This window comes from Myotis daubentonii, chromosome 5 (assembly GCF_963259705.1).
Source record: "Myotis daubentonii chromosome 5, mMyoDau2.1, whole genome shotgun sequence".
Classification (NCBI taxonomy): Eukaryota; Metazoa; Chordata; class Mammalia; order Chiroptera; family Vespertilionidae; genus Myotis; species Myotis daubentonii.
In genome coordinates, this window is record NC_081844.1 from 20,790,072 (window position 1) to 20,932,089 (window position 142,018).

Sequence of the window (142,018 nt, forward strand, 5' to 3'; positions counted from 1 at the left end):
CAGATGAGTGGGTGTCCATAGTGAGTGGAAGGCAAACATTTTGTTAAAACTTTTAACTTCCATAGCTATATTATTTTTTAAAATAAAGAGTTTAGACCTAGCTGTTTTGGCTCAATGATTAGAGCATTGGCCTCACACTGAAGGGTCTTGGGTTCGATTCCCAACAGGGGCATGTGCAGGCTCCATCCCCGGGTTGGTCCGCATGCGGGAGGCAACCAGTCTTGATGTGTGTCTCTCCCCATCCCTTCCACCATCTCTTAAAACAAACAAACAAACAAATAAACAAACAAACAAAGGAAAAATACCCTCTGGTGAGGATTAACAACAAACAAACAACCCCCCCCCAAAAAAAACAAAAAAGAGGGTTTCTTGGGCCATTGCTAGCAAGAAAAAAGACCAGGTCCTGGGGCATGGAGTCTAAACCACCAGCAGCAGTGACCGGTGGAAAAAAACACATGTCCACCGTCTTGGACTAGGACAGAAAGTGTGAGTAGTGGGGAGAAAATGTAAGTTGTTTTGAAAGAATTTATGTTGACTATAGATTAAGGAGGTGGGAAGAGGTGAGGCAAGCTAATCCTGGGATAGGTGCAGAGTCCCAGGGAGGAGTGGGCAAGTCCTGAAAGTTCACGTGTGAACAAGTGCAGAGGCTCCGGGTTTGAAGTTGCTGGCTATTCTTTAGATAATGGCGGAAATAGCCTCCTCGAATTACACACTCGGGTGTGAAAGCAGTCTCGTTAGCTGCTCCCCAGCTGTTAACAGCCTTACTGTTCTGTTTCTCTCACCCTCCAGCCCCCTGTAATTTAATTTAGAACACCTCATACATTTATCAGTGTTTAAATAAATGCCTCTCCAGGAATGGTCCTCCAGCAAACTCCGGGTAGGTGCTTGCTCCATGCTGAGCAGTGTGAGGCGCAGAGATGAAACAACAGCAAACGTATTATCATTACCTTTTCAGAAGGGGAGCCCACGGGCCAGGGAGGCGACTAAGTGACTTGCCAAGGTCAGACAGCTAGACAGTGGAGACCGGGAACTGACTCTGGGCATTGTGGCTGCTGCTGCAGCACAGGTTGTGTCGCAACCCAGTTGTAGCCACAGCCCTACGGGGGTAGATCGGATTAGAACACAGGCGCACAGCGCTGTCCTAGGAAAAGGGCACCATGCGGGGCAGGCGAGGGTCCCGACCCTCTGCCGGGTGGGCAACGGCCTCCCCATAATGCGTTTGCCAGGCGCACGGGGAGGCGCACGGAATCCCTAGCAGAGGGCTCGGCATCGGCAAGAACCTGCAGAAAGGGAGCATGGCAAAGTCTGGCAGCCGCGGGGGTCTGTGAGGCACCGCAAACACCCCGTTAGGGTCCGCGGACACGCCCGCTAGCCCGGCCCCGCGGTCCCAGTCCGTGCAGGGCGCGCTGGACCCCGCCCTCGACCCCGCCCCTGTCGGCTCCGCTACGCGTGCGCGCCTTTGCTCCGGCCACGCCCACTCCCGAGCTCCGCTGCGCACGCACCTCCCCTCGCACAGTGCGCACGCGCGGCCCCTCCTCCGCCGCTCGGGTCCCGGGTCCGTGGGAAGATGGCGGCGCCTCTTCTCCCGCTCGCTCAGCAGGTACGAGCCGGGCGGACTGGCGGGGGCGCGGCGCCGGGGCGCGAGGTGGGCGCCGCGGGGAGGCCGAGGCGCGGGGCTGTCGGGCTGAGCGGCGGCGGCTCCCGCTGAAGGGCCCTGGCAAAGGACGCGCGAGGGGGCGGGCTGTTCTGAAGGTGACAGGCCGGCCCGGGGCCTCCGGCACCCGAGCAACCCTGGACCGGCGGCGACCAGGCGGGGCGCGGCGCGGGGTTTGCTTGGTCCGGGGTCCGGGCCCGCCGCCCTCCGCCGCAGCTCCCAGTCCGGGCGAGGCACGGCGGCTTTGGACTCTCTCCCGGGAAGGTGGGCGAGAGGAGCGAGCATCTCTGCGGGTGCTGCGGCCCCGGGAGCCTTTGTCTCCTGCCCGCTCCCAGCGGCGGGGCGGACTGTCCCCGGCGGTGTGGACTGTGTCCCTGGCCGTGTGGAGGGCAGAGCCCCACCGGAGCCAGGACCCGCCAGCAGTGGGATCCTGGACTCATCTCTCCCGCTCCTGGGAGCTTCCTCGGCCACCCCCGAGCCGCGAGAGGGGGATCGCAGGTCTCCGGCGCCTACTGTGTCCTCAAGTCCGCTGGATGCTCTTTCTAAGGGGCAGGAACGGCGGCGCGGCACAGACGTGCAAAAAAGAGCCATGAGCGAGCAGCCCTGCTTCCTCAAGGGTGGGACGTTCATTCATTTATCTGTATACGCGTCCGATGTGCATTGGTCCAGGTTCTGGGGGCGCAGCAGTCACCCGGACAGACAAGGTCGCTGCTCTCTTGGAGGTGACACTTTCGTGGGAACTAGAAACTACCTGTGTCCTGCTGATAACAAACTGCCTTTATCCGCTGAATACCTGTGTTGTATTTGCTGTAGTACCATATCATAAGCGCTTTGCCAGAATTAACCTAGCACAGCACCGGGAGTAAGAGTGAGGACATAGGGTTACATCACCTTGTGTTCAAATCTTGGCTTCAGCATTTATTCTCTGAGTGCCCTTAGATGAAGCGCTTAGCCTGTCCACACCTCAGTCACCTCATTTGGAAAATAGGAATAAAAGAAATATTGAGATAATGTGAAGATTAAGCATTGTAAAGCCCTTAGAACAGTGCCTGGCACATCAAAGCACTCAGTGATTCTATAACTATCATTTAATTCTCTGGCAGATTTGGACATGTGGGAATAGAGACACAGCAATAAGAATGCCAAACCCTAGGAGAGCTGATAGGCAGGTTGACATGCGTGGTATGCTGATCCAAGGAGAGAGGCATGCATACCTGCTAAATCTTGCAAGAACTAGCCAATTTGTAGCTGTTACTAAATTGAAAGCATTAAAGGTGAGCGGTTACTAGTTAACAAGATCTGTAACATATGAAAATGCTCTGTAAACCAAGTGCCCTACAGAAGTTGGGTATTAATAATAACCAATTGCTACAGTTAGGGTGTTAGGGTTGAAACTCGCTCAGGCTCATTTAATGAGAAAGGGCTTCTGCTTTTAGGGGAAAGCTTTTAAAAAACTTTCTTTCAAATTTGCCACTAGCCTTAATGTGAACATTGATGACAATAGCTAATGTTTATTGAGTGCCTTAGAGTTTATTAAGGGCTTTCTAACATGGTGACTTATCAGCATGACAAAGGGGATTCTTATTTTACTGCTGAAGGATTAGCTTTAGAGCAGTGGTTCTCAACGGTCCTAATGCCGAGACCCTTTAATACAGTTCCTCATGTGGTGGTGACCCCCAATTTCATTGTTACAAATTGAACATAATTAAAGCATAGTGATCAATCATAAAAACAATATGTAATTATACATGTGTTTTCCGGTGGTCTTAGGCGACCCCTGTGAAAGGGTCGTTCGACCCCCAAAGGGTTGCGACCCACAGGTTGAGAGACGCTGCTTTAGAGGAAGGCAGTGATTTTAGGGAAGGTATGAAAACCTGAATCGGGTAAATCAGGTCATATGGTTCACCTGTTTAGAATCTTTTCGAACAAAATCCCAGTACCCCCCAGGAGGCCCTGCTGGTCGGTGTCTGCCAGTTTCTCACGCCTGCTCTGTCTGGCACCCACACTGCCATCATACTTCACACCTGCTGCTTTTCTGTTCCCTGATAGTCAGGCCCCCTTTCCTCAGGGCGTCCCCACAGGTAGTTCCTTCTCCCTGAAGCACTCTGCCCTGCTTTTCCCCTTTCCTTCCCTCAGGTGGCAGCTTAACTGTCATTCTTCCCTTTGCTGGTCACCTGTCATAAGCGCCTCTTGCTGCTGGGTGCTGGGCATGGGTTTGGGGGCATGGGATCAAGAAACCTGTGCCTGCTGTTCTATGGTGCCCAGTTTACTAGGGAAACAGCAAACAGACTCACAGACACCTGTGGACTGTGATTCACGCTGAGTGGTGGTGTGAGGAAGACACACTGCTGGGGGGTGGGGTCTACTTATGACAAGTGCCATGAAGTAGGGACCAGCTACTTGCACTGCCCAAAGCTTTTCACAGGTGGCTTTTCTTTATGTGTGGCATGGGGGCTGGTGGTGGGAGCAAAATTGAATGCGGAGGAGGGTGAGAGCGGCGGGGGGGTGGGGGGGTGGGGGAGGTCAGGGGGGGAAAAGGAGACTCATGTAATACTTTAAACAATAAAGAATTTAAATTAAAAAAAAATTGAATGAGGAGTTGTAAGAGACTGACAGCCTTGTCCTCTGACCTCTGCCAAGTTCAGGTCACTGATGGTGCTTTTTCCTGTTGCTTTCCCTTTATGTTTGTTGAATGAAGGCATGGGTCAGGTTTTCTTCCTTTGGGTAATTATGTCCACATTTTTGTACACCTGTTCTTAAGTGAAGCACTGCACCAGGTGTTCCTGCTGACCCAGGTGTGAGGCATAGCCCTTCCAGGCACTTCCAGTCTGGCTGATGACAGATAATTACAGGGGAAGGGTGAATATGATTCCAGGATAATTTCTGGTTGAGGCTGTGATCTGGTTGAAATGTGGTGCACACTTGGAACATGGGTGGCCAGTTGAAGGTGTGCAAGGTGGTTAGCTAGTGGTTTTATAGGGGGGTGGGAGGGGTGCTTTTCCCATCAGCAGTTTTCGTGGTCTGCTCCTTACTCTCCGATATCTTTATGACATCTCCTTCCCTAAACCCTGAATACAGATCTTGTCAGTTCTAAGAGTCTATAGTTCTTCCTCTAGGATCAATATCCCCCCCCCCCCCAATCAGCATCTTATTGATTTGTTTGTCTCTGCACAGCTTTCCTTTGCATAGGTTACTGGCCACCTTGCCATTCTTTTTTTTTTTTTTTTTTTTGCAACAAATTTATTACAGTTTCATTTATGAGGAAAAATTGGAATAATACAAAAATATTAAAAAAAACAATAAACATTCACCTATATGATGAAATACCATATAGCTGTTAAATTATATTTAGAAGAATATTTTGTAAAATGAAAAAAGTTATTGAGGATTTAGCTCAGAGGAAAAGCAAATTATAAGACTGTATGGTTTGATTTAATTTTTAATATGTAACTGTATTTTAAAAGATTAGATGATAAAGCAGACACTGCAACACAAGCATAATGGTTAATCTGGTTGGTGGAATTATGGGTGATTTTTATTTTTTTAAAATATATTTTTATTTATTTCAGAAAGGGGGAGAGAGAGAGAGAGAGAGAGAGAGAGAGAATCATCAATGATGAGAGAGAATCTTTGATTAGCTGCCTTCTGCACGCCTCCTACTGGGGATCAAGCCTGCAACCTGGACATGTGCTCTTGACCAGAATCGAACCCTGGACCCTTCAGTCTGCAGGCTAATGTTCTGTCCACTGAGCCAAACCAGCTAGGGCGGATTATGGGTGATTTTAAAGTTTTATTCCATTTAGAGACAACTTGCCATTCTTAACTCCAGTGGCCGTTGTTGGGGCTAGTCTTTCTCGAAACACTTGTCACTGTAGCCCACCCAAGGACCTTCACACTCTCTCTTCTACCCCCAAATGCCAGCCTTCTCTGCCTGCATCCTTTCTTTCTGTGTGCTCCGTCTTTGGCATGGTCTCTGGCATGTTCGTGCACTACACTCTAAACCTGCCTTCCACTGTCTCTTCTGGAGTCCAACCTCCTCTTTTTCCTTTGCCCCTGCCAGCCTGCTGGACTCTAGAACCAGTCACCTCCTTACCACACCCACAAGTTCATGCACTGGGACTGTTCCCCTTCCTGCTGGGCCTCTCCCTCTTAGCTCATCCCACATCACTGTGGGATTCATCTTCAAAAACGCATCCGCAGCCATTTGCCTGCCCCAGAAACCTCTATCATCTCCCGTTCCCCTCTCCTTCAGCATGTCCAGCTTGATTGCTCCTGGCCTGGCCTTCCCATGCCCCCTGCTCCTGCTCCACCTGACCTTGTGGGCTTGCTCTCCACTCTTCCATCATCTCCACGCAACCCCCTTTCTCTTCCCAGTGCTCCCTTCAGCCCTGTGCTGTGACCTCCTGCTGCATCCTGCCTGCTCAGCTGCTCTTAGAGGCCTCCTTGCTATTGTTTTCCTCCAGCCCCACCTGAGCAGAAGCTCTCCCTCTGGTCCCTCCTGTGAGTCCCTTGTGTGGCCCCTAGACCTAGGAAGTACATGGTAACTGGAGGAAAGCATTGGTCTCATTGGTGAGGAGAGTCTTCCCTTTGCTCAAGGAGTTCCACCCCCTACCCTTACCCCCTTTGTCATGTGCTTACTTTCCCATTTTGCAAATGGGAAACAGACCCACAGAGATTGCAATACTCTGTAGCTGGTGGGTGCAGAGCTGGGGTTGACCCACATTCATCCGCCTGTAGAACCCTGCTCTTTCCACTCTTCCAGGCAGCCTGCTGGGCACCCCGCCCAGACAACACCCGGCCAGTGTGTCTGGAATGAATGCTGATAGCTTGGGACACTTGTTTGTCCTTTCATTTCTGGTGTGTTTTTTTCTCTCTCTCTAACATAACTGCTAGTCTCACTATCTTACTAGAATGCTAATGGTGATGCCATATAAATTGGTAGGCAGAGAGCCAGGTTTGAGAGTAAAGTTTGGCCCCTCCCTGTAAGATGCAGAATTCCTTGGCTGTCTCTGTCTGACAGACCTGCATTGGCCTCTTTTGTTTTGTTTTTGTCAACTAAGTAGCTCCCAATCAAGCAAGAACATGTAAGTTTCTCCCCCTCTGCCCCAATTTTGAACTTTAAAGCAAGTTTCCCACGCCTGGTTCTTAACCCCAATCAGCTGATCTGGAAAGTGGAGTGACTATCTTGGATCAGATGGTACCCTAGAGCTTAGTGTCCACGTTCTGATGCCCCAGGCTCTGCCACATTACTGTGCCAACAGACAGACACACCACTGCCACCCAGGTGAGAGGCACTTCATCAGCCCCACTCCTGGGGTGCTCTCAGGTTCTCACCACCTTGACCTGACCTGAGTGGCCAGCGTCCATACAGAAAGCTACTACATATTCTCCCTCGAAGAAGACTCTAAGCCCCATTATCATTTGAGGTCCTTTCAGGGTGCCTGTATTTCAGTGTTAGGGTCCCCAGATATTCTTTCAGTGCCCTTAGTAGTGCAGTATTTTCTGCATCTCATTTTCCCCATCTGCAATTTGGGAATAACTCAGTTTTATATATCTGCCTCACAGCAATAGAGTGTCAGGATCATGATGGGTATGCTGTCAGGGTGTTTGGTATTTGTGTAGTGAGCCCTTCTTTCAGCAAGTGTTTACGGGGCACCTTCTCTTTGCTGGGTGCTTTCTGGGCAGTGGGATGTAGTGAGTGTGAAGACAATCCTGCCTCATGGAGCCAGGATTCTAAGGAGGGAGGCACAGCATAAGGAAATGAACAAGTACCTACAGAGTCTGTCCCATGGCAGCGGGATCATGCTGGGAGAACTAAAGCCAGACCCCATATATGAGGTCTGGAAGGGTCTCACTACGAAGGTGCCTAGGACTGAGCAGAAAAGGAGTTTTGGATTACTCAGTTTATCCTCCCAGTCATTCTGGTTGGTTTTATCCTCACTTTCTAAAGGGTAAACTGAGGCCAATAGGCATTATGACACTTGTGAAAGGTCACATCCAGCAAGCTCTGCTCACACTGTTCTTCTGACTCAGGTCTGGTCTCTGCATTGCACTGTAGTTTCCTGTTTTTTTAATAAAAAAAGTTATTTTTAAGCTGCTTAGTGTTATAATTAACTGTGAGATCTCATTTATTTTTATTTTGTACTTATTTATTGTTATTATTTTGATTTCAGAGAGAGGAAGGGAGAGAGAGACATCGTTGCCTCCTGCACGTACCCCGACCGGGGCTCAAACCTGCAACCTGGGTATGCATCCTGATTGCTTCCTTCTTGCCCTGCCCTCCTGTTCCCGCTTTTGTGTAGCTGAGTGCATGTTCAGGTCAGCTTCTCATGTGCACATTTGCCAAGGTCGCCTTCAGGGTGGCTTCTCAGCAAGGCATGCACTGACCCTGTCATCTTACCTTATCCACCTTTCCTGCCTGGCTGAAATGGTGCTGAGTGACCCAGACTCCCACCTGCCCCTCTGCCCTGGAACTTGGCTTACCCATCCCTGACCCTTGCCCAGACTCTGGAGCCATGGCTGTGTCTCCTGCTGTCATGCCCCTCAGCACCCTGCTCTGTAGCCACGGGCTCACTCTGTCCACCTGTCTCCTCTTCCTGAGCCCCAGAGCACCATCCCACACACTTTTGTGTCCTCCATGCCTCCAGTGTGAACTCATTGTGTTTGTTAAATGAGAGAATGAATGAATTAATAAGTCCACAAGGTTGAGAACTGGTGAATCCAAGGGCAGACTACCTGTTAGGAAGTTTTCTGTGAAGGATTGGGGCGGCGGTAGCTTGAGGTAGAACTGGGATGGGGGACATTTCTGGGACTAGCACAAAGTTTTCACATGGAGCAGGTGGAAGGAGAGAAGAGGACTCGAAACAGCCAGTTTGATCAGCACTTACCCTGGTCAGTCTCCTGTGATGGAAACGCTCATCCTCATTGTCCAAATGAAGAAACCAAGGCACCAAGAGGCTGTTCGCCCTCCCCAGGGTTGCATAAAGGTTCAGGGTTAGGGTAGGACTCGAGGTCACATTGTCTGGTGACCTCTGTGTCCTGCATCCTGCATTAGGGCAGTGTGTCAGGGTGACCTCTGTTTCTTCCTCACGTCCTATTCTGGTAGATGGGCTGAGAGCGATGGTTTCCCAGGAGCACCGCAGCTTTCACACCTTGATTCTGTGTTCCTGTTCCTTCCTGACCTTCAGCCTCTCCGAATGACTCCTGGCCCTGAACTCCTTCCAGCTTTCTTATTTATCATGACATTTCATGGCTCGTCTAAACTTTCAGCTGTGGTTCTTTTGCTCCTTGGTTCTCCTTGGGGGACTGCAGGTCTTACTCCCCCCTGCCCCCCTGTCATGTCCCCACCTCAGGCCCTGAATTCAGTGTGGGTCCGACAGAGTCCTGTGCTGAATGGCGGCACAGGTCCTCAGCTTGTCCCTTGTGATGGGGTCATTTGGGTCCCTAGGGAGAGTTGTGTATCTCCCTTTAGATCCCTCTTGTGCTTTTCTCTATCCCCTTTATTGTCCTATTTACAAAAGCAATGTGTGCTTGGAACCCTGGAGCGCTCCGAAAGCCACGAGGCCAGTCCAAATCCCTGATAGTACATGGTGTCTCTCCAGCCACATTTAGATTCACATGGATGTGATTACTTCGTGCGTACCAGCCAGGTCATAACTGTGGAGCTGGTTGGGGCCCTCCTCTCACTTATCGACTATCTGACGATCAGACCCCACTCATACATGTCCTGCCCATACTGTTTTTACTGCCATGTGGTTTTCTGTTCAGTGGAGACACAACAATTCTTTATTATCTTTACCAGTCCTTAGAGGTTTTCAGCCTTTCTCTGTCACCTGCAGTCACACCTCTAAGCTGGGCGAACTGAAGAAACTCTCTTGCCCTTCCCTCTTCTGCATAGCTGATCTCTACTTCAGGAGGAGTCCTTACAGTACTGGGAGAGCATATGTACACACGTGTGTGTGCGTGCACACATGTATATTTTAAAGAAATGCTGGTTTTTATTGTTTGACAGAAGCATGATCGGGCTAGTGATAAAGCTGCTCTTTATCATATTTGACTGAGAAGCAGCTTGTACCTGAGGATCCTTGCCAGAGCAGAAACTCATCAGATGTTGGTCTTTAATTATGTAAAAGTTTAAACATAATGAAAGTCGCAGGAAGAGTTTCATGAGCTCCCATGTACCCACTACCCATTTACCATAGAGGCCAAAATTTGCAAATCTCTTTGCACCCGGCTACCATCTCCTGATCTTCCCATATTCATTTTTATTTCCAAGTGTTTTTTTTTAAATCTTAGAAATAATAGTTCAGTATGCATCTCTAACAGTTAAGACTGTTTTTCTTTACATAACCACATTGCTGTCTCACACCTTACACAATATTTCTTAGTACTGTCTGATGCCCAGTCCAGATTCAGTTTACCTGATTGTCTAAAACTGGAACTTGGCATTTGAGTGAGGTCTCCTAAGTCCTTTTTTTTTTAATTTTTAAATTTTGAGATGATTGTAGATTCACATACAGTAGCAAAAAAATAATGCAGAGACATCTTGTGTATTCTTTTTTTTAAAAAGTACATTTTTATTGACTTTTAGAGACAGAGGAAGGGAGAGGGACAGGAAGATAGAAACATTGATGAGAAACATTATCCATCAACATGACCCCTACTAGAGATAGAGCTCACATGTGCCCTGACCAGGAATTGAACCATGGCCTCTTTGTTCCTGGGTTGGCGCTCAACCACTGAGCCACACTGTCCGGGCCATCCTGTGTATTCTTTACCCACTTTCCTCTGGTGATAATGTTTTGGAGATCTATAGTTCGCCATCGCAACCAAAACATGGGCATTACTCTTGTCGGATGCAGAACAGTTCCATTCCCACGGGGATCCTGAATAGCCCTTTTTTATTTAAAAAAAAATGTTTTTATTGATTTTAGAGAGAGAGGAAGGGAGAGGACAGAGAAAGAGTAACATCAATGAGAGAGAGAAACATTGATTGGCTGCTTCCCACATGCCCCCTACTGGGGATCCAGCCCACAACCTGGGCATGTGCCTTGACCAGTAATCGAACCAGTGATCTCTCAGTGCATGGGACATTCAACCAACTGAGCCACACTGGCCAAGGCCCCAGTTACCCATGTATAGCCACTCCCACTCCCTCCCCCCACCCTTTCCTTAACCCCTGGCAGTCACTAATCTGCTCATTTCTATGATTTCGGCATTTTTTTAAAAAATAAAGTGCCCAGGTGGGAAAACACTTATTTTTAAAATATATTTTTTATTGATTTCAGAGAGGAAGGGAGAAAGAGAGAGAAACATCAATGATGAGAGAGTCATCGATCGGCTGCCTCCTGCACACCCCATACTGGGGATCGAGCCCGCAACCCGGGCATACCCCCCAACCAGGAATCGAACCATGACCTCTTGGTTGATAGGTTGATGCTCACTCACTGAGCTATGCTGGCCAGGCTGATTCAGCATTTTAATAATGTTATATAATGGAATTATTCAGTATGTAACCTTGGGAGATTAGCCTTTTCAATCAGCATAATCCTCTGCAGATTCTTCCAGATTTTTTCATGTATCAGCAATTCGTTTCTTTTCATTGCCAAGCAGTATTCCATGGAACCATAATTCATTTAACCTATCCCAGAATATCGGAGGTGTTTCCAGTTTTGGGTGATGATGAATAAAGCTTCACTAAACATTTGAATACAGCATGTTACATGAAGCTAAGTCTTCATGTCTCTGGATGAATACCCAAACAGTTGCTGGGTTGGTTATGTGGTAGTGGTGTGTTTAATTTTTATTTGTTTGTTTTAAGAAATGGCAAAGTTGTTTTCCAGAGTAGCTGTGCATATTAACATTTCCTCTAACAATGTATGAGCAATCCAGTGTCTCTGCCTGCTCACCGGTGTTGCTATTTTAGCCATTCTCTAATAGTGTGTGCTGGTATCTCACTGTGGCTTTAATTTGTGTTGTCCTGATGGCTAACAATATGGTGGCCATCTTTTCTGTGCTTTTTTGCTGTATATTCTCTTTGGTGTCTTTTGCTCATGTTCTCATTGGACTGTTTGGTTTTTTGCTTTTAAGTTTTGAGAGTTGTTTATATATTCCAGATACTAGTCCTTTGTCAGATATGTGATTTGCAAGCATTTTCTCTCAGTCCATAGCTTGTCTTTTTTTCCTCTTATCAGGGTCTTTCGCAGAACAAGCATTTTTTAGTTTTGATGAGATTCAGTTTATCCTCTGATGCAATAGGCTTTTGGTGTCAAATATAAGAACACTCTGCAAAACACACACACACATACAAAAAAAACAAAAAACAACAAAAAAACCCTCTCTGCCCAGCTCCTGATCCTGAATATCTTCACCTAGATTTTTTCCTAAAAGTTTTATAGTTTTACATTTAAGTCTGTGATCCATTTGGAGTTAATTTTTTTAAAATATATTTTTTTATTGTTTTCAGAGAGGACGGGAGAGGGAGAGATGGAAACATCAATGATGTGAGAAACTCATTGATCAGCTGCCTCCTGCACGCCCCACACTGGGGATCAAGCCCGCAACTCAGGCATGTGCCTTTGCCCGGAATGGAACCTGGGACCCTTCAGTCGATAGGCCGACACTCTATCCACTGAGCCAAACCGGCTAGGGCCATGTGGAGTTAATTTTTATATAAAGTGTGAGACTTATGTCGAGTTCCATTTTCTTCTTCTGGCTGGATGTCCAGTTGCTCCAGCACCATTTGTTGAACAGGCCTCTTTCTTCCTGGATGGCTTTTACATCTTTGTCAGAAGTAGGCACATCTGTGTGGGTCTGTTTCTGGGCTTTCCATTCTGTTCCATGGCTCTGTGTCTGTCTCTCCATCAATGCCACACTGTCCTTAAAAATTTTTTTTTAAATTGATTTTAGAGAGGAAGAGAGGGAGAAAGAGATAGAAACATCAATGATGAGAGAGAATCATTAATTGGCTGCCTCCTGTACACCTCCCACTGGGGATTGAGACCACAACTTGGACATGTGTCCTGACCAGGAATTGACCATGACTTCCTAGTTCATAGGTTGACGCTCAACCACTGAGCCACACAGGCTGGGCTACACTGTCTTGAATATTGTAGCTTTATAGCAAGCCTTGGAATCAGTTAGAGTAATTTCTCCTACTTTATTCTTCTGTTTCAGAGTTGTTTTATTCATCTTAGTTTCTTTGTCTTTCTATTTATATTTTATCTTTTAAAAATATTTTATTGATTTCTAGAGAGAGAGAAAGGAAGAGAGAGAGAAAAATAGCTTCTAACATGTCTCCTCACCAGGGATTGAGCCCGCAACCCGGGCGTGTGCCCTGATCAGGAATAAATCAGTAACCTTTTGGTGCACGGGAAGACACCCAGCCAACTGAACCACACAGGCCAGGGCTCTGTTTACATGTTAGAGTAATCCTTTGGGCTGGGCACACCATGCAGTGTGCAGATGATGTTTTATTGAGTTGTATACTTGAAGCCTGTATGATTTTGTGAACCAGTGCCACCTCAATAAATTTATTTTTTTAAAAAGAATAATCTTATTGGTGTCTACAAAGAATCTTCCTGGAGTTTGGTAGGGATTGAAGTAAACCTGCATATTAGAGGCAACACATTTTTCACATGTTGTTGCATTGACCTTCAGAAAGGCTGGTCAGTTTATCTTCCTACCAGCATGGCACAAGACATGTTTCCATTTTGGCCAGTCCTGCAGATAACCTTTCTATGGCTTTTCCATCCTGATGGCAAATACTGACATTTTCTTCTAATTTTGCAATACATAAATTGAACATTTCCCCCTAACTTTACTGCATCTCTTCTTTCTGAATTGTCTTTTTCTTACCCTTTGCTCATTTTTAAAATTGGGATATCTGTCTTTTTCCTTGAGCTTTATAAAAGCTCTTTCTCACATTCAAGTTCTTCTCCTCTTGGTAATGCTTACCTTAGCTGTGGTTTAGGAACCTCTGATCGGGCAGTCAGAAGGAGCTGTCAGTTCCAGAAAGATTTGGGATGCCCCAGTGTTTCCTGACAAATTTTGAGTGATAGTGAATTAAGTTCTAGTTTTCTCACCTGCAGAATGTGGCTGGGCATATGGCCTAGATAATGGTTGTGCAAGCAACAAGGGTAACTATCCCTACGTGGAAGGCAAAAATGCAAGGATTATCAAGCAAGTACTTCTTCAGGCCCTGGCTTTTTTGCAACATTATTTGGTTTTCCACATAGGTACTCACACCAGCATGTCTTTTGGTGTTATGTGCCCAACTTCCTGCAAAACTTGGCAAGAGCATATTGAAACACAGCCCTGATGGGGTCTCAGTTTTCCTGGGGAAATGGCAGGTTGTGCTGGTTTTCGAGTCAGGGTATATGCTCAAGTTGTGTCCTGCACTTTGACCTTGTCTGTTGAATAAAATGTACCATCATGTCATCTCCTGTGCATTTTGCCAGGTGAGTATGTGCAGGAGGCCATGCTGTGGCCCAGCGCTTGGCTCTGTCATGTCTGGGCTGTTTTTGCAGGGAACACACTAGCTTAGGGCTACATGCCTAGGTGGTTCTCTGGTTCCGTCACTCGTTGGCTCTGTGACCCTGAGTCTCCGCACCTGTTAGTTGGGGGGCTATACCACTACCTGCCCATAGCGTTATTGGGGGAGGATTAAATGAGATGCAGGATAGAAAACCCGCGAGTGCTCAATAAATATGATCCACTATCAGAACAAAGAATTACAGATACTTTTCTAAAACTTGTATAATGAAAACTAATTTCCTTTAGAAAAAAATGTCATCTTGAACTGAGCAAGGTCAGGGATCATTGGCATGTGAGCACATACTTTCAGCAGACTGGAAATTCTCCTGGTTCCAGGCATAAAGATTTAGGAGTCCTGCCATGGATGAATGTGAGAATCAGAGCTGGGTAGACTCAATTCTGGGGGCATTGGGAGTGGCATTAGGTATCAGGAGGGTCTTTTCTTCAAAATGTTTCTGCTGTGCCCTCATCTCAAGCTAGTTTTATCCACATTAAAATTGCATGAGCTCACCTAACTGCGGTGTCTTAAAGCTCTCTCAACAGAAGGGTGTGAAATCTCTGGTGTGCCCTCTCCTGTCCCCCCAATTGTAAATTGCATCTGGGCTGGAGGAAGTTTTTATGTTCTTTCTCTTAGTATTTTATTTTTTAAAAATATTTTTATTGACTTCAGAGAGGAAGGAAGAGGGATAGAGAGATAGACCCATCAATGGTAAGAGAGAATCATTGATTGGCTGCCTACTGCACACCCCACATTAGGGATTGAGCCCGCAACCCGAGCATGTGCCCTGACCCCGGAATTTGGGAATCAAACCATGACCTCCTGGTTCATAGATTGACATTCAACCACTGAGCCAGGCTGGCTGGGCTCTCTTAGTATTTTAAAACAAAGCCCTAGCTGGTTTGGCTCAGAGGATAGAGCGTTGGCCTGTGGACTGAAGGGTCCCGGGTTCAATTCCAGTCAAGGGCACATACGTCAGTTACAGGTTCCCCGGCCCTGGTCGGGCTGTGTGCAGGAGGCAACTAGTCGATGTGTCTCTCTCACATCAGTGTTTCTTTCTGTCACTCCCTTTTCCTTCCACTCTCTCAGTGGAAAAATATCCTTGGGTGAGATTAACAATAAATAAATAAATAAGTAAATAAATAAATAAATAAAAAATAAAGCATGAAGGTAGGCTCAGTGGTTTGAGCACTGACCCTCAGACTGAAAGGTCACCGGTTTGATTCTGGTCCAGTTGCACATACCTCGGTTGCAGATTTGGTCCCCAGCCCCGTTTGGGACACATGTGAGAGGCAACCAATTGATGTATCTCTCTCACATTGATGTTTCTCTCTTTCTGTCTCTCCCCCTCCCTTCCACTCTCTCTAAAAATCAATGGAGCCCTGGCTAGCATGGCTCAGTGATTAGAGCATTGGCCTGCACACCAGAGAGTCTCAGGTTTGAATCCTGGTCAAGGGCAGGTACCTGTGATGCTAGTTCAAACCCCGCCTCCAGCCAGGGCGTGTGTAGGAGGCAACCAGTTGATGTGTCTCTCTCACATCGAGATGTTTCTCTCTTTTCTTTCTCTCTCTCTCTCCCACTCCTTCCTCCCTTCCACTCTCTATAAAAAATCAACAGAAAAAATATCCTTGGGTGAGGATTAAAAAAAACAATAACAATGGAAAAAGATATCTTGGGGTGAGGATTAACAAAAAAATAACAATAAGGTAAACAAAAAAAGTAAAACATGAAGGGAGCTTCCAGTCAAGACGGTGGCATAGGTAAACATGATCCTCGGAATCTCCCACAACCACATCATAAATACAACTAAGCTACAGAATAATTGTTATTCAGAACAGCCTGAAATTTACCTGCATAGAAGTCCTATAACTAAGGATATAAAGTAGAAGCCACATTGAAACTAGTAGGAGGGGCAGAGATGATGAACAGGCTGTCTACACCCATGTGTGGTAGTTAAAAATCAGGAGGGATATCTCAGCTGTGGAAGTTTCCCCCAGGAGTCAGGGGTCCCGGCTCCAAACCAGGCTCCCCCCCCCCCCCCAGCCCAGGTTCCAGTGCTGGGAAAAGAAATCCCCATAACTTGTGGTTGTAAAAACCAGCAGAGATTGTGGCAAGTGAGATGGAGGGCTCTTGGAGTCCCAGGTGTTTCTCTTAAAAGACTTGCACGAATTTACTCAGACTCGCTCACTCTGAGCTCCAGAGCTGGGGCAGCAGCTCAAAAGGTGCCAGGGACATATGGAGAGGAACTGAATTGTTTGGCAGCAGGTTAAGAGCTGTAGGGGCAGCTTTCTCCCAGACAGAAGTGTTGGCAGAGGCCATTGTTCCTTTGCTGAGTGCTCCCCCACAGCCAGCAGGCAGGCACCATATCTGAGACACTGTCAATCTTGCTAATACTGTTCACCCCGCCCCACCCAACTTGTGGGTTCACCTAAGTCCTTTCCAGTGGCTTTTCCATACAAATAGCCTGTCTTGGCGCATGCTGCCAACTTTCCTAAAATCTATCACCAAGCAGCATCTGGCTTCTGTGTACCCTGTACCTCTTTTTTTTTTTTTTTTTTAATATATATGTTTTGCCCTAGCTGGTTTGGCTCAGTGGATAGAGCATCAGCCTGCGGACTCAAGGATCCCAGGTTCGATTCTGGTCAAGGGCATGTACCTTGGTTGCAGGCACATCCCCAGTAGGGAGTGTGCAGGAGGCAGCTGATCGATGTTTCTCTCTCATCGATGTTTCTAGCTCTCTATCCCTCTCCCTTCCTCTCTGTAAAAAAAATCAGTAAAATATATTAAAAAAATATATATGTTTTTATTTTAGAGAGAGGGAGAGGGAGAGAGAGAAACATTAATGATGAGAGAGATTCATGGATCGTTTGTCTCCTGCACACCCCACACTGGGGATTGACCCTGCAACCTGGGAATATGCCCTGACTGGGAATTGAACCCTGATCTCCTGGTTCACAGGTCGATGCTCAACCACTGAGCCACACCAGCCGGGCTACCCTGTACCTCTTGCTAAGTGGCCTCAGTCATGGTGCCAGTGTCAACTGGCCTTGTTTTGCAGCTTGGCCTCTGCTGGGCACCTCTGAGCCCAGCGCCAGTAGAGTAGCAACCATCTGCAGATGACTTTGTAGGTCATGCCAGGTGGCCCTGGGCAGAGCACAGGCAGTGGCTGACGTTGGCCTGCATCTCCCAGAAGACCACTGATCCAGTGCATCTGGTGGACAGCTTTAGACCACACTGAAGCACCACCCAAACACCTCCATGAGCAACAAACTCAAGGGGTTGACTTGGTGGGTACCTGAGCCCTGCTGAAGTGAGTTCTGCTCCATGAGGTCAGCCCCTGCAGAGCAGACCCTCCATGGTGTCTGGGACCAGTCCTCCCAGCCAATTGCCCCCCCCCCATTGATATGCCAATAGTAATCAAGGCTCAGCTACAGCAGGATGGTGCACAGAACCCACATGGGTGTGTGTTGGGGGGCACTTCTGGAGTACCCAGCTCAGGTGACTGGGGAGGCTGTGCCACTGGGCTCTACATGACACCTACTACATAGGCCACTCTATTGAGACTGGGAGATATACCAGCTCTACATAGAAACAAACATAGGGAGGCAGCCAAAATAAGGAGACAAAGAAACATGTCCCAAATGAAAGAATAGAACAAAAACTACAGAAAAGGAACTAAACAAAATGGAGACAAGCAATCTACTAGATGCAGAGTTCAAAATACTGGTTATAATGATGCTTAATGAACTTAGGGGAAGAGTAAGGGAACTTAGAACTTCAACAGAGAGATAGGAAACATACATATGGAGATAGAAAAGCCCAACTGGTGTGGCTCAGTTGGTTGAGCAATCTTGTGTACCAAAGGATTGCTGATTTGATTCCCAGTCAGGCAGTCAGGACACATGCCTGGGTTTGATCCCCAGTCAAGGTGTGTGTGGAAGCCAACCACTTGATGTTTCTCTCTTATATCGATGTTTCTCTCTCTCCCCCCTTCCTCTCTCTAAGCATGTCCTCGGGTGAGGATTAAAAAATGGAGATAGAAAACATAAAAAAAGAACCAGTCAGAAATGAAGAATACATGAACTAAAACAAAGAATACACTATAGGGAATCAACAGTAGAGTAGATGAAGTAGAGAATCAAATCAGTGAGTTGGAAGACAAGGAAGCAAAAAATACCCAATCAGAAAATCCAAAAGAAAAAAGAGTAAAAAAAAAAAAAATGAGGATCACATAAGGAGCCTCTGGGACAACATCAGCGTCATGGGGGTGCCAGAAGGAGAAGAGAGAGCAAGAAATTGAAAACTTACTTGAAAAAATAATGATGGAAAACTTGCCTAACCAGGTGAAGGAAATAGACATACAAGTCCAGGAAGCATAGAGAGCCCCAAACAAGATGAACCCAAAAAGGCCCACACCAAGACAAATCATAATTAAAATGCCAAAGATTAAAGTCAAAGACTTTAAAAGTAGCAAGAGAAGAGCAGTTAGACCTTGGCCGGGTGGCACAGCTGGTTGCAGCATTGTCTCGTACACCAAGAGGTTGGGTTTGATTCCCTCTCAGGGCATATACCTAGGTTGCGGTTTGATCCCTGGTTGGGGCGCATATGGGAGACAATTGATATTTCTTTCTCTAAAATTCAATAGGCATATCATTGGGTGAGGATTAAAAAAAGAGTAAAGCAATTACTTACATACAAGGGAGCTCTCATAAGACTGTCAGCTGATTCCTTAACTTATCAGGCCAGAAGGGAGTGGCAAAACATATTCAAAGTAATGAAGAGCAAGGACCTTCAACCAAGATTACCCAGCGCAACTATCATTTATGATTTAGATTAAAGGACAGATAAAAAGCTTTCCAGACAAGAAAAGGCTAAAGGAGTTCATCACCACCAAACCATTTTTACAAGAAATGTTAAAGGGACTTCTTTAAGATGAAGAGGAAAACAAAAAGATGAAAAATATGAATAATAAAATGGCAATATATAAAGAACTACTTTAAATGCAAATGGATTAAATGCTCCAATCAAAAGACATACAGAGGCTGAATGGATAATAAGACCCTTACATATGCTGTCTATAAGAGACTCACTCTGGTCAAAAGACAAACAGACTGAAAATAAAGGGATGGAAAAGACATTTCATGAAGATGGAAACAAACCAACAAAAGATATGGGGTAGTAGAACAAAACAAAAAAAATCTGGGGTAGCAATACTTATACCAGACAAAATAGACTTTAAAACAAAGACTACAAAAAGTGACAGAGATGAATCCAGCAATTTCACTTCTGGGTATTTATCTGAAGAAACCCAAAACACTAACTTGAAAAGACATATACATACATATTTTTGTTTGTTCTTAAAGGGATTTATTTATTCACTCATTTATTTCTCACCTGAGGATATGTTGAGAAAGAGAGAGAGAGAGAGAGAGAGAGAGAGAGAGAGAGAGAGAGAGAGAGAGAGAGAAAGAAAGAAAGAAAGGGAAAGAGAGAGAGAGGCATTGATGGGGACCAAACCCACAACCTAGGTATGTGCTCTGACCAGGAATCCAACCCATGGCCTTAAGTGTGCAGGACAATCTCTAACCACCTGAGCCACACCAGCCATATGTTTATTGAAGCATTATTTACAATAACCAAGATATGGAAGCAACCTAAGTGTCTGTCAGTAGATGAATAGATAAAGAAGTGGTGCATATATAGAGTAGAATATGATGCAGTCCTAAAAAATGAAATCCTGCATCTGCAACAACCTGTATGGACGTAGAGGGTATTGTGCTGAGTAAACAAGTCAGACAAAGAAAGACAAACGCCAGATGACTTCACTTACCTGTGGAATCTAAAAAAAATAATGAGCAAGCAGAACAGAAACAGACTCACATAGAGAGAATATTTTGACAGTTGCCAGATGGGAAGGGGGTTAAGGGGCTGGGTGATAAAGTTGAAGTATAAATTGGTATTTACAGAATAGTCATGGGGATGTAAAAAGGGAATATAGTCAACTAGAGGCCCGGTGCATGAAGTTCATGCACTGGGATGGGGGGGAGGGGGAAGGGTTTCCCTCAGCCCAACCTGTGCCCTCTCGCAGTCTGGGACCCCTCGCTCCTTACTGCTTGCTGCTCCTTACTGCTCAACTCGCTGCTCCTGAGCGCTGCCACGGAGGCGGTGGCGGGAGAGGCTTCCTCCACTGCCGCTGCGCTCACCAGCCGTAAGTCCGACTTCTGGCTGAGTGGCGCTCCCCCTGTGGGAGTGCACTGACCACCATGGGGCAGTCCTGCGTTGAGCACCTGCCCCCTGGTGGTCAGTGCGCATCATAGTGACCAGTCATTCTGGTTGTTACGCCATAATGGTCGCTTAGGCTTTTATTATATAACTAGAGGCCCGGTGCACAAAAATTTTTGCACTCGAGGTGGTGGGGGGGTCCCTCAGCCTGGCCTGTGCCCTCTCGCAGTCTGGGACCCCTCGGGAGATAACGACCTGCTGGCTTAGGCCTGCTCCCGGGTGGCAGAGGACAGGCCCAATCCCTAGGTGCAGCCCCTGGTCGGGCTCAGAGCAGGGCCGATTGGGGAGTTGGGGCGCCGCCCCCTGTCATGCACAGAGCAGGGAGATGGGGAGGTTGCGATGCCACCCTCAGTCACGATCAGGGTAGGGCCGATTGGGGGGTTGGGGCACCGTCCCCTGTCACACCCAAGGCAGGGTCGATGGGGAGGTTGCGGCGCCACCCTCGGTCATGCACAGAGCAGGGCCAATCAGGGGGGTTGGGGCTCTGTACCCTGTCACGCACAGAGCAGGACCAATCAGGGGGTTGGGGCGCTGCCCCCGTCACACACAGAGCAGGGCCCATCAGGGGGTTGGGGCACCGCCCTCTATCACCCACAGAGCAGGGCTGATCAGGGGGTTGGGGCGCCGCCACTCTCACACTCAAGGCAGGGCCGATGGGGAGGTTATGGCTCTAACCCGTCACACACAGAGCAGGGCCCGTGGGAGGGGGGTGTTGGGGAGCTCCCCCCTATCAGGCACAGAGCAGGGCTGATCAGGGGGTTGGGGCGCCTTCCCTTGTCACGAACAGAGCAGGGTGGATAGGGAGGTTGTGGCCCCACCCCCTGTCACACACAGAGCCGCAGGGCGATCAGGGGGTTTGGGCGCTGCCCCCTGTCACGCTTATCTCGGTGCCGGGAGGCCTCATGGCTCCGCTGATCCCGGTGCTGGGAGGCATATTACCCTTTTACTATATAGAATAGAGGCCTGGTGCATGGGTGGGGCTGGCTGGTTTGCCCTGAAGGGTGTCCTGGATCAGGGTGGGGGTCCCCGCTGGGGTGCCTGGCCAGCCTGGGTGAGGGGCTGAGGGCTGTTTTCAGGCTGGGGGTGACTGAAGCTCCCAACTACTCCTTTTTTTCTTTTTTCTTTTTTTTATTCTGGGCCAGCTTTAGCTTTGAGGCTTGGCTCCAGCTCTTAGGCCTCGGCTGAAAGTAGATTTCTCTTAGGCCTTGGCTGAAAGTAGGTTTCTGGCCTTTGCTTACAATGTTGCGAATCTGCTGGCTGAAGTCCGGTGGTATTTGTTACAGAGTTTCTTAAACTGCCTGCTCAGAGGCCTGCAGCCGCAGGCGGGGAACGTTGGTTTCCTCCGTCACTGAGGCAACCAAGCCTCATGTTAGTTTCAAGCTGCCTGGCTGCCGGCCGCCATCTTGGCTGACAGTTAATTTGCATATCTCGCTGATTAGCTAATGAAAAGGGTAGCGGTCGTACGCCAATTACCATGTTTCTCTTTTATTAGTGTAGACTAGAGGCCTGGTGCACAAATTCTTGCACAGGTGGAGTCACTCAGGGTAGCCTGCGGTGTTTGGGCTTCAGCTTGTGCCCCCAGCCTTGCAGCCCTGCAGCCCTGCCGGGCACCCCGCTGTGGCCTGGAGCCGCCTGCTCACCTACTCAACTATCCCTCTGTGGTCCCGCTCTGATCGGGGCCCATTGGGCCAGCAGCGCCTCCACTGCCTCCCGCTGCCAGCGCTGCGTTGCAGATGCCCGTCATGTTCCACCCCACCCCCTGGTGGTCAGCACATGTCATAGCGAGCAGTTAACTCTTGGTGAAATGACCACCCGAGGGGACAATTTGCATATTAGGCTTTTATTATATAGGATAATATTTAATAACTGTGGTGTCAAATAGATTTATGAGGGTGATCATTTTGTAAGTTATATAAATTTCTAATCATGGGGTTGAACACCTGGAACTAGTATAATATTGTACGTCAACTGTAATTAAAAATAAAAATTTATTTAAAGAAGAAGACATGAAGAGCAACTAAAAGGTCAAACTAAAACTTACTGAAACTCATCCATAATTCAGACAATGCCTAGTTGAAGATGGCATTTTATCAGTACAGTGGGTTGATGAAGGAGAATACCATGCCCGTCTTGCTTCCGCTCTTTATTTTAATTTTCATGTATTGATTTTAGAGAGAGGAAGGGCGAGAAAGAGAGAGGGGAACATTGACTTGTTGTTCCACTTATTTATGCATTCATTGGTTGCTTCTTGTATGTGCCCTTATTGGGGATAACCTTGAACTACCCTGCCAGGGCCTTGCTTCTCTTACACTGAAAGCCTTGTCCCCTGGCCTGTTCTTTTTCTGCCTTTGCCCAGTGCTTGGCCCTGGGCTTACTTTGGGGTTAGACATAGGCAGGCAGCTTGGAGGGCTTTGTCCCAGTAGCTTTGATGCATCCTCTGGGAGCTGCTGCCCCACCAGCCAGCTGGTTGTACTGAGGTCTCTGTGCAAGCACTGGCCACACAGATTGTCCAACATTTGCGAGATTGATGGCATTAATAGCATGCATGTTCAGCCCTAGCTGGTTTGGGTCAGTGGATAGAGCGTCAGCATGCAGACTGACAGGTTCTGAGTTCGATTCCAGTCAAGGGCACATGCCCAGTTGCGGGCTCAATCCCCTGTAGGGGTGTGCAGGAGGCAGCCAATCAATGATTCTCTCTCATCATTGATGTTTCTATCTCTCTCTCCCTCCCCCTTCCTCTCTGAAATCAATTAAAATATATTAAAATAGTATGCATATTCAGCTTTGTCGCAGTGGCATTTTGGGCAGCTTGCATGTGTAACCACCATCCATGTGAGGAAGTAGTGTGTTAAGAGGAAGTGCCAGTTATATCTGGTGTTTTCCTTTCTTTCCTCCCCTTCTGCTTTTGCAGTAGCTGAATTATATGTAATGAAATCCAAACCTGTATCTCCTTCATTGCCCCAGTTTACCCAAGTTAAATCCCATAGAGAAGAGGGGCAGAGGCACAGTCTGGTCTTTCCATCAGTTGAGGTGATTTGGAATTGACACCTGGCCCTAGACTGGAATAAGTCCTCAGCACAGATGAGGGGAGCTTTGGGTCTGGTGCTTTAGACTTTTCTGGACTATTCAGGACCTTGTTTCTCTTGATCATGGATCTTGAAGCTCAAAGGCATTTGGGAAGTTTGAGACCATTGTTAACCCTGTCTTCCCCAAATACTATAACTTTTTTCACTGGACTCACAGTAGCTTGGAAACCTTTCTTGCCTGCCATGAGATTTTTTTTTTTAAAAACGAACACCCATGAGAAATGCACTTCATACCTGTGCCTTGCTGAATTTTGGTGGGAAGGGGACCTTTGTTGTCATAGTGCAGACCTCTGAGTCTGTGCACTCCACTCTAGTGTCAGTGGCGTGTGCTGTGCTATATTGGCGCGGCCCTGTCACCTTGACTAAGAGATGACAAATAGTCTGCCTGACTTTACTTCCCCTGTCAGCCTTAATCCTCTGGGAGATGGGAGTGTTTTGAAGGCATGCGGAGTTTTAAACCTAGGAGGCCACACAGAGTGTGATGGTGGACACTGTCCCCTAAGGTCATAAGGAGCTAAGGGTGACAGCCTCCCCCAGTGATGGTGTCAGGTAAGAGCTCTGGGCAGGGAGCTGATACAGCAGCATACTTCTTAATCCTCATTGGTGGTATCACCTTTTCTTTCTCAAGCCATCACTCATTACCTTCCAGCCGTTCTTAGTTTTTTTTTTTCTTCTTCTTCTTCTTAATCCTGACCCAAGGGGATGTTCATTGATTTCAGAGAGAGAGGGAGGGAGAGGTCGACATCTATCGGTTGCCTCTGTATACACCCTGACCCAGGATGGAACCTGAAACCTAGGTATGTGCCCTGCCTGGGACCCTGCATGGGTCCCAGGCGCTAAGGGAGCCGGGAGGGGGGCCCGGCACCGATCGATCGCCCCGCAGGTGGGATGGTGGAGCAGGTGAGGGGGTGGCACCAGGCCATGGAGGGGTGCCAGGCAGGACAGTTGAGCTGTGAGGCTGGGGGATCGAGCTGGGGCCTGATCTATGCAGGCCACCCCGAGGGACCCCACCCCTGCACGAATTCATGCACTGGGCCTCTAGTATATAGGTAATGGTGTTGTCTTCACGTTTCTTTGCTTACTTAATCAACAGCAGGTTTGTATACTGCTTTGCTCCCTGCGCACTGTAAGACACCAACACATTGCCCTAGCCGTTGTGGTTTGTTTGGGCATCATCCTGTGCACCAAAAGGTTGCTGGTTCAATTCCCAGTCAGGGCACATGCCCAGGTTGCGTTTGATCCCCAGTAGAGGGCATGCAAAAGGAGGAAGCCCGTCGATGTTTCTCTCACATCAGGGTTGCTCTCCCTCTCCCTCTCTCTAAAAATCAATTTAAAAATCTTAAAAACAAATGAACAAGCAAACCACCACCATGTGTCAGCCTTTATAGCCCACATCTTAGTGGCTGCTTAATTCCTTCCCATCTGCCCCTCCCCTGGTTACTCTCCCTTCCCCACGGGAAGAGAGGTCCTGGGCATGGTGGGAAGTGCAGGGGCTCAGCTGCTAACCGGGCTGGATCCTTGACTTGCCACATGACACTGGACAAGGCAGTTAACAGCAGTGTCTTGGGGATTTATACTCTGGAATATGGAGTATCTTGTGCTGAGCCAAGGACTTTGAACTTCCTGCCTATTATAGTGGGAGTGTCACTGGCCAGTTCTTTTCCAGTGGGCTGGTCAATGTGCATTTCTGCACAGTCCCTTGGTGGCAGGTGGGGACGAAATCTGGGGCTGGGAAACCGGTTTGATGCTTGCATGTCTGGTGATTCATGATGACATGCAGAGACTCCTGATTTTGGAGCCAGGGAATGATCTCACAGTAAAAGGGTGTCTTTCTTTGAGCTCCCATACACATTGAATTCCATCATTCAGCACATGGAAATCGACTCTGGGCTGTCACTCCTGCCTGAACAACCATATTGTTGGTGTAGAAATTGGGATTTGTTAAAGAGCATTAGCATTTCCTTTTTCTAATTCAAGTAAGTATAGTGTCTATAGCTGAAAATAAACTGCAGTGTGTCTGTAGAGGTTGTTTAAAGTGCAATTTCTTTCACTATTTTATATTTTGGTAATAAAATTGAGGGAGGGGTATGTCTGCTTTTAACCAATATCTGGTTTTGTTTACAGATTCCCACGGGAAATCCACTGTATGAGTCTTATTACAAGCAGGTAAGTTTCACTGGTATCTTTTTGGATGGAACTCTAGAGTGAGTGACCCAGAAAGCACAGCCCTGTACTGAAGCCTGGTGTGACCTCTGGTCCCTTCTGTTCTCTGGATCATCAGCCCCAGTTAGTGTGGTGGCTGCTGCCTTACCTGCTGCTCTGCTTCCTGAAGCTACATCTCAGTGTCGCTCTCCTATTGCAGGTAGACCCAGCATACACAGGGAGAGTTGGAGCCAGTGAAGCTGCACTTTTTCTAAAGAAGTCTGGGCTCTCAGACATTATCCTTGGGAAGGTACGTCAAGTCAGGGTGTTTCTGTGGCTGCCCTTGGGGCTTCCCCAGCAGGTGGAAGGATGTGCTCTGCAGACCCCTTTTCTTGGGGACAGGCCTCCTGGGAGTGGATAGGCCATTGCCACCCTCTGTAATAGGGCTGTAAAAGGTGGGTCCACATGCTCTGGTGGCAGCTGCCACTCGCTGCTTAGGTAGCAGACAAGAGGCTTGAGCGTTTCAGGGGTCTTGACAGCTTATGGATTTGTGTCAGCCTGGGAGCTGAATGGACCTGGGTGTTCTTGGGGCTCTGCCATGGACTGGCGGAGGGAGAGGCACAGGTCATTCACCTGCTACAGATTGGAGATTGCTCCGGCCTTCCCTTAAGACCAACATGTAATGGTGGTGGCTCGTTTTGTGAATAAATGAGCAGTGATCAGCAGTCACACTCATGAGAATTTTTCTGTTTCTACAGATATGGGACTTGGCCGACCCAGAAGGTAAAGGGTTCTTGGACAAACAGGTATATACACGTATGTTCAGACCAAGTGGAAGGGCCGGGTCAGAGCCCTCAGGCTGCCTCCTCTGCACTTCCTTCCTGTTCGTACCACTGACACGTGTCACTAGACAAAAGTGCAGTTGTGAAATTGTTAAAATGGGAAGATTTTCTTTATAAATAAAGGCCTTTTGTTGAACATTTGGAGCCATCTTTCATGGTTAGCATATCTTTTCATATTTTGTGTGCTTACAAGTGATTAAAATGTTTTCAAAAACATTTTATTTTGAAATAACTTCCGACTCCCATGGAAGTTGCAGAAATGGTTCAGAGTTCCCGTGTCTCCTTCCTCACCTCCCCCAGTGAGAGCTGCTTATGTCACTATAGCACAATGATCAGAGCCAAGGCAGTACTAAAACAGTAAGAGACCTTACTCAGAGCTGACCAGTTTTATAAGCACTTCTTTGGTTTTTTTTTTTTTTTTGGTGTGTGTTGTTCTGTATCATGTTATCACTTGCATAGATTCCCATAACCATCACCACAGTCAGGACATAGACCTGCCCCAGCACCACAGTGAATCAATCCCTCATCTGCTGCCCTTGGTAGTCACACCATACTCCCTGGCAACTGCTGGTTCCTTCTCCATTTCAATTTCATCATTTCAAGAATGTTCTATAAATGGAAATTTATAGTACTTACAAATGATATTAAATGGTCGTATTTTAATTTAACTCAGCTTTTCCCTAAACTGCATTCCAAGTGATGTTGTTCCTGGTATCTCACAGTTCAGGATCTGATCCATCGGGAAAGCTTCATCCACTATTCCCCCCTCCTTGAGGTTCACACTGTGTATATGCATGTTAAGGTCTGAATATCCTCAATGGAAAGAAGCCTGTTACCTTTTCCTAATTTAGTCCCCCTAAACTTATGCCCCCCCCCCTTTTTAAAATATATTTTTTATTGATTTCAGAGAGGAAGGGGGAGAGAGAGAGAGAGAGATAGAAACATCAATGATGAGAGAGAATCATTGATTGGCTGCCTTCTACTGGGGATTGAGCCTGAAACCCAGGCCTGTGCCCTTGACCAGAATCGAACCCAGGGCCCTTCAGTTCACAGGCCGATGTCTATCCACTGAGCCAAACCGGCTAGGGCTTATGTCCCCTTTATTTGACACTCTACATGGGCATTCTGTGGCCAGCAGCTTGAGGAAGACTGATCTATTGCTTATCTCTTTGAAGACATTAAAAAATACTGTAATTGTAGTTTTAAAACAGTCCATGTTAAAACAAACAAGAAATATTAAAAAAAAAAATAAAACAGTCTATGTTCTGGATCCAGTTGATCAATTAAAAAAAATCAGGTGATGCTTCATGAGTTCACCAAGCCTGTGGTGAGGCTGGTTCAGGGTTAGGAGGAGGGCAGGGAGGAGCCAAGGCTGCGGATTGCCTAGTTCAGGTCCTTTGTCCCTGCATGGCAGGTGAAGTCCACCTCAGGCCATGACAGGTGGAGGTGGGTGGGCAGGGGATGCCCTGTTCAGTGAGGCCAGCCAAGGGGATCACAGGAATCCTGAATGTAAATTCCCCAACAGCTGTGTCTATTTCAAACCATTTTTAAAAAGTCACACATATGAGTCATAATTCATAGTCTTCAACATGTTAAGCTTGCTAGTTAACAATCTAGCATTTCCTAAGTGTTGGGAGCTGATTATTTTTGAAAATACATTTATTTGAAATTTTACAGCATTCAGGATGCAAATGGGCTCATTCTGTTTTAGCATACTCATTTAAACAATGCTCCCAAGGTGAGATCAGTTCACCTTGACACTGTAAGTGACTTTTGCACATGCAATCTCTGTTGACATGAACTGAAATCCCTCTTTCCCTAAAGCAGCGGTTCTCAACCTGTGGGTCGAGACCCCTTTGGGGGTTGAACGACCCTTTCACAGGGGTCGCCTAAATACATCCTGCATATCAGATATTTACATTACGATTCATAACAGTAGCAAAATTACAGTTAAGAAGTAGCAACGAAAATAATTTTATGGTTGGGGGTCACCACAACATGAGGGACTGTATTAAAGGGTCTCGGCATTAGGAAGGTTGAGAACCATAAAGCCTGCTGCCACAGACAGCTCTTCCTCTGCTGCCACTGCCGGCTGGGTAGGATTTATACATCCTCCTCCTTTTGGATTTGCAGGGTTTCTATGTTGCACTGAGACTAGTGGCCTGTGCACAGAGTGGCCATGAAGTTACCTTGAGCAATCTGAATTTGAACATGCCACCGCCTAAATTCGTAAGTGTCAAAATCCTTCCAATTCACCTTGTAATACTACCCATTTGTATCTGTCTGCCTGCCTCTCTCTCCATGTTTTCTTTTTCCCTTTTTTATTGAGATGAAATTCACATAACCTAAAATTATGAACAATTTGGTGACATTTCATGTATTCACAATATTGTGCAACCATTACCTCTATCTAGTTCTAGAACATTTTCATCACCCCAAAAGGAAGCCCTCTACCCATTAAGTAATCACTCCCTATTTCCCCTTCCCCAGCCACTGGCAGCCACTAATCTGCTTCTGTCTCTGGTTTGCCCGTTCTAGACATTTGATGGAATCATACATCTGACTTTCACTCAGTATAATGTCAAGATTCATCCACTTTGTAGTGTGTGTCGATGCTTCTTTCCTTTTCATGGCTGAGAAAGATTGCATTGTATGACCCACCCGTTTGTTTAATCTGCTCATCTGCTAGTGGACATAAAAATTCATCTATAAGGATTTGCACACCTGTTTTCACTTCTTTTCAGTGCAAACCTCAGAGTAGAATTGCTGGGTCTTATGGTCATTGTGTTTAACTTTTTGAGGTCTTCCCCCTTTGTTTTAACATTTATTTTGAGAGTATGTTTATTAAAGCTGGGGACAGTGAAACAAGGAAGGGCCTTGGATATAGGAAACAACAGGAGAAAGACTATGTGGGGCTGCTTTGGCTCTAGAAACGTTAGGGGAAAGAACTGAGCCAAGGTGTGGCTGCTGTCAGCTCACTGGAAAGGCAGAGAAAAGGGGCCCTTGGAGACAGGTTCAGGGGGTAAGCCTGGGATGAGGCTTCCCTGGTTGCAAGTCTCCTGGGGTCCCTTAAAGTTTAGGAGATGCATGCCTGAGAGGGAAGAAGAGGGGGGAGGGAACAGCATGGGCATGTTCCCAGAGGGCGAGCGCGCCAGGTCTTCCCCAGTTGTGAAAGCGCTTTGAAATGTGTACCCTTAACATAAACACATGCTCCTGTAATTTCATTCTGTGTCAGTCACAGCAGATTCTTTCTCTTTTCTCCCCAGCATGACACCAGCAGCCCTTTGATGGTCACACCACCTTCTGCAGAGGCTCTTTGGGCTGTGAGGGTAAGTGACAGGGGTGACACCCCTTGGCTGTCCTTCATGTGCAGTTGTTTAGCCATTTATAATGTTGATTCAAATATTTTATAGGATCGTGTCATCTGTATTTCAGAGTGAGTATGCCATAGAATTGGGATGAAATACTTTTTCAAATGAAAGTCTTTAGAGCAGCTATGGCCTTGCATTTCTAGGTCATGTTCTGTGGTTTCTGCTGCTTGGATTGCTTAATCAGGATAGAGGGGAAATTGTGAGAACTTGCAAGCTTTTAGGACCTCCAGCATGTCTTTGCAACTCTTTCTATCATTTCTAGCTAGTTTATATGTTATCACTCTTCCTTCTCTGATGTTTTCATTGCTTTTTGAAGCTTCTCTCAGCACATAAACTTTTAAGAAAGAGATGTTATGGCTGGAAAGCTGTTTTACTGCTTCTAGAAAGAGAAAAATGAGTGGTGTCTTCCAGTAAGTGCAGAATGACTCCTAAAGGAAATGCACATGGGGATGCAGAGATGGTCCCTCAGATAATGATGAGACTTCCTCACTCCCACTCACTGTGAGAGGATTGTCACATTTCCTCACTTTTATTTGGCTTAAATACTGACATTAACAACAGTCTTGCTATAAAATATTGACCCCCTCCACCCCCCAAGTGCTTCTTTTCTGTTTTTACAGAGTTGGTCTGTTCTCTCCTTGGAAAGGTTTAGATGGAGAGAGGTCTGTGCAGAGACAGGGCAGGCGGAGGCCTCATGTGACCAAGGAGTGGTGAGGTTTCCTCTGTGAGCAATCGAGCAGTTTGCTGGTGGTGATCCCAGTAGCAAAGGCCTTTTTCTTTAACCATCGTTCAGTTGCATGATGCTTGCTTTGAAAAAGGGCTGCTTTGTCATGAAAAATGGCACCAAAGAGATCTTATTCCTTGAACACTTCTGGCCTCTTTCTGGTGGGGGCCATGTGGAGGCCACAGGAAGAGGGCTTGCAGCTGAGGAGCCTTTGAGGCCTTGAGGAGGGTAGACAGTCAGGGTAGAAGTGGGGCTGGGATGGGGTAGACTGTTTTCAAGAGAGATTCCATTCAGAGAGAACCGTGACAAACAAACCTGAAGGGCCAAGTGTTCTTTTCTGTTGTGAAAGTTTCTGGATTTCTTGAAGCACCAAGTCACTGAGCCTGACAGATCAGCGGGAGAAGCCCAACGCTCAAGGCAGACATAGAGTGTTTGGCTTCTTATCGCTCACAGAGGCTCATGTGTGCAGTGTCTGGTCATCTTCTTGTTCTTTTGTGTGTGTGTGATTAAATACACATAACAGAGTTCACCATCTTAATGATTTTTAAGTGTACAGTTCAGTTGTGTTAAATACATTCACATTGTGCAGCCATCACCACTATCCATTCTTAGAACTTGTTCATATTCTAAACACAAACTCTGTCTCCATTAAACACTAACTCCCCATTCACTTCTCTCAGCCCCCAACACCCACCATTCTGCTTTCTGTCTCTGTGAGTGTGACCACGTTAGGGACCTCATATAAGTGGAATGACACAGAATTTGTCCTTGGTGTCTGGCTTATTTCACTTCGCATAATGTCCTCCAGACTCATCCATACTGAAGCTTGTGTCAGAATTTCCTCCTTTTTAAGATTGAATGTTACTCCAGTGTCTGTGTGAACCACATTTTGCTGCTGCTTTCTTTTTTTGAGGAACACTTGTTGAGAGTGTTTTCCTAGGGCTCCCAGTGGTTTCAGCTTGTAGTCAGAGCGGGTGGTGAGAGGTCTTCGGTCTCCTGGTTGCAATTACTGCAGGCTCTATCTCTGCAGGAGGTATATTGGAATCTCCCACCCAAAACTTCCTCACCGACAGCCCCTTTATATGCTGTCCTCATGTCATATTTCAAAATAGCAGGAGCTACTGCTCTGCCCAGACCTTCACTCTGTTAATGAGGAATTTTTATTATTTATTATTTTACTGTTAGACAAGGGAACTTCCTAGTTTAATGCTGATTTGGATAGCTAGTTACTTAAATCTTTGTTTTATTTTTTTAAAATATGTTTTTATTACTTTCAGAGGGGAAGGAAGAGGGAGAGAGAAATAGAAACATCAATGATAAGAGAGAATCATTGATTGGCTGCTTCCTGCACACCCCACACTGGGGATCGAGCCCGCAACCCAGGCATGTGCCCTTGACCGGAATCGAACCTGGGACCCTTCAACCTGCAGGCTGAGGCTCTATCCACTAAGCCAAACTGACTAGGGCTAATATATTTTTATTGCTTTTAGAGAGAGGAAGGGGAAGGGATAGAGAGACAGAAACATTGATGAGGGAGAAACATTGATCGGCTGCTTCCTGCACGATTCCCCCTCCTGGGGATCGAGCCTGCAGCCTAGGCACGTGCCCTGAATGGGAATCGAACCATGATCTCCTGATTCATGGGCCGAAGCTCAACCACTGAGCTACACTGTCCGGGCAAATCTTTGGTTTACTTTTATATTTGGCTTTTTAATTCTGTTAGTTCTGTAGATTGATATCCAGATTTAGTTCCTTGTTTAAAGAACTAAAATCCATGCATGCTCTTGTCCTAGGACACAGATGGAGTGATCTTTATCTCCCTGGCAGCCCCTGGGGTCAGATCCTCTCTCTCCTATTGATCTTGACTGCCAGATCCATGGGTATCAGAGGAGGTTTCTTGCAGGGCATAAGTTCATTCTGGAACTGCTGTAAGACTGTCTTGTGCATTTAGGTGAGGCCTGGGGTGGATCCTCGCCCACGTTCATTGAGCTTCCAGCTTGCTTTAGACTCTCCCACAGGCCCACTTTTTTACTCACTTGGGCTATTTCTTTCCAACTAGGTGGAAGAAAAGGCAAAATTCGATGGAATTTTTGAAAGCTTGTTACCTATAAATGGCTTGCTCTCTGGAGACAAAGTTAAGCCAGTTCTCATGAACTCAAAGTTGCCTCTTGATGTCCTGGGCAGGGTAAGTGGTTTTCTCACCTCCCTAAAGGCTGCAGATTCTGCTGGCCCCATGTTTGCTGTCCACAGACACTCCCTAGGCTTTACACATGGCTCATTCAGGTGGCAGACTACAGGTTGAGAAGGCCAGGCTGTGACAGCATCATCAGAGGCAGCCTGGCATGCTGGGTAGTGCCATTCTACCCCCAGGGGACATGAGCGATGTCTGGAGCAGTTTGGGCTGTCCCACCTGGCTTGGGTGCTGTTGGCATCATGTGGATGGAGGCCAGAGGTGCTGCACAACACCCTGCAGTCCCTAGGATGCCCCACAAAGAATGATTTGGCCCATGTCAGTGGGGAAGCCCTGGGCACGGGGAGGACTGTGGAGGCAGGAGGGCCCATTCCTATACTGGTTCCCCCACACATACACCGTATCTTTGGGAAAGTTACTTTTCTGCTTCCTAAATGAAAAGGCATAAAGCCCTCAGCCCAATACTGAACACCTTTATTTTTTTATTTTTTACTAACATTTAGAAATTCCACCAAATCTTTTGTACTAGTTATATGAAGCTTTAAAATTAGCTCATGTCTTATGAAAATGGTTTCATTATTAAAATTTCTTATAGCCATTTTCAGGGACCTTAATGACTTCAATGGCTTTAAGGCTTGTAACATGGTTTTACTATTGCCAGCTTTTCTGAAAACCTTTTAGAGGGCATTCCTATGCTTGAGGGGACTATGAATACTCTGGTGTCCCTAGAGTTCAAGGTGGGGTCCCAGGAGGCTGGCCTGGGGTGCAGGGCCTGTTAAGGGTACTGGGGACTCCGTGTGCCAGACTGAGGAGTTGTCAGCAGGGCATGGTAGTGTCAGAGTTTGTTCTAGAGCAGTCCCTGAAGTTACCCTGGGCATAGTACTAAAGGCAGGGAGGCCAGCTGGAGGCTCTGGCCTCTGGAATGTTTGAGAGGTCATAGCCAAGGACACAGCAGGGTGGAGAGCTAACTTGGGTCATTGCCTCAATTGTGCTTTAAAAAATCTGGCACGTGGCCTTTTTCTAGGAACTCATACCTGTCTGCCTGGTCTTCAGGTCCTAGGTAAGCCTAGCACAAGCCTAGCACCTGACTCACCATCTGCTGATGGGAGAGGAGATGAGACACCACAGACCTGCTCGACCACATGCCCACGACTGTGTGGGTGGGGTGGGGGGCGGCGGGGTCGTCTTATGTTTAGAGCAACACCTGTGCCAAAAACAAACTATCACAAACTATCTTTCTAGCTAAGATTTCTTTGTGAGGTGATAAAGAAAAAAATCAGGGAGGATGTGATTACAATCATGATCATTTGTTAGAGAAAATCATGAACATAATATGACAGAATGGTTCTTGGAACTCATAATACTTCATTGGATGATGGTTTTTCAGAGAATCTGCAGATTGGTTCTTAATGCATTTTGATTGCCTTGTTTTAACTCCAGCATGCACTCAGAATCTGAGTTCTGGTGGGCTCTCTTGCCGCACACCAGCCCTTCCTCCCCCAGTAAGCCTTGCTGCTCTTTCCCTTGCAGGTCTGGGACCTCAGTGACATTGACAAGGATGGACATCTGGACAGAGATGAGTTTGCTGTGGTAGGCCCACACTGTGACTCTCTTTCCTCACTCTGTTGTGCCTCTCATGGTGTGGGGAAGGTTTCTGGACTTATTTTTTTCTTTAATTTTTAAAAATGTTTATTTAGATACTAGGAGCTCAGTGCACAAAATTTGTGCACTCAGGCGGGGGTGGGGGGGGTCTCCTCAGCCTAGCCTGCACCCTCTCATAGTCCGGGAGCCCTTGAGGGATGTCTGACTGCCAGCTTAGGCCCGTTCCCTGCAACATCCTTAGCACGGCCCCACCATGGCTGCTGCACTCGCCAGGTGTGAGTGCGGCTTTTGGCTGAGTGGCGCTCTCCCTGTGGGAGCGCACTGACCACCAGGGGGCAGCTTCTGCATTGAGCATCTGCCCCCTGGTGGTCACTGCGCATCAGAGCACCGGTTGTTCTGCTGTTCGGTCGATTTGCATGTTAGCCTTTTATTATATAGGATAATTTAGATTTAAAGAAAAGTTATAGTAAACACCCTTCACTCAGATTCTGTTTTACCACATTTATCTTTCTTTCCTCCCTTTCTCCCTCTCTCTCTATGAGTAAATGTATATATGTGTACACATCCATGAATTTTCTTTTGGACCATTTTAGAATAAGTTACAGATGCTATACCTTTTAAATAGAAAATACTTAAGTGTGTGTTTCTTAAAACCAAGGAATTTTCTTACATAACCATTTTCCATTTTAAAACCAGGAAATGAGCTTTGAAATTATTTAATTTATTATAGTAATTATTATTATAGTTATATATTACTATATATATATATTTTAATATTTTTATTGATTTTAGAGAAAGGAAGGGAGAGGGAGAGAGAAACATCAATGATGAGAGAGAATCATTCATTGCCTGCCTCCTGTAAGCCTCCTACTGGGGATTGAGCTCACAACCTGGGCATGTGCCCTGACCTGGAATTGAACCCTGACCTCCTGGTTCATGGGTTGACACTCAACCACTGAGCTATACCAGCCAGGCTATATTACTAAATTATATCATCTATATAATCTAAGGATATTATTCATATTTTTGCCAATTTTCTGCAAAATGCCCTTTGTAGTTAAAGAGACTCCAGCCTGGTATGTTCTGTTCTGTAACCCTGTTTCTTTTGTGTCCTCTAATCTGGGGCAGCTCTGTCTTCATGTCCCATGGCACACATGGGCATTTGAAGAGTGCATTTGTAGAGTGTCCCTCAGTATGGGGTTGTCTCTTGTTCTCTCTGATGATCCAGGCTGTGCACCTTTATGGGATATGTGTTCTCCTGGGGTATCCATAGGACATGTGATGTCTTATGGCAAGTCATCTCTAGAACATGTGATGTTTTATTACATAACATTGTGACAGTGTCAATTCTTGATTGAGGTCAGCGTGGAGGCTGTAGTTACTCTTTTTCTTCGTGTTCAGTGTCTTGTGAGAGACACATGGAGACTGAATACCCTGATACCCCTCTGATTCTCACCTGTTCATCTTCCCATCCTCCCAGGAGTCTTGACTCCATCAGTTAGGATTCTGGTGGTTGCAGGTGGGGATCTTGTAATTCCATCATTCCTTGCACATTTTCTAGCTAGCCTTCTACCGTTAGGAATTTGTTTCTATCAGAGTGGACTATGGATGCGTCCTCTGCTTCACGGTTTGTAATCCCTTACTGGCCTGACTTATTTTGCCCAGTGGGAGCGCTTCCCAGTTGACTCCTTTGTCCTTTGGTCACATCCCATCATTCTCTGACCAGTTGTTTCCTCATGGCACAGTAAGACCCGCCTGGCTCCCCCAGTCAGCCCTTTTTCCAGGGCGTCCCAGTCCTTGTAGTGGAGAATGTTGTTGGAAACCAGTCTGGGCACTGGGGTGCTCAGTACCCCTGGGGTGCTCCTGCGCCACGTCGGCTTCTGTCTGGGCCTAAACCCAGGCACTCTCACCCTCTTCTTTTAGTGATAGCAGTGGAACTGTGTGCAGATAAGGCTCTTCTGTCCTATGTGCTACCTTCCCATATAGCTGCCCTCCCTGCTCAGCCCTGCAGCGACCTATCCGCTTCTTCAGCTGCCCGGTGGGCTGGGCTGACCTCTCCTTGAGCCTGCCCTCTTCATCCTGTGCCCCTGTCAGTCTGTCCCTCCTCTTCTCTCTCCCTTCCACCTCATCCCCATGTTGGACCTTCCTCCCATTCAAAGGGTTTATTCACTTACCTCATTCTATTACATCTCAAACAAAGAATAAAGTAGTCCCTTGTACTTAAGGATAAGGCTTTAATAAGCAGTAATTAAGTTTAAAGGTCCCCCCCCCCGCCCCCGCCCCAAAGAACAAAATTAAAAAAAAAAATACCACAATTATGAATTATCTGGGAATACCCAACCATATCCCTCTGTTCTAGGGATTTTAAATATCTTTAAAATGTGATTTTCACAGCATATACATGAATTGAAGCGTCTTCCTATCTTTACTATAAAGCCTTTGAGCTTTTAAGCTTCTAGGTTAAATCTAAACCATTTTACAAGGAAATTACAGATTTCTCTTACCATCCCCTTTCATAATCCTAATGCCAGGAGTGGGGAACGTCCAGCCTGAAGGCCATATAAGGCCCATGAAATGATTTGGTCTGGCCCTGCCCAGGCATTAGGGGTGAGTTAATTAAATGTTTGACCAAATATAGCAGCCTAATATTTTTGTATTATGAATTTAGCTTTTATTCAAAATTAAATAAGCAAAAGCAAGTTTTTCAGAAACTCACAAATTATTTACATAAAAGAAAGTTAATAGGGATAGTCCTAAAGCAGGCTAATTTTTAAGTTGATAATTTTGTATGGCTCACAAATGATTTTATAGTTATCTAAGTGGCCCTTGGCAGAAAAACGTTTCCCCACCCCTGCCTTACACCTAACAAGTATTCAGTTGTGTTTTCTCCACTCATGTCAACTTTGTTCTGCCTTTTCACTTTGAGCATTTTCCATGTTTCTCCATCCTGTTGTTTTCACTGGTTGTCCATTATTATTACTATTTTTTGTATAGTAAAATATAACATAAAATTTACCATCTTAATACACGGCACCAGAGTTAAGTTAGGGTTTTTTAAAATGCTGACACACTGAGCTCAAAAGGTTCACTACCACTGACCTAGAGGAACCATTCTTAAAACATTGCCTTCATATTATTTCCATGGTGTTCTGTCAATTTGGATCTTATTCTTTCTGAACATGAATTTAACATGTTAATATGTACATTTTTAAAGAAGTATATTTTACAGATACAAAAATTTATTTAAATGGATCTTATAACAACAACAAAAAGAATTACCATCTTAATAATTTTTAAGTGTCCAATTCAGTGGCATTAAGTACATTCACATTGTTGTGCCATCCCCACTTCCATCCATCTCCAGAACTCTCTACATCCTGCAAAACTGAAACCCTGCCCTTATTAAACATGAAACTCCCCAGTCTCCTCCCCTTGCTCCCTCATTATTTTTTCATATTTCTTTTGACTGCACGACTTAAAGTGTTCATATCATTGAAGTGTCCTTGGAGTGGTCCTCAGGAATGAGGTGATCGGCCCGGAGTGAACCTGGAATGGGCCTCTTTCTTCTCACAGCTTCATGAGCCCCAAGTTGTTTTTTTTTCTCTCTCTCTCTCTTTTTAATATGTTTTTTATTGATTTCAGAGAGAGAAGGGAGAGGGATAGAGATACAGAAACATCAGTGATGAGGAAGAATCATCGATTGGCTGCCTCCTGCACACCCCTTACTGGGGATCAAGCCCGCAACCCGGGCATGTGCTGTGACTGGGAATCGAGCCATGACCTCCTGGTTTATGGGTCGATGCGCAACTGCTGAGCCACACCAGCTGGGCCCTTTTTGTTTTGTTTTTGTCATTTCTTATCATGTTAGCCAAGATTTATGTTCTTTTTTAAATGGGTCTTAGAATTGTGTCATTTTGTGTGTGTTTAATATTCACCAGCTGGGTGTAACATTTTGTTGCGTTTTATAGTGACCTACCTGTGTTAAGGATCTGTTCTTTATGTAAATAGCAACTTAAAGAATATTTTGAAGTGAGGAGCATTGTAAATGTGGTTTGGTCTTGTTACATTTTGAAATAATCTTTTAATCTTTGTTTTAGACAAAGTTTCCATTTCCTACCTGCCTGAAACAGGAGAGCCGCCTGTCCTGGGCACAGCACCCTTTCCTGTAGATTTCTGAGTCTCCAGAATATCTTGAAGTAAACACAGCTCTTGTGGTGTGTCTTTAGATTTTCAAATTCCAGTACTTTGTGAGTTGTCAGCCCTGGCCCTCCTGTGTAGTGAAGGGACGTGTGGAGTTTGGCATGATCGACTTCCTTTTGTATTTATTCAGTATCACAATTACAAATGCCTTGGAAAATTTTACATTGCAAGTATAGCTTATTAGAAGAGTTGTTTTTTTATTCTGTTCAGCTTAGAAGTGACCTCAAAAAGAACAATCTTTGGCCCTAGCCGGTTTGGCTCAGTGGATAGAGCATCAGCCTGTGGATTGAAGGGTCCAGGGTTCAATTCCTGTCAAGGGCACATGCCCGGGTTATGGGCTCGGTCCCCAATAGGGGCCATGCAGGAGGCAGCCAATTGATGATTCTCTCTCATCATTGATGTTTCTCTCTCTCCTCCCTCTCTGAAATCAATAAAATAAACACACACACACACACACGCATATATATACATATATACATAAAGAATGATCTTTGTCTTGTCACTGCAGCCCCTGATAGAGCTGCCTTCTGTCTGCCCTTGTCCTGACACCTGAACGTGATTCTCTTCTGCATTTACAGGCCATGCACTTGGTGTACCGAGCCCTTGAGAAGGAGCCCGTGCCCTCCGTCTTGCCCCCGTCCCTCATCCCACCCACCAAGAGAAAGAAGACAGTGTTCCCAGGGGCCGTGCCTGTCCTGCCCGCTAGCCCCCCACCTAAAGACAGCCTCCGCTCCACGCCTTCCCATGGCAGCGTCAGCAGCCTAAACAGCACAGGAAGCTTGTCTCCCAAGCACAGTATCAAGCAAACACAGGTATGGTGCCCTCCGTGTACATGGCCACTTCTCAGCACAGCCATTTTCATGTGGAAAGGCCCAGCACGATGTTTCTTGGGAGCAAGTACTTTGTGCTCCCAAATGGCAATGATATGCTTAAATTAAAAATATTTGTGACAGGTATTTTAGTCCATTTGGGCTGCTGTAACAGAATACCATAGACTAGGTAGTTATAAACAACAGACATTTATATCTCATTGTTTTTGAGGTTGGAAGCTTCCAAGGCATGGACAGATTGGGCAAATAATGAGGGCTTTCTAGTTTACAGGCAGCCATTTTTTCGCTGTGTCCTCACATGGTGGAAGGGGCTAGAGAACTCTCTTGGGTCCCTTTTATAAGTGCACTAATCCCATTCATGAGGGTTTCACCCTCATGACCTAATTACCTTTCAAAGGCCCCATGTTCTAACCCCACCATATTGGGGGATAGGATTTTAACATATGAATTTAGGGGGGCATAAACATTCAGACTATAGCAACAGGGACTGAGAATTAATTTTCTCATTCACTTGCATATAAATATTACCTTTCCTCAGACACACCAGTAACCTCCCAGCCGGCCCTCTCCTCAGTTCTCTGCCACTCCTGCTTCAGGCACCTTGCTTAGTGAGCCTCCTACTCATGGAACACCTCATCAGGGAGCCTAGCATGACCACACCATTACCCAGCAATCCCCAGGTCCTGCTCACTCAGCCATTTTCCTCCCTCTGCTTTACATTTGTCTAAATTTTTTAAATTGATTTTTAGAGAGAGGAAAGGGGGAAGAGGGGGAGACATTGATTTATTATTCCATTTATTTATTTATGCATTCTTTGGTTGATTCTTGTATGTGCCCTGACTGGGGATCGAATCTGAAACTTTGACATATCAGGACGATGTTCTAACCAACTGAGATACCTGGCCAGGGCTACCCCACATTCTTTTAGAGTCTCATACCTGGGAATGTAGTGAGTTATGTATGGTTTGTTTACACACACACCTTGTAGCTCATGAGAGCAGACTCAGGTCTACAATCTCACTGTTTAGAACAGTCTCTGGTACTCTGATGCTCAGTGAGTGTATGTTGAATGATGAGGTGAGTGAGAGCATCCATCTCATGTAAGAAAGACACATGGGGGCTCAGACTCTGCACGCACAGTAGCATCATACATATAAATGTTTTTTGTTCTGGCAAATCAAGCATCTTTATAAAAGAATGCCTTTGAGATTGTCTAAAATATGTGAAAACTCGAACTGAGTTACATCTGGAATCATGCTTCGCTTTCTGCCTCATTTATGGTTTCAAAGGCAAAGCAATGAATGTAACAAACAGGCCAGCCAGCACCACAGTGCAACTTCATAATATGATGAAAATGGGAAGTGCATAATCACACAGCGATTTCTCTTGCTCATAACATATTTATAAAGTTAAACCTCTGACTCAGGAGGCTTGTTTTCAAGGAGCTCATAGAAGACAGCTTTGCACCCTAGAGTAAAAAAGATGAGAGAGGGCCAGTGGCTTGGTGACAAGGCTAATGCAGCTCCTGTAAGTGCCCTGGCCAGGTGGAGGGTATGGCCCACAGCTGTGAACCTCTGGTTGGTCAGATCTCCATGGCTGTCTGCTAAGAAGCCCAGTGTCTAGACCAGTGATGGCGAACCTATGACACGCGAACTCATTTTTTTGGTTGATTTTTCTTTGTTAAATGGCATTTAAATATATAAAATAAATATCAAAAATATAAATCTTTGTTTTACTATGGTTGCAAATATCAAAAAATTTCTATATGTGACACGGCACCAGAGTTAAGTTAGTGTTTTTCAAAATGCTGACACGCCGAGCTCAAAAGGTTTGCCATCACTGGTCTAGACAGCCCAGCCAGATATCTTTAGTAGCTCTCCAGCCATGCCCAGCGTGTTTTGGAGGCCCTGGATGGTACACAGTGACTGTGGGATAGGCTCCTTCCCTAATGGGAAGGCAAATAACAGGTAAATCAATAAACTAAGGAAGGTCTGACAGCCATGAGAAAGCAGGACTGGGCCTGGCCTAGAAGTGTCTGGGTGAATAGGAGTGCATGCCTCTGCAGGTGGGGCCAGCTGGACAGTCACTGATAGGATGATGTCTGAGCTAAAATCTGCATGACAGGAAGCCATCAGAGGACTAGTCTGCCAGGGCTCTGAAGTGGGAACACTTGGTATGTTCTAGAAACAGGGAGCAGGCCAGGGCAGGGTGAGCAAGGGGATATAGGGTGGGGACGAAGAGGGGATGAGGCTGGTTACTTAGACCTGCACAAGCTGTTGTTTTCTAAGAAACCCAGCATCTCCTTTAGTCTGCTAAATTCATGCTAAGAGTTCTTTTTTGTTGTTGTTAATCTTCACCGAGGATATTTTTTCCATTTATTTTTAGAAAAAGTGGAAGGTGGGGGGAGGGAGGAGAGAGAGGGAGGGAGGAGAGAGAGAGAGAGAGAGAGAGAGAGAGAGAGAGAGAGAGAGAGAGAGAGAGACATGTGAGAGGGATACATTGATTGGTTACCTCCCGCACATGCCCCACTGGTTTGGGGATCAAACTTGCAACCCAGGTACATGCCCTTGACTGGGAATTGAACCCGAGACCCTTTGGTGCCTGGGCCAACACTCTAACTACTGAGCAACACCAGCCAGGGCTTGCCAAGAGTTCTTAAACTAGACTGATTTTACCAGTGGCTATTAGGTTCAAAAGTGGGAGGGTGTGTCCCCTTCAGGAATAGGGCCAACTGGAGGAATCAGATACAAGAATGAGCATTTCAGGGGACCCACAGTCACCATGCTCCCTCTCCCCCACTTCTCTCATCTGCAGGTTAGTGATGCCCTGTCTGGGACTTCCCCAAGGGCCACCTGTTCCTGTTCATGGCCAGATTTGGGGTGAGGCTCCTTCCAGCCACCAGGTTTTATTCCCATTGACTGGGGGCCTGTGGCTACAGAGCCAGCTTAAACCCAGCTCTAGGGGAAGTCTGTCCTGTATGGATTTGTCACCAAGCAGGCATCGGGATTTTGCTGTTGACATGCCCCAATACCCCAGAAATCAGGCAGCAAGGTTATTCTGTTTGTGCAGCAAACGTCAGGACTTTTGTTGTCCCAGACAGAAACCGTTCTCCCCTCAGCTCAGCCTGTCTGGCCCGCTGTGACTTTTTCCTTGGGTTTCTTGGCATCTGAGGTGTGGTTTGCTCCAGTCACTTAAGACAGCAAGCCTCTTCTTCACTAGAGCTCCTGTATGCACATCTCTTCTGAGCCCGTGCCACAGCAGATGGGAAGCAGCCTGCAAGTCACATCAGGTAGCAAATAAAACGCAGGTCTGTCTTGCTGCTGGAAGCCTCTCTGTCGGAGCCCTTGCTTCTTGGATTGGGCCCTTAGGTCCTGAAGAGTCTCCGACCAGTCCCTGGCGGCACCAAGTCATTACCCGAAGCCCCGACTGAAACAGTCTGGGCCACGTGACGCCCGGCTTCCCAGCCTCACTCTGTGGGCTCCTGGTGCTTGCACCGGGTGCTGCTGGATTGGGGCACTGAAGGGGGCTGTTAGGAAAGGCAGATGAAGAGACACTTCTCTAGAGAAAGGGGCTGCCATGCTGTGGCACTTGGTGCCATGAAAGTGCTGAAGGTCAGAGGTGACACATCCAGAGTTAGCAATCGAAGAGGCCTATTCCCAAGCATCCAAGGGGCCTTGAAGGCCCTGAATTAGGAGTCGCATGGGCCCTAGTGCGCTATTGGTGGCATCTGTCCTATTTATTTATTTATTTATTTATTTATTTATTTATTTATTTTATTGATTTCAGAGAGTAAGGGAGAGGGAGAGAGAGAGAAACATCAGTGATGAGAGAGAATCACTGATCAGCTGCCTCCTGCATGCCCCTTACTGGGGATCGAGCCCGCAACGCGGCACATGCCCTTGACTGGAATTAAACCCGTGACCCTTCAGTCTGCAGGCCGATGCTCTATTCACTGAACCAAGCCGGCTAGGGCGCACTTGTCCTTCTTGAGTAAACTTGAACAGGCTGTGTGAGAGGCCAAGCTCCACAGATGCCAAAGTCGCACTGCATTGGTCTGCCAGAATGCTCTCCCTCGAGAGGCCTGGGCATGCTCGTCAGAGGCCCCCCATCAGGGCTGTGCACATGCCGATACCTCAGAGGAGCACTCCTGTGTCACATAGAGTCAGGGCAGGGACAGAGGATGGAGTACAGAATCCTGGCACTGTGGGCATCGAGACACACCTGGCAGTTGCAGGGAAGGGTTTGCAGACAGAAGATGGCAGACAGGAAGGCTGGCGTGAGAGCTGGGCCAGTTCTTAGGAGACAGGCCTTCCATCTCCCGTCTCCTGTAGGTGGTCAGAAGGGTCTTGCCCAACACATTTGAAGCCTCTTCTGGAACATCACTGGCATGCCCTTGGCCGTGGGGGTGGAAGAGCTGTTGGTGGACAGACCTGCTGGGTCTTTACCTCCCTCTCAGCGCAAGGGGAGAGTGGTGCTGTGATGGGGTGCAGGGTACAGGCTGGCCACTGGGTGAGACGGACTGACTTGGCAGTGAGCTCTCTTGGTCTCAGTTTCCCCTTTTACAGACAGGGATCCTGCCTGCCCTCTAGGCTCATTGGGTCCTGAGGAAGGTTTTCTGCTAAAATACACGTGAAAACACTTTAATAGTGTATATTTGTAGGTGTTGAAAAGCTTGAGGATTAACCATTGTACAAAAACCACCTTTCAGCCAACAGTAACCTGGGTGGTGCCAGTGGCAGACAAGATGCGCTTTGATGAGATCTTCCTGAAGACTGACCTGGACCTGGATGGCTATGTGAGCGGCCAGGAGGTGAAGGAGATCTTCATGCACTCTGGCCTCAACCAGAACCTTCTAGCACACATATGGTAAGGACAGATAGATGGATATCAGCTCCTTAATATTTGGGCCTCGCTCTGTGGAAGATAATAATGGCTGTGGGTGGCTCAAAGGGGCCCCGTGGAAATGAGGCTGTGCCATAGGAAGGGCCGGAGGGATAAGTAGGGCTGGAGGGTGTGGCAGTCAGGGATGGTCAGGGTGCCTCCTCAGCCCTGCAATGGCCTCTGTGTCTGTCCCTTACTTTATTCTCACCAGGCTGATGGGGGCTGAGCAAGGTATAGGTATAAAGGCCTGTACCCTGTATTTCGTGCCTGTCTGTTCACTTTCCTCCAGCAGGTGGGTCTCCTGTCCTGCCCCCCTAGAGAGCTTTGGGGTGACCTGTTTGAATGGCTTAGACCAGTTCCTGCTAGTGATTATGCTGATTCTAATGGGAGGTCAGCCTTCATCACAGTCTTTTGGGATGGAAGCACTTGGCCGCCTGTCGGGGAATATGCAATAAGAACCCCCAAGGCTCCAGCAGGGCAGACCTGGGCGGTGGAGATTGTAGCTGTCTGCCGTAGAGACGGTGCCCTTTGCAGGACAGTGACTGGGCATACTGTTGGTGAGACTGGTTTGCACCTCAGGGCTGGGTTGAAGAGCAGGGCTCACTCCCGCTTCCCTTTGGGGCCAGCCAGAGCAATGTTCACATCACTGGGGTGGCTCTTTTTGTAACCGGCCAGTGTTGGAAGTCACTTCTTAGCTTTGTCCTCGGAGCTCAGGACCTTCGGGAGCTTCACTTGGGGTTATAAGGAGAGGATTTTCATGTGATTCTGGAGAAGTGAGTCCTCCAAATAGAGCAGTAATTCCCTGTTGTAAAGGGAGGCCTCTGCCCAGGAAGCGGGCCATACCATCCTCAGGAACACATGACACCCAAAGTTAGTCACAAACCAGCTGAGGGAGGCCCGGCAGCAGCCCCTTCAGATCCAGTGTCCCTTTGTAGAAACCAATAAACACATCTCCTTTATCACTTGAAATGGGCGTACACAGAAGTCAAAGGCCCCGATCATTACTTAAAGGGACAATGCAAGGGAAGAAATTTATACCATATACCCAACCTGTAAGTGGTGTAACAACATGTAAATGACACAATTAAAGCATAAATCCTTTGGGATTAAAGAAGGAATGCAGAGGATTGCATATAGGGAGTGAAGGGAAAGGGCATACTGTGTGAGTTCTAGAATCACCGCTAGGAAAGTGAGACAGTCTAGGTTAGTCTGCAGGTGACGGTGGAAGGGGATGTTACTGAAAGGCGAGAACAGGGCCAGACGAGTTGCAGAGGGAAAACAGGGACTAGGCCTTTCCCCTAACAGCACCTAGTGCCGCGTCAGTCAGCACAGTGTCAGGACCAGCATGGACCTGACAGAGCACCCACACGTGGCCTTGGAGCCCGCGATCCTTGAGAGATGGGAGGTGCTGGAGAGAAGCACAGCCTGAGCTGCTGTGGGCTCGGGGTGCAGCAGGACTGGCCCCCAGGCAGACCGAGAAGTAGCTGCAGTGTGAAATCGTGCCCTCAAACTGTGACGGAACAAAGACTTTTTAAAATGAGCCTTGATTAGGGACTTTCAGCGTCTCCATGCTCCCATGCTCCCTCTGGCCCTGTTCACGGACAATGTTTGGGCCTGAGTTTGCTCAACATTCCCAGCTCTCCTTGCTGTGCATTAGACAATGATTTCATTTCTGCAGTGACTCCGCGCAGTGGGAAAGAGGCTGCATGTTGAGTGGGCAGTGACTGAATGAAGGGAAGACCTTTCTGGAAGACGTGGAGGCCGAGTCCTTACCATGAAAGGCTTCCCTTCCCATAGCAGCCAGTTCCTGGTTCCTGAGGTGTCATGGAGCTTATGTGCTGCCTTGCCTGTCTGCCAGGACAGCAGACGGCCATGTGGGCAGTGACACCTCAGCAGGGAGGGACTGTCCTGTGCAGCATAGCCTTACTGGGCTTTTCAGGCCCCATCCCCTTATATGACGACCCAAAATGCTGCTGCCATTGTCTCCATTGAAAACCAGTGTCCCAGGCCGTTAAGTGACCCAGGGCTGCAGGAATTGGCTAAAGATCTGAGTGCTCATTTGCCCAGCTTCCATTTCCATAGGAATGACTGCTCTGTCCTGGACCGTTGTGTCCACCACCAGTATACGATAAATAGCCAGGAGGGAGTCCCCTCCTGCCCCCAGCCCCTCCTTGACCAGTGTCTGGGTGGGAGGCCAGGACTGATCCCCAGAGTCGGATGTTAGTAGAAAAGGAGTTGCACTATGGCCTGTTGTTTTTATCATCATTATCCAGTTTTTAAAACATGGGCCCCGTGACTGGTACTCATTGCTCCGGGTGAATCCTGAATCTGAAGTCTGTGATGTGTAATTAGCGTCCCACATTTCTCCCAGGGCCCTGGCCGATACGAGGCAAACGGGAAAGTTAAGCAAAGACCAATTCGCATTAGCTATGTATTTCATTCAGCAGAAGGTCAGTAAAGGCATCGACCCCCCTCAGGTCCTCTCGCCGGACATGGTCCCACCCTCAGAGAGAGGCACCCCTATCCCGGTGAGTAGCCACTGGCACACCCCTGTCGTATTTGAATCTCTTCCACAGCCCGCCACCAGGTGGCGCTGGCAGCCTGTATGAGTCTTCCCCACCGGTCTCTGGTGTGTCTGGATGCCCAGTTACTTCTCAGGCCTGGGGGTTGGGGGAGACCTAGATGATATTATCCCTCATTCTAAGACCTACTAGTCCCTGCTGTGGGGTGAGTTCAGTGTGATAATATGTAAGAGTGTCTGAATTTGGTTCCAGGACAGCTCAAGTTCTCTTGGGTCGGGGGAATTCACTGGCGTGAAGGAACTGGATGATATCAGTCAAGAGATCGCCCAGCTACAAAGGTATGTGAGAGTGGCTTCTTCCCCTCAGATTCCGAATCTCACACAAACCTACCCCAGGTCGCTATCAGAAGTATTGGAGAGAGGTTCAAAAACTCCTGGAAAGTGACCATCACTAGTGTGTTCAGCAGAAGTAAAGGGACACAAATTCTCCTGCATTTCTGAAGTGACTTAATGAGCTTGAGTATATGAGTCTTCAGTTGGAGCCAGTGGGCTGTGGGGTTTCAGGCAGGTGGTAACCAGGCAGCACCAGCACCTCCCTCCACCTTCCCCAAAGGCCTTGTTATCTCTGACACATAAAGTGACTGTGACTCAGGTGGCAAGTTAATGGCTTAGGATTGACAGCTAAACTGTTAGAGGGGCCTCACACCCAGGTCTCCAGCTCCATTCCTGGGTTTCCCCACATGTGAATGAAGGCTTTGGACAGGGTGTTGCACTCTCAGAGCCTGGCATAAAGAAATATGCCCACTTCCTGTAGGTCCCTGTGTTCCTCTTCAGAACTGCATCCTCTGTTTGTTTTGTTTTGTTAATCCTCACTGGAGGATATTTTTTCTATTTAATTTCTAGAGAGTGGGAAGGAGAGAGAGAGAGAGAGAGAGAGAGAGAGAGAGAGATATCAATGTGAGAGAGGCACATCAATTGATTGCCTCCTGCATGCACCCTGACCGGGGCTGCAGCTTGAACCTGCAACCCAGGTACATGCCCTTGACCAGGAATTGAACCTGAGACCCTTCAGTTTGTGGGCCAACGCTTTAACCACTGAACAGCTCACCAGCCAGGCTGCATCCTCTTTTTAGTTAATTCTGGGAAAGGGGGCACTTTCCTTACTTAGGGACAGTGAGCAGAAGGGCCAGAAGCACTTTGCCCTCCATGGGAAAGAAAGCACTTATAGGATGGGGCAAAAGTAGGTTTATAGTTATGAGTATGCAAAACAGAGTTTACTCTTGTATTATTACTTACTGGAGGCCTGGTGCATGAAATTCATGCATTTGTGGGGGTCCCTCAGCCTGGCCTGTGCCCTCTCACAGTCTGGGAGCCTTTGGGGGATGTCTGACTGACAGCTTAGGCCCGCTTCCCACAGGGAGCGGGCCTATGCCGTCAGTCGGACACCCTTAGCGCTGTCATGGAGGTGGGAGAGGCTCCCACCACTGCCACTGCACTCACCAGCCATGAATCCGGCTTCTGGCTGAGCGGTGCTCCCCCTGTGGGAGTGTACTGAGCACCAGGGGGCAGCTCCTGTGTTGAGCGTCTGCCCCCTGGTGGTCAGTGCGTGTCATAGCGACTCGTCGTTCCATTGTTGGGCCAAAACCAGCTCTCCGACATCCCCGAGGGGTCCCAGATTGCGAGAGGGTGCAGGCCAGGCCGAGGGACCCCACCAGTGCACTGTCAGGGCTGGGGAGGAACACGGGAGATTGGCCAGCTGTGGAGGGACAGCGGGAGGGCTCCAGGGTGTGTCTGGCTCCTCTTGCTCAGTTCCGATTGGCTGGACCCCAGCAGCAAGCTAACCTACCGGTCAGAGCGTCTGCCCCCTGGTGGTCAGTGTACGTCACAGTGAGCAGTTGAGCGGCCTTAGCGTATCATTAGCATATTACGCTTTGATTGGTTGAACGGCCAACCAGATGACCGGATACTTAGCACATTAGGCTTTTATTATATAGGATTATATTCTTTTCCATAGGAACAACTATAAGCCTACTTTTGTCACACCCTGTATTTATACAAAAATAAAATGGCAGTATTTTGCCAGAGTGGGTTGGATTCCGCTCACAGCTGGGGGCCCTCAGCTACAGAGGTATGTGTGAGTGGCTTCTAACCCTCTCAGAGCCCTGAGAAAGCAAAGGCAGGTCAGATGTCAGGTGGGACTGGTTGGGTGGGTCACAAAGCCTGAGTCTGGGCTGCCTGCAGAAGCCAGACTCACCTTCATGCTCAGTCCAGAGGATGGCCCCCATTCTTCCCCTAGTTCCAGGGGCTGTGTCCTCCAAACCAGAGATCAATCAACCTCGCAAGGTGGAGAGGGTCTGAAGTCGGAGGCCAGTGTCCTAGAGCCCCATCAGGCTGTTAATCAGGACAGCAGGTGGAGGAGCATAGAGTCCTATAATGCAAGGGTTGGGGTCTTAGGAGGGGCATCAGTGTCCATGTCAGGCCAGGGGAGCCTCTACAGCTGTGCAGCCCCTGACAGCCAGGAGTGTTCCCTCTGAAGGTGAGAGGCCAGTAAGAGCATCTATCCACAGGAGGCTGGGCCTGGAGCAGCCCCAGATGGCAGCTTTGAGAGGAACTCAGCAAGCTGTTGCTGGTGGGGGTTGTGGCGACACCTGCTGCCTCTCCCTTTACAACGTGATCAAATCATAATGTGTTGGGTCTAAAAAGGACATTGTTAGGTAGTTCTTAGGCTTGTGGAAACGAATATTCAGATGGTTACCATTGTTTCGTATCTGGCAGAATGTCCTAAAGAAGGCCTTCTTGTGCAAGTGCTGGCAGGGTGCATTGGCCAGTGATGTTCCTGCCACCGAGCAGAAGGGCCAGAAGCACTTTGCCCTCCATGGGAAAGAAAGCACTTATAGGATGGGGCAAAAGTAGGTTTATAGTTATGAGTATGGAAAACAGAGTTTACTCTTGTATTATTACTTACTAGAGGCCTGGTGCATGAAATTGTGCCCCTTTGGGCACAATAAGAGTGACTTAGTGCGTACAACAAACTGCTATAGGCTGTGGGGCTTAAAAACAGACATTTGCCTCTTGAGGTTCCCAGATCAAGGTACCAGCAGGTCTGGTGTCTGGTGAGGTTGCCTCCTGGTTCATAGATGGCTATCTTCTCTCTGTGCCCTCACATGGCAGACGGGATGAAGAAGCTCTCTGGGGTCTTTTTTATAAGGGCCCTAATCCTGTTCATGAGGGCTCCTCCATCCTCCTATTACCATCACTTTGGGGGTTAGGGTTTCAGCATATGAATTTGAGGGGCACAAACGTTCAGTCCATAAGGAGGAGAATGAGACTGGTTTCTGCCTCCGGGGGCTGATAGCTCTGTGCAGTTGAGGAGACAGGCAGGGCCCCACTGAGCACCAGTGTGCATAGTGGCCAACCACAGCCTCCTGCTAGGGGTTAGCTGGGGGCAGCCCTGGGACCCGAGAGCCTCACTACCACTTTCTAAAAAATATATTTTATTGATTTTTTACAGAGAGGAAGAGAGAGAGATAGAGAGCTAGGAACATTGATCAGCTGCCTCCTGCACACCTCCTACTGGGGATGTGCCTGCAACCAAGGTACATGCCCTTGCCCGGAATTGAACCTGGGACCCTTCCATCCGCAGGCTGACGCTCTTTCCACTGAGCCAAACCAGTTAGGGCGTCACTACCACTTTCTGCTGCCAGCCTCTAAACCCCACCCTACTTGCATCTTCAGATTTCTCACCATGGCTCCCCCAGCCAAGCTTTGCTTTCCTCTTCATGTCGTCTAGAACGTTCTTCCACCATGTCTGCCATTCACAGACCACCTCCCTGAAGAGCACTCTCCTTTCCTTATCCTGTTGGGTTTACTTTGTGGCCCTTAGATGTATTCATTTGTGCAATGATTTGTCACCTGTCTTCCCACTGGACTGTGAGCTTCATGAGGGTAGGAGCCTCTGGTCGTGTGTCCCCAGGTCCTCAGCCCTCGGTGCTTCCAAGCAGTAGATGCTCTCTGTTCAGTGAGCGAGTGAATATAGGATTTGAAGAAGATTAAACAGCTTAAAATATCACATATTTATTAATGCACAGCTCTAGGGACCAGAAGTCCCAAGGGGCTTGCCTGGGCTCCCTGGTCAGGGTCTGACAGAGCCAAGGTCAAGGGTGCTCGCTTGTTCTCCCTCGCTCCCGAAACATCAGTCTGTAAAGTCCTCCTCACCATGGGCATCACTCTGACTCCCTCTTTGAAAATCTAGTGCTTTAAAGGGCTCTCATGTCCACAGTGGGAGTGATGCCTCATCCCATCCACAGATTTTCCCCATGCTTTCAGGCTAGGGAATCACCTAGAGCAGTGGTCGGCCAACTGCGGCTCGCGAGCCACATGCGGCTCTTTGGCCCCTTGAGTGTGGCTCTTCCACAAAATACTGACTTCTGCGCATGAGCCACAAAGTTTCAATCGCACTGTACGTGCGCGCCCACACGTGGTATTTTGTGGAAGAGCCACACTCAAGGGGCCAAAGAGCCGCATGTGGCTCGCGAGCCGCAGTTGGCCGACCACTGACCTAGGGCAAATGGTCCCTGGGTCATTCCTAGACTTCCGTGGGTTTCCATAGGGATGGTTGGAATTGGGTCTTTTTTTTTTTTTAATGTATTTTATTGATTTCAGAGAAGAAAGGAGAGGGAAAGAGACAGAAACATCAATGATGAGAGAATCACTGATCGGCTGCCTCCTGCACGCCCCCCACTGGGGATTGAGTCCGCAACCCGGGCATGTGCCCGTGTCGGAATCGAACTCAGGACCTTTCAGTTCTTAGGCCGACGCTCTATCCACTGAGCCAAAGCAGCTAGGACTGGAATTGGGTCTTGAGAAGTCAGGTGGAGAATCTGCACTATGGTGACAGTTAACTTACTCTGTGCTTTCATGAAATATCTTTAAACACTCAGGGAGAAATACACACTGGAACAAGACATTAGAGAAAAGGAAGAGGCCATCAGACAGAAAACGAACGAGGTGCAGGTAAGCATGGTGCACCTTCTGGTCAGGTTGTCCTGTGTCAAATGCAGGGCAGGGAGTTTCGTCAGTGTTGGCAGGATGGGGTCATGGGGAACGTGGCCCTGCATTCACTGGGAATTGGAGCTCTGTGGGCGTTTCCAAGTGAATTTTCTTAAGTTCCCTATAATCATAGACAGGGGCTTTAAAAATTTATTGAGATAGACAATTTGCATAATGTAAAATTCACTATTTTGGAGTGTATAATTCAGTGGTTCTTAGCATATTATGTTGCCTAATCATCATCTCTAATCCTAGAATATTTTCATCACTCCAAAAAGTTACTTCATAACCATTAGTAGTCACTCCCCATTTCCCCTTCCTTGGAAGGCTCTAATCTGCTTTCTGTCTCTATGGATTTTTAAAAAGTATTTTTATTTACTTTTATAAGTATATTTTTATTGATTTCAGAGAGGAAGGGAGAGGGAGTGAGAGGTAGAAACATCATTGATGAGAGAGAATCATTGATTGGCTGCCTCCTGCATGCCCCCCACTGGGGATCGAGCCCAAAACCCGGGCATGTATTCTGACCGCGAATCGAACCATGACCTCCTGGTTCATGGGTTGGCATTCAACCACTGAGCCACACCGGCCGGGCTGTCTTTATGAATTTGTCTGTCCTGGACATTTTATATAAATAGGATCATACAGCATGTGGTCTTTTGTGTCTGGCTTCTTTCAATCAGCCTGAATTTGTGAGGTTCAGACAATGGCCTCTAACCTGTCTTAGAACATTCTTGCTCCGAGTGTTTCCTAGTGGGTGGTGGTGATGGCAGAGACTGGGATTGTCTAACTACCTGGGCTCAAACTCGGCTCTCCTTAGTAGCTTGATTTTGGACAAGTTACTTAATGTAATGTCTCTGGGCTTTGTGTGACATTGGTAATGAGTGTTGTACTCTTCTGGGTTGTGGGGCTGGAGCATGGGGTCTGGCACATGCTCAGTACTCACTTGGGGCCAACTTAGCTACTCAATGAGCAGAGGGGAGGTTGCACCAGGAGCAAAATGGTCAGCACCTGGGAACTACACCCTTGAAGAGACATAAGTTCCTGCAACGTCCCAGGTGTGAATGCATAGAGAAGGCACTGTCCCTGGGAGAGGACTTGAGTTGGCCATGGGTCCCTGAGCTGGGACTGGCTCTGCGTGGGGTTCTTGAGTGCTTTGAACTCAGAGCTGGGGGAAGGAGGAGCACAGTGGAGCAATCAGGATGCCAGCCCACCACATCCCACCTTGGTGACCATGGATGGGTGGCTTAGCTTCCCAGCCTTCATCTCTAGCTGGCAGTGAGGATCAGTGCATGGGCTGCTCTGCATAGAGCTGAGACCAGCATTTGGTCCCAGTGTGTGCTACAGGAGTGGCTGGTTTGTTCTGGCCCACCTCTTAGGGTGGGGACCTGAGTCTGGGCTAGGGGAAGCCAAGTCAGGCTCACAATCCTTCTACCTATTCCCTGCATTTACCCACAAGGGGCTGGAACTTTATGAGACATGGGGTGGATGGCACTTGATGCCTGTCCACTGGCCCTGTGAGAAATGTCCTCTGTCATAGCTGCAGTCTGCAGACAGGGTGGGGTGGGTGTGTCTACTCAGCTTTAGGACTTTCATTGGTTCACACTCTACTGTGTCCAGACCCTTCTTCACTGGTTTCTCAGTCTCTCTGCATATTAGCAGTGAGGACTGAGCCTTAGATGGTCTCCTGGAATGTTCTGGGTCGGAAGGCAGGGACTGGCCTACCTCTGATATTCAGTGCTTTTTTTTTTAATCCTCACCTGAGGATTTTTCCCCCCATTGGTTTTTAGAAAGAATGGAAGGGAGGGGGTGAGACAGAGAGAAACATAGATGTGAGAGAGACACATGGATTGGTTGTCTCCCACATGCACCCCGACCATGAACGGGGATCGAGCCTGCAACTGAGGTATGTGCCCTTGACCAGAATTGAACCTGCAACCCTCAGTCCACTGAGCCAAACCAGCCAGGGCTGATATTCAGTGCTTTTATAAGAGCACCTCATAGGTGAAGTGACTATTTTTTTACATGTTTGTACCTTCATCCAGTCATTTGATTTTCACCATGCCCTCTGATTTTCACCTTAGATACAAAGCGCTCCCCTCTTCCCCACCCCTCCCCCCCCATCCCACCCAGGTACCCACATTGCTTCACCTTCTATCCTTTCATTTCTTGGTGGGGTGTGGTGGAGCTGGCCTTCCCTTCCCTCATGTCTTTTTTTTTTTTTTTAATATTTTTATTGATTTCAGAGAGGAAGGGAGAGGGAGAGATAGAAACATCAATGATGAGAGAGAATCATTGATCGGCTGCCTTTTGTACGACCCCTACTGGGGATCAAGTCCACAACCTGGGCATGTGCCCTCAACAGGAATCAAACCCGGGACCCTTCAGTCCACAGGCCGATGCTCTATCCATTGAGCCAAACCAGCTAGGGCTCCCTCATGTCTTAACCCAGCCTGAGTGGTTCTCCCTTCCCACCACATTGCCTAAGCCAGCTATGGTTTGCATTCTGATCACTGAGGATCTGGGTGCTGTAATGTCATTTAACTACCAAGGAAACCAGTCACTGGGTCTCCGGCATCTGCTCCCAGCCAATTCTGAGAAAGCCATTGGGTCTTTGCAGATATTCAATCTAAAGTCCTGGAGCTACTGTCCCCTCTTGTCTGTGGCAGACATGGTGAGACCCCCTGGAGCTCCTACTGGTGGGCTCCAACAGCGTACTCCTGCCAGCTTTACGACACTTGGGTACATGTACACCTTGATAGACCCCTCCCCCCCGGCCCCCTGCCCCCAGCTGGGAGGAAGCCTAATTCTAGCCAGGCCAGCCCAGTTCTTTGGGGGCCTCCTTTGTAAGCTGGCTAGAATGATGGCAGCTCCTTGGTCAGTGACAGAACAGTATATTTTTCTTACAGTTCTTGAAAACAGGTTTACCTTTCATTCCTGTTGCCTTTTCCCAGATGGGTCAGGCCAGGATATCACGCATCACACCTGCTGGCATAGCTGTGGGTCAGGGCCCAGTGTGGAGTGGAAGCCCTTTGTTCCACTCAGGTCAGTTTATGTTTGGTTTTAAGCAGCAAAAGCTCAGCTCAGCCTCAGCCCCCACAGTCCTGTTCACGTCACCTCCCTCCCCCATCCTGCCCTGAGCATCTCTCAGCTCCATTTCCTTTGCTACCCACTACTGTGCTGGTGAGGGCCTGCGGCATCTTTTTGTTTTGTTTTTGTATCAACAGTTTTACTGAGATATAATTCACCCATTTGAATTGTATAATTCAGTGGTTTTCAGTATATGCACACAGTTCTACAACCACCACCACCACCACCACAATTATAGAACATTTTCATCACTCTAAAAAGAAACCTTATTCCATTAGCCATCACTTTCCATCCCGCTTCCCGAGCCCATGAGAACTAATCTGCTTTCTGTCTCTATGGATTTGCCTGTTCTAGACATTTTATATAAATGAGATTATACACCAGATGGTCTTTTGTGTCTGGCCTCTTTTTGTGTTTTTTTTGTTATTGTTGTTAATCTCACCCAAAGATATTTTTTCCATTGATTTTAGAGAGAATGGAAGAGAGGGAAGAAAGGGGCACAGAGAGGGAGAAAGAGGGAGAGAGAGACATCGATGTGAGAGAGACACATCGATTGGTTGCCTCCCACATGCGCCACAGCCCTACTGGGGCTGGGGAATCGAACCTGCAACCCAGGCATGTGCTCTTGACTGGAATTGAACCTGGGACCCTTCAGTCCGCAGGCTGATGCTCTGTCCACTGAGCCACACAGTTCAGTTTGGCTAGGGCATCTTTTCATTTTCTTGATGGTGTCCTTTGAAGTACAAAAGTTTTAAATTTTTGTGAAGCTCAGTTTTTTTATTTCTTTTTTTTTGCTTTTGGTGTTACATCTAAGAACCCACTGCCAAGCCCAAGGTCATTAAGATTTATCCCATGTTTTCTTCTGAGAATTTTATAGTTTTAGCTCTTAGATTTAGGTCTTTGACTTATTTTGAGTTAATTTTTATATATGGTGTGAGGTAAGGGTCCAGCTTCACTCTTTTGTATGTAAAGATTCAGTTGTCCCCGTGCTCTTAGTTGAAAATGCTATTCTTTCCCCCACTGAATGGTCTTGGCATGCATCAGAAATTCAATTAGCCATAGACGTGTGGGTTTATTTCTGGACTCTCAGTTCTATCCCATTGACCTCTATATATCTCTCTCCTTATGCCAGTATCACACTGTCTTGATGACTGAAGCTTTGTGGTAAGTTTTGAAATAAAAAAGTATGAGTCTGTCAACTTTGTTTTTCTTTTTCCAGATTTTGTTGGTTAGACCGGCTCCATGGTTGAGTGTTGACCTATGAACCAGAAGGTCATGGTTAATTCCTGTCAGGGCATATGCCCAGGTTGCGGGCTCAATCCCCAGTATGGGGCTGCCAGGCAGCCAATCAGTGATTCTCTCTCATCATTGATGTTTCTATCTCTCCCTCTCCCTTCCTCTCTGAAATAAATAGAAATATAATAAAACAAAGATCGTTTGGTTAGTCTGGATCCCTTGAATTTCCTTATGAATTTTGGAATCTGTTTACAGTTTCTACACAGAAGCCAGTTCGGGTTCTGGTGGGGATTTTGTTGAGTCTGTGGGTTGTCTGCATTATTTCTGTTCTCTCTTTGCTCAGACACCTCCCCCACTGTGACCCCAGTGCCCTTCCTAAACGCACCGATGAGTCTTTGTCTCTGCAATGCTCTTTAATGGCTCCTTATCCATTTCGGAACAAGGCCCAGATTCTTTGACATGCCTAGGCTGTTGGCCACCTGCTGTCCCAGGCTGCCACACTTCGTCTCCCCCTCCCCCATCACCTGTCCTTCCCTCAGATGTGGTAAACCTACACCCCGACTCTCCACCACCAACCCCCTTTCAGACATTCTGTGTTATCTCCCAAACGTGTCAGACTTGAGATGTGCTCTTTGAATTAAAGGTCAGGGGCAGGGAGACTGCGGAGTAGAGAACGCAGCTCTCCAAAATAACTCAGAGATGCATTTTGCCTGTTGAAAGAAGAGAGAGTCGAGATGTTCTTGTCCTCAAAGCAGGGAGAGGGAGACATGCACAGTCTTCTGGTTTTGTCCCGAAAAGGCACCAGCCACCTGCAGCTCTGGCCAGCCCTGGGGATCAGCCTTACCACTTGTCCTTCCTCACCCCGACTAGAGATCCTCAAATTCACCCCTTTCTTTGAGTCCACAGCTACCACCTTGCCTAGGCCACTGTCACCTCTCCCTGGACCCAGCCTGAACCCTCTGCCCACCGTCCTGGCTCCCTCTGTTGGCTCCTCAGGCTACATTCTCTTCTGCCATCCTATTTCAGATAAGACATTCCATTAGACTTGTCTGGTTGAAAATCAAAGATGAGAGCCACCTGTCCTCCCTTTGGTCTCCAGGGATGCAGTGGATTTGCTCCCAGGAGGCCTTCCCTTGTGCATGTTTAAGGAGAGACAGCTATGCATATTCTCCCCTTCCTGTTTGCACGAATGCCACGGTGCAAAACACGTGCTCTGTTGCGTACCTTGTTCATTTCACATTGTAACTGGAAACTTGAGATCCCTTGAGTGGGCTGCACCGTAAGTCATCAGCCAGCCCTGCCTGGTTGAATTTGCATTGTTGATGATTTTGCTGTTACAGATGTTTATGTTGTCACATGTTCCATATACTTCTAGGATGCTTTTCCTAGGAGTGCAGTTGTCAGGGCCAAGGATTCCTGGACTGGCCATCTCTGTAGATATGGCTGACTTGGAGGGGCTTTAGCAGTGGAGTGCAGGTCCCACGCCCGCATTTGAACAGTCTCCAGGGGCTTCCCACTGCAGAAGCGAGGCAGCCTCTGCCGCCCTCATCCTGCTTCCCTTTGCTCCACTGGAATGGACATCCCCACACCCCTTGGAGCTCCCTGGCCCCTTCCACCAGGCCTCTGTATTGGATCTTTGAATTTACTTGAGACTGGTGAACACGGGGCATGTCTGAGATAACATGGTCACATTCCTGCCTCTTTTTCTGGTTGCCACCTGCTTGTTCTTCGGGTCCATCCTAAGTGGTACTTCCACTGGGGTCTTCTCCATCCATGTAGCATCAGTCTGGTCTCCCCATACCCCCCGTGACTCCACCAACACCCATGCTGTCTCTTCGTGCCTTTCATCTCAGTTCATTTGTGTTTAGATGTCTCCTGTCTCCTTCCCACCCCCAGCCATAGGCCCCTGGAGAGCTCTTTTCGTCAGGGTCCCAGCCCCTCTCCCGGTGCCTGGCCTCTCTTAGGCCATCGGTAAATATTTGCTGAAGGGACTTAATGAGAGATTGAGCCAAGTCACCCAGCTGAGATGCACACATTCACAGTGGGTGTGTGCAGGGTGCCACCCCGAGCACAGATGTCCAGGGGCTCCAGCCCAGGCTGTGACCTGTTATATTAGCATGGCTCCTTTTCACCAGTCTCAAGTAAATTCACACAACCCTTCCCTAGGAATTACAAAATGACTTAGACCGGGAAACAAGCAGTTTACAAGAGCTGGAAGCTCAGAAACAGGATGCCCAGGACCGCCTGGATGAAATGGACCAGCAGAAGGCCAAACTGCGAGACATGCTGAGTGACGTCAGGCAGAAGTGCCAGGATGAGACTCAGATGGTGAGTCCCGTTCCGCTGGAGTCCAGCATGGGGAGGGAGCTTCCCAAGGGCTTCTCCAAGCTCACGATGACCTTGAAACACAATGTGAAGAACACTGCTGGTTTGATAGAGTAGTTGGACATATCATTTGGAAAAATGTTTACACATTTGGGATTTGACCTCAGTCTCACTTGCCAAGTTGAGGAGAGATCAGCCTTGATCCCCAAGAACCTATGTGTTGTTCCTTGATCCCCTGGCCCGCGCCTGACAGCATGGGAGTCCAGCACACCTCTCTCCTTCCTCTGCTATCTTAACTGCTTGTTACAACCAGGGAGGCCCTAGCCTCAGCAGATTATAAAACCCCTATAGGCCTCGTGTGGGGACATTCAACCACTAGGACAGATTGCCTGTGTTTGTTCGAGCTTGAGCTTGAGTTCCTCTTTATCCCAACATGACTTTCTGTTAGTCACATGGGTGAGCATGTCTGCCTTGTTGTTTCTGTCTTTGTTTTGGGTGTAGAGGGCCCGTGAGGAAGTCAGGTGTCCGGCCTCCCTGGCTTAGCTTGTTCAAAAACCGTGAACTAAGAATTCTCCCTTTGGAGCCATATTTCATCTTATTTCAGATTTCCTCATTGAAGACCCAGATCCAGTCGCAGGAATCTGACCTGAAGTCCCAGGAGGACGACCTCAACCGGGCCAAATCGGAACTGAACCGGCTGCAGCAGGAAGAGACCCAGCTGGAGCAGAGCATTCAGGCTGGAAAGGTTCAACTGGAAACCATTATCAAGTCTCTGAAGTCCACACAAGATGAAATCAACCAGGTATCTCCCTGGGAGCAGGCCCTGCCAAGGCCTAGGGTTTTCTGCCAAGCAGAGCAGCTGCCACGAGCTGTTTGACTGGCGGGGCCAAGTGTCTGCCCTGAGGCCTCTTGTTCCCTTTGCTCGCACTCACTTCACTAGCATCCTGCCACCTGGAGGCTAATTGCTGAGAACCCCTGGTGTGTGTTCTAGCATCATGCTGACTTTGGTCTCACTCTTTTCCCTTCCCTGCCTGAGTGCATCTCATTTTCAGGAGTGGGCAGGGGCAGAATGAAGGGCATTAAATTAATGGCTCACTGGGAGAGAGCCTTGGGTTCAGGAAATGATCTCATCAGCCTGGTTCTCCCATAAGCATGAGTGTGGGAGACATGTCCAGTGCCTCTCTGTTCCCATGCAATTTGAAGACAATTACATTGAGGAGGCCCCAACCTATAATGAGCATTGTTGAATGCAGCGCCCTGTTCCGGTCTTCAGGCTTCCTGGGCAGCCCCTCCCTGTCCTGCTCTGATGTGAAGGCCATGTGGCCTACAGCGCTGCTTACCAGCAGAGGGAGAGCGCTTTTCCTGCCCACTATATGTGACAGCCATAGCACTCCCTGCTGGCCCTTGGGTCTCCCTCGTACAAAATGGGGATTATGTGTGCCCTCAGCAGTATTGAAATGGCTATTTGTGCTTCCTTCCTTCCTATCTTTCTTTCTTTTTTGTAAATTCTCACCTGAGGACATTTTTTCCATTGCTTCTCAAAGAGAAAGGGAGGGAGGGAAGGAGGGAGAGAGAGAGAGAAACATCGATATGAGAGACACATGGATTGGTTGCCTCCTGCATGTGCCCTGACCAAGGGCGGGGAGTGAACCCACAACCCAGGTACATGCCCTTGACCGGGAATTGAACCCAAGACCCTTTGGTGTGCAGGCTGACACTAATCACTGAGCAACACCAGCCAGGGGCTGTGCTTCCTTTCTTAACGAAATAGAGCTTTTGTTCTCTGATAGTTTACAGACAAAAATTTATCACAAACATGTACTGGGGGGGGGGATTTAATAACTAAATTGTGTTTTGTTAACATCTGTAGTATTATATTAAATATTTTTAGAATTTGTAAAATCTTCATAGGAGCCAGGATATAAGAGTATGTTATTAATAATAATGATAATAACAGTAACTGCTGTTTATTAATGCCCACCCTGCCAGACTCTGTCTTACTTATGATTTCCAATGGTTCACTTTGGAGAAGAGGGAACAGAGAGGTTAGGTCACCAGCCTGAGGTCATGCCGTGTGTACGAGACATTTAAAGTAAATGCCTGGGTCTGTCTGACCTCATAGGCTGTATTCCTTTCCTGGGCCTCACACGTCTTCTCCAGGACAAAGGAGGAGCAAGTGGGTAATAAAAACCCTATAAAAGAGAGTGTTACTTTGAACAGATTGTGAATCTGGGTTTTGTCTAATTTCAGTTTGTTTAGAATTGACAAATGGTTTTTTGAACTCATGCCTCTCTCAGGAGCTGGGGATACAGAGAGGTCTTCTGGGGCCATGAGAAGGACCTTGTCTTGGTTTATGAGGGTTCTCACTTGTAAATATGGTGACAGGGGTCACCTACTCCTTATAGATGGGTAATTTAGTTACCCACACGAGTTGCTCAGGGTTGTATGAAAAACATGTCTCACTTGAGAATTTTTCCCTAACTGCCACTTGATGCAAGTGATGTCTTTGTTGTGCAGGCAAGAAGCAAACTTGCCCAGCTGCACGAAAGCCAGCAGGAAGCCCACAGGAACCTGGAGCAGTACGACGAGGTGCTCGATGGGGCCCATGGCGCCAGCCTGACCAACTTAGCTGACCTGAGCGAGGGTGTCTCCCTGACAGAGAGGGGCGGTTTTGGAACCATGGTAAAGGTGGAATAAATATATTCTGGTCTTGGGATCAGGTCCCACATTGGGATCCGAGAAAAAACCCTCCCAATCGGTCCAGCACTTGCCAGCTTTGTTCTATCCAAGTGCAGGGCGTTTCTCATGTGCACTGCTGCTTTGAGAGTCCCCACCAGCCCCGCAGCCCAGCGTATGTGGCCGTGCTTCATCCAGGGCAAAGCAATGGGATAGGCCTGACCCCTTTGTAAAACCACTTTTTAAAAGACTTCCATCTCCGTGGGCCAATCACCCAAAAATGGAAGGCTTCTCAAACTTAACCAAACTTAGATCAGTCTCCTAAATTGTGAAACCCACATCCTGCTAATGGAGGGACTGAGGAAATGTGTTTGTCTGTTTCCACAAGGAGCACCTTGAAAATCAAATGTATTGATAAAGAGAAAGAAAATAGCCCCCTTGGGACATGGCTGCCTCACCTACGAATTGGCCTCTGTTCTGAAATTTTGGTTACATTTGAAACCTGGCACATGAGTCCAAACCTCATGAACCTGGGGGCCGTGATCAAGGCCCGAGGGGCTGTTGAGCTCTTAGGTTGCTGTGGTCTCTCAGGGTTCTGGCATCCAGCAGGTGCTACTTTTTCCTTAGATTGTCACGCCCCCCTGTTCCCACCAGTCTGCCTTTGTAGCCCTGAGCCCTGGTGTGTGCTGTTTCCAATTTAGTCTGGCTGAGGAGAGTCTCTGTGCTCTTGAGGGTGCCAGTGGGACGTGGTTGGTCTTGATGGGTTTGTTGTGCTTTGCTCCCACAGCCTTTAGCAGATCACCTTGCACTTCATCTCTCTCCAGGGCTCCCCTTCCAAGCCCTCCTTCTGCTCCCAGCTTTGTTTGCTTCCTGGATTCCTTTCCTCCTTGTAATTGGACAGCCTTTCTCGCTCTCAAGACTCGGTTCTTTATGTTCATTCCTTGACATGTTTCTTTTCTCAGTAGCCAAGTACTCAGTCCCAAGAATTTATGAGGAAGCTGAGCTTCCTTCCCCACATTGCTTAGAATATGCTGGTGGTGTTCTCATCTGTCTCCTCTCTCTGGCCATCATTGCCTCCCTCAGCCATTCAGACTCCTCTCTCTTGTGGAATTGTAAATAGGCGACATATCCGCTCTTGGGCCCATCGTCAGCTTGAATGTAGACGATGAATGTTCGTTCTTCATGAAGTGCGTGGGACAGAATTTCCTGCTTGGGGTCTGGCTCCCTCTGTGTGTATTTCAGCTTCACAACCCTGCTCTTACTTTCCCCTCCTTGTAACCAGTCCCCTCCCGTGGCTTTCGGCTTGTCTGATTCTGTGCTAGTTCAGGGAACACCTTGCTCTTAAACTGTTTGGCAGGGTTTGATAAAATTGGTTTCCTTGGATAAAAGTTGGCAGTGAAGTGGCAGTTTGCAAGTGGCCAGTGATTCCTCCATCCCCATTGCCCACAGATTTTTTTTTTTTAACCTTTCTTTATTTTTGTTCCAAGTGGAGCAGCGTTTAGATGAGAGTCAGTTCATCTTGGAATGTTGATGTCAGTTATGTTACATAGAAACTTGCAACTGATACCTGAAAGAAAAACTATTTATCTTGTACAAATATAGTTTTTAAAGCATTTTTTTGGTTTGTTTCCATTTCTTAATAAACACTTTGAAGAGGGCATTTTATTAATCCTGAACATTTCAAGACTGCTCCAAAGGAGAGGGAGCTCTTAGTTCTCTTCAGAGGGGTGAAAGTGAGGGATTTAGTCCTAAGATTAGTATAACCACAGAGCTGCATCTAGAACTTTCTTAAAGCCTAGGCACTACTACTAAAATTACTAAGTTTAGTGTTAAGCTCACACTGTGTTACTTTGTCCAAGAGACACAGGATTCTTAAAGTCATGGTTATGTCTTTTCTCTCATTGGATGATGAGTATGTTGACCTCTTGCCCTTGATGTCAATATCCAACCAATCTGTCTAGTAGAGAGTAGGTTATAAGTCAACCCTAATTTAAACCTTGCTGAGAACTCATCCTGAAAGACTGGGTTGTCTGTCACATCCAGCCCCTGTGACACACAGGAGCCAGTGTTACTGACATTCCACAGCTGATTATTAAATAGGAATTTTGTTAGCTGGTTGTTCAACTTTGATAACTTGAAATCGGCCACAATGTCTTTACACCACAGGAATTGGCAGAATCTGCCCATCAGGACTTTTTTCCAGAAAGCTGGTTCACCAGTACACCACTGCCCAGTCCCATTTAAAGGGAAGGAATGTCACAGAAACCCCTTTGATGTCCTTTCACAGGTGTCATTTCTATTTCCTATGAAGTACAAAACTTGAGACTGGTCACTGAACTTATGTTTGAAGGTATTTTAACCTTTGCCAAGGGACGTATCATTCATACCATGCTGGTCTGCTGCACTTGTATTTCCCAAGTTGGCAGATGGCTCATTTCTCGTGGATGGAAAAGATTATGGTATCTCTGTACCAGGGGAAATCTAGTTTTCTGCTCTGAATCTGTGAAATGGAACCCAAACCCCCGGTGGTTACCCTAACCACATGAGTCTTGCTAAGGTTTTCTGAGGCTTTTCCTTTGAAGGGGAGGGAGCAATGGCTGCCTCAGGGAGATAATTGCCCCTGAGAGAGAGTGGAGACCTGACTTTCAGTTTAGGGTACTCATGGTTGGAGCTTCCAGAATCAGTCTTTTCTCTGACATTGTCCACTGGTATTTGGCAGTCTTTCAAATGATGATGGAAAACATTTTTAAAAAGCAAATCAAAACAAATCCAATCAACTTGTAAATTGGTGCCAATTGAAAATGAAAGAAACGTTATTCTTAAGTCCTGGCTTCGTCTGTGTTGTGATCCCTCCTGATCCTTCTGGAGTAGGCACCTTGCCCATGGTACAGTTCGAGAGGCTTATTTCCCCCTGGCCTCCTTAGATCAGGACTCCATCCTATTTTCTGTGTCTGAGAGCCCCACTGGGTGCTCCTTGGGTACCCATCTTGTCATTAGCACCACAATGTCCCTACGGAACTGCGCTCTGCCATGCCACCAGTCGCGCGGTGCTTGCAGACCTCTGTACTTACTTGCCTAAGAACCTGCTGTGGTTTCCCCACCTTGGGAAGGTTTTCCCGCCCTGGCTGGAGGTTCCAGATGATCTCTCCCAGGTAAGAACAATTGCTTCATATTCATCAGAGGCCATGGGTGTTGGTTCGTTTTTTTTTCCAAAACCCAAGGCTTCCTGTTAGCCCCGTGCCTCTGAGACCCATCCTCCCCAGGTGGACCGGCTCATGTGGTAGGAAGCCTTGTCAGGAATCTTCCTTTGGCACCTTTGATGTCATTTCCCAGTAACCACTGTTTGTATTTTGACCAAAGCTCCAGCTCTTTTATTTGGTTTTGGTCAATTGGAAGAATGGATTCATGTGCCAGCCCCACAGATGCTGGCACATTCACCAGAGTCAGGGAGGATGTTGTGCTTTTAAATATCACAGTGAAACTTGCATGTTTTCACTGAGGATGTGTCTTTATTAACCAAAACACTCAGTATTTTTAAGCCAAATGCATTGTTCCCTTGCATACTGCAAACTCCACCTCCCCTCTTTATAGGCTGTTCCCACTATAAAAATGTACTCTTCAAAAGCAAATCTTTTTTTTCCTTTTGATTTAAATATGCGTGTTTGTTTCTAGAAATAAGCACTTAAAAAAAATGCAAAGTGGTGTATATGCTCTAGTAGTTCTAACTGCATTAGCGCTCACTTCCTCCCAGGATGCAAATAGCCAGCATGTATGTTTCTTGGTGTGGAAACAGCATGTTTTAAGTGCTCACAAGCTCTGAAATAAAGATGACTGAGGGAGGTCACACCTTTGAAGAGTCCTGCGTTGCAGTTGGTGGCTTGTTATATTTTTTAAGATTTCAAAAAATGTGACTTTTTTCTGTCTCAGTGATTTTTAAAAAAATTCTAATTGTGGTAAAATACACATAACAAAAATTACCATCTTAACCATTTTCAAGTGGGCAGTTCAGTGCCATTAAGTACATTCACACTGTTGTGTAGCCATCACTACCATCCATCTCCAGAACTTTTTCATTTTCCCTAACTGAATCTCTTTCCCATTAAACACTAACTTCCCATTCCCCCACCCTTAGCCCCTGGCACCCACCATTCTACTTTCTGTCTCCATGAATCTGACTACTATAAGGTCCGCCTATAAGTGGAATCATATATGTCCTTTTGTGACTGGCTTATTTCACTCAGCATAATATACTCAAGGTTCATCCATGTTGTGGCATGTGTCAGAACTTCCTTCCTTTTTAAAGCTGAATAATGTCCTATTGCATGTATATATACCACATTTTGCTTATTCACTCATCCATCCATGGATGTTTGGGCTGCTTCCACTCAGTGATTTTTAAATAAACTTATTTTAGAAGAGTGTTAGGCTTACAGAACAATTGCCAAGGTGGTACAGAGAGTTCCCAAACACCCCGCACCCACGTTCCCCTATTAAAATCTTTATATGGCACATTTGTCACAACTAATGAACCACTGTTGACACTATTATTAACTGAAGTCCATCTTCAATGATTTTTTTAAAAAGTTATTCTCTTTAGGGTCATAGCACTTAAAGGAAAAATGATGAGTTAGGTATGGAATTCTATACTTTGATTTAAATCTGAAATAATAAAGTCCCTGTCCTGTCTCTTCACAAAATTTTAGGATGATCCTTTCAAAAATAAAGCCTTGTTATTTAGCAACAATGCCCAAGAATTGCATCCGGATCCTTTCCAGGCAGAAGACCCCTTCAAATCTGACCCGTTTAAAGGAGCCGATCCCTTCAAAGGTATTTCATTTGGCTCCCACTCTCTCACTGAAAGGCTGTTTAGTTTGTGCCATTGAGGGTTGTTCAGTGACCATAATAGGTGGGAGATATCACCCCCTGAAATGGAGGAGGAAAGGAATTCTCTGAGCCTCACGGGCCTTTTGAGTTTTCACCTTACCCATTTAACTGAGGAGCTGAGGCCTTGGGGTGTGGTGGGAAGAGCTCGTGGCTTTCTCGGCCACTAGACACTTCGCACTTCAGTTTCCATCCACCAGTGGGTGGCACATACTTCCTCACTGCACTGGAAGGATTGGTAAGATAATCAGATACAGTAACGATTATGAAACTACCTAGCGAATGACAGATCCCCACATAAATCAAAGGACTCAACTGGTGGGTTTACCAGAGCTACACGTGAGTCAAAAATAACTAAGAATTTCTAGAAACAAGATTTCCTATGTTTCTCCATTTTTTTTTTCATAACAAAACAGTATTTCCAGGAAATACTGTACATTTCTGAGAAAGATACTGAGGCAGGGAGTGGCAGTGGGAGCCTTTCCAGTTGCAGATTTGGAGTGAAGCACCTTGGGCAGCTCCTGAGGCTCAGATGTACTGAGCTCAGCATGGCTCCAGGGTGGGCTACGTGGTTGAGGACTGGGGCAGCCCGGGCCCCCTGTTCTAATAGCCAAGGGAGGTGAGGGGGAGATGAGATGCAGGAGTGTCATGTGGCGAAGGAGAAGAGTGAATCCTGGCTTGTACATTTCCTCGGACTCTGGCCTGGGTTGAGCAGCCAGAATACCTTCATTTCATCTTATGTCCCAGCCACGAAAAACTGCCTCAGCCAGTGGCCTTCCCTGCTCTCCACTTTGATAATGCCAGGGTCATTTCTACTGTGAAGCTAAACGTTTCTCTCTCCTCTAATCTAGGTGACCCGTTCCAGAATGACCCCTTTGCAGAACAGCAGATAGCTTCCACAGGTAAAAGCCTTTGTTAAGAGACACGTTTCATGTACTCGTCCTCGGAATAGTCTGGTTCCTAGTGCAAGCTGAAGGCAATGTAAAAACACCGTCCAGTCTCCTCCACCAGGTCCCCCACCACAGGGCCGCAGGGAGGTTCCTTTCTGAAGGAAATGGGCAGTAACGTCCCTCCCTTTCACAGTCCGGTGCCCTTGTTGCCAGTCTCCCAACAGAACTAGAAAAGGAGCTCCCGGCAGCCCGGTGATTGTTGCCCACAGCAGCTCAGTCACTTGTGCCTGCTCATGTCCCTGTGGCAGCTTCAGGGGGTCCTGTGCAGTACATGCACATGGCAGGACTTCTGTCCACCCATTCCAAGAGCGGCGGCAGTGTACATTGGGAAGGGCAACCGTTTGCATTGCACGAAAGCCTGGTGTCTTGTTCCTTCCTGGTGATGGTGGCTGTCCCCCTTCTCTAGTCACCATGCCGCACCCCACATTTGAGGTGAATGAACACACTGTGGTTGTGGTATTGGGATCACTTTGCCTATATTTTTTCTTTTATTTTTTTACTGAGGTAAAATTCACACAACACTTAATCATTTTAAAGGGAACAAGTCACTGGCATTTAGTACATTTCCAATGTTCTGCCACTACCATCTCTGTTTAGTTGCAGAATATTCCCATTACCCCAAAAGGAGATCCCATCCCCATTAGTAGTCATCTCCCCATTTTCTCTCCCCCAGGCCTTGGCAACCACTAATCTGCTTTTCCGTTTCTATGGATTTGCCCACATTGTTTATTATTTTTTTTTTTTTAAATATATTTTATTGATTTTTTACAGAGAGGAAGGGAGAGAGATAGAGAGTTAGAAACATCGATGAGAGAGAAACATCGATCAGCTGCCTCCTGCACATCTCCTACTGGGGATGTGCCCGCAACCCAGGTACATGCCCTTGACCGGAATCGAACCTGGGACCTTTCAGTCCGCAGGCCGACGCTCTATCCACTGAGCCAAACCGGTTTTGGCGTTTATTATTTTTAAAATAGACTTTTATTGAGAGGTATAATTTATACACAACAGAATTCACCAATTTTAAGTATGTAATAAGATGAGGTGTTTTTGTTTTTTTTAATTGATATTTAGAGAGAGGAAGGGAGAGAAGGAGAGGAACATTGATGTGAGAGAAACATCGGTCAGTTGCCTCCTGCACCCCGGGTATGTGCCCTGACTGGAAATCGAACTGCCACCTTTTGGTGTTCAGGACAAGGCTCCAACCAACTGAGCCACACCGGCCAGGGTGAGATGAGGTTTGACAAATGAGTACAGTTGTGTGGGATAATGAGCATTTCCATCATCCTGAAAGGTTCCCTTGTGCCACCCACCCCCAAACCCCTAGGTCTCTGGCAACCACTGACCTGTTCTCTCTCACTATGGTTTTTACCTTTTCTAGAATTTCACCTAAATGGCATCAGTCAATTATGTGTTCTTTCATATTTAGCTTCTTTCACTAAACATGTTTATTCATGATGCATTCTTTTCCAAAACACTTTGTAGATCCTTTTGGAGGAGATCCTTTCAAAGAAAGTGACCCATTCCGTGGCTCTGCCCCCGATGATTTCTTTAAGAAACATACAAAGAATGACCCGTTTTCCTCAGATCCATTCATGAAAAACCCTTCCTTACCTTCAAAGGTGAGTGCTGTGGGAAGGGGGAGTACCTGTGTGTGCATTATGCCTGTGAAGGCAGCCTGTCCTTGTCTGCCCCTAGGATTGAGCCAGGACTCTGTCCTTTGAACTGTGCTCACTAAGCCTGATGATCGTGGGCAGTGTGAGGCCAGGTGGTTCTCTGGCAGCCGGTCATGGGCCAGGGCTCATTCCTGGATGGGGGAGTGGCTGTGCCTGTGGGTCCTTGTGAGGATTGTCCTGTGAAGCAGGGCGTCACATCCCAGTGGTCCAGGGAGCCCAAGTCAGGAGGCAGCTGTGTCCTGAACAGCTGTCATTCCTCTGTCCCTTTCTGTGTCCCTTTACTTCAGCTCAGGCCCGTCTTCTGGGTTCTCTGCTCTGTCTCTGCCCCAACTGCTGCTCTATCTCCCAACAAAGACAAAACAAAAAAACCACACCACACACTTCCATACACCACCCTGGCCTCCACATGACCACCCCTGCTGTCTTCCTAGAGCAAAGCACTGATAGTGCCATTGGAGTCAGACTGCCTCCGTGGGTCCCAGTCACGGCAGGAGGAAGCCCAGACCAGCCTGGCTGCACTTAGTGTGTGAGGCAAACATGACCCCTGCCCCCCAACATCTAGCAAACCATGTGTTTTGTACAACATTAGCCTCAAAAGTGTTTTGTGAATGAATAATTTTTGTGACTATGTGAGGGTTTGTAGCCTCACTTAGTATTCTAGGTTGCATCTCGGTCCCCACTTACACATTCCTTGGTTTTCTTCTTCCCATGGACCTGTGTGTGCATCATCAAACCCAGAGTTCCTTGAGGGCGGACCTGTGTGTGCATCATCAAACCCAGAGTTCCTTGAGGGCAGGGGTGCATTGTAACATTTCTGTCTATCGGACCTGTCATGGAATATTCTTTTTTTTTTTTTTTTTTGGTTTTGATGATCTGTCCTTTTCATTAAAAATCATGTTTTTATTGATTTGAGAGAGAGAGGAAGGGAGAGGAATAGAGAGAGAGAAATATCGATGAGAAAGAAACATCATCCATTGGCTGCCTCCTGCACAGCATTTACTGGGGATCAATCCTGCAACCCAGGCATGTACCCTGACCAGGAATTGAACCAGTGACCTCTTGGGTTCATGGGTTGACACTCAACCACTGAACCACACTGGCTGGGCTGTCCTCTTTTTTTTTTTTAAATATATTTTTACTAGGGGCCCGGTGCACGAAATTCGTGCACTGGGTGTGTGTGTGTGTGGGGGGGGGGGAGTGTCCCTCAGCTCAGCCTGCCCCCTCTCACATACTGGGAGCCCTCAGGCGTTGACCCCCATCACCCTCCAATCGCAGGATCGGCCCCTTGCCCAGGCCTGACGCCTCCGCCAGAGGCGTCAGGCTTGGACAGGGGACCCCCATCTCCCCCTGATCACTGGCTCTGGCCCCCGCCCAGGCCTGAGGCCTCTGGCTCAGGAATCATGCCTGGGCAGGGGACCCCCATCTCCCTCTGATCGCTTGCTCCACCCCCCGCCCAAGCCTGACGCCTCTGACCCAGGCTTCAGGCCTGGGCAAGGGGACCCTCATATCCCCCCAATCCCCGGCTCCGCCCCCCACCCAGGCCTGATGCCTCGGCCAGAGGAGTTGACCCTCATCACCCTCCGATCACCAATCACCGGATCGGCCCCTTGACCAGGCCTGAGGCCTCTGGCAGAGGTGTCAGGCCTGGGCAGGGGACCCCCAGCTCCCTGTGGTTGCAGGCCCCGCCCCTGCCCAGGCCTAACACCTCTGGCCTAGGCGTCCGGCCCGGGCAGCAGGGTCCCACAGCTGCAGCGGCCCCGCGATCGTGGGCTCCGCTTTAGGCCCAGGCAAGGGGCCCCTAGCTCCCAGGACTGCCAGCTTCGACCGTGCCCAGCTCCCATCGCTGGCTCCACCCCTACTTCCTGCTATCACTGGCCAGGGCGGCAAAGGCACCTGATTCTCCTATCATGGCTGGGGCCGCCTTTGCCCTGCCCCCCAGCTCTTAGCTCCCCCCTGGGTTTCCGATCACTGTCAGTGGCAGGGGGCTTCTTCCTGCTTTCCCTTTCGCCTCCCTGCATTGTGCCTACATATGCAAATTAACCGCCATCTTGTTGGCAGTTAACTGCCAATCTTAGTTGGCAGTTAATTTGCATATAGCCCTGATTAGCCAATGAAAAGGGTATCGTCGTACGCCAATTACCATTTTTCTCTTTTATTAGATAGGATTGATTTCAGAGAGGAAGGAAGAGGGAGAGAGAGATAGAAACATCAGTGATGAGAATCATTGATCGGCTGCCTCCTGCACACCGCCTACGGGGGATTGAGCCTGCAACTCAGGCATGTGACCTTGACGGGAATCGAACCTGCGACTCTTCAGTCTGCAGGCTGACATTCTGTCCGTTGAGCCAAACTGGCTAGGGCATGTCCTCTTATTCTTCATCAATTTGTTATCTTTTCCACAAGTGGCTTTGTTAATTTTCTCTTCTGTTTGTTTTCTGTTTCACTGATTTTTGCTCTTTATTATTTCCTTCCTCTTATTTATTTTGGGTTAGTACGTTGCTTTTCTATTTCTAAACATCTTAATATCTAACCTTAGGCCATTGATTTTAGACCTTCTTTTCTAATGTGTTTAAAGCTACACATTTCATCTAAACACTACTTTAGCTTGCTTTCCACACATTTTGGACGGCAGCTATGCTCGCCACTATACCACCAACACCACCCACACATTTGGGTATGTGTCTTCATTGTTATTCAGTTTGAGATATTTTCTAGTTTCCCTTGTGATTTCTCTGAACCTTGTGTTATTTAAAATGCATTGTTTTGTTTCCAGATACTTGTTTTTTTCCTTTAGGTATTGTATAACATTGATTTCTAATTAATATCTATTGTTATTAGAGAACATATTTGTATGTTTTTATTGAGACTCTGAAATTTATCGCAACTTGTTTTATGGTCTGTGTTGGTGAACATATCACATACATTTAGGAAGAATGTCTGCAGTTATTAGGTGTCATGGTCTGTAAATACCAGTTAGGTCAGAGTTGGTTGTGTTCAGGTCATCTATGTCTTCACTGTGTTTGTTTTCTGATTCTTCCAACTGCTGAGAGTAGGGTGTTAAAGCTCCAGTTATTGTGGAATTGTTTATATCCCCCTTAATTCTGTCAAGTTTTGCTTCATATATTTTGAAGCTTTATCAAATAAGGCTGGAATATGCAAATTGACCGTCACACTGTCACAAAGGGTGGCGGAACCCATAGACACAAGATGGCGGCGCCCAGTCCCCTCAGCCCCGCCAGAGTCCCCCAGTCCTTTCAGCCCCAGAGGGGTGGCAGACCCTCAGGCAGGTCCAGCCACTCCTGGCTCCTGCCGCCAGAGTCCCACAGTCCTTTCAGCCCAGCCTGGGGGGAGGGGAGGACGGCAGGCGCACGGTGCGGGCGGACCCATCCTCAACCCCCCAGCTGCCCAGGGCCAATCAAGGCTCAGGTAACCAGGGCCGGCCGAGGCTTGTGCTGCCAGCAGTGGCAGTAGCAGAGGTCTGATGGGAGCGTTGCCTTCCCCTAATGGCCAGGTCGCCTCCCACCCCTGAGGGCTCCTGGACTGTGAGCAGGCCGGGCTGAGGGACGCCCCTCTCCAGTGCATGAATTTTCATGTACCGGGCCTCTAGTCCACAATAATAAAAGTGTAATATGCAAATCGACCGAACGGCTGAACAGCAGAACAACCATCCGGATGGGGCTGCGAGGGCCTATTCTTATACAAATTTCATGCATCAGGCCTCTAGTACATGTATAATTATTGTCTGATGCAGTGACCTTTTTTTTTTTTTTTAATCATTATAAAGGGTTTCTTATTTTCCTCAGGTTATATCTTTGTCTTGAAACTATTTTTTTAAAATTAAATCCTTATTGTTCAGATTATTACATTTGTTCCTCTTTTCCCCCCCCATAGCTCCCCTCCTCCCAGTTCCCGCCCCACCCTCCGCCCTCACTCCCCACCCACTGTCCTCATCCATAGGTGCACGAGTTTTGTCCAGTCTCTTCCCGCATCTCCCACACCCCTCCCCCCCCCCCAAGAATAGTCATTCCATTCCCTTTCTATGTCTCTGATTCTATTATAATCACCAGTTTATTCTGTTCATCAGATTATTTATTCACTTGTTGATGGATGCATATTTGTTGTTCATAATTTGTTTTTTGTTTTTTTTATATATATTTTATTGATTTTTTACAGAGAGGAAGGGAGAGAGATAGAGAGAGTTAGAAACATCGATGAGAGAGAAACATCGATCGGCTGCCTCCTGCACATCTCCCATTGGGGATGTGCCCGCAACCCAGGTACATGCCCTTGACCGGAATCGAACCTGGGACCCTTCAGTCCGCAGGCCGACGCTCTATCCACCGAGCCAAACCGGTTTCGGCTGTTGTTCATAATTTGTATCTTTACCTTTCTCTTCTTCTTCCTCTTCTTAAAGGATACCTTTCAGCATTTCATATAATTCTGGTTTGGTGGTGATGAACTCCTTTAGCTTTTCCTTATCTGTGAAGCTCTTTATCTGACCTTCAATTCTGAATGATAGCTTTGCTGGATAAAGTAATCTTGGTTGTAGGTTCTTGGCATTCATCACTTTGAATATTTCTTGCCACTCCCTTCTGGCCTGCAAAGTTTCTGTTGAGAAATCCGCTGACAGTCGTATGGGTACTCCCTTGTAGGTAATTGACTGTCTTTCTCTTGCTGCTTTGAAGATTCTCTCTTTGTCTTTTGCTCTTGGCATTTTAATGATGATGTGTCTTGGTGTGGTCCTCTTTGGATTCCTTTTGTTTGGGGTTCTCTGCGCTTCTTGGACCTGTAAGTCTATTTCTTTCACCAGGTGGGGGAAGTTTTCTGTCATTATTTCTTCAAATAGGTTTTCAGTGTCTTGCTCTCTCTCATCTTCTGGCACCCCTATAATTCTGATGTTGGTACACTTGAAGCTGTCCCAGAGGCTTCTTACACTATCTTCATATTTTCGGATTCTTTTTTCATTTTGCTTTTCCGGTTGGGTGTTTTTTGCTTCTTTGCATTTCAAATCTTTGACTTGATTCTTGCGCTCCTCTGGTCTGCTGTTGGGAGTCTGTATAATATTATTTATTTCAGTCAGTGTATGCTTAATTTCTAGTTGGTTCTTTATCACAACATCGAGGGTCTCATTAGATTTCTTGAGGATCTCACTACATTTATCGGCAGTTTTTAGAAAATTATTGAAAGACCTTAAAAGTGTGGTTTTGAGCTCTATAGCTTCCATTTCTGACATTTGCGTCCTGTTTCTTTCTCTCCGCATTTTTTTATGTTTTCTTGGTGCACCCCCTAGTGGTCTTTGTGCACAGTCTTGTTGTAGTTAAGCCTTGATTGTTGTAGGTAATACTAGAGGGGATTTGAGCTCCAGGCCAAGTGGCTGTGAGAATCAGCTGTGTCTGCAGTGAGAGAACTTCTGTCCTCTAGGGAGGTGCTAATCTAGCCTTTGCCTGAGGCTATCCGGCAAATGGTTCTGTGCAGGGCTTGGGCGGGGCGTGCCCCAGGGATCAACAGGGCGGGCTGAACGAGCAGTTATGGCTGCTCTCAGTCCTGTCCCTGGGGGCTCTGCCTCTCAGAGTCCCAGCAACTACTGCAAACCTCAGAGAGAAAGCTGCCTTCGAGTTCCAGCCGAAGCCAGATAGTCCCGCTTCTCCCGTTTGAGTCTGGGTCCCTAGAGACTCGCCCGGATCTGGAGCTCAGAATCTGAGACTCCCTCCCGATTGGAAAAGACAACCGTGCCCTCAGCCGCCAGCCCGCTCCTCACGCACCTCCGCACCTTAGTATTTGACTTCAGCACTGCACCTCCTCTGAGTCTGGGTATGCTGTTCTCTTTCCTCCTAGTTGTAGAACTTCCACTTAGCCATCCTTCCTGTGGTTCTGGGTGATGTCCGTTCTGTCTTTTAGTTGTATTTTGAAGTGGTTGTTTGAGGCAGCAAACTGCGGCGTTAACCTATGCCGCCCCGCCATCTTGGTTCTCTCGAAACTATTTTTTATCACACATTTAAAGTAGCCATTTTATCCTCCTTTTGCTTACTGTTTGTGTCTATTTTTTTTATTTACTTATTTTCAACCTATTTGATGTTTATATATGAAGATGTTGGCAGGGTTGGTCCTTTTTTAAAATATGTTTTTATTGATTTTTAAAGAGAGGGAAAGGGAGAGGGATAGAGAGATAGAAACATCAATGAGAGCTTCTATCGGCTGTCTGCTGCATGCCCCACACTGGGGATCAGGCCCACAACCTGGGCATGTGCTCTGACTGAGAATCGAACCGTGACCTCCTGGTTCATTGGTCGACACTCAACCACTGAGCCAACCCAGCCAGGCTGGAGGATATCTTTTGAGTTGGCTATGTAGTTTGGACTTGCTTTTCTATCCAGTCTGGAAAACTCTGCCTTCTAAATGGAGTGTCTAATCTAGTCCCTTATCCCTTAACATTTATTGTAATTATTGACATGGTTGGATTTAAATCTAGTATTTTATTGTTTGCTTTCTTTTAATCCTCTTTGTTTTGTACCTCAGTTCTCCCTTTCCTGCCCTCTTTTGGATTGAGAGTTTTCTAGAATTTTCTTATATCTATTGGCCTTTTAACTATGCCTCTTTTTTTTTACTTTTTAGAGGTTGCTTTAGGAATTAACCATATACACTTAACTTTTCATAGGCTACTTGGAGTTAATATTATATAATTTAATTTAAAATGGAGAAAACTTGCAGCCATTTAGGTCCGTTTATCCATTTCCCCTCAACTAGTAGGCATCTCATGTTATAGCTGTCCTGTGAATGTAAAACATCTAAGTGTATTACAAAGCCAGTAAAACGGTGTTACAATTTTTGCTTTATTTCATTGTATGTGTTTTAAAGAAACTTAAAGAGGAAAAAAGTGGTCTTAATGATTTCTACTCATTGATTTACCATTTCTAACACTCTTCATTCCTCTCTCAAGATCTTATTTCCCTGTTATCATTTTCCTTCAACCTGAAGAACTTTCCTTGGCACTTGTAATACTGATCTACTTTGTGGTCATTCTGGAAGGGTTTTTGTGCCCGATCTAGTAGTATTTTTTTCCTTTTAGCACTTTTAAGATGTTGTTCCACTGCCTTGTGACCTTCATTGTCCTTGATGAGAAGCCACCCATCTCTCTGATAGTTGTTCCCCCATATGTAACATGTTTTCTCTGGCTGCTTTAAAGAGCCTCTCTTTACCTTCACTTTTCATTAGTTTGTGAAGTGTCTGGATGTATGTTCTTTTTGTATGTATGCTGTCTGAGTTTTGCTGAGGTTCTTAAATCTATAAATTATGTCTTTCACCAAGTTTAGCAAGTTTTCAGCCATTATTTCTTCAAATATTTTCTTTTTCTACCCTATTGTCTCTTTTTCTTCTCTTTGTGAGTTTATGGTTATACATGTATTAGACCTTTTGCTAATGTTCCCACAAATTCCTAAAGCCCTGTTTTCTTTTCATTCTTTTTTTTTTCTTCAGATTGGGAATTTCCACTCTTCTGTCTTCAACCTTGCTCACTTTTTTCTCTATCCTTTGTTGTTCGGCTAACATAGTGAAGTTATTTCAGAAATTATACTTTGCAGTTTTAGAATTCCATTTGTTTCTTTTGTATAGTTTCTATTTGTCTGTTAAGATCTCCCTATCTTTTTATTCAAGTGTATTTTTCTTTATTTCATTGAGCAGTTATCACTGCTTTAAAGTTGTCATCCTCTGAGAATTCCAACATCTGGGTCATGTTGGGATTGACTCCATTGATTGTCTTTTCCCTTGAGAATTAGCTACATTTTTTTCTGGTTCTTGTATGTTGAATCATTTAGAAATGTATCCTGTGCATTTTGGGTGCTCTGTTATGGACACTGGATTCTGTTACATTTCTCCAAAGAGCTTGAGTGGTTTTGTTTCACCAGGCTGTTAAGTTGGTGAGATTCACACTTCAAACCCCCTGTAAGTTGCTCTCAGTCTACAGGGGTAAGCCTGAGAACTTGGGCAGAGCTGAACATGGAATTTGGGCTTCCAGTCTCTTCCTCTCTTTTCTGGATCCCTGTCCCTTCCCATGGGTATGACTGTCCCAGGCCTCCATCCGCTGGTCTTCAGGCCAGAAAGATGGCATTAAAAAAAAAAAAAATCCATACCCAAGGAGTGAGGATATTTTTTTCCATTGATTTTTAGAGAGAGAGAGAGAGAGAGAGAGAGAGAGAGAGAGAGAGAGAGAGAGAAAGAGAGAGAGATTAGTTGCCTCTTGCACATGCCCCTGGATCCCTGACCGGGGTGGGATTGAATCTGCAACCCAAGTACACGTCCTTGACCAGGAATCGAACTTGTGACCCTTCAGTGCACAGGCCAATGCTATAACCACTAAGCCATGCCTACCAGGGCGAAAGATGGCATTTTTTATTGAAGTCTTAGCCTCCCTATATTCTCAAATATAGCTGTCAAAATGGAAAACTCAACCTTGTACCATACATGGGTTTGAACTACGCGGGTTCACTTATTCAATTTGTAAGTTGTTCACGGGTCAACTATAATTTTGATCTGTGGTCAGGAATTGGCATATGTGGAGAGTGGACTGTATTTATACACTGATTTTCAACCATGTGGAGGATCAGCGTCCTTAACACATACATTGTACAGGGGTCAACCGTACTATTTTTTCTGCCACATTTCAATTTTCCTCCAACGCCTGCCTTCTTTGGTTCACTTCCTAAGCCTTCAGGTGGTTGTTATTATTATTTTTTTAAATTTAATTTTGTTAAGACTTTATAGGTGCTATCTGCAGGAAGGGTCAGTCTGTTGGGGTTTTACTCTGCTGGGGTTTAATTTTAATGGTTTTACCCTCTCCAAGGCCCAGCACCAGATATGGTGCATGTAGATGTCAAGAAAATTTTGTGGGTTGAATGAATAGATGAGGCAATAAACAAACTGCTTTTCACTCTTTCCTCTTTCCTTTCACTCAGCTCGACCCCTTTGAATCCAGTGATCCTTTTTCATCTTCCAGTGTCTCCTCAAGAGGATCAGGTGAGACTGATGGCTTATTTTCCTTTTGACTCTTCCTTAGGCAGTGGAAGGAATTCACCCAGTTAATGATTTCATTTCCAAAACTGGTGTGTCCTCAGTGTTTATGTCATTAATCAGTGGTACTCAAACCCTCGCCGGAGGCAGTTCAGCCAGAGCTCCCCCTGGCTGTTCATCTTCCCTAGTAAGTGCTGGCACCCTTCGTGGAAGGAAGCTCAGCAGTAGGAATTAACTCTGTAATCACACCAACGTTACTGGTTACTCTTTACTCATTCCTCTGTATAAATCTTGGATTTGTACCTTGGAATTTTTCCTAAAAGAATCCAAAGTTTGATCAAGGGTTCTGGTTTTTGCATAAAGGGGAAGGAGCATTTGCAGACTCCCCTTTGCTTTAGGGATTAGGCCCTGCCTGGTCCGGCGGCCTTGCTGGCTTGTTGGTTGCAGAGTTTGATATCATAGGTGGGCATGGGGATTTACTCCAAGCAAATCGCCCCACCAAAGAGAAAGCTCAACAAAAATCTCCACCCACAGGTGACTACCTCCTGTCAATCGTGTGGGTGGTGGGTGACTGTGGAATGGCTCCTCTTCTCCCTCTTCCCTCCTTTCCCGAACCAGTGGGAGAGCCCCGTCCAGAATGACCCCAGCAAACAAATGTGATCTCCCGCTTCCAGGGCTGTTGGGTACCGAGAGGCAACACTTTCCTTTGACCGCAGGGGCGTGTCCTGGGATGCCCTGTAACTCTGCCTCTGTTGGTGCTGCTTGCAGGTCACTTTGGAACTTTAGACCCCTTCGGAAGTGGGTCCTTCAATAGTGCTGAGGGCTTTGCGGACTTCAGTCAGATGTCCAAGGTAAAGCCCCTCCCGTGGAGCACCTGTGCCTCTGCCAGGTCGTTGTGCCTCTCGTGGTGGCCTTGTCATGGCTGCCAGGAGCAGTTAACGCCGCATGTGTATTTCCTCTGTGCCTGTCCCACTCTGAAATGCACCCTCCCATGAGGCCATGAGTCAGTGGACAAGGTCTAGAAAGTACCTGTGACTGTGATTAGAACCATTTTCCTTCCTCTGTGCTTCCCAATCCCTTCTGAGGCTGGAACCCTGACCCACAGGCTGGCAGGTGGGAGGTGTCTGGAGGAAGTGGGATAAGTGTCTGGGACTGCCTGTGGACAGAATCCCAGGGGGTTTGGGAAGGAAGAGTTCAGTGAATAAATCCACAGGTGAAAAGAGCAAGACAGACAACATTCATGCCATCGTCAGACTAGACATCATTTCTTTGTGGCTGTAGGTACATTAATTGACTATGGAGGTAGCCCCAGATGGTGTCAGAGTGCTGTCTCGAGAGGGATTTGGGGAGGAGCTGAGTCTTTAATGTAGCAAGAAGTCAGTAGATCATGTCCAGAATGGACAGATCCAGAACTTGTAGTAGAACCCCATGATTACTGAGGTAAATTGCAGAAGAAACTAAGAAGTAGAAAATGTTGACCTTGCCAAGTGGGAAAGGCAGTCTGCCTCTCTTCTGTTCTTTTTATAACCTTTAAGGTGCCTTGGTTTTAACTATGAGCATGCATTTCTTTGAAGAATTAAGCTAAGTGTTAGGTGTGCTGTCTTGGCCTGTGTGTTCTACTCCTTCTTGGCAGCCCCCCAGGCAGGTGAGGGGGGTTCTCTCATAGATAAAGAACCTCATGCAATACAGCCTATGGCCATGGAGCAGCAGGACTCTGCTTTCTTCATTCATTCTTCTTGCTCCTGGCCAGGTATCATTGATCCCTGGGAAGGGAGGGACACAAACAGAATACATCCCCATTCACTTATCTTATGTCCTAGTTGGGGAAGGCTCACAGCCAGATGGTGCAGCAGGGACTGGGGAGGGAGCCCCTGGAGGATGTGGGAGCCATGCACCACATCGAGGAGTACTCTGCTTGTCCCCGCCAGTGCCTTCACTGCGCCAGCTCCTCGCAGCATCCTGCTTGCTTGCTCCATGTTCATTCAGCCCTAGGAGCACACAATTGTCTGCGCAATGAGCGCTTGTGGTTAGCAGCATGTGATTGTGGTACGCAGCTTCCGAGAAGCGTTTGAGATGCTGTTTAGGTTTTCAAAGAAACGCGCTAACATAACTGTTGAGGTAGCAAATCCAGCTCAAAAATCCAGCTTGGAGAGGCAGAGTGTCTATGTGCCCATCAACTGCCGCAGGAGAGAACACAGAGATGCTGCTCTTTCGGCCTCTCTTCTTCCAGTGCCTGGAGGGAACGGGCCTCCATCCCTCATATGGAAGCACTGTGACCGGACTATTGGGGTGCTGTCTGGGATTGGTCAGAAGGCACCTGGGTGTGAGATTATCCCTCACATTTGCCTGTTGCTTAGTGGCTGTGACACGTGCCTGCGCTTCTTGAGTGGAGCTGTGCCCTCAGCTTCCATCCCTGCTTAGCAGACAGGAAACCATCTCTTGAAATCAGAAAACTTCTGCCACATGGTGGCAGCATCTCCAAGAAAGGGTTTGATTGGATTCTTAAGCTGTCACTGTGGGTCATCTCCCAGCAGGAGGGTGGCCCCAGAGGCAGAGGGAGTGACAACTAGCAGTGGTCCAACTAGGACAAGGACAAGGACAGGGCACAACGGAGGCCCTCATTTCAAGAAGTATCTCAGTAGAGGCTGTGGGCTCTGAGGGCTGATGCAGAATGGCCAACCTGGGGTCCCCAGTGGCAGGAATGGCCACCCCTCCTTCCTCCAGGCAGACTCTGCAGAGACCCCAGAACCAGGCAGTTCTGAGCCTGGGTCCTTCAGGCTTCCTGTTCTAACCTAAAGTTGCACTGTCCCTCTTGAAATTCTAGTTTTTTTCTCCTTGTTCTCGTGTCCCCATCAGGCTGCACACACACGTGCACTTAATGACTCCATAGCCAGCGCCCCTTCCTGTTGGCAGCCCTGTGTGGGATGGAGCTGGATGGGGCCATGGAAAACTGTCTCCAGTACCCCATTGTTTTGCTTCCACGATCCCATCCGCTCCTGATCTCGTGCCACTGGTCCCGCTAAATACCAAGCCCTAAGCTTGTAGGTCTGTGTTTCCCTTTTGGTTCCCTTTCTGTTTTTCAAGAACATCATGTGTATAAATAAAAGGCTGAGGGAAACGAAAGTAAAGTGGCGAGAAGGTGTGTGGGTTTGTTTTTTTTTTAAATACATCGCCTGCTTTTCCCCATCTGAGAAGGGTTATCTACCCTCTGCTTGGCTGAAGGAAAGTAACAGTCAGTGATGTGACTCCAGTCAATTCCTTTGGGAGCTTCTTGAGGCTTCTTCCTAGCTGAGGTGTCCCTAGACCCAGAGAGATTTTTCTAGACTGTATCAAGCCTATGTTACCCGGCTTTCAAAACACACTCCCCCAAATAGATTTCAGGGAGCATCAGAGTAAAAACAAGACCCCAGCTTAATTAGTTCACACCTCTCCTCTGAAAAAGGCCATCTATGAAATACTTGGCTGGTTGTTAGCCCGTGAGTGTTTTTCATGTGTTTTTTTTTTAAGCTAGGCATTTCTATTTAGGGATGTTTTTTTGAACCCAAAACACATTTCTTTTAGAGCTGCTTTTTTTCATAGTAGCTTGTCTCTCTCTCTCTCTTTCTCCCTTTTAGCACACTTCACTCTGGGCCAGCCCATAGAGCCCCTACTGACTTTACTGAAACCCTTCCAAAAATAGCGACTTTCCCTGAGGTCACAGCCTGAGGAGAAACAAGTCGGCTTCCAAAGGAGGCTTCTTGGGAAACTTGAAGTTGTGAAAATTGGGATTTGGAAATGACACAGGCTTTTGAGTGTTAGAAGTGATATAATTCGCTGATGTGGGTGCACCAGGCATTTAGGGTGAAACCCTTTTACATGGGAGCAAGCTGCTTCGCTCATTGTGTTTAAACAGAAGGGGGAGCAGAGAGTGCCCAGCCTGCCCTGAGAGTTATTGTAGCACATGGGCTGGCTGGGCAAGGGGACTCTGCACCCAGAGACTGGGGGGAGCTGTTCAGAGGGCTCTGGTATCTCTTTGCGCCCCATCCCCAGAGCTAATACATTGCCAGCACTCAGGATCAGGACTAGGGTCCCTGTGGGGGCCTCAGGGCCCCGTGCTGCTGCTCTACTAGGAAAATGGCCTTGATTCCTGCTTGCTTGTCTCAGGTTGTGGTGACATCGTGTGAGCCCCAGGCCTGGGGTGTGTTCTACAAACAGCAGAGGCAGAAGCACCAATGTTCCCTACCTCTCTGTCTCCTTTGCCCCACCCCATTCTTTCCAGACAACAGACCCTAAATCAGGGGTCCTCAAACTACGGCCCGCGGGCCACATGCAAATACAAATATTGTATTTGTTCCCGTTTTGTTTTTTTACTTCAAAATAAGATATGTGCAGTGTGCATAGGAATTTGTTCATAGTTTTTTTTTAAACTATAGTCCGGCCCTCCAACGGTCTGAGGGAGAGTGAACTGGCCCCCTGTTTAAAAAGTTTGAGGGCCGAAACCGGTTTGGCTCAGTGGATAGAGCGTCGGCCTGCGGACTGGAAGGTCCCGGGTTCGATTCCGGTCAAGGGCATGTACCTGGGTTGCGGGCACATCCCCAGTAGGAGATGTGCAGGAGGCAGCTGATCGATGTTTCTCTCTCATCGATGTTTCTAACTCTCTATCTCTCTCCCTTCCTCTCTGTAAAAAATCAATAAAATATATTTTAAAAAAAATAAAGAGTTTGAGGACCCCTGCCCTAAATCATCCATTTTATTTAATTTTATTTTTTAAATTGGTTTTTAGAGAGAGGGGAAAGGAAAGGGATAGAGAGAGAGAAACATCGATGAGAGAGAAATGTCTTCTGGGATGGAGCCCGCAACCCTGGGAATGTGCCCTGATCAGGAGTTGAACTGTGACTTCTTGGTTCCTGGATGACACTGAAGCACTGAGCCACACCTGCCGGACTAAGTCACCCATTTTAAAGCTAAGCTTCAGGTCAGAGAACTACCACAGTTCTCATGCTGCTGCCCCCGGAAAGACTCTGCAAATGACAGGCAGCAGCAGACAAAAGTGTGGGGAGCTGAGAGGTGTTTACAGATTCTTGTGACATCTAAAAGAATTCCAATCACATCCACATCTTTGTCATGGTAATAACCACACTGTCTTTGTGCTAACTTTGCCCAGAGCCATTTGGAACAATTTACACTTGACCCTGTGTTTTGGCCTTAGCTTATGAGCTGGGGCCTGTCATTATTGTCAGCTTCACAGAGGCAGTGACTGAGGCACTGAGGCTGTTAATAGGTGGCAAGGCTGGGCTTCCAGACCCCATCCCTGACCACCATGCTCTGCAGCCTGTTCTGGAAACTTGAGCCACAGATTTTGCTAAGAGACTCCGTGACTTGTATCTAAAACAGTGGTTCTCAACCTTCTTAATGCCGTGACCCTTTAATACAGTTCCTCATGTCGTGGTGACCCCCAACCATAAAATTATTTTCGTTGCTACTTCATAGCTATGATTTTGCTACTGTTATGAATTGTAATGTAAGTATCTGATAGGCAGGATGTATTTTCATTGTTACAAATTGAACATAATTAAAGCATAGTGATTAATCACAAAAACAATATGTAATTATATATGTGTTTTCCGATGGTCTTAGGCGACCCCTGTGAAAGGGTCATTCAACCCCCAAAGGGGTCACGACCCACAGGTTGAGAACCGCTGATCTAAAAGAATAGTGACCATTGAGCCTGGGAGAGGGGAGCAGCAGCTGTGGAGAAGGCACCTCTCTGCCCTGCCACAGCCCTGGCAGCCCCACTCACTTGGAGCTAGGGTGGTCTTGGCAGAGAAATGAGTCTGGGGGTGGGCTGGGGAGGGCAGCATTGCAGATCCCCATCTTCCTTGGGTACTTCTCCTACCCACTGACCCCTTGGCCTGCTCTGTTCTTGTCTAATCCACGTGTGTCTCCTTCAGAGGCCTGAGGACAGTGATGCTCTGCCCAGAATGCGGCCTGAGACCTATTATGAGGCGACAGGGTGCTAGAGCCTAGGGTAGGGCTCAGAAGACCTGGCCCAGGAGGCAGATGTCCTGGGTCCCACTCTGACTCCTCTGAGGTGCTGTGTGACTGGCAGGCTCTGTCTTCTCTCGGTGCCTCTGTTTCCCTGTGTATAACATGGAAGTGATGGGCCCTGGCTGGTTTGGGCCAGTGGATAGAGCATTGGCCTGTGGACTGAAGGGTCCTGGGTTCGATTCCGGTCAAGGGCACATGCCTGTATTGCCAGCTCCATCCCCAGTAGGGGGCGTGCAGGAGGCAGCTGATCAGTGGTTTTCTCTCATCGATGTTTCTATCCCTCTCTGAAATCCATAAAAGTATATTATAAATAAATAAATAAACTAATTAATTAATTAATTGGAAGTGATGGCAGAGTCAGCATCTCCTACGCAGGCCGCATCAGAGTGCTGGGGTAGGAACCAGCGTGTCCAATGGAGTCAGCTGAGTGTGGAGAAGCCTTCTGGGCCCCTCTTCCCTGTGGGCTAGCCATCTGTCCCCAACCTGAGACTAATGTTTATGACTAGATACCGGAGACAGAGGAAGCTGAGTTCCTGTCCCTGTGTTTGGAGCCTGGAGGGGAGGAGCAGTGCACAGCACAGAGAAGGGCAGGCCCTTCTCCCTACTTCTCCAGTGGTGGTTGGGTCCAGCTTATCTGAGAAAGTCCCACCAATGTGTTCCTGCTTTGTTTTCTGTCCCTAGGCCTGTTCCACTGGGGGAAGAATTAAAAGTGCCCCTTGTTGTGTGTCCCCCCCCCCCCACCCCCCACCCCGCTTCACTTGAAGGAAGCACTTTATGGCTTCTTTTTGTCATACCTGAATTGCCAGCATCACTACTCTTGTGCTTTGGGGACATTATTAAGTAAAATAAAATTGACTTGAGCATAAACACTACAATACAGTGACAATTGATCTGATCACTGAGACGGCTACTACGTGACTAAATGGGCAGGAAGTGTTTATAGCATGGAGATACTAGACAAAAGGATGATTCATGCTACTCAAAAAAGTGCACAATTTAAAAGTTAAGAATTGTTTATTTCTGGAAATTTTCATTTAATATTTTCAGACTGCAGTTGACCAGGGGTATCTGAAACTGTGGAAAGCGAAAAGGTAGCTATGTATCTTCTTGTTCTTTTTTTCTAGTTATTTTCTGTTTCAGTAAAAGTGGTCCTCCACACCCATAGAAAGTGATTTTCTCCCTTTGGGATGCCCGTCGTGTGAGATGAGCTGGCCTATCTGCGGCTCATCCAATTGTCAGTGGACGTGTGTTGTGCCCGGTGCTGTGCTGGTGCTCGAGGTCAGGGTGCACGGAGATAGTCACTGCTGCTATAGGCTTGGCCAGCAGGCATCTGCCCCATCACCTGCACTCGTTCTCAGCAGACCTGGAGGAGAGGAGAACTCGAGCCTGCCCCCAGGCCACCCAGTTAGGTGGGATGGGGCTGGGAACCTGTTAGCCTGGTGTGGTCATGCGAGTCCTATGGGAACCTGCAGGAACCGCTGGCAGGAAGGGGTGTCGGAGAGAGCTCTGGGGGCGACAGTGAGGTCTAGCCAGTCTCCAAGGAAGTAGAGGGGCTCTGGTGGACAGGGCTCCATAGCTGGAGACCCTCTATGCACAGGGGACCGGAAATGGGGGCCCAAGGGGCTGCAGGTACCAGGGAGTCTTAGAAGGGAATGGAGGGTAGTCAGCAGGGATGAGGCCAAAGAATTAGGCTGTGGGGGTGTGATGAAGAGTGCTTGGAGGTTACCTATGACCACCAGGATTATGCAGTGCCACCTGCCTACCCATCTACCTGCTATCTCTACTCAACTACCTACCTGTCATCTCTCCCTACCACCTACCTACCTACCCACTACCTGTCATCCCTAACTACTATCTCCTACCTACCTGCTTGTCATCTCTACCTACCAACCCACATATCTGTCAGTTCTACCTACTATCTACTTACCTACCTGTCATCTTGATTTACACCCACCTATCTCCTACCGACTTCCTACCCACCTGTCATCTCTACCTACCATCTTCCCACTCACCCACCCACCCACCCACCCACCCATCTTCTATGTATATGTCTTTTGTGAGGAAATGGGCTCATGTTTGGGTTTGAGACGATGGGGTGGTTTGCTGCTGATGGAGGGTCTGGGCCAGAGGTGCTAAGAGCCTCCCCTCCCCCCGCGGCAGTCTTGGCCCTGCCAACAGGTGGGGATGGGCCAGGTATTTGAGGGTGGGCTCTGACCTGAGTCACTAGGTGGGCAATGGCCCCTGGGGGCACAGTGAAGGTCTGGTATGGCTCTGACCCTTGTCTGGAGCTGCCTGTCACTGAATGAAGAGGGTGAAAGTGGGGCACATCTTAAGCATGAGCAGGAGGCCCAGTGGACCCTGGAGTCAGGAAACATGTGTGTGGCAGGGATAACCCTCCCGTGACACAAGCCCATTAAGACATGGGTTGCTCTCACCTACTCTGTGATCTTTCTGGCTTCTCCCTCACAGACCAGGGGACCCTGTCTACTGAGGGTGGAGGAAAGTGGGGGCTTGTGAGAGATCCAAGGTCCGAGTGGGGACCGAGTTTCACAGCCCAGAGGGTGGGGCCTCACCAGGCTCTCGGTACTCGAGTGCTGACTCGGTGAACGTCCGCTGCTCCATGTTAACAGTTATTTTTGCCTCTCTTTCGTGTCCTCTCTTACAGCCCCCACCTTCTGGTCCTTTCACCTCGTCCTTTGGAGGGGCAGGATTCTCCGATGACCCCTTTAAAAGTAAACAGGACACTCCCGCTCTGCCTCCGAAGAAACCTGCTCCTCCACGGCCTAAACCGCCCAGCGGTCAGTACACTTTCTTCTCTCACCGCCGCCCACCCACCCACCCACTCACTGTCACAGGACAGTGTAGGGCTGAAGGCCCCTTCGTTCACCAGCCCAGAATAGAGCTTTGCTGTGAGGTCTGCATGGGGAACAAGAGGGTCTCCCCTCTGCCCAGTTGCCTCTGTCCACTTATGGTGTGTGCCTGGAGCACTCCTCCCGCCCTGTCCTGTGGGCCAGAGTCCGTTCCAGGCCCAGATGGTCTCCCAAAGGCCCAGGGCTTAGGGCCCTCCTCGGTGCAAGGAGAGGTGCCACACAGCCCCTGGCTTACATGTGGCCAGGGCTTTGCAGTCCCTTTGGCCTCCCCAACCCACCAAGCTTTTCTCAGGTTGGCTCAGGGTGGCCCAGGGGTGGGGACAGCAGTTGATTCTGCCCCCTCGATCCAGTATCTCCACACTGGTTAAGGGCTGGGGTGGGGTGTCAGGGGTGGGAGTCTTCCTTGGCTGAGTTTGACATGAAAGGAGGCAGGATGCTCCCCCACTGCCACCCGCATCTCAGTAGATGGCTCCCAGCAAGGGGTTTCCTGCAGACCCCACCTTGCCTGGCTGTGGCTGGCGCTGCAGTTTCACTCAGCCTTGGCCCTGGTGCCCTCTGAGAATTCCGGGGCCTTTTAAGTCATGCGTGGAGTGTTTATGTGATAGTGATAGGCCCACAGGCCAGGTACCAGACTTGAAAGCAGTAGAGGGTCTCACTGCCATTTCCCATTTCCTTTACCCATCCCACCTCCTATGTTCTTGGCACCCTGGCCAGCACGTGTCTGTCATTCTCTGGTCTCCAGGCGGACTCACCCCTAGTCTCTAGACTTGGTGCTCTTCAGTCTGCCCCAAGGGCTCCTCTTTGTGTCATCATTGCAGGCCCCTGATCTGTAGTTAGAAATGGTCATTGGGCCAAGGCAGGCCAGTCTTCCTACATGAGATACACAGTAGAGACAAACAGAGGACGAGTTATTTAAAAATGCTGCCGCGCCCCTTCTGGCACCAGGGCCAGGGCTTTCTCAGGATGATGGGCGCCCCGTATGCAGAGCCATTTGCCCTCCTGCAGATGAGACATGAGAGAAAGTCTGGCCATGGGCTGGGTGGATTTATAACAGACTTTCTGTGAGCTGTGAGCAGAAACAGATGCATAAAGAGATCACTTGTATCAGCCACACATCAAAGCATTTACCATAAAACGGAGAGAATAGCAAAAACAACAGAGGAATTCCCTTCCATCTATGAGAGGCTGCGTGTACCTTAGAGGCAGTGGCTCTTAGGGGACCCTTGATGGTCTCCTGATGGAATAGCATTGAGTCTCCTCATCCCACCAGAAAGATGGGAGTTAGAGTGCGCGCACACATGCACACACACACACACACACACGTGCGCAGACACACACTTGTACACGTGTGTGCATATCACATACTGCAGTCACACATGCACATATTCAAATGCATCCATCCTCGCACACATACCTTCTCACAGTGCTTGTATGCACCTGCATTCATACTGCAGAGGTGCAACGCTCTTGTGTAAATGCATGTGCTCACACCCACAGGGCAGTGCAGCAGTTGGGCCTCAAGGAGGAGCTGCTTCCCTCACCTGCTGGGAAGAGCAGAGCTTCATTCTCAAGGATCCTTGGAGACTCTCTCCCAGCCTCCCCCCCTTCCCTGAATCAGTGCTAGCTCTGCTTTGAACTTGCCCTCACTGTCCCCTCCTTCAGGTTTCTGTCTTCGAGCCTCCCCACCCCATTTTGGCTTCTTTTTCTTTTCAGTGACTTCCTCGTAGCCGGTTTCAGAGCTCGGGCTCTTTAGAGAGCTGTCCACAGCTTGGGAGGTTTGGGCCTGTATCATGGGGTCTTAAGCTGCCTTTGTTCATGGCTTTGGGCTGTCACATCCGTGCTCTACCTTGGCCTGTAAGGTGCCCCAGATACCCTGTTCGCATCAACAGACCTTTAGGAGCACTGTTGCTTCTCCAGACCTAGGAAGACGCGCAAGCAAGTCAGGACAGGCATTGTGATGCCATTTATTTACCATAAGAGGAAAGGGAAGTGCGAGAGGACACATTGAGGTGGCAGCAGGACCAACCCTGAATTCAGTGACCTACCCCCACCCAGGCCTCCCACCTCCAAAAACAGCTGTAATGAGAACCATACCATGAGGTTCGGAATGCTCTGGAAAACTGTCAACACATGTGCAATATTTAATCTGTGACCAGCCACAACGTATCCTTGTAGACGCCTGAATGTCTCGTCTGATTCTCTTACTTAGAAGCGATGGCTGAACAGAAAAGCTGTCCACTGTATACGCTACTGGGTGGTAGGTACACATTGTGTGGTGGTTGTCATTTGGGCACTTCCAGTGGTGTTTTGCTGTGATTTCATACTAACCTCTAACACCAGCCATGGAATCTGCAAGCTGTGTGATGCATTCATACTCGACATGGGCCCAGCAGTTGACTTTTTCACGAGTTGCATTTGGGGGCAAGCATCTGGCCATTTGGGGATGCAGAGGAAGGTGTCTGCCCCATGCTGCTTCTCTGGTCGAGGGAGTTAAGGCCCAGCTGTGCACAGTGCCCTCCCTCTTCCTGCCCACACTGCATGGAGCAGGGCGCATACACCGGGAGCAGCTGGGAGCTACCTGGTTATTAGCAGGACAGGTCGGCTGATGAGTGAAGGGGGAAGTCCTGCTCCGAGCATTCATTATGGAAACACCCAGCACACCTCTTGTTCTCTTGGCTGCTTAGGATGGGAGGCAGCCAAGAGTGTTGGGTTGGTTTGGTTTTGTTTTTAAGAAAATATATAATCGAACAGGTTGAAAAGAATGTGTTTTTTGCTCTTGTCTTGACCTGGCCTTTTCCTGCTTGGAGAGGCCACATAGCCAGCATGAGGAGGTGGCCACCTTCACCTGGGAGCGCTGTGTGTCAAGGGCCTTCCTGGCATGTGGTGGAGGCGCGCTCCCAGCGTGGCTCAGTGGGGAGGAGGTAAGGTGGGCACCCTCTTTCCGGGGCCCTGTGGTCCTGGGGTCCTGCTGGTTGAGCTGTGATCCTTGGACACAGCATAGTGGACAATCTAGACTGCCCAGTCGTAGTGGTTTTCTTACACACCCAACACGCAATGTCATTCCTGCACTCACAGAAACCAAGGTGACGGAACATGCTTTTCCAAAATCTTGCCGCCCTGCACATGACAAGGGTCTGAGGTTGCCACTTTCCTACCCGGGGCTTGTTTGTCCCAGGGCCCCGAGGTTTCTAGAACCCGTCAGGTCTCTGCCTAGAGTTGTCACGTGTGAAGCCAGGGCAGGTGACTCCGATGCTGTTTCCCTTGGCTGCTGAGCTGTCTGTGCTGCTAGGACTCAGGGAGCCTGCTGGGTCAGACTGGTTTCTGGGCAGATGTTGGAGTGAGGGCCTGGGCTCACGTACTGGCCCTGCTGCCCCTGCTGCTCATCTCCCTGAGGGGCTTTGGGCAAGCGCCTTAGCCTTGCTGAGCCTTAGTTTTCCTGTCTGAGCACAGGACCAACTCTGGCCTAGCAAGTTCCCATGTGGGTAGAGTGCCTGCACAAGGCAATGGTCCATAATATGATGTGTGTGACATGCATCACCCAACCCACCCGGGTGTGAGACCAGGACACAGGATCCCCCTTCTGCAGGCTCCTTTCCCCGGAAAAGATGGGATGGGCTGTGTGCTCACAGGGTTTATAAGGGACCCTTTCTCTCACCAGGCTGCATTTTATGAGAAATCTGCAATTGAGTGAAGCCAGAGCTTGGTTAGCTGAACTACAAAGAGGCTCCAGGGGCCTCTCTGGCAAAGCTTGGCATTGCCGCTCAAATGGGACCAAATGCACATTTGGGCCTTAGTCACGCATGGTGTTTTGCATGCACTGGAAGCTGCAGTGTTCACATTCTGGGGTCATTGTTTTTTTATTTCTTTATTTTTAGCCTGATCGAGGTTTCATTGACATGCAATAAATACACGTATTTAAATGTCAGCCTGTGCTGCCACAGTGTGGGAGCTCCACCTGGGAGGTTCCCTGGGAAAGTTCTGGTGTCATACCCATGTGACTAGAGCAGCCCATGGCTGGCCATCTGCTCTCAACCCCAAATCCTCAATTCTCTCTTGACCCCAGCCAGGAAGGGCGTCCTTGGGGACCATCATGTCACCCTCTGGGGAACAGGGCTTCAGCACTGAATTCTCTGTGCCTGGAGGTCTTTTCTAGAAAGGTCTATTATAGTATTGAGTAACCAGCAGGTGTCTGTTTGGGGTCAAGAAAATTGGTTTCTTCCAGGCAGATGCAAATCAGACCCTTCGAAACCTGTCAGTTGGAGTTCGTGCACACACCTCCCCAGGTAAACAGTGTGTATTTTCTGCAACGGGCAGAGATCGAGATCAGTCAGAACTCACCGCTGAAGAGTTTCTAGGTAAAAGTTGTTGATTTGCAAAGGGAGAAACAGATTTTTTTCAAGTGCAGGAAATGGCTGTGTGGGTGTCAGTGATTGGGCCTCCCGCCCCACGGCGACAGATAGTGGGACGCTGTGCCCGGCCCCACCCTTGCCACTTCCTGCAAGTGCAGCCCTGCTTTGCGGTTCCTGCAGAGCCCGGGTAACACCAGCTAGTGTGCCTTCACCACTAACCAGCCAGTCACCTTTAACCTCTCCACAATTTAATTGTCCTTTTATTACTGCTAATGACCTTTTCACCCCCCAAAAAGCCAGTGCACACACTTATGAGGTCTTTTTGCCCCTTTTTCCCTTCCCATAATCCTTCTGATGACCACAGACAAACGAGATACCATTTAACCTGCATCCTGTGCGATTCAAAAGATTCTCAAAAAAAAGGAAAAATCATTTCCCCCTAGAACCTGAGTCCCTTCTACAAACTGTGTGTGGATTCCACACAGGTTGACTGGCTTCAGGTTCGTTCTTTTGCACAGTTTTCTGGTTGCCGCCTATCCTTGGGTTGGCTCTCCCTGTGTTCTGAGAGGCCAGGCTGGGTGAAACCATGGTGGTCGTCCTTCACCCATGTGGGTCCCGACCTCATGTTTACCACACAAGATCCACTTTTAAAATGGCTTCTCCAGTTGAGCCATGCGGTTAGCACCTCAGCCTTGAACTTAACTACTTTAATTCCGTTCCCACGATGATTTCAAAGAGATAATCAGTGGGTACATATGAAGTTCTAGAATGGGACAAGCGGTTCACCGCCAGCACGAGAAGCCTGGAAAATTTCGGCACTGCCGGCCAGCCCTCGGAGCCACGTTTCCTGCACACGGGCAGGGTCTGTGCCAGGCTGGGCGTGCCCCCTGAGAAGGAGTGCTCGAGAGCTGGCAGGACCCTGCTTGCAGAGGGAAAGTGCTTTCCTCTCGGCCTCTTACAAGTAAAATGCCTGGAGATGGGTTACCGTCTTTGGGTGAATTTCTGTTCTGCAAAGTCGGCTGAGTTCGAAAATAGAAGCATTTGCCTATCTTAGCGCACACCCACCCTCCTGCACCCAGAAGGGCGGATTGAGTGGGAGTCAAGTGACACAGTTGTCACCTGTTGTTCAGTGCGGTGCAAATGCCCAGGCTTGGGGTCTTGAAGCACAGAAATCAGGGCTCAGCTGGCTCAGCCAGCTGGGGTCCTGGAGGGTCGTGTGGTTGGGTGCAGAGAGCCTGAACTCCCATCCTGTATCTGAGCATGGGTGTGAACAGACAGGAGACACTGCCCTGCCCCTGGTGCCCTCCCCAACCACTCTGGGACCTGTGTACCTGCCACCAGCCCTTGGGTTTTTGGTTCCACCTACAGCAAGGTGAGGGGGGCCAGGAAGGTGCTTCCTGTGCTGCCCTTTTTTTTGATGGGGGTGAACATGGTTGTTCATTTCTTGTTTTTCTCACATTCAAAGCACTGAGTCAACGCCCCCCCCCCCATTGTCAACTGAAAAGCAGCACATGTATGATTGATTGGGGGCAGATAGTCATAAAAAGAATGAGCATGAGGGTCCCCCATTCTGCTATAGGCTCTCCTGACTCCTGAGCTGCCCCCACAGCAGGAGAAGGTTCTTGATGGGCTCTGCACGTGGCCCTCCAATGCACACATGCCTTCTAACCGCTTCCAGACCCACAGCATGGCACCCTGGTGATTTTCTTATATGTGGGCACGGCACCTCTCTGCCAGAGCAGAAGTGGCATTCTGGCAGCATCAGCGCTCCTCTGTAGGGAGGAACAAAGGCTGTGGCCCCTGTGGTGCAGACCCAGGGCCCGCCACCTGGCTGCTGTGTAGCCAGCGTCTCCCCAGGTCCCCAAGGCACCTGAGCCCCTGGAGGGTGTGAGCAGACCGGCAGAGTGTGTCGAAGGTGCAAATCAAAGAACAATGTGATTTTTCAAAAAGCAGAACTGTGAGACCTGCAGTCTGTATTCTTTTTGCCGTGATGACTGAAGTGGGACTCATTTGTGAATCATGTAGCTCCCCCTCCCCCCATTTTGGCTGTAGATCTGATTTTTCCTCCACCAGGTTTCTTATAAATGTCATAGTAGCCTTTCGTGGAAACCTTGAAACTTGTATTTCTCATTCTAAGAGGTATTTATCTTTGGAGGACCCAGAGTGCATGGCTGCTTTCCCCCCTTTGTCTCCTTTCTGATTCCGGTTGACCCCATGTCCACGGGGCTCCTCACCCTGTGAGATTTCCATGACCTCTGACCTCCCAGACCCCTCCCAGAGGATGGAAACACACCAGTTGTAGGGAGCCCAGTGGATAATAGTAAATATTTGTTCAGCTTTTCTCAACAATTCAGAACCAAACCTCATCCTGTTCCCTTCAATGCATTAAGCGATTTTCTTAAAATTCGGTAAATATTTTTAGTGGAAAATCTCAATGCTGTGATGGTGGGACCTCAGATTTTATCGCGGGGCTGTGCTACTTGGCACAGCTTTGATCTGCCGCTCGCCTTCTTGCATGTGCAGCAGTGAGCGCAGGGCTGTTCCTGCAGGACTCCTCACCTGCAGGACTCCCCACCTGCAGGACTCCTCACCTGCAGGACTCCTCACCTGCAGGCCAGCGAGATGGTCCTGCACATCCTGGCCTTCCACGGCCCACCATAGTGGGAGCCAGAGCAAACGTGGTGAAAAGCAGTCTTTTTCAGTAAAGTTCCCAAGCGATTTTGAACTTGAAGCGTCGTGCTCTGAACAGCCTGGTACTCTCTTTCTCCCCACTCCCCCCAATTCAACTCTGTTTTGCTGGTATGTGGGGGTGGGAAGGGAGAAGCCACAGGAATGAGGAGAGCCCCCTCCCCAGCCACAGCTCTCCTTGTGGTGTGACTCTAAGAAGCCTGGTGGTTGTGTGGGCGTCCCATGTTGTGTAGGAGAGTAACAGTTGTGTGAGGTTCCCCCGTAGGATGGAAGTCCCAGGTTGTGTAGGATGAGTGACAGTTGTGTGAGGATCCCCCGTAGGATGGAAGTCCCAGGTTGTGTAGGATGAGTGACAGTTGTGTGAGGATCCCCCGTAGGATGGAAGTCCCAGGTTGTGTAGGATGAGTGACAGTTGTGTGCTGTCCCATGTTGTGTAGTGTGAGTGATAGTTGTGTGGACGTCCCATGTTGGGATAAATGGCAGTTGTGAGAACGTCCTGTGTTGTGTAGGGTAATAGCTCAGGTGGGGTAGCTGTCCTGACCACAAACCTTTGTTTTTTATTTTTTTTATTTTGTTCTGTTGTTTTTGTATTTATCTCTCATCTGCAGAACTGCATTTTCCAACTATAGCCCTGAATTTTATAAATAGAACTCAGCAAGTGTCTGGTTGGAAAGGTTGGAATGAATACAGTCACACTTGTATATTTTTGATATTTTATTAATCAGATATGTTGAGATCCTAAATCGTCCAAAACCTATCATTCTCCTCCTAAGAATTTCGAACAAGAGAATCCGTCTTGGTTCAGACTTCTCAGTGTTCATGTGTTTTGAAGTTTGGGGGGCGGGGCAGAGTGTGTGTTGGTGTTCTGTTGTTTTTCCATGCACTGGCTCTCAGGGACCCTTCCCGGCCAGGGTTTCCTGAAAAGCATGTTGGGAAAGCAGAACTGGGAGCTTCGCTGCCAATAACTCGTTCTGGAGTCACTGCCCTGATCCTGGCTACTTGGCTGATCCCGGCCCTGGGGGCTCTCAGGTCTCGAGAAGTTAAGAAATAGGAGAATTGAAGACATTTCTACCAGGGTGGAGCCGGCCACCAAGTTTTTTTTTTTAACAGCACACACTGTGGTAAACCATCGGGTTCATATTGTTTTTGCTAAAGGCAGTCCTGTGTGCGGTTTCGGTGCACCGCTTGGGTAACTGTTGAAACTGCTGCGGTTTGAAATAAGCCCTATTTTGCCTTCTCTTCAATCTTGCGTCCTTCTCCTCTTGTTCATGAAAACTACTCTGAGTGTTGGAGAATCGCTGTGGGTGCCAAGTCAGCAGCCTGCAGCCCCCAGGGGTCTCTATTTCGTTTGACTTTGGTCATGGCCTTCTGCTACACTCGGGGGCCGGTGGTTCCCTGGGCAGAAATCTAGGAAGATGACACCAAACCGTGCGTGCCAGGCATCATCCTGGCTAGCTTTTGTGCCAATTTTTGAAAGATTTTTTGTTTCTTCTCTGAAACCTGCATCAGTCATGATCCTTTCTCGTGGTGCTTGGAACCATGAAAAGGCATAAAACTGTGCAATGAGTGCTCAGGGCCACGGAAGCAAATTAAAGTTATTCTGTCCCATTTGAGATAAGCTACACCTCAGAAAATCGGAAAACGATTAAGGAATTAGCAGAAGTGGTTATGTAAAAGCAGGAACTAGACCCAGAATGTTTTAAAAGTGTAGCTGCTAAAAATAAGTGGGGATGCAGAGAGAGAAGTTTGGGTTCAGGGCTGTCCTGGCGTGTGTCCTCCTCAGAAAGCCTCTGGTCACAAGCAGAGTGTCAGCCGAACTGGCAGCACCCCCCACTTTGCAAGTGTCATGCACAATAATAATTCAGCCTGTGCTGAAACACAAAAACAGATGACCGAGAAAAAACCGTTGTGTTTTCCCCCCCTCTGAAAACAAGAGCAGTTGATGTGCCCTGGTTTCATATGAACACAGTCATGATTTCTAAATAACAACGGTTTCGGCACCAGCCAAACCAGGCGTGAGCAATTCTTGATGTGAACGATGCTTTTCATCTCCCCATCGTCTCTGCTTGTCAGAAACCTCAGCTTCAAATCCCAGCAGGCTGGATTCTTACCACACCCCCAAAAGCAATTAAAAAAATCTACAACAAAAAAACAAACCAGGGGAGGAAGTTCTTAATTAAAAAGAAGAAAAACACAGTACCGCGATGTACTTGAACACTCGGACCCCTGGCTGGGATCGGCTTGACCTCTTTATCCTGCTTAGGCATCTGTTCTCTGTGACCAGCCAGACCTTGCAAGGAATGCCCCGAAAGTCAGGCAGCTGCCCCGGACCTGCTGCCGGGAACAGAGTCTGTGCCCTTCCCTGGGGCTCTCAGCCCGCCTCCAGCAGCTCTTGCCCTCTCCTGGGTTAGAATTCTGCTGTTTAGTCCATCATCATTTTAGTTTCTGGTAAAAAAAATTAGCCCAAGAGTGTACCAGTGAATATTGCTCTTTCTTGCAGAGGAGGGAAGCTAGAGGTCCTTTAGTCCCTTCGAGCTTCTCAGAGTGGTTCCCCCAAAGGCCTTGAGTCCCTGGCTCCCATGTATCCCTGGCTGGAACCAGGGATAGGGTGGGTTTTGTTGGCATCTATAGTGTGCTGAGCTCCACCACCCACATGGAGCTGACCCTCGGGGACCCTCAGGTGTGCTGGAGGCTAGACCAGGACAGAAGTCGGTGCCATGGGAGGTGGTCAAGGCAGTGGGGGTGGCTGCAGGGGAGGAGTGGCCAAGGGAGGTGCCAGGGGAGGTGGAGGTGTGAGAGACTAGCCGGCCTGGGCAGTGCAGGGCAGTCAGGGCAGTGGAAATGGCTGTGGAAAGGGGACCAGGGGTAGCCAGGCCAGGAGGTCAGCATTTGTTCCCTGTGTCCCCATCCCTCTGGACGCTGTCTCCCAGGGCACCCTTGCCCATGGGTGTGGTGTCCTTACACTGGCACCGTGTACACATGAGAGCCGATCTCCCTCAGCCCAGAAGTAGCTGCAGGTGCTCCAGGACACCTACACACACACCCTCCCAGTGTGCTCCGTGTGAGGACATGTGTGTCCGTGATCAAGCCTCGGATGGTGCCACCTCCTGGGCTGTCCCCAAGGCAACTCTTCAGGGCTTTGAGCCAGCCACCCCAAAGAGGACCTGCTGCATGTCCTCCCCCGGACGCTTCCCCTGCCACCCTCACACACGGCGCTACTCTCAGTGGGAAGAGGTGCAGAGGACTGGAGGAGACTAGACAGGAGCTGGACAGGAAACTGCAGACACTGGGGGAGGTACCCACCCTTATCTGAGCATCTCTGGCAGAGCAGAGCTGCAGTTGGGAGTCCTCCGTTTCCTTTTGGGGTTCAAAGGGTACCCAGCTGGCCTGGCTCTGACTTCCGGGGGCCTGGAGCATCCCTCAGTCTCACATATAGCTTGCTTACTGCCTGCCAGGCATTAGAGCTAAACATCCTCTCCATGTGAGGGGATGCAGTTTTCTTGTAAAAAGCTGTAACCAATATACTTTTAGCCTTGCAGGCTTTCCATTCTCCATCCCAAGTGGCCAGCTCTGTTGTCCTGGATGATGGACGGCATAGAAGACCGTGAACAATGGCACAGCTTATTGGCATTGGCGTGCCATTAAACTGACTTACAAAGGCAGGCGGACCACTGTGGGCAGGTCCCGCTCTCAGCTGCTGCTCAGTCACCGGGCAGACCTCCTTGCCCCGTATGCGTCTGCTGGGGCTGCCATGACCAGGCAGCTTACACCATAGACATCTATTGTTCTCAGTTCTGGAGGCTGGAAGTGTGACGTCAAGGTGTCAGCAGGATTGGTTTCTCCTGAGGCTTCTCTCGGCTCTGCCTCCTCCCTGTGTCCTCACAGGTCTACCCCTGTGTCTTCCTGATCTCTTCTTATAAGGACACCATTCAGCTTAGGGCCCATGTAATGACCTCATTTTTACTTAATTACCTCTTTCCAGGCCTCTTCAAATACAGTCACATTCTGAGGTCCTGGGATTGAGGATCGCAACATGAGTTGGTGGGGCAGGGGTGGGCACAGTTCATCCCACAGCAACCCCATTTCATGGACTCTGTTCTGTCTGTGGTTAGTAACTTGTCTTTCTTTTTTCTCTTCTTTTTTTTTTTTTCTGTCTCTTGAACTTTCCAGGTAAAAGTACACCTGTAAGCCAGCTCGGTTCTGCAGACTTTCCCGACTCCCCCGACCCATTCCAGCCGCTCGGGGCTGACAGCAGTGACCCGTTCCAAAATAAAAGGGGGTTTGGGGACCCGTTTAGTGGAAAAGATCCATTTGCTCCCTCCTCTTCAGCTAAGCCTTCTAAAGCCTCTTCCCTGGGCTTTGCAGACTTCACCTCTGTAAGTTGAGTTCTTCGCCTCCGTTCCACTCCCTCCCCTCTGCTTGCAGCTTCTTTGGGGCTATTTTTTTTTTTTTTTTTTGGCTTATGTTTCCTGGTACCTCATGCCATCAACTGTGTTATTTATTCTGTACTGCTGCTTTCTGTAAGAAAAAAATGTTTCTCAATAAAAAAAAGTGCTATGGTTTGGATACTCTGATGAGGGCACATGTCCTTCCAGCATGGTGGCCCAAGCTGGTGGCCGCCCCGTGGGTCTCTCTTTCCCTTTCCTTGTCCTGGTTGACCCTCTGTATTGTTTCTCTCGCCCGGAGGCTGTTGTGTTCATTGACTTTTGGAAACCGAGATGTTAAAGCAAGATTGCAAAAGTTACATTAGGATCTCGCTGTCCCCAAAGGGTCTCTATGCAAGAATTCTAACTGTCCCTCCTCAGCGCGTTTTGTGCAGCAAGTACGAAGTGAAGGACCCAGGCGGGTGCATGAAGGAAGAGCAGTTTGGTTTTTTAAAAACTTTTATTTCAGTTACCAGCTCTGATGAAAAGAGAAATCCAGCCTAGAACAACCACTCTGAAGCCCTTTGCCAAAAACAAACACCCCAACCCCAAGCCCTCCAAAAGCTATTGAAGCAAATTCAAGTGCCTTTTCAGAAGTCTGGCTATTTCTTGGTATGAAAAAGATTGCAGATTATAAATGCTGTCACTTTTGGTGTTTTTGGCACCGTCATCAGTATCCAAAGATCTTGTTCTCAGATTCAGAGTTCGTCTTCCCAGAATTGGTTTTACTGTCTGTTGGGCACCCACGTTTTCTTTTCTTGCTTTTTTTAAGTTTTCTTCGTTCAGATTTGCCAAGTATCTTGTTTTCTGGTTAGGTGTGACGTGCATTATTTATAGATGCTTGACTCCTAGAATATCCTTCTTAAAACAACCTCTGCTGTCCATATCCGTGCCCTGTGAACGCCCGATTCATTCCAGACCCACCTCGTGCCCAGCTATCCTGTGGCTTATTGAAGCTGCCCAGTACGCTGCTATGTTCCTGGCTCTTGGCGACCTGTGAATATTTTACAACTGCAGTTAGCTCAGTTTGTTGACAGCCTGTGCACACTGTGGATGTGTACAAATGGAGACATTGTTAATAAAAGCCAGAAACAAAACCTGCTTTATCTACGGTTTTTTGAATAGGACCACGTTTGTTTTTCAGTGGAAAAAATATTAAATGCTGATGAAAAAAATAGAGCCATTCATGCAGGACTCAGGTACTCTGTTTTGGGCAGGGCAGAGGGGTAAGTGGATTCGAATGGCAATTTGAAGAAATGACTGTTCTCTTTCTGAAACGCATAACTCTGTTTCCTGTGGACCCTGCACCCTCCCGATGGCTAGGTTTTGGAAAACATTAAAAAAAAAATACCCAAGGTTTTAAATTATCATTTGGCTCCACACTTCTGGTCATTCCAGAACACGTTTAACACGTTAACTTTGATTTTAAGACACTCCCAGTATTTAATCACCCTCGTTTCCAGGTGGGGAATCTGATTCTGCCCAGTGGCGTTTGCAGCTCTGTTTTTTGTTTAAAATCACCTTTCCCGCTTCAGATGCCCCAGGTTTTCCAGAGGAAATCTGGAAGTCAGTGCGATTCTGCCCCCTCTGATGGGATGGGTGGAGGAGAGACATTTTGTTCCCCTTGGTCATACCATGGTCCAAAAATGTTAAAACCTTCTCCCTCTGGGAAATCAGGATGTCTTTGCATGTTCATGGCGTCGGGGGTCCAGTCCCTTAGCCTGTGGTTTCAGGGTACACTGTACCTGGATTTGTGCTAACTCAAAGAAGGCCAAAGGGGTTTGTCTGGTGTATTTTAGCTCCCCAGTAAAAACTGAGGGGTCTTTCACCACCCAGCAGACTGGCAGTGTGACTTTCAGATCAGATGTTCTGAGTGCCGCCAAGACATGGTGTTACCTCTGCAAAGGTAGCTTGGTTCGTGTTAGAGTTCAGGCACCAATGTCATACATATATGTGGTCCCCCTTTGGCACCCCAGCTCTGCCACCTAGAACCCTCCAATTTACAAGTCCCAAGTTTCCATCAATGGGTGACTTGTGCTTGTTCACGGGAAACCTCTCCGAGATTTCTTTAAAAACCAGCCTTTCTGTCTCATGCGGATGTGTTTATTAGGAAGTAGTGTTTATAGGTTAGCAAGACGGCACTTTTCCGGAAGTCTGCATTGAGAGCAGAGCAAATGTCAGGGGGGGCAAGCTTTGCCTTGTGGAGTGAGTTAATGGGAGGCAGCTAGAGTGTCCCTCGGGTGCTGTGGTGGCAGTGCCGTTAGATGTCTCGGGATGCAGATGTCGGTCCCCGTGGAGGAATGGCACCTGGCCCTCAGGAATCGAGGATCAATGATAAAACCGCAGAGCGCTCTTCCCGAGTGGGCACCCTCGGGAAGGGGTCTTGGAGGGGCAGCATCCTCGTGCCCACTGTGTGGCTCGGCTCCATGATGGCACCAGAGTGATACAGAGATCAGAGCTGCCCGCTGGCATCCGGACCTGGCCATCGTGACGCCTCCAGGTCAGAGGACTGGACAATAGGCTTGTTCCGGCGTCTGCACCAGGGCCCAGGAAGGACTGTCATCTGATTGGAGACGCAGACACCCCGTCCGCCAGTTTTCTCTCGGACGTCACGGTCCACGATGCTTCTCTGGCGCACGTATACCACGTGCTTGACTCGAGTCTCCACGCTGGGGCCTGAGCTGGCCTTGAACCAGTCTCTCAGGAGGCACCTGGAACGTTCTGTCAGCCGTTTCATTTGACATGCAGACCTGCGAACAGACGGCTCTGAGACACGCGGGCTGCGTGCGTGGGGACCACGGGAACCAAGGCTTTGGTCTGGATAACCCGTGGCATCACTCGTCAGCCCCACCCCTCCCTCCGCTGGCAGGCAAGCGGGCAGGGTCCCTGTCAGTGCACCTGTCGCCTCCCTCTCCTGTCAGCAGCACCCTGGAGCCATTTCCGCCAGCATTTGTTGTTTTTTCCTTGTTTTTCTCCTGTTGAGGTGTTGGAAAATTCCCCACAGTGTTGGGGCTTATCTGTGCCCAGTGGTGGAAACACAAGGGTGGGGAACAGTTTTTCTGGGCAGTTTCTCAACGAGACAAAGACTTGACTTTTCCTCCCGGAATGGTACTTCATGCTGCCTCCCAGGCCAGGTGGGGAGAGGCCCCTGGGCTGCCCCCTCTCTTCCGCCAGGACACCTCTGCTTCAGACTAGGCTCCCTCCATCACCCTTCCCCACTCCCCTGCCGGATCCCCCCCTCTGGCCCTCTCTCACTCCCACATCGGCCATCGAACCACGAATCATTCAAAACTGCCCATTCAGTCGCCTCCCCTCGCTGGCCTGAGGAGCCGAGGGTAACTCTCAGCTCTTCTCTGGGGCCTACAGCCTGTCTCAGCCCAGCCCCTCAGCCCAGCCTCCATACCCAGAGCACAGGTGGACCCTGGAGGCCTGGATACTATCCTGTACCCAGACTTCCTGCAGCAACAGCTGACAGCCCACCCACTCCCAACCCCAGGAGAATCAGGCTGCTGAGGACTTGGGCTCTGCCGCCACCTCCCCTCCCCAGGCCGTGGTGTTGCCGTCTGTCTGGAATCCCACCTCCTGGGCTGTCACGCGGACTCTGTGTGTGTGTGAAGTAGCTGTGCATTCCTGTCACACTTCCTTTTCCCAGCGCCCTGGTGGGCCTGCTAGGGCCTCCACAGGAGCGGTGTGGAGTGGGATTCTCGGCCTGTCTGCTCCCCTGGGCGCCTGTCAGAGGGCCGGCCTGCTGCTTGATCTCTGTCACCCAGGGCTTGGCAGAGTCAGTGCTGAGAACCGAGATTCTGGCGGAGGGAGGCCAAGGCCCGAACAGACCGCAGCTCTGCTCCCGCGTCCGGGCCCACCGGGCCAGAGGAGTCTCACTGGGAGACGGAGCAGAGTTACCGGGACCTCGGGGAAGCCCGGGGAGCCAGGGGCCCACCCCGGGAGAAAAGCGGGTGAATCTGGCTCTTCTTTTCTTTCCTTAGAGCTAAGGGACCTCAAATGGTTTGAAATCATCCATCTTGGAGCTGTAACCGTTTTCTCCCTTGTTTGAAAAAAACGTTTTTTTAAAAATGGAACCTTTCGGAGAAGGACACCAGCAGTGAAAACCTTGTGGACTGAATGGCGGCGTAAATGCCAGGGCGCCGTTGTGGCGAGCCGGAGCGGGCTGGGCGGGGGAGGGGCCACCTTTCCAGACCGTTGTCGTGCACTTTTGGCCTCCAGACCTTTTTGCACATTGGAAATCAGAGATCTGTTCAAGCCAGACTCTGTAGTCCCAGCGCCTGTCGCCACTGCGTCAGCAGCCTGCCTTCGAGGCCCAGGCTTTGCAGGCTCGCCGTCCTAGCTCCTTGGGGGTCAGCTGACCTCTGCTCCGCAGCTGCTTTTAGAGACAGACGCCCCTCCGGCCCCGGGGAGGCTGAGCAGGGGCTTCCCCCAGACTCAGTCCCGGGGACCGCCGGCACTAGTGTCCCCACACCAATGCGTCGTGTCGCCTGCTTCCGTCCCTGCAGGGGCAGGTGGCTAGTTTCTCTGAGGTCCCAGGTGGCGGCTAAGGTCAGACTTGGCCCTGCTTCTCCATCACGTGACCCCTCCCAGCCTGGGTGTCAGGGCCGGGGCATGCGTGTCCCCTTCCCAGCTCCAACCAAGATACAAGCTTTTGGCTTTTTCTGGTTTTTCACCCATGCATCCCAGCATTGCGTGCGGTTCCCTGCTCCCTGCCCACCTTTGACAGGCCTTTTCTGGGTCTCCTCCCCTGTCCCTACGCACCCCAGCCCTGGCTGGTGGCTGCAGCTCCCAAGCCATGTAACCCAACCTGCGTTTTTTCTTTGCAGTTTGGCAATGAGGAGCAGCAGCTGGCGTGGGCCAAGCGGGAGAGTGAGAAGGCGGAGCAGGAGAGGCTGGCGCGGCTGCGGCGGCAGGAGCAGGAGGACCTGGAGCTGGCCATCGCGCTCAGCAAGGCTGACATGCCCGCCTAGGCAAAGGCAGCCGAGCACGTGCGCGGGGCAGGACTGCCGTGGCGGGTTGTCAACAGGAAAAGCCTCGAGTCTGTATATACACACGCTCGCACAGCGGTCCCGTCTCACCTGTGACACGTGACAGCCACTGTAGGTCAAGCACTTGCTGGTCAGAAGGCCTCAGGCTCTGGGCGGCTCGTCCCAGGCGAGGAAATGAGGCTCACCCCGCAGGGAGGCCTGGAAAGGCAGAGGCCACCGCCATCACCTCTCCACTGTGACAGCCCAGTCGGTGACAGTGCCCCGCCTGGAACGGGCAGAGGGAGCAGGCGGCGCCTCCTGGCCTGCCACACTCTGCTCATAGCTGCTCCGAGTACCAGCGCCAGGGCGCACCCACCCTGCCGCCTCCCCGGCCCAAGACAGATCCCTGGTGATGTATGCATTCGTTGTATAAAAATTAAGTTTGAATGATTAATATAAAATATTTTAATACAAAACACAAAGACTCTCTTCTTCCCTTTCATTTAAATATTAGTTTTCCTTGCAGTAACGTTCACATGTGATGTCACAGAGGCAGACCAGCCACTGTGACGTGGAGAACTAGGTTGAGTGTTTCTCTTTAAATCCTGTTTGAATAGCCTAGGACCACAGAGAAAGCCAGTTTTGGAAGTTTCATGGGTCGTCTTGTCCCCCAAGGATGCAATCGTTTGTCACCTCGCATACAGTTCACTGAGGCTTGATCCACATGAGGGACATCCTTCACACCATGAGCTCGGAAATGCAGACTGGGAGAGCTCTCCACTAGGACTAGCTGAATTCCCCCGGAACATTCCAGAAGCTTGGACATAACTGCTGGGATGACCTCAGGACTTGCTGAGGACACTGCAGACTGGGCCCTGCTTTGGTTTTAACTGTCCTCAGGCAGACAATACAACTTCTCTCCGGTGAAGATGATAAAGATGGAATCTAAGCAGCCAGAACACAGCCTTAGAACAGCCTTTATCCAGAGAAACCTCCAATCCCAAAACCATGCAAGAAAGGGGGGGAGATGCTAACGCCAGGACTAAACAGGCCCAGAATGTTCCAGGACCAGCCCTGACGGAAATCACGGGGCACACGCAGCCTAGCCCCAGCGGAGTTAGACCCCAGAAGCCCTTTTGAAAAGTTCCTTCTCGGTGCTCTGCGTGTCTGGGTCCCAGTCCTTGCTCTCTCCCCTTCCTGCTCCAGCTGGGGCAGGGCTGTTGACAACCCCCGACCCCTGCACGGTGGCTCTCAGCTGCCTGATTCCAAATGCTTTATCCAAGCCGGGCAATCATTCTGAGAGGTACAGTCGGCCCTCAGTGTCTGCGGATTCTGCATCCCCGGGTTCAACCAACAGCGGATACAAAATACTGGAGGGAAATGCTATGCTATTGCTGACGTGTACTGTGTAGCGACCTATGCGTCTGTCCCGAACACATACAGACTTTTTAAATCATTATTCTCTAAGCAATAGGACAACTATTTACATACCACTTACATTGTGTTAGGTATTATAAGTAACCTAGAGCTAATTTAAAGTATATGAGAAGATATGTAGGTTACATGCAAATACCACACCATTTTATATAAGGAACTTGGGCATCCTGGGGTTTTGGTATCTGTGTTGGCCCTGGAATCCATCCCCTGTGGATAACAAAGGCCGACTTTATTTATTTGCTTGGTTTTACACTTTAATTTTACTTTTAAACCCAGTTTTAGATTTGCAGAAAAATCACAAAGATACTACAGAGAGTTCCCATAAGGCCTCACACAATTCCCCATTTTAAACATCTTACATGTGTATGGAACATTTGTTACAGTTAAGGAGCCAATATTGAGACATTATTATTAACTAAAGCCCACGTGTTACTCAATTTCCTCAGTTTCCCGAGTGTCCTTTTTCTGTCCCAGAACCCCATGTTGCATTTAGTCACCATGTCTCCTGAGGTGCCTCTGGGCTGGGACAGTTCCTGGGACTTCCTTAGTCTTGGTGCCTTTACAGTTTTGAGGAGAAGGTCAGAGTAGTGACATGGGTCTGAGGCCTGGTGTGAGGCTTATGGGTTTCCTAATCTGCCAGGTGCCCCTAATCCTCTGGAAAAGTAAGCAGCTTCCAGAATGTGGCTGGAGGTGATTCCCAAGGCTTCCTCCTTCCGTGGAGGAGCCACCAGAACACACCTGAAAACGCAGCGCCGCGGGCCCCACCACCATGGCCCTGCAGGGACGGACCACGTCGCCTCTCTCCAAGGCGGCCCGAGCTCCCTACTTGAGCACGAGACCCACACTATTTGGCAAAAACCTCACAGTTTTCAGAGCTGTTCAACTTCTATCATTTTGTTCTAACCTCAGAGAAGCCTTGTAGGTGAGGAGGGTGGGGTGTTAGCCCATTTTCCAGATGGGAAAACCAAGGCGCAGTGTCTGCAGTTATTTGCCCAGAGCCCCCAAACCCGCCAGTGGTGGTGGCTCGGTGTTTGGCTGGTCTTAGAAAAGCTTTGTTTCTTATGTCTGCTGCTGCTTTACATTTTCAGTGTACCCAGAAAAGACACAGAAAGGCTCTTTATGTCCTATAAATGCAAGACCATACGTTGAATTGAAGACCTTGCAATGCATTGAGTTGAAGACCATGCAATGGATCGAAAGAGTTCTTACCAAGGGGAATGGGATGGCTTCAATGTTTGTGTATTTTGTGTATATTTGTTTGTTTTTGTCCATGACTTTTTCATCTGATTCTTAGAAGTTCTCAGTCCCCTCCAAAATAAGGTTATGAGCCAGTTTTAAATCTTTTTCCTTCTTCCCCAGCCACACACACACACACAGACATGCATACACACACACACACAGACATGCATACACACACATCTGCTGTGTACACAGCCTCACATCCACCAACCCATCCCCACTCCCACCGGCTCTATTCTGCCTCTTCCTTGACAGAGAACACTCACACCCTTTCCTGAAAAACAAAGTATCCAGTGTGAAAAAAATGTCTGATGAAAATCTCCAACCATAATAGCAGCAAGAAGAGCACAATAAATCCCCACAACCATCTCCCAGCATCAACTCTCATTTTGATTTTGCCACTTTCGCTTCACCAATCCCTTTCTGCCTTTCCTCCCTTTGGCATATGTGCCTTAAAACAATTTGGTTGTGACGTCATGTTACCCATCCATGTTCAAGTACGTGTTGCTAAAAAATGTGGCACCTTTCCCCATAACCGCTGTGCCGTGATCACACCTAACAAAATGAAAAGTAACACTCTATTTCTGCAAGTCACATCTTCAGATGAGCGGCAACTTCTGATTTTGTAATATTGTTGACTTACTGCCCTGATGGTTGGAAGCCTTTGTCCCCTTAGGTGATGTCCCCCGGCTCCCACCTGGGGCAGCGGGTTCCTATCCCCTCCAGGTCCAGTGATCCAGCTCCAGCTGCAGTTGGACCAGAACCCAAGGGCTCAGGATACCTGGTCTTAACATCATTTTGGAAAAAGAATGACTGATTATCTGCAACTTGCTCCAAGTAAACGAAATCACATCTTCAAAGTCAATTTCATAGAAAAGTACACTCAAGTCCTGGAACAGTTGTGGAAAGCTATTTTTAAAACAGGAAGCGTCTGAGAAACAAAGAACCTGCCTCTTGAAATAATGGAGTAAATATTTCTGTTCCCTTATCAGATCTGGTTCCTTTGAAACACGGACTTTTTTTTTTCTTCCCAAAATTTTCCCCAGTCCAAGTTACGAGGAGCTGTACAAATTGTATCATGAGCTGTTGTTGGAAAAATATAAAGGGAAATGGAAATGTGATCCTTATCAGATGCCTATTCCAGAGAAATTACGTGATGTGGGCTGGCATGGCTCACGTTGTGTTTATGTTTAGTGGGTCTTTAAATATCTCTTTGATTTGCTTTCTGGTGGCCGTGCTGTGTGCGCACTCTGAGTCATGACCTTGGGCGCGCTTCCCACACCCTCAGGACCTCAGTTTACCACCTGGCCAAGCAGGTTGGACCTGACCACCAGTGACGCTCTTAAAGATTATGATTCAAGTTTCTAGACAGGCACATAGTTTAGGATTTCAGGTAAAAGAAGAAAATGGAATAGATGTCATCCGTACTAGCCTCATCGTGATTTAACGTATTTTGTTCACATGTAAACAACACTATTATTTTTAAAATGAATAAACAACATTATTATAATCATCAAACTTGCTGAGACTGGAACTGAAATATTCCAACTACTATAAAGAAATGACAAATATGTAATATGATAGAGGTGCTAATTTTCGCTGCAGTGGCAATCCTGAACGCATACAGTATATAAATGTATCAAATTAGCATGTACACCTTATATTTAAGCAATGCTATATTTAAAATATATTTTGTTAAAATATTTTTCCACTCGATAACCATTTGTTAGCTAAGGGAGAAATGCTAGTTCAAATAAATATATAATATAATAAATAGGGTAAGATAAAGAATAGATCACTAATAAAATATATCACTGATATATAAATTATATCAATATAGGAAATATATAATACATCAATATAATTATATATTTATATTAACTTTAAAAATTTTTACATCATAAGAAACATTATAGTTGAATAAATGAACAAATCTGCAGCTTTCCAATGGTTTTCCTACGCTAACCTTCAGCGAAAGCCAGCATCCTCTCTGAGGACCAGAGCAGAAGGACTTCAGAGATAGTGGTCTGCAATGAATGTTGTTTCTTTGTACTAAAGACAAAGGGCAGAGTTTCCACTCCAAGAGCCAAAAAAAGACCCAACACAAGATGTAGCCATTGTTGAACCATAAACACACTTTTTAAAGGAAGTGGGGGTCTTGGTTCTAAGAGAACAATGTGGTAGACCAGAACTCCGATTCCTCTGGTTCTAGATCCCGGGATAAGCGACTAAGGGCTTTCCTCTCCTGCGGGCGAGCAGAGAGGTCACGGAGTTGCGAAGAGGCTCTGGGTGTGCTGGAAAGGGCAGAGCGCTGGAGCCGGACAGGCGGGGTGTAAGTCGGCTCCCCTGTTGATAGCGGTGACTTCGGGGGCCATTCTTCCTCATCTGTAAAGTGGAGGTGATAACATCAATCTCTCAGGGCTGTTGTGTGGATCACAGCAGAGTTCCCAGCATATTCTAAACACTTAGGGACTGAGACCCATAGTAGTTTTAGTAAAATTACTAATTGTGGTTTACAATAACATAACATAAAATTTACGATCTTAATCATGTTGAGCGTGCAGTTCAGTTGTGTTAAGAATATTCATATTGTTGTGCAATCGCTCTCTAGAATTTGTCTTGCAAAACTGAAACTCTGTACCCAACACCTCCCCATTTCCCCCCCTCCAGCCAGTTGTAGTGGTTTTTGTCATTACTGATTCAGATGGTTATTATTAACGTGATGGCTGCTGTGATAGTGAGCGCTCGCACTGCGATAGCAAGGCTGACATAGTCTAGCGCTACTGGCCAGGAGCAAGCTGAGAGGTGGCTCTGTCTATATTAGATAAGCAACTACTTTATTCCTCCTTGTGGGAATCTCATTCTAAAGAAAGCTGGTGTCGGGTGCAGGAGGGGCAGGAGGCCAAGCCCTGACGTGCTTTCCGTGCCATCGTATGAAGATCTGGGGGGAGAAGGGGGCTCCGTGGACCAAGCCCCTGATTGGGCACCATTTGATAATGACGGTCGTGTCCAAAAGCAGGATGTGGCCTTTAATTCAGAGGTTTGGCCCGGGGACTTTCCACTTGAAGGGGACAGATGCCACTGCCCTCTGTGGCACTGCTGGCCTGTATCATGCGCTTGTCCCGGCCTCCACGGTGGTTATTTTTAAGCTGACAGTGAGACTTACTGGAAATGGCTTGGCATTCGTGCATAGAAACCGCCTGCATTTAAACCTGAGGAGCTGGAGTGTGAGCCATGGGATATGGTTCTCTCTTCAGGCCCTGACTGAGACATGCCCACAGAATCGATCTTTTCCAGCTAGGAAAAACCCCAGGGACCCTCAGCCTCCTGAGCACCTGCTCTCTAGGACATCTGTTTGAGGTCACAGAGTCGTCCTCCTTTCTCTTGTATCATGGTCCTCTGACCCTCATGGCACACCCCAGCCAGTCGGGTCACCGTCCCTGCCTGGCCCTCCCAGGCAAGGCCAATGGCGGGAGAAAATTCTCTCTTTTTTCCATTTTCCATTCCACTTTCTTGAGTTGTATGAGCTTCCCAGCTCTTCTCTCTCTCTCTCTCTCTCTCTCTCTCTCTCTCTCTCTCTCTCTCTCTCTCTCTCATTGACTGCGTCAAGGAAGATGGTTTAGTTGATGGGGAGGTGACAGGATTTTCTTTCCTTCTTTCCTAGTTATTTATAAAATTGTGGTAAAATACACATAAGAAAATTCACCACCATAACTATTTTTTTAAAATATATTTCATTGATTTTTTACAGAGAGGAAGGGAGAGAGATAGAGAGTCAGAAACATTGATGAGAGAGAAACATCGATCAGCCGCCTCCTGCACATCTCCCACCGGGGATGTGCCCGCAACCAAGATACATGCCCTTGACTGGAATCGAACCTGGGACCTTTCAGTCCGCAGGCCGATGCTCTATCCACTGAGCCAAACCGGTTTCGGCCACCATAACTCTTTTTAAGTGTCCAGTTCAGTGGCATTAAGTACATTCACACTGTTGTGCAGCCATCACACCATCCATCTCCAGCACGCCCTTCATCTTGCAAAACTGAAGCTCTGTTCCCATTAAACACCAACTCGTCACTCCCCCTCTTCCCCAGCCCCTGGCACCCACCATTCTACTCTCTATGAATCTTACTCCTCTAGGGACCTCATATAAGCAGAGTCACTAATGTTGTCCTTCGGTGCCTGGCTTATTTCCCTCAGCGTCATGTCCTCAAGGTTCATCCAAGTTGCAGCCTGTGTCAGAATGTTCTTCATTTTTAAGACAGAGTAATATCCCACTGTACATGTGGATACACCTCGTACACATGTAAACACATTGCGTATAGGTACATGCCATGTTTTGCCATCCGTGTCTCCCTTGATGAATTTTATTTCACAATCACACTCACAAAAAGAACTTCACTTAAAAAAAGTGAAGCTTGGTTGCAACAAAATGATCTACAGGAAGGTAAAAAACAAACAGATTTAATCACGATGATGAGACAAGAGATAAAGTACTTCTTTTACTGGGAAGAATACGGCAATCCTGAGCTGTCTTCAGGCATGCCCCAACTGACCGTGGTTTTTAAAGTCTGTTCATATGCTAGTATATGCTCAGTTTTAAATGTCAGATAAAAAGCTAATCTTTAAAAGTGAAAAAAAAAAAAAAAGTGAAGCTTTACAATCGAAGCTTCGATTCTCAATTGCTTCTTTTTAAAACCGATTTTGTTTTTTGAGGCGAAATTCATGTCACATAAAATGAACCATATAAAGTGTACAACTCTGTGGCATTTATGCTTGCTGTGTGGTGCAGCCATCACCTCTCTCTAGTTCCAGAACATGTCCATCACCCGAAAGGAGACCTGCCCCCAGGAGCAACCACCCCCAGCCCATGGCAACCGCCGATCTGCCTTCTGTGCCTATGGACGCGCTGATTCTGGGCATTTTGTATACATGGGCTCATGCAACAGGTGGCCTTTTGCATCTCGCTTCTTGCCCTCAGCATGATGTTTTCAGGTTCATCCACATTGTATCGGTGCCTCAGTGCTTCCTGTGGCTGAGGAATATTCCACTGTCTGGAGGGACCACAGTCTTTGATGGACACGTGGGTTCTCTCTACCATTTGCCTGTTATGAATAGTGCAACACAAATTCAAATCGTTTCTCACCCAAACAAAGCAACAACAATAAAGCAATTAGAAAAACTTTTCCTCTATCAGTGGTCAGCAAACTGCGGCTCGTGAGCCACATGCGGCTCTTTGGCCCCTTGAGTGTGGCTCTTCCACAAAATACCAACTTCTGCGCATGGGCCACGAGGTTTCAATCGCACTGTAATGTGCGTGCCCGCACGTGGTATTTTGTGGAAGAGCCACACTCAAGGGGCCAAAGAGCCGCTTGTGGCTCGCGAGCCGCAGTTTGCCGACCACTGCTCTAGGCCAAACCCTTTCAAGGCTCCTCCCACTTAAAAAGACACCCAAGAGATGCCCATTTACACTCGAGAAAGTTCCAATACAAAGTTGGGTCCTACAGTGACTCTCCCTGAGCAGAAGTCAGCTCGGGGCAGACAGTTGCTGGTGACATCGGGATTGTCATGCCAGTTGCCCCCGCCCACAATGCCCCCTCCCCGTGACCAGCAGAATTATGTAGAATGTGTGGGCTCACTCTTTAGAGTTCCACTAGCTCTCTCAGAACAGCCCCCATGCGTTCACTGCACACCTACTGTGTGCCAGGCGTAGTGCAGGCCTGTCCATCAGACCGTGCCCCACCAAGATAGCTGCTAACGACTCCCTTTTGCAGAGGTGGAAATGGTTGATCGTGGTGAACTCAAGAGCTCAGCTCAGACCTGTCAGGGCCCCCAGACCCTGCCTGTCGCCAGGGCTGCCCCACTGTCTCCGAGGGCCCAGATCCTGTCCAGGAGGGGAGAGTCGGCCAGGAGCTCCTCCAGTGAGCTCCTCAGAAGCCGGCAGAGGTTGGTGGGAACCGACTATGTTAGATGAAACAACCACCTACTTCTGAGATGAGAAACCCTTCCTTCAACACACTTTCCTATGACTCAAAACGAGCGAATGAACCCCCACAAGCTGGTCTCAGTCACCCGGGCACGTTGAGGAAATGAGACATCAGGATGTGTTTGAGGTTTGGGGTTCAACGGAAACACCACCGGGAATGTGGAGAATTCTGCTTGGAGAGTCAGGATTGGAGTCCTGGGCAGGTTTTAAAGCCCAGCGGAGGGGTGGGCCTGGCTGGATTCCTGATTCCTGCTTTTCCTCCTGGCTTTGGAACATCACAGAACCCCAAAGTCATAGACAAGGGGTTTGGCCCAGGAGTGTGTCTTTTCATCTTGGGACAGTCCCCAGAAGGCCAACTTGGGGTCAAGGTTGAAATCACGGGTGATGAGGTGGAGGGCAATCAGGATGTAGCCAGGAAGGCAGGAGGGCAGCTCTAGAGCAGTGTCTGATGATGCAGAACTGTTTCCTGAGTGACTCTGACAATGCAGAGCCGAGTGTCTCCGAGTGTGGCCCACAGGTGGTTGAGCCAGCGTCCCTGGGTCACGGCCCACATGCCCACTTTTGGGTCCTGCTCGAGGCCACCCAGATGGGATTCCACTTACACAGGAGGACAGAGGGAGGAGGCAGCAGAGGCTGAGCACCCACAGTGTGGAAACATTACTCTCTGTTTCACTTTTCTTCCTTTTTAAAAAAATTTTATTGATTTCAGAGAGGAAGGGAGAGGGAGAGAGAGAGAGAAACATCAATGAGGAGAAAGAATCACTGATCGGCTGCCTCCTGCACGCCCCCTACTGGGGATTGAGCCCTTACCCCGGGCACATGCCCTTGACCAGAATCAAACCCGGGACCCTTCAGATCGCAGGCCGAGGCTCTATCCACTGAGCCAAACTAGCTAGGGCTGGTTTTCTTTTGTTTTTAATTGAGGTAACATTGGTTTATAACATTATATAAGTACATCAGATGTACATTATAATTCTGTATCTGTGTACACTTCAGCTTACTCACCCTATAAATCTAGTTTTCAACCATCACCATATATTTGATGCCCTTTACCCATGTCACCCTCCCCCTACCAGTCTCCCTATTGGTAATCAGCAATCTGCTGTCATATTTATGAGTTTGTTTTATTTTGTTTGTTTCTTTTTTGTTTATTTTATATTCCACATGTAAATGAAATCATATGATTTTTGTCTCATTCCTTCTGACTTATTTCACTTAGCATAATACCCTCTAGGTTCATCCATGTTGTTGCAAATGGCAAGGTTTCATCTCTGTGGTGGTAGAGTAATATTTCATTGAATAGATGTTCACCATCCCTAATTATTATGGAAATGCAAACCAAAACCACAATGCGATATCATCGCACATCTGTCAGAATGGTTGTTCTAAAAAAAGACAAGGGATACATGTTAGCGAGGATGTGGAGAAAAGGGAGCCCTCATGCACTCTTGGCAGGAATGCTGATTGGTGCAACCACTATGGAAAACAGTACAGAGGCCCCCTCAAAAAATTAAGACTAGAACTATCATATGATGCAGAAATTCCGCTGTGGGTGTTTTATCAAAAGAAATCCAAAATGCTATTTTGAAGAGATAGATGCACCTCCTTGTTCGCTGCAGCATTATTCACAATAGCCAAGACATGGAAGCACCTTGGTGTCCACGGATAGATGAGTGGACAAAGATGTGTTTGCTTTTCTGACCCACCCAGGGAAAGCTCTCGCTGGGAGGTGAGCACCAGAGCAGGGGGTCAGCCTGGGCCAGTGGACTCCAGTTCCATCCACACTGCACACGGCCCAGCAACACTGGGTCAACCTGGGCCTTTGCAGTCCCGGTCCTGTCCACACTGCACACTCTATTCAGCATCATCTTGGGCTCTTTTGGACTCGATAGGAAATCCTGTCACCCAAGAAGCCCCCCACTCCTGCAGCACCCCTCACGGCTGGCTGCTCAGGCACGTCTCCCAGGGCTACCAGATACCCATGCCAACGCCTCCACCCTGCTGAGGTCGGGTTGTATGGCGGAGAGCAAGGATTCTGCTTGAGGAGTCATGGCAGACTTCCCGTAGGAGGTGACCTGAGCTAGGCCTGGAAGAGTGCACTATGGTTTGCCATGTGGACACCTGGGAAAGGCTTTTGGACACCAGGAACAGCCTGTGCAAAGATATGGGGTTGGGGAAGAGTAAGGGTGAGTTGGGGCAGGGAGGTGGGACTCAGAGATTAGGATGGGGACTGAGGGTGGTGTAGGAGTAGAGACTCAGAGGCGGGGGCCGCAGGCCGTAAAGGGTCAGAATGCTGAATGAAGGGGTTCTAGCATGTTCTAAATGAGCAAGGGCGGAGTGGCTCTGGACAGCTGGCACAGGCTCTCAGAAGCAGGGCCCCCGTGGGCTCCCACTGCCAGCCTCAGAGCATGGGGAGCTGCTCTCAGGGGCCACAGAAGATGACGAGGTTCCCATTCTGGAGGCTATAACCTCACAGACACCCCAAATCTACAGAGGAGTCCTGGGTGCCTCCAAACCCAAACCCCCACCGCCTACAACACCCTCGTCCAAAGCCAGAGCTGCCTCCCACGCCAGCGCCAGCCGCGATCTGCGGCTCCGGCCCGCACGCTTCTCTTCCTCCCGGATGTGCTGGCCAAGCCCGGAGTAGGCGCTGCCGCGCCGCTGTTATTCGTTTCCACGGATTTCTTCATCTGCCAAGTTATCTCTGTTTCGGATTTCTGTTTCCATCCCATGCGGTTGGGAGAACATACTTCGTATTATCTTGACCCTTTTCAAAGGATTGAGGTTGGCTTTGTGGCCCGGCCTGGGGAACGTTCCCTGCGCACTGGAGAAGAATGTGTCTGCTGCTGTTTGAGGTCAGTGGAACCTGGCTGGTTTATAGGTTCCCCATATTAAACGAGAAAGAAAGTGGGGAGAGTGGAGGAAGGCTTGCCAATAGAATATTCTGTTCACATGGTTCTAGGTTAAAGCGGAGTCAGTCCTGGCAAGCAGCGTGTCCTTGGCAGGAGCTCAGCCGACGTGCCCAGGTCGCGGGTGATCAGTCCTGTGGCTCCGGAGGGCTGAGGGAGCTGGAGGTGGGCAGCCTGTCCCCCTGAGTGGCCTCTGGAATGAGGGTGAGGACCCGGAATCCTGAGCCTCGGCCCAGCTCAGGCCCTGCCTGGGGGAGGGTCTCCGGGCCTGGTGTCAGGCCTCTGGGTCCCCCCTTCGGGAGGCTGTCCTGGAGGCCTGGGGCCTGGGGCGCAGGGTGCTCACTGCACACAGCGCATCCTGCAGGCTGAGCAGGCGGCTGGGTGTGCCGGGTGTGAGTGGCACCTCGACCGCAGGCCTGTCCAGCTCCGGGTGATGCTCTGCCTCTCTGCACAGCCCCGGCTGCTGCAAAACCCAGATTTCCGGGCCGCCCCGAGGCCAGGGCGCTGGCAATGCTCCCCTCCCCCCTCCCGCTGCTGCTCCCATTTCGCGGAGGAGGAAACTGAGGCCCAGAGTCTGGCTGGCTGGAGCTGACCCGGCTCTGAGCTGGTAAAACCTGAGAACCGAACACACCCAGGGGCTTGGCCTTGGCCGGCGGCTCCCGGGTGAGCTGCTCAGGAAAGAAAACCCGCCTGAGCCTCTGAGTGGCGGGGACGATGCTTCCAAGAGAGAAAACAGGGATCCGGCAGTTCGACTTCTGGGTAGAACCCCCCCAGCATGGAAGGCAGGGACTCGAAGCACAGGAACTAGTCACAACAGCCAAACGGCGGCGGCAACCGAGTGTCCACTGCAGGACGAGTGGACAGAGGGGAGGCGGTCCATCCACACAAAGAAATACTATTCAGCCTTGAAAAGGAAGGCCGTGCTGGCACGCGCCACGGCAGGGGTGAAACTGGAGGACAGGGCGCTCATGGAAGCCAGCCAGTCACCAAAGGGCAAACACCGTGCCATCCCCCTGGCAGGAGGTCGCGGGCGGCGGGGGGGGTGGGGTGGGGTCAGATTCACAGTCAGGAAGTGGGTGGTGGGTGCCAGCGGCTGGGGAGTTAGTGCTTCATGGGGACAGAGGTTCTGGTTTTTTTAAAAAAATATATTTTATTGAGTTTTTACAGAGAGGAAGGGAGAGGGATAGCTAGAAACATCAATGAGAGAGAAACATCGACCAGCTGCCTCCTGCACATCTCCCACTGGGGATGTGCCCGCAACCAAGGTACATGCCCTTGACCGGAATCGAACCTGGGACCCTTCAGTCCGCAGGCTGACGCTCTATCCGCCAAGCCAAACCGGCCAGGGCAGAGGTTCTGTTTTTAAGATGAAGAGAAGCCCTGGAGACGGAGGGAGGCGATGGCGACACAGCCGCGTGACTGTACTTAATGCCACTGAACTGGACACTCCAAGTGGTTGAAACGGTTCATGTCACGTTATGTGTATTTTACAACAAGGAATAAGGGAAGAACAGGAAGGATGGAGAGGAAGAGGGCAGGCGCTGGGGGAGCTGGAGGCTGCAGGCCATGCTGGGGTGGGAGCAGGCCGCGGGGCCTTGAGAGTGGCCCCTCCCTCCGCCTCCCTCATGAAACGGGAGGAAACCTGGGCGTCCAGGCCGCACTGCGAAGGGAAAACCCACCGTCGGGGCGGGCGTCCCAGCACCGGCGTGTGGCTCTGGGCAGCACTTCGAGGCCTCAGTTTCTTCCGCGAGGACGGAGGATGGCACCTGAGGGGCCTCCCCAGGATGTGGCTACAGAGGGAGCCGTGTGGTGAGGGTCAGCAAGGGGCCACTTGCCGCAGGCGCGGAGCAGGAAGCGGGGGTGCTGGGACCTGAGACTCAGGGCCAGCTTCCTCCACCCCCGGCCTGGCAAGGGCCACTGGGATCCGGGCCCTTTGGCCAATAGCCTCCTGTTCTCACCCGAGGATCTGGTTTCCGGCTTCGAGGCTGCAGAGATGTCCCCAGTACAGCTCGGATCGGCTGCCACCAGTGGCCATGGGAAGAATGCAGGGAACCGCATTCCAGGCCCAGGGAACAGCACGTGGGGAGGCCCGGAGGCAGGACTGAGGGAGAACGTGTTTGGTGGGCAGCAAGGAGGCCAGTGTGGCTGCGTGAGGACAGAAGAGTGAGGAGAGAGGCACGGCAGCGAAGTCTTAGGTTTATTCTAGAGTGATGGGGTCTCTAGGTTTATTCTGATTTTATTGGGGAGGCAAATTGTCCCCAATACGGGGCCCATGAAGAGGAGCCATCAGGCCCAACACCCTTGTCGTTTTCAGATGGGGAAACTGAGGCCCGAGGCCTGAGACCATCCATTGCTGAGGTATGTCAGTGGGGAAAACCTTCATTTCAGGAAGATCCAGGCTCAAAGCTCAGCTCCGTTCTGTGGACGGTTACCTTGCCTCCCCCGGCCCCCTCCCCCCCGCCCCCCGTTCCCACCTGTAAACTCAGCACAGACTCGTGGCATATACTCAGCCCAGAGTCAGACTCACAGAAACCTCACTCCCTGCCTTTAAAAAAAAATTGTGGTAAGATATACGTCCACAACATTTACCATTTTCAAGTATTCAATTTTTAAGTGTTTTTAAGTACTCAACTCAGTTCTACTAATTTCATTCCTGTTGTTATGCAACCGTCCCCACCATCTAAGCTGTTTCGTTCCCTCCAACAGAAACCCTGTCCCCATTAAACACTCCCTGCCCCCCACCGCCCCCCATGGCCTCACACCCACCATCCTACGTTCTGCTCTGTGGACACCTGCTCTGGACATTTCACCCAACGTGGGGCCTTGGTGTCTGGCTCCTCGCACGCAGCGCGGTGTGTTCGGGCTCATCCACACTGTGGCGTGTCAGTGCTTCACTCCTTCTTATGGCCGAGTCATATTCTGTGTATCTGTTCATCTGTTGGTGGGCATTTGGGTTGTTTCCAGCTTTGGGCTGTTGTGAACATGATGTACAAGCCTCTGTGTGAGTCCCTGTGTTCAGCTCTTTGAGCCTCTGCCAAGGAGGGGCTGCCTGGGTCACGTGGTAGCTCTCTGTTTAGCTTTTTGGGCAACTGCCACCCAGGCCTCCCTTTGCTTCCTATTCCAGCCAAGCCAGGCTCCCCAAGCACCTGGGTTCCTGGCCCTGCTCTTTCCGGTCCGGCATTTCGTTGGAAAACGAGCTTTCTAGGATGTGCAGATGGAGGAGGCCTCCAGGGGACTCTCTGGCTTCCAGGAACCAGTGCGAGGAGGGAAACTGCCAGTTTGCTTTGGTTCAGCGCACAGATGCTTCCAGGCTCCGGTAGAAGCTCTGACGTCAGGACTGGGCCGACCTGGGTCGAGCCCTGCTCCACCACCTGTACCAGCACTGGGCCCCCGGCAGCTTCCCTCGCTGAGCCCCACTTTCTGCCTCTGGACAACAGGGAGGCTACTGGGAGGGTCCCAGCTTGTGGGGAGGGTCGAAAGCGAGAATCTGGGGGAAGTGGCTAGGATGACAGCACCTGCTCCCACCCTGGAGCTCAGCTCAGTTTAGCCCCCGATCAGTCACTCGGCAAACGCTGTCAACTGGCTCTGGGGCAAGGGCTGAGGCGAAGTCACCTCTGCTTCCCCAGGACTCCATCTGCGGCTGAGGCATCGAGATCATGAATTAATGGGAAGGGGGGGGGAGAGAGAGAGAGAGAGAGAGAGAGAGAGAGAGAGAGAGAGAGAGAGAGAGAGAGAGGAGAAGGCAGGGGAAGAGGGGGAGACAGTGAGATGGAAGGGGAAAGAAGGGGAGGAGAGGAGAGGTTGAGAAATGAAAAAAAGAGAGAGAAGAGGAGAGAGGAAGATTGGAAGATTATCTATCTATCTATCTATCTATCTATCTATCTATCTATCCATCTATCATCTTTCTACCCATCTAGACAGAGACACAGACACAGACACAGATGGTGGGGGGCAGGGAGACTTAAAATGCAAGCACACCGCCCTCCTCACGGGAGACCCACGGTGCTGGCCACACCCCAGAGCCGGGCGCTGGTCCCCATTCTGTCGTTGTTTCCTGGCTTGCAGCATCCTCACCGTCAGACAAGGAAACAGGCCCACAGCAGACCTGGGGCTTCCATGGGGAGAACGGTTTGCCCAAGCACTGGTCCCCACTGCAGGCCATTCCATCCCCTCCCTCCCCAGGGGCCACCTGGTGGTGTCTGGAGACATGTTGGTCTGGGGGAGGGGGAGCTACTGGCATCTAGTGGGTCAAGACCAGAGATGCGGCTCACACCCTGTCAGGCACAGAACAGCCTCACCCCACAGAGTGAGCGGGCCCAGGTGCCAGCAGCGCCAAGGGTGAACACGCTGTGTCAATTATTTGGAAATGCTCTGATTTGGGTCCTTAGAATCCATTCCTGGCGGGTTTGCTGGTGTAACCAGGGTGATTCCCCAGCGTCTGAGTCACCTCCTCTCTCCCTTTCGCTCAGTGATATTGATACGTGTGCGGCGTTCTGGGCCCCCGGAGGCCCGACAGTGACAGGTGCCAAGTCTCCAGGTGTCCACAGAGCCCTGGCCCAGCGGTGATCCTTCTGGGGTGATTCTGCCTCCAGGGGACACTTGGCCACATCCGGAGACATTTCTGATCGCCACAACTTGGGAGATGGGTGCTGCTGGCTCTGAGGGGGTGGGGGCCGAGGGTGCTGCTTAGCACCCTGCAGCGTACAGGACGGCCCCGCCCCAGAGAATGGCCTGCCCTCCCAATGGCACACACCCTCCCCCGCTCAGTGTGGGTCCTGCCCACGGAGGGAGCTGCCTGGTGCTGCCGCCTTCAGGAGCCACCTCTACCGGTTGCCTGCAGACTCCCCAGGGCGTTTCGGGCCTGGGTGCTAACTCAGCCCTGCTGATGGGGTGGGGTGCTGAGTCAGGCACGTGCTGGGCTCATCTTACCCCTGACAGCTCCCCTCCCCCACTTCACACCACACCGTCCTGCAGGTGCCGGGCTCCCTGACGAACAGGAAACTTCAGCAGAAAAGCAGCTCCTGTATCCCACCCCCATCCCTGGGGTCGCTCTTGTGAGATCATTTTGGTATTGCCCAAAGCCCCACCCCCCTAAAAAAAACCAAAAACACCCTTCATCCCTTCCAAGCTTCACCCCCACCCCCAGGACAATCTGAAACATGGCCAAATATAACTATGTGCTCAGTGCTTGTTTGTACAAGCAATTCCTGGCACATCTAAATGGAATATTATGCAGCTGTCTAAAAGGATAATAAAAACATACCATGGAGGGGGAAAAAAAACATGGAAAAACTGTTATAACCTTGCCTGGGGCAAAAAGGATACATTCATACTCACAGCCACGCGAAAGCAATTCCACCACCGAGGGCAGCCCCTCCCTCCAAAACCACTGTGAGTGGAATGTGTGTAGAATCCAGGGTATTTTTTTTTCCTGACATTGACATTTAACATTTTCTCAAAGGGACTCCAGGGCTTGGTCCATGGGAAGGCAACGCTTTGGGGTTCTGTGTCTTCTTCCAGAGACCGGAGCCTGGGCCCAGCCGTGACGTATCAGCGCTGTTGTCCAGGTGGCACCGGCCACGGAAGCCTGCTCCTGGGACAGGGCCACCTCCTGGCTCCTAAAAGCAACGAACCATGCTGATCTTTCAGGAACCAGAGCAGATTTCTCAACCTTGGCCCTGCTGACACATGGGGCCTGATGGCTTTCTGTGGCGGGGACTTCCTGTGCATTCTTGAATGTTCGTGCAGTATTCCCGGCCCCACCCCCTGATGCCAGCAGCACCCCCCCCCCCCCCGCCCCGGTGTGATAACCACACATCCCTCGTCCTGGGTGCTCTTGGTTGAGAAGCCACGAGAGGGACGTTGACACTTGGTTTTGAAAAGGGGCAGCATCGGGAGAGATCTCTATCTCTGCATCTATCAGCAGCGGGCCCTTCGCTCGCTGGCGGGGCTGCCGCTCGCTGAGCGGGACAGCTGTGCTGGAGGACGGCACTTTCTATTCTATGGGGTGGAGGCGCTCAGACACTCACAACTTCAGTCCGTGACAACTGGCCTCTCATTGGACTGAGAAGCCCTGGGGGAGGGGGGAGGGGAGGTGGGGGTGGGGGCAACACCTGGGAGCAGTTTCAAGGAAGCAGAACAGTAGCTTTCCCCGTAGGTTTAAACTCAACAGGAAAGACCGGAGACCCTACCAGAAATGATTGACATGTTCTTGTCTTTCTTCAGCCCCTGGTGCCTGGTGCCTCCAAGACCATCTGAGCCAAGAGGGGCATGTCTACAGGTCGAGGGGACACTGTCCTGCTCTGGGACAGTTTTTGCAAAAGCTGCAGAGAAAGCGGGTACAAGCAGCGCACGCGTACACACACACACACACACACACACACACACACACACACACACACACCAGCGGAAGTGGGGCCAGGTTATTTACTCGAGGAGGATGAATCAGATTGTCAGCTCCCATTTCTGCTTTTTTGGATTACCAAACGCTCTCAGCTGTTTCCAGGGCTGCCCTGGGGGGTTGGGGGGAGGAAGGATGGAGGGAGGGAGGAAATCCCAGCCTCTGTCGCAATGGGCGAGAGTGTTTTAAAACAGTCGATACTTATGAGCTATTTTCACTTTCTGGAAAACACTTGTGCAATTGTTGGTGGCCATGGTTACCTACCCAGGGCCCTGAGAAGGGGGAAGATGAGGGGCGACAGGGCAACCTGTCAGGGAGGGGCACCTCCTTGCTCCACTGAGCCTTTCAGAGCAGAAGGCAGGGGCCACCCTTGCTGGCAAGGTGGGTCCCTGGAGTGGCCAGCTCCATCCACTAAGGCTCTGATGTGACTCCATCACACAAGGCCATCTCGGGGGGAGGATTCATGTCCCTCCTATGCCAGCAACAGGTGGTTTCCTTCAGAACACCCCCCCCCCGGCCCCCTCTTGTGGGGTTTAAGGACCCCCTGGGAAGCAGCCAGGTCAAGCTAGCACCCAAAGGCCACCACTCCACAGCTACCTCTCTGGGCCTCAGTTTCCCCATCTGGAGAAAGATCACCCACCACGCTTGGCCTTTTTCCTAATAAGATGGGGAACTCATTCCTTAAAAAAGAAAAAAATCCTGCTTAAAGGAAAGACTAGTAAAAGGCAAAGCATGTCAGAAACTTAACACACCCCCCCCCCCCAGATAAGAAACACTCCCCCTAAAAAAGTCTGCACACTCCAGAAGTTTGGCTAAAACCTCAAAAGCTTCAGAATTAGTTGAGGCTTTTTTCAGCCCAGAGGAGGCCACGTCAGTGGGACAGCACTTTCGCCAGCTCTGGAGAAAAGGAGGCAATTTATGGCTCAGGGAACAACCTTAAAATAGCTCTTCCTCAGTCCTAAAACGCCGTGTTTAAATTTATAGAAAAACCCACAGGTTTCTGGCAGCTGGGCGCCTGCAGCTGGCAAGCTGAGGGCTGGCCGGGGCAGTACCCACTTTCACTCCCCACCCCTGTGCCGGGCGAGGCTGCCCTCCAGTGTCCCTCGGCCCTTCCCAAGTGCCCCGAGTCCCCAGCTTTCAAGCAGTCAGATCAGCGCTGTGATTTTTTTTTTTTAAAAAGATGCAAAACGTTTTTAATTAAAAAAAACAACAACAACACAGCAAAAGTCTTATAAAAATGAACCAGGCGGCCAGTGGCCACCTGTCTCCTTATTTACAATAATACAATATCTGTCACAGTCGCTATGTACAATATTATAAAAAATGTTGTAGACAGTACACATTAAGGCTGTATTTTCTCACAAGGCATCGAGCCTCGATCCTCTAGTGTAGACCCGGTGGGGGGAAGACGACGCTGAATTATTGCACCATTTTGAAAACAAAACTCGTCAAGGAGGATCGTGGTCTTCTCCCACCGGGCCTTCAGTCTCTGATGGGGCCAGGGCGGCGGCACCGTCATCGGGGAGCCTCCTCGGTGGCCACGCTGTGCCCCGTCCAGTCCTTAAGCCCAATAAATACCAGTCACAGTTTGCGAGGGGGGGCCGCGTCCGGCCGGCCGGCGCGTGGGACCCGCCACGGCCGCGCGCGAGTGGGCGGGGCGTCCAGGCTACATGTGCCGCTTCATGTGCAGCGCCAGGTGGTCGGAGCGCGAGAAGGCGCGGTCGCAGAGGTGGCACTGGAACGGCCGGTGGCCCGTGTGCTTGCGGTAGTGGCGCGTGAGTTCGTCCGAGCGCGCGAACTTCCAGCCGCAGCCGTCCCAGTTGCAGTGGTAGGGCTTCTCGCCTGCAGGGAGAGGGCGAGAGCGGGCCTCAGTTTCCCTCCCAGTGACTCCTCTGCCCGGAGAGTGGCTACTTAGGAGCGTGCAACCTAACCCAGGCCAACTCCCTGAGCCGACTCTCACCCCCCGAGTTTGGAACCTTTAAGGACCCCAGGCACTTGCTTCCCCACTCCTGCTTCTCGTCCCCAGAGGGTCCGATGAGCACACGGTCCACTCCCGTGTTTGGAGCCACGCCCCCAGAGGTGTCCTAAGTTCCAACACTCTCCCTGGGGTTCCTCAGTGCGCACCCCTCCCCAAGGTCCGGAGCCACACTCCCAGGAGGACCCTAAGCGTGCGCCCCCTCCCCAATATTGTGTTCCCCAAAGGTTATTAAAAGCACGTCCCCTCCCCAACCTCCCGAGCCACGCCCCCAGGGGAGTCCCGAGAGCGCGCGCCTCCTGAGGCATCTCCGGGTCCTCGCCGCGACTCTGGGGGGTTCTGATGGCGCCCCTCCTCCCGTGCCCCGCGCCCCAGACCCGCCCCCTCTCCCCGCTCACCTGTGTGCGTGCGCAGGTGCGCCTTGAGGTGCGAGCTCTTGGTGTAGGTCTTGCCGCAGCCGGCGTAGCTGCAGGTGTGCGTGGCGGTGCGCTTTCGGGGCCAGGACCGGCGTCCGCGCTTGGGCTTGGCCTCCAGCAGCTCCAGCGGGGACGCGGGCGGCGTGAGAAGACCTCGGGCGGCGGGCGGCGCCAAACCCAGAGCTGCTGCGGCGGCGGCCGCGTCGTCGAAGAGACCGAAGGCGGCGGGTGCAGGCGGCGCGTAGTGCAGGCTGGGCCCGGGAGCGCCGAAGCCGGGGCCGCCGAAGGGCGGCGGGAAGGGGGCGCGCGGGCCAGGCGCCGGCAGGCGCGCGGGGCCGTCGGGGCTGAGCGGCGGCGTGTCGGGCGGCGGCGGCGGGCGGCCCCCGGGGCCTCGCATGCACGCGGCAGCCGGGCCCGGGACTCCCTCGCGCTTGAGGCCTCGAAGCCCGCGGGTCAGGCCGGGCGCGCAGCCGTAGCCGCCGCCGCCGTCCGCCTCGGGGGGCTCGGCCTTCACCAGGCGGCCGGGCGGCGCCAGCAGGAAGCGGCCGTGCAGCGCGGGCCCCGGCGGCACGTCCAGCTCCGGCGGCAGCAGCTCTGACACCAGGCTGCCCGCGGGAGCTCCGTAGGGCGGCGGCGCGCCGGGCTCGGGGTAGTAGAACGCAGGCGGCGGGGGCGGGGGCGGCGGCTCCGGGGCAGCCTCGGCGCCCAGGCCGTCCAGCCCCATGGACAGGATGAAGTCCAGTACACTGTTGAGGTCGTCGTCGGTGCCGCCGGCCTCGGGCTCTGCGCGCGGCCAGCGCTGCGGGTGACAGGGCGATGGGGGACGGGCGTGAGCGCACGGCGGGTCCGGCGACCGCCGCCCGCCGCCTGCGTTCTAGCACCCTGAGCCTGCCTTTCCCACCGCCTGCGTTCTGCGACCCTGAGCTCGCCCTCGGTGCCTCCGAGGTTCTCCGACCCTAAGTCCACCATCCCCGCCGCCTGCGTTCTACTACCCCGCAGCCCACGTTCGACTCCCCGGAGCCGGCCGCCCCGCGGTCCCTGCCGCCCTCACCTCCTGCAGGCCGCGCTCGCGACACGGGCTGGCGAAAGTGGAGAAGGACGGCAGGATGGGCTCGCTCAGCGCCATGGCCGGGACGCCGGGCGGACGCGGTTTCGGACACCGGCGAGCGACTGACAGGGCGCAGGCGGGCGGGGACGGCTCTGCGGGCCGCGGGCGGGCCCGCCCCAGCCTTATAGACGCGGCGCGCGCGGGGGCCGGGCCAAGGCGGCGGCGGCGGAAACGCGTCGCGGATGGGGACGAGCTCCGGGCGCAGCCTAAATTTAGCCGCGGTATATAAGCCGGCGGGCGGCGGCGGCCGCGGCCACTGCGGCCGCCAGGGCCTTGCGCCTCTGCCCGGCCCCTCTCGCGCCGCCGGGCCGCGCCCCCCGCCCGGGGCCCGCCCCCGCGTGTCTCCCGGGCGACGGCATCAACACGCGCTCCACAACAGCCGCGGGAAGCCCAGGGATCCCCGGGGCACCCCGTGCGCTCCCGCCTGCGCGCTGACGGGGAGGACCTGGAGCGGGGGCGGCATCCGGGGACCTGGGACTCTGACTGGGCCCCGTGGCCTCCTGGGATCCCCGATGGATGGGGTGCATGAGCCCCAAATCCTCAGAGAGGTCCCCGAACCCCTGGTGGGTGGCGCGATTGACCCCGCAGCCTCAGAAAAGTCTCCAGAAACCTAGAGGGATGAGGTGCCCGGGTCCAGCGACCTCAGCGTGGAGTTTCCCAGAAACCCTGATGGATGGGGAGATTGGGGTTCCCAGGACTCATGATGGATGGAGAGACCCAGCCCCTCATTTCCTGGGGGCCCACCTAGCTCGACCCCCTGTTATGCTTGCTCATCACCCTCAAAAACTCCTGCGTGATGACAGGAGTTTGTCCCTGTCCCTCCGGGAAGCCCTTCAGAGCAGGGCGGCCGGGGCCCCGGGGGCACCGGGAGAGGCTGAGGTCCTGCTGTTGCAGGCAGGTCTGGCGACCTTACATTCATGATTCGCATGAATGAAGAGACTGAAGACAAGAGGACAGCCTCTGCTCCAGCACAGATGCAGCACTGGTTCGGGGCACCAGGAACAAGCCTGCCTGGTGGGCCTCTCAAATATACCACGTGGGTTCCCCACACCACAGCCCTGCCAGCCAGGGGCTGTCACTCCCATGGGCACTGAATGGGCCCTGGGAGTCTTCCACTCTAGCGGAGGTGTGTGTGTAAAATAAACGAGTGTATTGGAGACGGGCCTTGGAGGAGGGAGAGAGGAAGTGAGTGTGTGAGAGGGGGGAGAAGAGGATGGTGGCCATGTGAACCTCACCCAGGAGGAGTTCTGTGAGTCAAGAACTGTAGGAAGGGGAGCCTTGTCGGTACTGGAGGGATAGCATCTTATGATAGGACTTGGAGCCAGTATCCAGCCTTGGTCTCTTGACTCCAGAACCCACATTTGGGCCAGGTGGCGAGAGGTGCAGGGAGCTCCTGTCCTTGGGAGCCAGAAGGGCTGTGCCGCTGACAGCAGCTGGGGTGCCACAGACCAGGGCTGCGGCCGTGGGGGTGGCCTGTGGGCCACACCGGCGCCAAGGGACCTCTTTGGGGCCCATAATCCTGGACCCTCCCAGCTGGAAGGAGCCGCAGAGGCGCGCCACCTCACCGTGATTCATCCAACGGGAGATTGAACAAACACTTGCCGATAAACCCTATTTGCCAGGCAGTGCGGCCCCAGAGGTGCTTCGGTGGCAGGTACCGCTGCTGGAGGGGCAGACGCCCTCTGCGGTTCCAGCTGCTGGACGCTTCGAGTGGAGCCCAGACATGTTCCCCTGTGGCTGCCGCCGTGATGGCCGAGAATCAGCCTGGACCCCTGCCCCCTCGCTGTGGGTGGCTCTGCCTCTCTGGGCTTGCTGCCTCCTCTGTGAACTGGAGGCGGTACTAGGACCTTACCCCAAAGGGATGCTGCGGGGGTCCCCAGGCTCTTCGTTCTTTGTGGAAGCGCAGATGACACCCTGTGAGCTCTCCTCAAGTGCTTTCCTTGTTGCCTTTCTCTGAGCCTCAGTTTCTCCATCGGATGGTGAGGGGAGGATTTAGGGGATTCAGCCTGGTCCCCAAGATGCATGGTTCTCAGGCAGTTGCAGGCCTTGGTCCTGCCCTCCCTCCACCTCCAACCGCTCCTGCAGCTCGCTCCAGCCCACCCCTCTCCCCACTCTCAGTTTCCCTGCAGGACCCGGAGCACGCCGAGTACCTCCCCGCCCCAGGCCGTTGTACTTGCTGTGTCTTCCGCCAAGCGTGCCTTCCTCTCATCTCCACTTGCTCGGCTCTGGCTCATTCCCTCCCCGCCCCTTAACGAATGAACTTACATTTTTTTTTAGAGCAATGCTAGGTTTATAGAAGTTAGCAGATAGTACAGAGAGTTCTCTGTAACCTCCCCCTTTACACTCACAGTTCCCCCTGTCAGTAACATCTTGCGTTAGTGTTGTACATTTGTTACATTGAAGGGCCGCTATCGCTATCAATTCACTGTTATTAACTAAAGTTCACGGTTTACTTTAGGGTTCACGCTTGGCACTGTCCGTTCTATAGCAGGGGTTCTCAACCTGTGGGCCGCGACTCCTTTGGGGGTTAAACGATCCTTTCACAGGGGTCGCCTAAATACATCCTGCATATCAGATATTCACATGACGATTCATAGCAGTAGCAACATTACAGTTATAAAGTAGTAATGAAAATAATTTTATGGTTGGGGGTCACCACAACATGAGGAACTGTATTAAAGGGTCGCGGCATTAGGAAGGTTGAGAACCACTGTTCTATAGGTTTTGAGGAATGCACAATGTTTATATGTCGACTGTCACACTCTCATACAGAATCACTTCACTGCCCTAAACGTCGCCCGCTCCACCTCTCCATCCCTCCTTCTTCCCTCACCCCTGGTTGGGTTCCACAGTTTGACCTTTTCCAGAATATTCTATAATTGGACGCATAACAGAAAGTAGCTTTTGCAGACTGGCTTCTTGAACTCAGCGATATGCAGATAACGTTCCTCTGTGTCTTTTCGTGGCTTGATAGCTCATTTCTTTTTATCGCTGAGTAAGAATCTATGTTCTGGATGTAACAGTTTATCCATTCGCCTACCGAAGGACATTTTGGTTGCTTCCGGTTAGGGGCCATAGTTGCTATGTTGAATATATACTGAATGTGGCTGCTAGAAGCATTCATGAGTTTTGCCTGGAAATAAGTTTTCATATGAATTGGGTAAATGCCTAGGAATGTGATGACTGGATCATAAGATAAGGCTATTTCAGGATTGTAAGAAACACCCCTGAGTAGCCGTACCATTTTGCATTCCTGTTGTTCCACATCCTGGACAGCAGTAGGTGTTGTCGGTTTTCCTCCTTCACCCATCCTCATAGGTGCGTGGTGGTATCTCATTGCTGTTTCAACGTGCCGTCCCCGTGACATCTGATATGGAGTCTATGTTCATTCGCTTATTTGCCATCAGTATATCTTCGCTAGCGAGGTGTCTGTTCAGACCTTTGGCCCAGTTCTTAACTGGGTTGTTGGTTTTATTATAGAGTGAAGAGTTTTTTGTATAATTTGGACATCAGTCCTTTGCCTGGTGGGTGTTTTGCAAAGGCTGTCTCCCCGTCTGTGGCCTGTCTTCTGTGGAGCAGAGGTCGCTCATTGTAATGAAGACCAGCTCATCAATTTTCCCTTTCGCACATGGTGCCTTTGGTGTTGAATCTGTAAAGTCATTGTCTAATCGTTGGCTCTCCCCTCCTGCAGGATTGTCCACCTTTTCTCTCCCCAGCCCTGCTTCCTGGGGACTTTTCCTTTTTTGTCCCCATGGCTAGCAGGTTGCTTATGTTCCCCCAAAGAGATGTCCAAATCCTAACCTTGGGTACCTGGGAATGTGACCTTATTTGGAAAGAGGGTCTTTGCAGATGTAATTAAGGGTCTAGAAATTAAGATCATCCTGGGTTAGGATGGGCCCTCAATCCAGTCAGGATCCTTATAAGAGGAAGGACAGAGACACAGCACAGAGAACACAGGCAGAGATGGGAGCATTGCAGTTACAGCCAAGGACCACAAGGTTGCCTGGAGCCACTTCTGGTCCCCAGAATGAGAAGATAATTCATTTCTGCTGTTTTAAGCCACCCAGTTTGTGCCAGTCTGTTGTGACCTCCCCAGAAAGCTCAGATATCATGGTAACGAACCGTTCTGCCTGGCTTCTGCTCCAGACAGGGAGCCCTGCAAGGCAGGGATCTCCCCGGATTCATCTCTGTGTCCCCTACCCCCAGCTGTGGACGTGGGGTTGAAACAAACATGACCTGAGGATGCTGCTATCCACCAGGATCTCCCAGGGAAGTCTCCATGAAGGGGCATGACTGTGTGCCAATAAAGTTATGGGCACTGAAATTTGATTTTCATAGAATGTGCATGTATCGTGAAATATTATTTTGCTTTTTTTCAACCATCATAAATCTTCAGAGTGTCCAGTGAATGGAACCAACACACAGAATCACCAATGAATGGAAAGAGCATGGACTTCAGTTGCCATTTTTGCTGTGTGACCTTGGGCATGTCACTTAACCTCTCTGAGCCTCTCTGAGTTTCATTTTGAGAAATGAGATGGTCCATGTAGATGCTCAGGAATGCTTGCTGCCCAATTCAGGGCACACGCCAAATAGTCAGACAGGGGGTCCTGGGCAGGGCATCATGGGAGAGCGTCAGTGTTCAGGGGTGGGGGTGCTTGGAGCTTGGTCCGTCTCATACTGGGGTCCTGTCACCCTGCTATCGAGGCCACACCTTTCTGTGTGGGTGTGTGTCCTGGTGACATCTCAGGTGGAAGTGCTGTTGGAGAAAGGCTCCGGGCTTGAAGTCAAGCTCCCAACGCTGCCTCTTACGAGGAGAGAGACTTACCCGTGTCAACGTTTTGAAGTCTCTGAGCAGCCTGTCTCATCAGCTGCTGGCGGGGGGCGGGGGGAGGGGGAGGAGGCCGGGAATAAGACACATCTGTGGCGGCGAGGTGGCCAGTAGGTGAACTGATGATACTGGAACCCAAGATGGGTGCTAAGCGTCATGGGTGAGTTCCGAAAGGATAGGGACAGGCTGTGTGTCTGTACCTTGCTGTTCCCCTCCCCCATTTGGGTCTAATCCATTGGTAATGTTCTGAGCGTTGTGCTGGTACAGATTCTGAGATTTCGTCCAGATTCAGTGCTGGGAAACACTATTGTGATTGATTAGTGATGTCTATCTGGGGTCGATTAAGAATGTCTGTCACTGGCAGAGGCTTGTATGAATGGCGTGTATGTTGTTAATGCTTCCCATCTCCTGCCAGGCTTGTCTTTAAGGGCTCAGGAAACTTGTGAAACAGAAGTTTTCCGTTTCAGCAACAAATAAACATTAAACTCCATGCTCTGTTGGACCTGGAGAGGGAGCTAAAAGGGTCCCTGGCCCACTTCTCCCTACCGGGAACTTACAGTCTCCTTGAACTGCGTCCTGGCCATTTCTACTTTCCTGTATTTCTGCTCACTTCTCTCCTCGAGGTTTGCCCGCCTCTCCCTTTACCAGCTGTCCCGCCCCAAATAGCTATTGTGTACACTTGGCCCAACTCCCAAGAGCAAGCACTCAGGAATTCTACAGAAAACACGTCACCGAAAACGCAGCTGAGCTTCCAGGGCGAGTGATGAGCGCGCTGAAGGAATTACAGCCACATGACAGCGCCAACTGGACAAACGACTCCCAGCTGGTCGGTTGGGGTGTTTCTGCTGAGGTTTGCGCAATGCTTTCCCGGCGTCTTGCCAAACTGGGCTCCCCCGTGTTGCGAAGACGTTTCGCGGCTCGGCATTTCTCGAGGACAGGAAATATTGCGGGCAGGGGCGCCCCTGAAGGTGGGCTTCTTACGGGGGTCGCCGCCCTGCGGCTGCCGTGCGCAGAGCCCAGGCCCGATGAGAAAGGGCACGCTCCCACTTGTCTTGCTGTCTCCGGGGCTTGCTTATTGCTTATGAACCATTAAGTCGTGACTATGAGGGGAAGGTGCAGGGTTCATCTGGTGATGACGGATGGATACCTAGGAATACTCATCTCTCCTCACTAGCCAGACAGGACTGCTTTGTTCTAGTTCACACAGAGGACAGGAGAAGGGGAGAAAGCAGCATCGATTAGGCACCTACTGTCTGCCAAGCCCTGCACTGAAGAGCTGCCTGTGTTTTCTCATTCAGTTCTCACCGCAGGTCTGTCCAGGGTAGTAAGTGCTGGACGTAACAGGGGAGCTCAGCCAAGAGCCCCGGGTCATTTTCTGGCCTTGGCGCTTGCTGCTCAGTGGCCTCGAATGAGTGGCTTTCTGAGTTTGGACCTTGGTCCCTCATCCATCAGAGAGGCATGAACATGCCTGCCTTGTCATCGATTAGGTCGGAGACATCACGTGTAAAGGACTTTTCCTAGAAGAGTCCCTTCATTCCTGATAGCAAGTTTTATTGACCTAAATCAAGAGTTGACCCACCCTGGCTTACAGCTTTAAAAAAAAAAAAAATCAAAAATATCAGTAGTATTATTCTTTATAGTTCACATATATTCCAATGTTAATTGTGTACATGTATATGTGTTTTATCATTTTTTTTATCAAGGTGAAAGTCACACAATATAAAATTAACCATTTTAATGTGAAAAATTCAGTGGCATTTAGGATATGCGCAATGTTGTGCCGTCATCACCTCTGTCTAGTTCCAGAACATTTTCATCACCCCCAAAGGAAACCACAACCCCATTAGCAGTCACCCTCCATTCCCCCTCCCCCAGCCCCTGACAACCCCTAATCTGCTTTCTGTCTATGGGGATTTCCCTGCTCTGGACATTTCATATACACTGAATCATGCAACATGTGTGCCTATTACAGCTTTTGTTTGGCCAATGGCTAAGCAAGAATTTTACACTTACGATGGTTGAAAAAAATCAAAATACTATTTCACGACACATGCACATTCTATGAAAATCACATTTCAGTGCCCATAACTTTATCGGCACACAGCCATGCCCCTCCATGGAGACTATGCAGAGAAAGAGACTGTAGGGCCCGCCAGCAGGAAATACTGACTCTCTGGTCTGAAGCTTAGAGAAGATGATTCCATGGAGAGAAGCCAGCACCGCTGCCCTTGGACTTGAGTCTGAGCTGCCCCCCGAAACTGTCGCAGCCTCTCAGTATGCATTTAATAGGCATTTGTGGGATACTTCTCATCGGGCAGGTGCCGGAGAGAGATGTCAGCCAGAGTAAGCTGGTCTCACCTCGCCCCGGCAGCTCCCAGGCATTAGATCAGCAATTTGCCCAATAAAGATGGGGAGGAGTCTGAAGACATCCTACAGGTTAGTGGCCTGGACATTCAGTATCAGGCATGTCTCAAGCGCCCGGGTGTAAAGGTACAATTTTTTAGCGATGACCAACTGGAGAGTGACTTTTTTCTTAGATTTTTTGTTACCTGTTGGCCATACATCTAGGGGCTACTTTTTGTTTCGTTTTATTTTTACTTTATTAAAAAGTCTTTGGCCCTGGCTGGGTGGCTCAGTTGATAGGAGCATCATCCTGTGCACCGAAATGTTGTGGGTTCAATTCCAGGTCAGGGCCCAGACCTAGGTTGTGGGTTTGACCCCTGGTCAGAGTGTATTCAGGAGGCAACTGATTGATGTTTTTCTCTCTCTTTGTTCTCTTCTCTCTCTAAAATCAATAAACATAGTCTTGGGTGAGGATAAAAACATCTTTTAGATTTAAAATTTTCTAATTTTTAAAAGATTTATATTTTATTTAAACATTATTTTATTTAGGTTAAATTTTTATTTAGGTTTATTTTTATTTTATTTTAAATTTTACTTAAACTTTTTAATTTATTTAGATTTTCAAATTTTTTATTTTATTAAATTTATTTAAAAAATTTAAATTTATTTAGATATAAAATTTAAAATTTTTATATTTGTTTTTTTATTTGAAAATTTTAAATTTTATTTAAATTAACTTTTGTTGTTGCTAATCAGAGGATATTTTTTCCAATGATTTTTAGAGAGAGTGGAAGGGAGGGAGGGAAGGAGGGGCCGAAACCTGCAACCCAGGCCTTTGACTGGGAATGAACCCTCGACATTTAGGCTGACACTCTATCCACTGAGCTGGGCTTTGATGAAATTTTTAAAATTTTTGTTTATATTTATTGCAGTGTCATCTACATACGATAAAATTTACCAAGTGGTGCAGCCCTCGCCACGATCCAGCTGCAGAACTTCGCATCACCCCAAGGAGACCCCTCTTGCCCTTTGGGGTCCATCCTGCCCTCACCCGAGCCCCGGCAGCACTGACCGCCCTCTCGGTCTGTAGCGGTGCCCTCGCCGGACATTTCCTATAAATGCCGCCGACAGCGTGGTCCTCGGGCCTGGCTTCTCTCCCTCAGCGTAGCTGAGATTTGGCTTCTCCTGTGCCTTCATTCCTTCCCATTGCTGAGTAGTGTTCCATGTGATCATAGCTCGTGTGTCCCTTCACCTGTCAAAGGATGCGGCTGCCCCAAGGGTGCAATGATCCCGTGTGTCCCTGTCGGTTCTTGGAGTCGGGGACGATCTCCCACCCACAGCTCAGAAACGCACAGTGACACCCTTCCCACCTCACTGTCCCGGCCTCTTCCTCTCACCGGCCTGGGGCTTCAGTGCTGCCGCCTGCGAAGTCATCCCTTTGGGCACCTGGTCCGAGCTGTTGGGCCCCCTGGCACGCCTTGCCAGGGGGCGGTGTCCCTGTGTGTTCTGCCCTCGCGTACCCGCACAGCGGGGAGGCCTGCAGGATGGAGGGTGGTGGCTGAGTTCGAGCCCCATCTTCTTGGCACCTAGGGGTCCTCTTCCTGGGAGCCCGGCACAGCCCCCACCCTGCCCCTGCCTTCAGGGGAGGTTTGACACTGGCTCCTGATAACCAGCCTGCACAGAGCCTCCCCTTTCCCGGAAGTGCCGCCCGCACTCAAGCAGCTTGTCCTGGCTCCTGGTTCCTGGTTCCTGGTAGGTTCCTGTCACCCCCCAGAGGCACCGGCTTTGGATCTGTCTCCGCGTGGCCCGTCCTCGGAACGGCCTCGAGCACATCGCTTCACCCGCTGACCGCAGTGCCCTCACGGGTGGGAGATTATGATGTGATGATGTCATGACTGCATGTGATTAATCATGACAGGACGCCGCTGCACGCAGTGCATTTCGTAAGGACCCTGTTTAACATTATTAACGTTTATTTGTAAAGTTCTTTGGGGACCGGCGACAGGTCATTTCTGGGCGCCTGCGGCAATGTCTTTGGAAAGCAAAAGAGTATAAATATCTTTCAGATCCGTTTTTTTTTTCACTTTCAAATTTCTTTTTAATGGAGCTGAAATTTGCAAACATAAACTTAGCCATTTTAAAGCGAACAGCTCAGTGGCCTGAAGTACCTTCACAATGTTGTGCAACCATCACTTCTTTCTGTTCCAGAAACACTCCAGAACATTCTCTTCTCTCCACAAGGAGACTCCGGCCCCCTTCGCCATCACTCCGTCACCCCCCCTCCCCCTCCACAGCCCCTGGCAACCACAAACCTGCTTTCCGTTTCTATGGATGTTCCCGTCCTGACATCTCCTATGAATGAATCACACGTGTGGTCTTTTCGTATCTGGCTCCTCCCACTCAGCGGCATGTTTGCAAAGTTCATCCCGTTGTCAGGTGTGTCCGTGCTCCGTTCCTTTTCACGGTTGAATAATATTCTACGCAGGGAGAGACCTCCTCTGTTTAGCTTTTTGTCAGGGGATAGGCATTTGGGGTTGTGTCCAGTTTTTGACTACTGTGCACAGGCCTTTGTTTGAATCCCTGTGTTTAATACTTCGGTATACACGCCTGGAGGTGGGGTTGCTGGGTCGTGTGGTAATGCCACATATAACATTTTGGGGAGTCATCTAATCGGATCTATTTTAAAAGGCTCCACGGGGCTAGGACAAGGGTTGGGGTCTTTTAATTATGCTCCCGCCACTCCTGGGGACATTTATTCTTCTGACATTATTTTGAGGTCTATATGCACAACCTCATTTCTTCCCTCAGTCCCCACGGCGGCTCTCTCTCTCTCTCTCTCTCTCTCTCCTGCGCACACACACTCTCTCTCTCTCCCTGTTCCAGGAACACTGGGCTTCTCCCACGTTACCCTGGGAGCCAAGCTATGGGCTGGTCGAGGATTAGGGAGACCCTACGCCCTTGTCCTTGCAACTCAACAGGAAGGATCTCACTTAGGTGGCAGAATCAGCCCCCTTTACAGATGTGGAAACTGAGGCGTGGGCGGGGGTTTGGGATCCCTATTCCACCACCCCAGCTTCCTCTTATTTCTCATTCTTCAACATTTGTGCCGCTCTGCACGTTGACCCTGGGTGAGCGCCTGGCATGTGGTCCCTGCACGATGAGCGCTTTTCTAGCTGACTTTGGGGTAGAAAAAAGGAGAGAGACAGGGTCTGATGGAGAAATTATCTGCAGTACAGCGGGGTGAATGGTGTGCCCCAAAGATATGCCCACATCCTAACCCCCCATGTCTGTGAATGTGCAAGTCTCCTGCGAACAGGGTCTTTGCAGGTGGAATGGAGTGGAAGGTCTCGAGATGAGATTACCCTGGATTTAGGGGGGCCCTAAGTCTGCTGACAGGTGTTCCCAGAAAAGAGAAGGGGAACAGGCAGAGAAAGGGAAGCTGTGTGAAGACGGAGGCAGAGACGGAACAAAGCAGGTACCACAGCCAAGGAAGGTCCAGGGTGGCAGGCAGCCACCAGGGGCCGGGAGAGGCCTGGGACTGAGTGTCCCTCGGGGTCCCCAGAAGGAACCAGCCCTGCCGACACCCTGATTTCAGACCTCTGGCCTCCAGGCCTGTGAGAGAATGCGTTTCTGTTGTTCAAATCCCCGCAGTGTGCCGTCATTTGTTACAGCAGCCCCAGGCAACTCACGCACATGGCCCGGAGCTGGCTGCAGGGGAGAGAGCTGGGGTCCCGCACACTGGGCCTGCGCTGAGCGGCAGGTTCCCCCAGCCTGGCAGGGAGGAGGGCGCCCCGCTCATGGGCAGGGTGAAGTCAGATGAATGCCCAGAGAGAGGCGCATTATTATTGTTGTCATCACCATTATTATCATGAAGAGTCATTATTGACTCTGTGACCTAGGGACCCATTATCCCCCGACTGTAGGCCGCCCCCCGCCTCCCACCCCAATTCATGGAGTCCCTGCGCGCGGCCAGAGCTGCCAGGGTAAACACAGGACACCAGTTACATTTGCATTTCAGATAGACAAGGAATGACGTTTTCGCCCAAGTATGTCCCCAGTGACTGTTCCCCTCCCTGTCTTAGCTTCGAGTCCTTGTTGTTCTTACAAATAACCTCTCTCAACGCTGGAATGACACATCTAATCGCAGAAAAGCTGCGGGATGAGATGCAGAGCTCCCTGTCCCTTTCGCCCGGTTTCCCCGGAAGTGAACAGCTCCCGGGACCAGCACACAGTTGTGGAAACTGAGAAATCCATGTTGGGGCGATGCTATTGACTAAACTCTCAACTTCATTCAGGTGCCCCCGGATTTTCCACGAATGTCCCCCTTGGGATCCGGGATCCCCCACGGCATGGAGTCACCCTGTCGCCTCCGTCCCCTCGGGTCTCTGATGGCTCCTCAGACGTTCCTTGTTTGCCTCACGTCTTCGGCAGAATTGCAGAGTGCTGGCCGGGGTCCCCCGGGACATCTGAACGCCCCCCAATCTGGGTTTGTGTGATGCCCTATTGTGATTAGAAGGGGGCCTGGGGTTCAGGGGGAAGACCACAGAGACGAGGTGCCCTCCAGGCCACGTCATCCCAGGGCACCGGCGGTCTGCGTGGCTGGTCACCGTGACGTTGATTAACCCTGTGCTTTGCGGCTGGGGCACTGGAGGAACTACCTCCAGCATCCTCAGGACCAGGGGGTGGTTTGGTTCCAGAATGTGACGACAGCCTGAGCCAGGCCCTGGGCCAGCTGCCGGGATGTGCCGCTTCTCGGTGCGGCTCTGCTGGAAGACAAGTGCATACAGGGCAGCCCGGGGCTTCAGAACAGTCCTCTTACCTTCTTCTCCCGCGGTGCCACGAGGTGGGCACTGCAGCCTCACACCTGGGCTGAGAGGCAGGTGCCGGGGGCGGCCTGAGGGCTTCTCTCGCTTGCAGCCTAAAGAACGTCGCCTTGAACGCTCACAGTTGATTTAACCGGCGCAGCAACTCTGTGAGGTGATCCGAATTTTCTGAGCAGAACAGAGGCTCAGAGAGGCTGCGATACCTCCCGAAGGCCACACAGCAACTCGGGCCTGCCGACACCCACCAGCTCCCGCCCCTATCTCTGTGGTTGAGGTGCGTCCCCCAGACGATGTCCTGAAAAGCAGGGGCGGGCAGGGCAGGAGGAAAACTGGTTTACAGGCGTTTCCAACCTCCATACCACTGACAGCTCGGCCGCATCAGCGCACAGTGGGGCATCCGTGCACTGTGGGGCGCTGAGCAGCAGCCCTGGTGGCATCCCAAATGGCGGTAGCATCCCCTCTTTCCGTGAGGAGCAGCCACGTGTCCAAGTTTCCCCCCTGGGGTGGGGGGCAGTGGGGAGGCTCTCTGTCTAACTATGGGAAGCCAGGCTGCTTCTAGATCTGGGATTTGCATTTCCTACAAACTTGGGGCCTGCTGGGTGGTTGAATTCAAGATGCTGGATGCTTGCGATTTAATAAAACTCTGAGCTTCCTGACCCCAGGGAGCCTTATGCTCAGTGATCTGTACTGTTTACCCCAAACAGTGACTTATAAATCACTGGAATGTACGGAGCGAGAAAAACCAGAGGTGCAGTCAGCTCCCGGCCCGACTCTCACGTCGCGCGTGCTGCTGGGAGCCGGGCCAAGGCCTGACTCACGCCCGCGATGTCACACCTGTGCCCGCACCCCTCTGAGACAATATTGGCTACACCCATGGCAATCCGGCTCGGCCGTACGCTTGCTTGCTTACACACCAAGGGTGGGAAGGGGTGTGGGACGCGCTCTGGCCGGGAACACTGGGGGCCCCCGCTGTTTGTAGGCGCGAGGCTGAGTCAGCGTGGAGGGTGCTGCGGGCGGGGACCTTGGGGGAGAGAGTGGGGGGAGGGGAATTTTGGATGTGTACCTTCTGGTCCTGAGCATTCATTTTTGTTTTTAACTTTTTAGAAAATAATTGAGGTGGGATTCATATAACATAATATTTACCTGTTTTAGTCGTTAAATCAGATGGGGGCTTATACGCAACAGCTTTATTTCTCAAAGTTCTGGAGGCTGACGTCCAAGATCAAGGTGCTGGTGGGGGCCCCCTTGGTGGTCCGTTGGCGACGTCGTCTCACTGTGCCCTCACAGGGTGGCAGGGCTGCCTTTAATCAGGGGCCTAATCCCATTCATCAGGGCACCACCCTTATGACCTAATCACTTCCCAGAGGTCCCACCTCCTATTACCATCACTTTGGGGGGGACAGATTTCAACATATGAATTTGCGGGGGGGGGAACTCAAGCTTTTGGACTATAACCATTAACGATTTTCAAGTGAACAATTTAGCATTCACAGTGTTGTGCAACCATCACTACCATCTAGATCCAGAAGGTTTTTATCACACCCCCGCCTCCAAAATATACCCTGTCCCCTGAGCATTCACTCTCCTTCCCCTCCCCCAGCCCCTAACAAACACGAATCCACTTGCTGCCTCTATGGATGTGTCTGTTCCGGTCACTTCAGAGAAATGGAATCCCATGCTACCTGCCTTTTGTGTCTGGCTTCTCTCCCTCAGCGCGGTGTTGCCAAGGCTGTGTGTCAGGGCTTCAGTCCTGTTCATGGCCGAGTAACATTCCACTGTGTGGATGGACTGCATTTTGTGTATCTACGCATCCGTGGAGGGATATAGAATTTTTGGCTGTGATAAATAGTGCTGCTGCAAACGTGTGTGTGCAAGTACTTGTTTAAACATCTGCTTTCAATTGTTTTGGGTCTATACTTAGGAGTGGAATTGCTGGGTTATGTGGTCATTCTATGTTTAACCTTTTGAGGAACTGCCAGGTGGTTTCCATAGCAACTGCATCATTTTTACATTTCCACCAGAAATGCTTGAGGGTTCCAATTTCTTCACACCGACACTTGTTATTCTCCTCCACCCCCACCCTTTTTTTTTTTTGCTAACCTAGTGGATTTGATTTACATCCATTTTTAAGCATTTGCTGTGTGCAGGCTCTGTCCTAAGCATTGGTGGTGGTGATGGGCCGGGGGCGGGGGGGGGGGGTGGGGGTGTGTGGCGGGTTGGGGGGATGGCCTAGAGGAATTTGCCGTCTAGAAGGTTCTTAACTTGGGACACTGGGAGTATACATAGGTTCATAAGGCCAGGAAGACATCCAGGAGGACTTCCTGGAGGGGGTGATGGGTAGGAGTTGATTAGGCCAAGGGTCTCAAACTATGGCCTGTGGATGGCACGAGCCCCTGCCTCATGCTCTGCCGTTATGAAAGGGTTGCTGATGTGACCTGGGGGTAGAATTGGGAGGCGGGGGTCCCGTGGTTCCTATTATAAACACAGTCCAGTGCCTCTTTCCCAGATCAAGACAAGGTGCCTGAGAAGGTAAAATCCTTCGTCCTCTGGGCTGTGGGTTCAACACCCTGATGACAGACGCTCCCGAGACAAGAATGGAGGGACCGCATTCACGTTGACAGTCCTCCGTCTCCAGCACAGAACAGGTTCCCTTTGGAGGGTTTGGGAAATGATTGGCCATCGGCTTTTGTCCCCGTCAGGTCCGAAGGGGGCACTGGAAAGCGTGCTCGAGGGGCCGGCCGGCGACTGCGGGGCCTCCACCAGGCGATTGCGGCGACAAAGGGCTCGTAGCAGGCAACCGAGGGCCAGGTCCTGGTGACTCACCGTGTCCCACCACCCAGAGGCTGTGTGCTAAGGGTGGCGGCCCGGGGGAGGCCGGTGCGTGCGTGTGTGCAGGCAGCTCGCGGACACACCTTGTCCTGGGGCGCGCTGAGTCACCAGGGACGCCAGCAGGCAGTGGGGGCCCTGCCCCCTTTGGTCCAGTTTGGGGGCCTCAGGCAAGACCCTTGCCACACCCGCCAAGCAGAGCTGAGGGGGTGTTGGGAGGGATCACGCGAAAAGCGGTGGAGTGGCTGGCGCAGAGGGAGCGCTCACCTCCGTGGCCGCCGTAGTAGATGACAGCGCCTCCGGGGCAGGCAGGTGGCCCTGTGAGCGCAGGTTCTGTCAGCCCTTCTCTCAGCACCACCGTCCGTCTGCTTCCTTGGCCTGCAGGGCTGGTCCCTGCTCTGGGGAATCCCTCTGCGCCCTGCCCCCCCTCCTCCTTCCCCCGTCAGAACCAAGTGCTTTTCCTTCCCAGACGGAGCAGGGCCTCGCTGGGCACAGGGCTGGCGGGGCTCCGCGTGCCTGCGCTCATAATGTGTGGAAGGTTGTACCAACCCCCCCTGCTCTACCCGCCACCTGCTGCTTCCACCGTGGGCTGCCTGGCACCTGAGCTGACAGGAGGGATGGGTCTTCAGCATCACTGCCCTTCGTGCCTGCACTAGGCGCTCAATAAAGAAATGCCTTGTCCGATCTCTTCAGATGAAGGCAAAACTTGCATGCAGCCGAGTGAGCACATCTGAGGTGTGTGCTCAGTGGATTTTGCAGATGTGACCATCACCCAGATCAAAATGTGGGGGCGTCCGGCACCCCGGAAGGCTCCCTCTGCTGGCGAGGGAAGCCACACCTCAGACCTCTGTCACCGGAGAGGAGCGTTGCCGGCTGTTGATTTCACTGATGGGGAGTCACGGTTACTCCCTCTCCCACCTCTGGCTCCTTGGCTCAGCACTGTGCCCCCTGGTTCTCCGCAATAAGCGGGTGTGTGTTCCTTTTCACGGGTGCATAGTATTCCATTAAAGAATCCACCGTGGCTCATTCACTGGAGACCTTCGAGTGGTTCCCTTTTTTCCTTTTTTGGCCATTATGAATAACAGATACCTTTCTTTTGTACGAACATATAGGTGTATTTCTTTAGGGTGGAATTGCTGGGTCTTTGCTTTAGCAGATACTGACAAAGTGGTTGTATTGATTTATTGCTTGTGAAAGCAAAACAATTACCCGAGTATAGGGCACAGAGCATGGCCCACAGCGTCTGGGGGAAAAAACCCCAAACCTTGAACCCAGACCCTGAGCCCTACGCGACAGCATCCGCCGGCTGCCTTTGGAGGCCCGACCCGGAGGCCGCGGCAAGTAAATAAGGCTCAGGTTTGAGTTTTGTGAAATGAGACATCCCTGCCGCGCCCGAGCTGGAGGGCAGTTGCCATCCCCACTTTACACATTTCTCAGGTCCTGATTCCAACCGCCACACCCCCCGGTGGTTGGGGGATGGGTGGTCTTTAAAGAAAATATTTAAAAAATTGAATATGGCATCATTCCTGTGCCGTGTGCTACGTCCCTGGGGCAAGTTGCCTCCCGCTCTGCACATGGGGTTTTGTTTTCCATAAAATCGAGGTGCAAGTGGAACCCCCCGGGTGCTAGGAGGAATAAGAGAGGAGTGATGACAAAGTCCTGGTGGCTGCGGGAGGCCCGCAGGTGTGCCGGGGCCGCCCTGCTCCGGCTGCGGGAGTCGTGGCCCCGGAGAGTTCGGAGGTTTACGAGAGCGCGGCCTGGCCAACGTATTTCAAATATGCACTTGGCCTCCCAGCCGCAGCCCACACTCCCCTTATCACTCCTGGAGGAGGAGGGATCCCGCCAGCACCCTCCTTCCCCTCTCCCGGGCTGCTGCCAGCACGGCTCCCCGCCCCGCCCGCCCTGCACGCGGAGCCGCAGAAGCTGGACAGCCAGCTCTGTGTCCAGGCCCCAGTTGCAAAAGCCCGCTGTTACGTAAGCCCCGCGCTGAATTTTGGAAAACTTCCCTTTTTTTCACCATCCAGACGATTTTCCAGTGTCACCCAAGCAGCCAGCTGCGGGGGCCGCGGCTGTTTACACGTCTCGGTCGGGCGGAACAGCGTGTTTGAGGGCCAGGGCCAGGCCTGTGTGAGCACTTTCGATTGTGGAAAAACAAATGTGATTTGAGAAAGGGAAAAAAAAGAAGAGGAAAAACGAAACGGAAAACAACGGTTCGCGGAGCTGGCACTCTGAGGCCGGGCCCCGACTGTACGATTCCTGACGACCCGTGGAGGACTGCTCTGGTCTATTCTAGAAGCCCGGTGCCCTGCGGGGGGGAGGGGGGGGGCAGCCGCCTGTGCCCCGCAGCCTCGCCCCTCATCACGCGGGCCACTCGGGTGTGCGTGGAGGACACAGCTTCTCTGCACGGGTTGCGGGCATGTGTCCCCCGGGTAGCCACGTGCTCATTGCAGTCCAGTCAAACAATCAGGTTTTTCTTAAGACGTCAAAACTTTTCCACCGAAAGGGCAGGTTTTAAAAATATGTGTAGTATGAGGGTGTTTCCCTTTCCCTTTTATTTTTCCAGGAGTAGATGGGAAGTTCAGCCGTGTGTGTGTGTGTGTGTGTGTGTGTGTGTGTGTGTGTGTGTGTTGGTGGGGACACAGGGCCGAGG

At 49.7% G+C, this 142,018-nt stretch overlaps 2 protein-coding genes and 1 pseudogene across 28 annotated transcripts; 1 reads left to right on the forward strand and 2 right to left on the reverse strand.

The window, feature by feature from the left end:
• The first annotated feature begins 1,503 nt into the window (after nucleotides 1-1,503).
• On the forward strand, nucleotides 1,504-103,557 carry EPS15L1 (epidermal growth factor receptor pathway substrate 15 like 1). 27 transcript variants are annotated; one of them, XM_059696363.1, is made up of 26 exons: nucleotides 1,529-1,600; nucleotides 7,828-7,899; nucleotides 25,679-25,720; nucleotides 25,917-26,006; nucleotides 26,455-26,502; nucleotides 28,672-28,767; nucleotides 29,805-29,867; nucleotides 32,693-32,818; nucleotides 34,355-34,414; nucleotides 39,205-39,438; nucleotides 44,165-44,322; nucleotides 46,709-46,865; nucleotides 47,112-47,197; nucleotides 51,799-51,871; nucleotides 58,400-58,561; nucleotides 59,163-59,360; nucleotides 61,076-61,246; nucleotides 65,938-66,061; nucleotides 66,967-67,017; nucleotides 68,551-68,687; nucleotides 77,690-77,750; nucleotides 78,513-78,595; nucleotides 86,437-86,569; nucleotides 88,851-88,898; nucleotides 97,849-98,054; nucleotides 102,935-103,557. In XM_059696363.1, exons 1-26 carry the CDS (start codon nucleotides 1,568-1,570, stop codon nucleotides 103,076-103,078), a joined length of 2,856 nt encoding a protein of 951 aa, XP_059552346.1. In that variant the 5' UTR covers nucleotides 1,529-1,567; the 3' UTR covers nucleotides 103,079-103,557. The 27 variants fall into 27 exon arrangements, 24 of the variants coding, with proteins under 24 accessions (XP_059552351.1, XP_059552346.1, XP_059552348.1 ...); XM_059696365.1 differs by having other exon boundaries at nucleotides 61,076-61,240; XM_059696371.1 differs by having other exon boundaries at nucleotides 61,076-61,147.
• LOC132236336 (small nucleolar RNA SNORA33) lies at nucleotides 33,412-33,547 on the reverse strand (annotated as a pseudogene).
• Nucleotides 103,558-122,273: 18,716 nt separating the features above from the next.
• On the reverse strand, nucleotides 122,274-124,715 carry KLF2 (KLF transcription factor 2). The gene is made up of 3 exons (XM_059696355.1): nucleotides 124,489-124,715; nucleotides 123,420-124,236; nucleotides 122,274-122,888 (listed from the first exon to the last, which is right to left on the reverse strand). Exons 1-3 carry the CDS (start codon nucleotides 124,561-124,563, stop codon nucleotides 122,713-122,715), a joined length of 1,068 nt encoding a protein of 355 aa, XP_059552338.1. The 5' UTR covers nucleotides 124,564-124,715; the 3' UTR covers nucleotides 122,274-122,712.
• Nucleotides 124,716-142,018: the final 17,303 nt, after the last annotated feature.

Bases quoted from the DNA above. Each gene is read 5' to 3' on its own strand.
- EPS15L1 (XM_059696363.1), top strand. From the start codon at position 1,568: ATGGCGGCGCCTCTTCTCCCGCTCGCTCAGCAG. The intron at 26,007-26,454 runs GTACGTCAAGTC...CTGTTTCTACAG, and splicing joins CAGACATTATCCTTGGGAAG to ATATGGGACTTGGCCGACCC. The intron at 66,062-66,966 runs GTATTTCATTTG...CCTCTAATCTAG, and splicing joins AGGAGCCGATCCCTTCAAAG to GTGACCCGTTCCAGAATGAC.
- KLF2 (XM_059696355.1), bottom strand. From the start codon at position 124,563: ATGGCGCTGAGCGAGCCCATCCTGCCGTCCTTCTCCACTTTCGCCAGC. The intron at 124,237-124,488 runs GTGAGGGCGGCA...TGTCACCCGCAG, and splicing joins GCGAGCGCGGCCTGCAGGAG to CGCTGGCCGCGCGCAGAGCC. The intron at 122,889-123,419 runs GTGAGCGGGGAG...CTCTCCCTGCAG, and splicing joins GCACCTGCGCACGCACACAG to GCGAGAAGCCCTACCACTGC.